The 144,179-nt window shown below is 36.7% G+C and overlaps 5 protein-coding genes across 9 annotated transcripts; 2 read left to right on the top strand and 3 right to left on the bottom strand.

Annotated features, from left to right (window-relative positions):
- Positions 1-29,036: 29,036 nt before the first annotated feature.
- UBLCP1_1 (Ubiquitin-like domain-containing CTD phosphatase 1) lies at positions 29,037-35,865 on the top strand (the record flags this gene model as incomplete). Of its 2 annotated transcripts, XM_012936476.3 has the most annotated exons (7): positions 29,071-29,236; positions 29,277-29,368; positions 29,402-29,484; positions 29,517-29,632; positions 30,807-31,153; positions 33,053-33,166; positions 34,148-35,865. In XM_012936476.3, 7 exons carry the CDS (start codon positions 29,071-29,073, stop codon positions 34,691-34,693), a joined length of 1,464 nt encoding a protein of 487 aa, XP_012791930.1. In that variant the 3' UTR covers positions 34,694-35,865. The 2 variants fall into 2 exon arrangements, with proteins under 2 accessions (XP_051067094.1, XP_012791930.1); XM_051216503.1 differs by having other exon boundaries at positions 29,037-29,236; positions 29,402-29,632.
- Positions 35,866-38,149: 2,284 nt separating this feature from the next.
- Positions 38,150-56,631, bottom strand: MS3_00010989 (uncharacterized protein; the record flags this gene model as incomplete). Its single annotated transcript, XM_051219398.1, has 7 exons — positions 38,150-38,411; positions 41,191-41,488; positions 43,032-43,282; positions 45,550-46,203; positions 52,227-52,388; positions 53,870-53,950; positions 56,544-56,631. 7 exons carry the CDS (start codon positions 56,629-56,631, stop codon positions 38,182-38,184), a joined length of 1,764 nt encoding a protein of 587 aa, XP_051067095.1. The 3' UTR covers positions 38,150-38,181.
- An 18,630-nt stretch (positions 56,632-75,261) lies between these two features.
- KAT5_1 (3-ketoacyl-CoA thiolase 5, peroxisomal) lies at positions 75,262-89,659 on the bottom strand. 2 transcript variants are annotated; one of them, XM_051216505.1, is made up of 8 exons: positions 89,386-89,659; positions 89,283-89,351; positions 89,077-89,246; positions 88,670-89,041; positions 88,547-88,636; positions 88,279-88,513; positions 83,568-83,730; positions 75,262-76,914 (listed from the first exon to the last, which is right to left on the bottom strand). In XM_051216505.1, the coding sequence occupies exons 1-8, from the start codon at positions 89,459-89,461 to the stop codon at positions 76,698-76,700; spliced, it is 1,392 nt and encodes a 463-aa protein (XP_051067096.1). In that variant the 5' UTR covers positions 89,462-89,659; the 3' UTR covers positions 75,262-76,697. The 2 variants fall into 2 exon arrangements, with proteins under 2 accessions (XP_051067096.1, XP_051067097.1); XM_051216506.1 differs by having other exon boundaries at positions 76,312-76,914; positions 88,547-89,041.
- A 12,694-nt stretch (positions 89,660-102,353) lies between these two features.
- On the top strand, positions 102,354-125,584 carry METTL15_1 (putative methyltransferase-like protein 15). Of its 2 annotated transcripts, XM_012936479.3 has the most exons (7): positions 102,354-102,559; positions 111,525-111,697; positions 115,516-115,664; positions 116,681-116,881; positions 121,145-121,354; positions 122,953-123,268; positions 124,088-125,584. In XM_012936479.3, the coding sequence occupies exons 2-7, from the start codon at positions 111,536-111,538 to the stop codon at positions 124,175-124,177; spliced, it is 1,128 nt and encodes a 375-aa protein (XP_012791933.1). In that variant the 5' UTR covers positions 102,354-102,559; positions 111,525-111,535; the 3' UTR covers positions 124,178-125,584. The 2 variants fall into 2 exon arrangements, with proteins under 2 accessions (XP_012791933.1, XP_051067098.1); XM_051216507.1 differs by having other exon boundaries at positions 106,616-115,664.
- Positions 125,498-134,018, bottom strand: MRPL46_1 (39S ribosomal protein L46, mitochondrial; the record flags this gene model as incomplete). 2 transcript variants are annotated; one of them, XM_051216508.1, is made up of 5 exons in its annotated part: positions 125,498-125,785; positions 127,140-127,259; positions 129,665-129,807; positions 131,508-131,839; positions 132,561-132,656. In XM_051216508.1, the coding sequence occupies 4 exons, from the start codon at positions 131,827-131,829 to the stop codon at positions 125,615-125,617; spliced, it is 756 nt and encodes a 251-aa protein (XP_051067099.1). The 2 variants fall into 2 exon arrangements, with proteins under 2 accessions (XP_051067099.1, XP_035585845.1); XM_035732765.1 differs by lacking the exon at positions 132,561-132,656 and adding an exon at positions 133,960-134,018 and having other exon boundaries at positions 125,615-125,785.
- Positions 134,019-144,179: the final 10,161 nt, after the last annotated feature.

Below are 144,179 nucleotides of genomic sequence, written 5' to 3' on the forward strand. Positions count from 1 at the left end.
GATATCGACAAATGTAAGCAGTATGTATCATCAATCAAAAGTGAATTACCTGGTGGCAGAAGATTAAGAAGATCGAAGAAAAGAGAATCAGAACGATGAATGAGCGGTGTCGGAACGAAGGAATAATAAAGTCTGAGATGATTGATTGACACTTTGTGAATGCAGTATTTATTGTATGGTTCTTAGATTTTACTACGACGTTCGATTGTCCCCATTTGTGTTATTGTTCACTACAATATTTTATTCCAACTTTTCAATAGTTGAGAGTGTGAACCAATCAATCAGTCAGTAGATTATTTCTTCATACATTTTTTGAAAGTCCTAGATGTTATTCTTCTTGTTTGATTATGAATACAATGTTGATGAATTTCAAACTACTGTTGACTTATTTTAGAGAGTTTTCAATAGTCCCATCATTAATGCACAACACTGAGAACACTTAATGATGTTGTATACTTACTGAGGATATTTTATAAGTTGAAAATTGTTCACCTTAATGACAAAGCCGGTAAGATTATAATTTATAAACGATCTTTGAGCGACATTAAAGTGACCATGAATGTGTCCACGTAATAACTAGAATCAAATGAAAGCTATAAATCACTATGAGGAGTTGGGATTATGAATTACAGTTGATGGTTAAAGTTAGAAATTAGATTTATAGTTTTCATCACGAAATGATATCAGCTATAATGTCAAGACTCTATTTAGTCAAATGGGTGCATGAATTTCGTGCCAAAATCTAAGACCTCTTATATCTGATTGGTTCGTTCATAGATTATAGTCTCACCGTTATTATTTTCGTCCATATCAATGGTATATATGTATATTCTACTTAACAACAAGATACAATTATATTTGTCTCTATTGTAATTTACTTACATGAGTGTTTACTCGTCATTACTATTCAATTAGTAACTATATTCAAAAGTTGTTTCATTATGGCGCCATTTTTATTGTTTTAAACGATAAACCTTAAGTGAAGAAAATGCATTTATTAACTATTAATTAACTTCATTATTAGCCAGTTCTAGTTTGAATGGATTATCTTTTATTAGAATTTATAACTGTGTATTTACCTATTGTATGTATTAACACATTATTGGAACAAATTGAACATTGTCTTTTATTTGAATAATGTACCAAAAGAAAGTAAAGCTATAAAATAACATGAATTCTGTCCAATAATGATAGTATTCATTGACTTAGAAGAATTAAAGAAGTATTTTAGAAATGACTTGGTGTTAGTAGTGGAATTCAGTTTGACGCGTGTTTCGATCTATTTGGGATTCATCAACTGGTTGTACCTGCATTTCACAGTTGATATTCACTCCAGGACTCGGACCTAATATCGTTCGCTCCAAATGCCATCTTGTCATCCACTCAGCTACTGAGTCCTCATAGCCACTGGATTGTGCATTGTGGACAAGTTCAAATCCTTTTTGTGTTGTTTATTTAAATGTTCTGACTGATGTTTAGGACTGTAATTGATCAGTCTGTTATTAGCATATGTGCATCCTTAGAGGTCTGTCTCAGTATTACTTTAATTCACAAGCTTTATAAGCAAAGATGGATATTGGTTAGTAGTGGAATTCAGTTTGACGCGTGTCTCGACCTATTTGGGACTCGTCACCTAGATGTACCTGCATTCTAGTGTCGGTGTTCACTTCTAGACTCTAACTGTGTTAAAATACGATTTTTTCAAAATAATTTACGTCAAATTCAAATTTAGAACCTAAGGTGATAATGATAATAATGGCTTTGTTGAATGAAAACATTTTTGAAATTATTTTGAAATGGTGTAGAAGATTTGTAGCCCTTTTTTATTTATTTCATTTAGTAGGTGCTTATTGTGCTGTCTAACTCTATAGTATTTGCCGGTCTCGAACCCGAGTAAAGTAGGAGGGTTGGGCAAATCCATCTCTTAGAAAAAAATCTTGCCAAAAAACTCCAACCAGATTAAACAAATTAGATCATTTAAACTCTGCCCTTGGAGTTGTGGGAACTAAATAAGATTTTGCTATCTAATACTACAATGAAGGCTCTATAGATAAACTAGCTAGGCGTACGAACTCAATAATATGAAAATAGAATCATTTCCTCTCTTATTTTCCTTACTACTTCTAAAAAGTAAAGAACTTGTTAAGTAATTACGTACCACTTTTACGAGATATTATGAAATGTTTTTCAATAGTGAGCATATGGTTATGACCAGTGGGGCTAATCCACGTCAGGTAGAGACAGGTATCTACCTCAATACAATGGAAGATGGTCGCTCAGTTTCGTGGATTGACTGAGGTTAGACATTAACACCGTTAGATACAGACTCAGTGGTCCAGAGGTTAAACGTTCACGCGCAAGACCAAAGACACTTGCTACATGTAGGCAAATAAATGATTGATTTTTCAAGTTTTATTTAGATATCTATCTGCATCGTTGATATGTTGGGTATAAGTTCAGAAAGTCCTAAAAGACCAAGGCCATGAGAAACTATAAATAGACTCGATTTTCTAAATATAACTAACATTCCATTTCCAAAGCAAAGTGGTTGGGATTTGTAAGAAGCGGCTAGGAAACTAGGGTTAATTATTCCATAAATAGACTTAGCATATACCACTTAGAAGAAAGAGAACTTAATCATGTTTAATATCTCTCAACTGAATCCCTTAGTTGTCTAATACTTTTGTGGTTAAGACTCATACTACTAAATTATATATTCAGTAGCCTAGTTTATATTTGATCATTTATGTAACCATCGTATTACGTTTAGACCTATATGAGTATTTTAATCCCTATTACGTTGTCAACGGTATTGCATTCTTCTCAATCACCTAGTGTCTATTTTCCATCCTCCTTCTTGGAATTTTATTTCAATCAGAAACAACAACAGATACAATAAATTGGTGGTCGATTTCTTATAATTAACAGTATACGTTCTGATTTCATTTATATTCGACTATCGAAAGGATCAGTTATCTTTTTGATTGTATTAATGACCTAATTGTCAGTTGAATAAACAGCCTTAAAGTTAACAGTCATACATTCTGAGTGATTAGTTGAGATAATTACAATAATCGATTGTTGATTAGCAACTGTAGTGAACTTATACTAGCGGCTAAATTGCAACCTGATTGACAGAATTCAACCAGCTATAAGGACCAAAAGAACATAACACTCGTTACTATTTAGCCGTCGCTCAATGTCACTCGAACTCATAGTTACTTGGTCTGAATAATAATAATATTAATAGTCCTATTTGGTGGTTTATTGTGTTGTTGGACCAATGAAGGTAAATCAGTCAGTCATTTTTATATTCTAATTTTAGATTGATTAAACATTTGAATTTGGATAAGCGAAAAACCGACTCATCTCATTTACAAGCCGATTGTTGTATTATGTTACGTATCCGATTCAAAGTGGTGTAATATACTGACTAGAAATAATCCTATTCTCCGTTGAAATCTATATTAGCATCCAGCAGTTCAGTTGTTGAAGTTTTGTCGAGATTGATTTAATCTGTAGGTTGTATCAGTTTCCAATTGATCTAAGCTGAGGTATCATTAAAAACCAGAAAGTGATGGAGGGCTGTTTATTCATAGCATGGAACTTCTCAGTAATGTTAATCCATAGCTTCATTAGAAATCGAAGTCAAAACCTGTAGGAAGTGAAACTGCTGAGTATTAGATGATGGTCTGTCCATGTTATGAACCGATTAAATATGGGGTTGTAAAATTAGACCTCAACCCAATGGCTATAATTGTTAAGTGTTCTCTGCAAGACATTAAGGCTATGGTTTTGTTCTCGGTTAAACAAAGATACTCAAAATTCAACATTAATTGTCTCCGTTGCTTTTTGTGGTCTGAGGTAACTCAGTGAAAAACGATCTTCAACTTCTGATTACTGATATACTGATTTGCCAATGGTTGGAGACTATGGGTTACATGAACCAGAATAGAACACAATGGCATAAGTGTATACACTCTTTGTATTTCCTTAAACTGTGAAATTAAATTTTCTATATATCTTTCTTTCTACGAACTAATTCTTCATCCTGTATTATACCCTTATATACAATCTTTCATTTACACATTACTACTATTGAAGTAACTAGTTCTATGAATGCGGTGCTAACGAAGTGTGGCAACTTGGACCGGTGTATATATATGCCTGATCCTACGTTGTAGCTGACTGAATGACTAGAAACAATAGATCTTAAAGTAATTACTGTTTAGAGTGAATCTATTAGTTTTCAACCAGTAGCTTAATACTATGACCTTGTTGTTCGTAAAATATGTGTTTGGGAGATTCATGGAGTAATGGCCTTGTGATTAAGTAAGTAAGTAGTACGTCTGAACTCCGTGTTTTTGATAAGGTCTTGTTAAATGGAAAACGATTGTAATTGTTTAAAAGGATAAATAGAAAGCCTGTCGATCGACGAAATATAATGTGGCCGAATGGGTACTGCTAACGAGATCAAATTATTGATGTAAGACCCCAATAAGCTGTTATTAGTAAATAAGATACCTTCCCAGTTGAATAGGTTTATCCACTCGATAAAAAAACATGTTTGTGCACAAATTATTAAACAAAAGATTAAACATGATAAAATATTATAAACAGTTGAAAAATATCGATTTTGAAGGTCGCTCACTGTCCATCATATCGGTGGACACGAACAGTCCACCTAGGGCAATTGGAAAACACTCATTCCAAACTAATGATGCAAATAGGCTCCAGGATCCTAAAGGAAAAAATGGCGTGTGAACCTCCTGTTGGTCGTTGGCTACCATGGAACTGCATCTCCTGATGTTGCTCCACTGCTTTGTGGATCAGATATTTTGGTCGAGCGCTCTAGATGTGGCCTCCTAAAAAATTACACATGCTCCAGTTTGGGCACCTGGGTAGTATCCTGGCCCTCACATAAATCGAATGATTTATGTGGCCCATATCTACTTGATGACTCCTTTTAGTAATTTTCATGTGTTTGAATAATAATAATAATACATCATATCACTACGCTTCACTTACATTGGTACAGATAACTAGTCAGTACTACTGTGTTTCGCACACAAGCAATGTGGACCAGAGATGAAAACATAAACCTCTACTTGGAAAATGGGTAGTCAAACATATTTACCTTCCTTTACATGAATGTAGTTGGAATATTTGAAATCAGCAAAAGGAATATAGCCCTATTTGTAAACGTTTGGTTTGTCCCATTGTTGATTTACAGCATTGAATTTTGGTCAGTCTTTAGTAATTTGTGTTCATCAAGTGCGGATAGTTTAGATATAGTCACATTGTCACAAGCTTTATAGAATAGATTCATTATAACTAATAGTAAAGTTCAGGACAAGTATTCTATCTTTAACTAAATGTAGCTTAATCTAAGTATTGATGTTTACTTTGGAACTCGAACTCTGTACCTTTAGATCAAAATCCTAATGAGTTCAATCGAAGATCAATTCGTTGAACGAGTATCATGTTTACGTTAGTTTTAGTAAAGGTTTGAATTATCCCACATGTAAACATTCAGGAATTATCTTTCCCCAGTATTTGTTACCATACATGAATCCTGTGTAGATCATAAATCTTCTATTTTTTTCTGCGAATAGATCTATTTATAATGGGAGATAAAATATTTCTATATTTATTCTGGGTAAATAACAAGTTCTTTTATCTCAGAAAATATTATTCTCTCATTTGATAATCAAAAAAGAGAGCTTATCATGAATATGACTTGAATAGATTTACAAATACAAATGACATGATCAGTATGGGGTTATAGAGATTGTGAATTGATTGGTGTTCGACCACCCTAGAAAACCTGAAAGCACTGGACGGCCGTCTTGTTCTAGTATGAGACTCTTCAGAAGGACACATCCATAATCCCGCATGTGACATTTCAAGAGTCAAGGACTTTCGATCTCGCGCACGAATGTTTCTTCTCTAAAACACTAAGCTGACCTCTGACGGAGTTAATATCTAACTTCCATCGATCCATGAATGGATGCGCAACCATTCATTCATAACAATGTTACTCACTCCCTATAACAAAACACAGTTATAGAATAAACAGAATATTTTAAAAAAGCTCTCATTGAAAACATTCAATAATTTATCTTATCCAATGCTCTGTTTACTGTTATTGAATATACTCAATCATGTTTGTTTTGTAGTCGTGCACAGACCGAATTGTGACATTATGAATCACTGTTGAACAATCAATTGAGTGGAACTCGTCACTATACATCAGCTTCCCTGACTATGAGAAAGCATTTGACAATGTGAATAGGAGAACACTATGGACACTTCCTCCACACTATGGAGTGAGTAGCTGAGAAGATCGTCAACATCATCTAGAATTTATATGACGGACTACACTGCAAAGTGGTGCATGGAGGACAGCTGATATATATATATACAGACCAAATCGGAACTCTACGGATCATTGTGGAACAATCAATTGAATGGAATTCATCACTCTACATCAACTTCATTGACTACGAAAAGGCATTTGATAGCGTGGACAGAACAACACTCTGGAAACTTCGACACTACGGTGTGCCTCAGAAGATAGTCAATATCATACAGAACTCATATGATGGATTACACTGCAAAATCGTGCATGGAGGACAATTGACGAAGTCGTTCGAAATAAAGACCAGTGTCAGCCAAGGTTGCATACTCTCACTCTTTCTCTTTCTCCTGGTGATCGACTGGATCATGAAGACGTCAACATCTGAAGGGAAGCACGGGATACAATGGACATCTAGGATGCAGTTGGACGATCTGGACTTCGCAGATGATCTGACCCTTCTATCCCAAACGCAACAACAAATGCAGGAGAAGACGACCAGTGTAGCAGCAGCATTAGCAGCAGTAGGTCTCAACCTACACAAAGGGAAAAATAAAATTCTCAGGTACAACACAACATGCAACAACCGAGTCACACTTGACGGAGAAGATTTTGAAGATGTAAAATCCTTTACATATATGGGCAGCATCATTGATGAACAAGGTGGATCTGATGCAGATGTGAAGGCGCGGATCGGAAAAGCAAGAGCAGCATATTTACAACTGAAGAACATCTGGAACTCGAAGCAACTGTCAACCAACACTAAGGTCAGGATTTTCAATGCAAATGTCAAGACAGTTCTACTGTATGGAGCAGAAACCTGGAGAACTACTACAACCATCATCCAGAAAATACAGGTGTTTATTAACAGCTGTCTACGCAAAATACTTCAGATCCGTTGGCCGGACACTATTAGCAACAATGTACTGTGGGAGAGAACAAACCAGATCTCAGCGGAGGAAGAAATTAGGAAGAAGCGCTGAAAGTGGATAGGACACACATTGAGGAAAACACCGAACTGCGTCACAAGACAAGCTCTCACATGGAATCCTCAAGGCCAAAGGAGAAGAAGAAGACACAAGAACACATTAGGCCGAGAAATGGAAATAGACATGAGAGAAATGAACAAGAATTGGATGGAACTAGAAAAGAAGGCCGAGGACAGAGTGGGTTGGAGAATGCTGGTCGGCGGCCTATGCTCCATTAGGAGTAACGGGCGTAAGTAAAGTAAGTATGTATATATATATATACATATATATATATATATATATATATATATATATATATATATATATATTCCAAGTGAGGACCGGAATCAGGCAAAACTGTCTGTCTACTCTCACCCTTTCCATTTCTCCCGGTGGTCGACTGAATTATGAATACCTCGACATGTGAGAAGAAACACGGAATATAACGGATAGCTCGGAATCAATCAGAACATTTGAACCTTGCAGATGACCTAGCCCTTCTATCTCATACACACCAACAAATGCAGGTCATACAATGGAAGGTGTTTTCTGAACTCAACAGACAAAGCTGGACGGTAGAACCAATCAGGACTCAGAATTCATTCTACAATGCTTGTACTGATTAACGCATCATTGATTTGGCACAGTGCCAAGGTCAAATAATTGGTAGAATTAATCACGTGATATAATTCAAAGGACAAAAGTCAAAACAAATTTCCTTTCCATTTTCATAAAATTCATATCTCATACACACCAACAAATGCGGGTCAAGACAACTAGTGTAGCAGCAGCCTCTACAAAAGTAGGCATCAGCATACTCAAGAGAAAAAGCAAAATCCTTTAATACAACACAGAGAACATCAACATCATCACACCTCATGATGAAGAAACTATGGAACAGGTGGAAAGTTTTACGTACATGGGAAGCATCATCGATGAACAAGGACTATCTGATGTAGACGTAAGAGTGAGGATTTTCGAAGCAAAGGAAGCATTTTTACAGTTGAAGAATATATAGAACTTAAAACAACTGTCAATCAATATCAAACTATGAATATTCAATACAAACTTCAACACATTTCTATCGTGCGGAGCTGAAACTTGGAGAACTACTACCATAATAATAATCATCATCACCATCAAAACTGAACACGTATTTATAAACAATTGTCTACAAAAGATACTGAATGTGCGTTGACCGGATACCATCAGCAACAGCCTACCATGGAAGAGGATAAATCAGCTTCGAGCTGAAGAGGAAATTAGGGAGAGACGTTGTAAGTGGATAGGCTATACATTCCGGAAATCATCAAACTGCATCAGAATGCAAGCACTAACTTAAAATCCTGAAGAGAAATAGAAAAGAAGAAGACGAGAGAACACAATATGTTTGGAATTGGAAACAGGCATTGAAAGGATAAATAGTAACTGGAAACAACTGTAAAGAATTATTCAAGACATAGTTTGATGGCTAATCCTTGTGGGAGGCCTATACTCCTTCACGAGGGGTAACAGGTTTATGCAAGTAAGTAACTTCATACAAACTAAATTTTTTTAGGAAATTTATACCACCTATAAAGAAGGAGAATTACCTACGTTACAACTCTAGCACATATACGTAATCACAATAACCTTGGGAATAGAGGTGTGAAATACCAAAACACTGAATTATAAACGAACCAATACAATGTTGGTGAAGAACGGAATTAAGTAAGTCATATACGAGAATAAGGTTTGAATATGTATAATTTCATATAATCGTTGATTTAAAAGCGAAGCAAAACAATGAAGGAGACAAGTCATTCAACTTTGTTTAGCTATAAGCGTGAATCGACATTTATAGTCGAACATGCTGAATCAGGTAAGTAATTAACACATATACGATGATATAACAAAACAGTCAGGATTAATCAGCGACTAACTGACATGATAATCTTGAAGGAACTGGTGCTTTCTGGCGGACTCGATCTCATGTCACTTAGCTTCACAGTCAGAGACGATCAGCACTACTAAGGACTAGACACGTATGACATTGATCGCCACCCAGTGATCAATCAATTGTGATTACATCTCATTCCTACAGGAGGTTAGTCACGGCTCAGATAGCTCAGTGGTAACGTCTCTGACTGTGAAGCTGGGTGACACGAGGTCGAATCCGCCAGGGAGCACCAGTTCCCTCAAGATTACAGGTACACCTTGCTGACGAGTGCCAAGTAGCACGAAACCCGGGTCCATGGTTTCCTGTTGACTACCTCCAACTACCATGTAACCTCACAATAGTGCACGCAATGTCGAGTCACCTAGGCTGGTGGCCACATTGCAACATGGTCGATAGCATTCGATCAGCACTAATAAGGACTAGACACGCATGACATTGATCCCCACCCAATGATCAATCAACTGTAATGACATGATAAAAATGTAGTGATCGCCAGTTAGATGGTAGCAGTTCAGTAAATGAACATCTGAATAATGTGCATTCTTTTCGCTGTATATCGTCAGCAACCAAATAGTCTCTTATTGAGTTTTTTGTAACTTTGACAACGAAAGGTTGTACACTTTTCAGAAATGCACCAGGATAGGTTATGCGATTAATAAACATAATGATATATTAAAACAAACAAAAATAGATAACTTGTTGAAATATCTAGATGACAGGAACAGGTAGCCCAGATGCTCAAGCAGGCCGCCCTTTACATTATGATAATGATGATAATAATAATAATAATAATAATAATAATGATTATGATAATTTGTTTAGTAAATCAATATCTTGAATAGATTCACTAGAATATTGCAAATGTCTATTGATAGGAAATAACAACAATAAAACTATACCATGAATCTAAATGAAAATAAAGTTAGACTATCATTTATGGACAACCTTTGAGTGACGTTAACTTAACCTTGATAGTATCCACCTACTTACTAAAATTAAATGAAAGTTAATAAAGTAATGTGAAACATAAGGATTATGATCTACAATTGATGGTTAAGGTTAGAAATTAGATTTAGGGGCGAAACTATATTTTCTGAATGAATCAATCAAATTTAGGATGATAGATCTTGGATTTCAGCGCGAAGTTTATTTATTTATCCATCTGGCTATATAACATCTTGATATTTTAACTGATGTTAGTTCATGATGAAAATCTTAAATCTATTCACTATCCCTAACTATCAATCATATATCACAATCATTATCCTTTACACTAATTTAAAACACTCATTTAACCCTAGTCATTAGGTGAACATTCTCAAGGTCACTTTGGCGTTGCCCAAAGATCGTCTCACTGATTTAGGGCTTTTTCCTATTACACATTAACATCCATTAAAAATGTCGAAATTCTATTTCATCAAATAGATGAATAAATTTCGCGCTAAATTCTAAAGGCCTATTTATCTTTTATTTGATTGGTTCAATTCATCATCAATGCATACATGGATAAATTGATTGGTTATTTATTGACCATTTATATAATCACTAACTGTTTTTCCTTCATTATGATTGGTTGATATGGTAACTATTGCTATCATTCGGCCCAAGAACCAAAAAAAAAAATCAGTATCCAGTTTTATAGGCATATAGTAACTATTCTGTATCTATATATATATACGGATGTATTTGTTTACTTTCCTATTTATTGCCAATAATGATAATCAAGATTATATTATTAAAGGATAGAAATTGGTAACTCTATGGAAATTTTGTATTTGACTTAGTCCAAGAATCTCCTCATAAAGAAGGTTGTTCGATGTGTATCTAATGTTGTTATTCATTAAAATATAATAATCATCATAATAATCAAAATATATTTTAAAAGAAAAAAATAGACATCACAACCTACTTGATTGAGGGGCGCTTCGACTTTATACATCAATGAAAAGATAAGTTTATTCATTTGATATTATTCCCCCCTTTTCTTTTTTCTTAATTACCATAGTGATTAAATAGTAAGTATTTTGGTGTGACTATAATTTATGGACAACATTTGAACGATGCTTGAGTGACTATGAGAGTGTTCACCTAATAATTTGGACCGAATGAGGGTTATAAACCTGTTTGAGGAATTATAAATATGATTTACAGTTTGATGTTTAAGGTTAGAAATTAGATTTAGGGTATTCATTATGAACTGACATCAGTCATAATGTTGAAACTCTATTTAACCAAATGGATGAGTGGATTTCGCGCTGAAATCCAAGACCTGTTATTTTATACCTGATTGGTTCATCCATAGATTATAATCTCGCCTTTTTCGCTATACCATTACATCCACAGAAATCATAATGAAGGTTTTTGTTTTGTGATTTGAAAGAGTTGCTGCTTTTTTTTTCTTTTCATTACTTCTTTCATGTTCCAGGAGGAAATCTAAAAAAAGTATCAGTCAATGTGATCTGGTTCGTATTCACACATAGTTGACGGATCAAAAGTCTTATATTGGTCTGTAGATGATAATGTACCAATCTGTTTGGATTTATATAAATGTGCTTAATAGTGTTTCGTCTTGGATAATTTAAAATAATTTCCATATTGAGATGGTGGAGATTTGAAGCTCAGCTGGATGATTTTTATGGAGTTTCGTTCTCTGAGCTGGATAGTTTGGTCGTGGAACTTTCATCGTTCTTCATCAAAATAACTTCCACATTATTCATTTTAGCTATCGAATATCTTGAACGTCAATTATATACTCAAAGAGTTATACAATCTATATTTTATTTTAAAAAGAAAAGATACCGATGAGACTATAATTTATGGACGACTTTCGATAAAATGGTCTTGAGAATATCCACCTACTGACTAGGGCTAAATGACACTTTTAAACCAGTATGAAGGATAAGGATTGTGATTTACAGTTGGTGTTGATGACTGAAACTTACATTTACGGTTTTCATCAAGAATTGATATCAGCTAAAATATCAAGACGCTATTTTAGCCAAATGGATAAAAACATTTTGCACAGAAATCCAAGACCTATTGTGGTGCGTGCTACTTATATTGACATAAGTAGTGTATAACACGAGTCAGGAATGTAATATCTGGCAGCAGAAGATTGAGAAGATCAAGAAAGAAAGGACGGGAATAGAAAGCAATGAAGTCCGAGGCAATCACTGAATATTTTGCAAATTAGATATTATAGTATGGTTTTTCTATTTTACCAAGTAACTCTGTAATGTTGTGCTAAATATAATTCGGTTGTCCTCACCTGTGTTCTCCTTCACTACACTATCATCCTAAATCTGATTGGTTCGTCCATGAATAAAAGTTTCGACAAGATACCTTCTATTCTTTATTTTCAAATCATATTCATCCTATTCAATTTTCATTTAGTACTTTAATTAATATTGTTACTATGATTTTATCATTTTTTACAGTGTTTATTTCAGGTCAGTATTCAAAGTCAAACTGATATATCCCGACGAGAATTATGAATGGTAACTTTTGCGAACTATTTATGGACAAATATTCTACGTATATTCTTATTGTATAATTATTCAATAATTACATTATGTGTATTTATATTTCCCTTATTATAAGCTTCATTTTGATCCATAGACTATTATTATGCAATTTATCTTTCTTGAGTTATTCCCAGTCCATTAATTACAGTCTCTCACATTCACAGTCACTTTTGGCTTGATCTTGTACAAATGTTATTTACCAGTTTATGGTACGGTATGGTCTGTTTGATTTGTATATAAATCAAGTATGTTTAAAATACATGATTCATATCTCAGAGGGTGAGATGGGTGTTCTGGACTCAAAAAGCAGGTAGGGCTAGTCAAGAAGAAGGACCGACAAGGACTCTAGACTGCTCGTACGGGTTTTTGTGCGTCATTGGTCCGGTATCATTATGTTATTATATAAAATAGAGCATAAGGCCAGAAGTTATAACACAGACAACTTTTATAGCCAACTGACTGAATAACGGTTTACAGTGAAAACACTGTTGAAGTTATTTAGCACTGATAAGTTCTTATTTGATTAGATCAAGAATATTTTCAGTAACTATGTCAACAAATAAGAAAATTTACACCATACATTGGTGTTTCTTTTAGTGTTATCTATGAATTTATTAACAATACGTACAAATGTCCATTTTATAGTTTATGGAGGATCCACTTAGGGGAGTTGGAAAACCACAAATGAAAACAAATCCTGTATATGGGCTCCGAAGCAACAAATGGCATATGAACCAATCTTTGGTTACTAGCTACCACGAGACTGAATCTCCTTACATTGCTTCACTGCCTTGTTGATCAGACCCTTAAGTCGAAGGCTCCAGACGTGGCCCCCTAAGAAGACCACCTGCTTCGGTCTGGGTAGCCTGGTAGTGTCACAGCTCACACACAAATCTAGTGACTTGTGTGGCGTATATGTATTCGGTGCCTCTTTGTACCATTATTTATGTGTTCAAACAAACAAAATAAATAAATGAGTTGATTAAAGCTAGAATAGCATGGAAAGCCACGATACACTTGACGACCGTTTCATTCTAGTACAGGACTTTTCAGCAGTGCGCATCCACGATCCCACTCGCTGGATTCAAACTATTAAATTATTACAGTCTTCTTAAAACCCTCCTATCTGAAAATATTATTTACTTGACAGTTTATTGAAACTTTATTTTAAATATATTCACATCACCTACTGAAAAAATAATCTTTCTTATGAGTTTTTAGTTGAAACTATTATCAACCACTGAATTGTATGTTCACAATACCGCCTTGGCAGTTGGATTGGATCAATGGGTCTAATATGAAACAAAGTGTAACTGTTAGGAAAGCTTTCGGGAAGCACGACGGACCCTCCAGAGGCCCTCAAAGGGTCTAATAGTTTTCATCCAATCAGTGCTCGATGGATATTTCTAGAATATCAAAGTGACATGCTACTATTAAACAGTAGCATAACTTGCCCGTTTACGGATTGGCAGAATTACAATGATTTTATAGCTAACGTTAATTTCTATGAATACCCATGTTTTTCTATACAGTTTTGTTTCCTACCAAATAATCACTTCTTCGGCTTCCGTCTTCTAATATGCGACTGTGAGATCCTACACGTTCGAGGTGCCGTCCTTTGTATATCATATTCTGTAATAGAAGTTGACGACAAACGATAGGAGCTTATATTTGATTAGTGAATTTCATTGGTTAGAATGTCTCAGAATCAGAGTTCCTGACAATGTATAACTTGAAAAAATCTCTTATTTAAGTCTTAGTAGTAATTATTAATTAATACCATGCATATGTATATTCTTCAATTAAAGACCACAGTACTTATTTAATATAATACATTGAGGATTCAAGATATTTTATTCATATCTACCATTAGACAAATATCACCAATGATGATTGTAAAGTATCGGGAATCGTTTAGAATTAAACATATGGACTAATAAATTCTCTTCTATCAATTAAAACTTACTGTGCTTACTATGAGAACTGAAGGTATTGGGTTTGAACTCGGGTGAGATGATTAGAATGTACTTATTGGTTAGTGTTTTTTTAGCGAGTTAGTTTTCTACGGGATAGGGTCGCTAATCCCATGCCCAACCCTCCTCCTTTATCCGGGCTTGAGACCGGCAGTAGCCTAAGAGGGACTCCAAGCGGAGTTGATTAGAACGTAATTCTTAAACCATCATGTACTCAGCAAAAATCTCTGTACGTTAATCTTTAATGTTTGCCTAATGAAAAATCAGTCTGTATTGTAAAGTATTGTAGTGTCAGTTACTATGTTAAGCCCATCTACCTTATTCTAGCTTTTAGACAGGCCAATCTATTCATTCTTCTTGAATCACACTTTGACTTTATTAATTATTCACATATCAACTCTGACTGTTTTTATATGACCGCAAATGTGTGTGTACACTTCTTATCCTACTCATCATATGTCTGTAGCTCATTTTTTGTCTAACTATAAATATTGCTTGATTAAATCGAGTTGGTTCACACGCCTTCTCCACTGGGTGTTATTTCCTTTCACTTTGCTCTCTCATCTTCACTTCATTCGCTGCGATTCTCTGATTGTCTGATCCAATCAACGAGTGTACGAGTGTATTCAAACATCTATCCCGTTATTTACCAATCCCAGTTAAGTCGATGATTATATACGAGGATTAACGATATGTATATTATCAATAATAATGATTCATATGATATAACTAGAGTCAAAACCTTTATTTACATAAATATTGATTGACCAGTTAGACATCAAGAGATCGTGTTGTTTATGTAAACAATTTTATGTAACATTTTGGACCAAAGTCTTCCATATAAACAATGAATGTAAGATTAGCGCCTATATTAATCAACAGTCAATAAACACATAGGAAATCAATCCAAGTTTATTAACCAATCAGGAAAATTATAGATGATTTCAAGGTCAAGTATCAGAATGACAATCGAAGTAAGTAAACATTCAATGAAAGGACTATCATTAACAACAATAATCTATGAGTTATATATGTATAAAGAAATTTTCTATGGTTTACTTCTATCTGAAGTATGAATCCATGATATTGTCCTTGAAGTCAATGAAAGTGATAAATCTTTTAATTGAATGCTTCTAATAAGCCGCAGACTAAATCTACAATGGGGACTCGATCATATAGGAGTAAAGACTCGAATATTGATGAGTAGGATTTATTCAACTTCCGAAATAAGTCGAAACGATTAAAGAATACATCACATTTTATATAATTTATTTACAGTTAGATAAACTGTCAGATCTAAGTTGCATTTAATAATAGGAATTCATTAAGTTACTGTGTGTTTACTTATTTATTTGAACACATAGATATTGGCACAAAAAGGCACGGAATATATAAGTCACTTGATTTGTGTGTGGGCTGTGATACTGCCCGGATGCCCGAACAGAAGCAGGTAATTTCCTTAAGGGGCTAAATCTGGAGCTTTCGACCTAAAGGTCTTATCCACAAGGCAGTGGAGCAATGTCAAGAGATGCAGGGCATTTGGGGACGAGTTACTATGTGAACACATATTCACAATATTATACAATTAAGCATTTATAATCCTTCTTAAACTGTGATGAATGCATGTCATACACATTTGGAAAACAGCTGAAGTTCATATATCAGTTACAATATAACTGATTAAGCTATGAGTTACCACATTGGAAGACTTGATGATGGTACTGTTAACTTCACAGAATGCGATTCTGTCACAAACATACATACTAATTTCCTTAAATCAATAAAATGTTTCACATAGATGTGGGTTTTTTGGAAGCTTAACCATAGAGTCATTTAATTTACTAATGAAGAATGATTGTGATTTTGTGATATCCTAACAAAGATGAAATTATGGGTAACTTCTGGGTGGGGATGGGATATTTATGGACTTTTATTGTATACATGCTCTTATTATATAACCATTAAGTAACTAGATTATATGTATTTATATTCCTTTTTATTATAAGCTACCGTTGACCTATCGACTACTATTATACGATTTACTATCCCTAAGTTATTCCCAATTGTCTCTCAAAATCACAGCCACTTTTTGACTTGATCTTGTATAATGATTTTTTATTTATTTTATGGTGTGATTTGCTTGTAAATCAACGATGTATGCCTGAAATACAGGATTCATACAATGGAAGCTGTGTTCTGAACTCAATAGACAATGCTGGACAGTAGGACCAATCAGGACTCAGAATTCATTCTAGACTGTTTGTACTGATTAACGCGTCATTGATTTGGCACAGGGCCAAGGTCAAATAATTGGTAGAATTAATCACGTGATATAATTGAAAGGGCAAAAGTCGTAACAAATTTCCTTTCCATTTTCATAAAATTTATATCTCATACACATCAACAAATCCAGGTCAAGACAACTAGTGTAGCAGCAGCAGCCTCTACAACAGTAGGCATCAGCATACACAAGAGAAAATGCAAAATCCTCTAATCAACACCATCACACATGATGAAGAAACTATGGAACAGGTGGAATGTTGTACGTACATGGGAAGCATCATCGATGAACAAGGACTACCTGATGTATACGTAAGTGCGAGAATCTCCGAAGCAAAGGCAACATTTTTGCAGTTGAAGAATATGTAAAGAACTTAAAACAACTATCAACCAATATCAAATTAATAATATTCAATACGAACGTCAACACAGTTCTATCGTGCGGAGCTGAAACTTGGAGAACTACTACAATCATCATCATCATCAAAACTGAACAAGTATATATAAACATTTGAGTACAAAAGATACTGAATGTCCGTTGACCGGATACCATCAGCAACAGCCTACCATGGAAGAGAACAAACCAGCTTCGAGCTGAAGAGGAAATTAGGAAAGGACGTTGTAAGTGGATAGGCTATACATTACGAAAATCATCAAACTGCATCAGAATGCAAGCACTAACTTAAAATCCTGAAGAGAAATAGAAAAGAAGAAGACCAAAGAATACACTGCGTTGGGAATCGGAAACAGACATATAAAGGATGAATAGCAACTGGAAAGAGCTGGGAATAACTGTTGAGGACAGAGTTGGATGGAGAGTGGTGATGGATGACCTCTGCTTCTCCACCATGGGTAACAGGCGTAACTAAGTACATTGGTTATGTGTGTTTAACTATTTAAAACAATAAATGAAGTCAAAATATGAAATGATTTAAACAATTTTATTCAATAATCAAATATATTCAAATCATTATGAAAGATAGACAATGAAAAAAAAATTACTTTTTACTGGTTGACTTAATGGATCATAACACAAAAGTAAGTTGGGATCATGTGATGTTTACTTGTTAAGAAAAACAAAATTGAATGTTAAACATTTCGAATAACAAAATTTCTTTACATCAAATAAAAAAATATGAAAACTTCAGATTTGTGTGCGAAGATCGATAGTGGCTAGCAATAGAATCCGATTTGACGAGCGTTTCGTCCTATTTGGGGCTCACCAGCTGGATGTACTTGCATTCCAGAGTTTATGTTCATTCTGGAACTCGAATCCAATACCATTAGCTTCAAACACTATCGCGTTATCTACTTAGCTGCAGAGTCGGGATAGCCGCTTGCATTACTCATAGTATGCATATATGCCAATAAGAGACTGATCAATTGCAGTCCTAAATATCAATGGGAAGTTTTAAATAAACAATATCGAACTTCACCCCATTGCACAAGCAAATTGCTATCAGGACTCAGTAGCTAAGTGGATAACGTGATGACGTTTGAAGCTAACGGTATTGGGTTCGAGTCCCAGAATGAAAATCAATTCTGAGATGCAATTACATTCAGCTGATGAGTTCCAAGTTGGACGAAACGCGTGTTCTGGATTCCGCTGCTAGTTACTATCCATCTTTGCTTATAATGTTTGTGAATTAAGGCAATATCGAGGTAATACGCATGTGATGCACATATGCCAATAAGAGACTGGTCAATCGCAGTCCTAGACACCAATCGGAAAATTCAAGTAAACAATATCAAGTGAGTTTAAACTTTAGATTTAGTTTTTCACAAAGTAATGAATATAAGCATGTATTTAAAAGTTCTAAATTTTCAACGATTTTCAACCATATGTAGTCGATAGAAGATCTCACACCTAGGTTTGATAAGAGCTGAAGCTTGTTACCAATGCATACTAGCAATCTTTAGGGTTCCGATATTCTTCGAAGGATTTAAACAAGTATCAATCAGCTTCACAACCTTAGACATCACCACTCAGCTATTCGGACAACGAATGACCACATTTAATGTTGCAGCTTGGTTGATGGAATTTGATAGGTAACAAAAGAGTCTATAGATGCATAACATTGATTAAATTCATCAATTAATTTAAAATTCCAGTGTTCATTGCCGTAAATTTGAATAAATTTTGTTATCATAAGCACAGATGGATGGTGGCTAGCAGCTGGATGTACGCGCATCATAGAGTTGTTGTCCACTACGGGACTCGAACCCAGTACCGTTCGCTTTAGACGCTATCGCGTCATCCACTTACCAACCATTATAAATGAACTTCGTTATTGTTCACCAAAGTAGTTTATTGACAATTTTTAGTTATTATACTAGTCACTGGATATGATAATCGTGGATTCAAGTTACATCTAGGGTCTTCTTTGAATACCACTGAAGACTTTCAAGAAATTATCTTCCAATACATCTTCAACTGATCTTAACCAATTCCAAAACAGCATAATGCTAACAAATATCGTTAATTATAGTTTTATCTTACTTATCTTTTTTCCTTCATTTTCAAGACAAATTATTCTTGAATTAATTAACAATACGTAGATATACGTATACTAAGTACGAAGTCAAGTTGTAGCGGACGAGAACACAAGTGAGGGACAATCGAATGTATTACAGAATCTCTTAGTAAAATCTGAGAACCATACAGTAAATGCTTGATTTGCAAAATATCAATAAATTGTCTGACACTTGATTGTTCCTTTGTTTCCATATCAATCATTCTTTGTTCTCATTTTCTTTTCTTCTATCTTCTTAATCTTCTACCGCCAGACATTTCAGTTATGATTGATAATACATACTACTTATATTTGTCAATATCAGTAGCACACACTACAAAAGCAGTAAAAAAAAAGCAATTGGATAGAATTAACATTAAAAGGTTCCTTTTCTTTCGCTTATTAGTTTTTTTCCTTCAAAATTCAAGATTTTCGTGTTTTCCTTATGTATTTTTTTCGTTTTACTTTCCTTTTCCAAAGTTCAGTTACAATATGAATGAGTCAGTATGACCTTATTCACTCATTTCCAAGTGAGTTTACTCACTGACTAATATTTAACCTCTATCCCTTTTCTTTGTTTTCTATACAAATTTCAATCATATTCATGTATGAATAAAGTGAGTTTGGAATAAATGAAAAAAAGGAAAGAATCAATAACTTAGATTCATTTTTATAACCATAGGCTAAGTAAACGTTATATGGGTAAATCTGGTATTTATGAAAGATAAATCAAAGAAACGATCATATTTTTAATTAGTTATTATATATTACTATCAGAAGGGATTTTAAGGATATTATAGTCTCAGTGGTCCAGTAGGTTAAGCGTTCGCGCGCGAGACTAAAGGCCCTGGGTTCGAATATCGCAAGGCGAGACCGTGAATGCGCACTGACGAGGAGTCCAAAAATAGGACGAAACAGCCGTCCAGTGCTTCCAGGTTTTCAATGGTGGTCTAAAATCGATTGGTTCATGATCTCAGTCAAAGAGATATTATAGTAATTTCAATGTTTGAGATCGTTAGTCAATTGAATCTAGACCACCATGGAAAACCTGGAAGTACTGAACGACTGTTTCATCCAATTGTGGGACTAAACCCTACTGATAGTAATCAACATATACTTACTAGTGACTGGCTTCAAGAGGTATTTCCCGAAGTTCTAGTGAGAATCAATAACCATTGGAGTTCAACCCGGTCTGTTGTGAGACATTGGTGGATGTGTTGCTCAATTTCGTGGATTGGTTGAAGTTAGACATTAACACTGTTGGATGCCGGCTCAGTGGTCTGATGGTTAAGCGCTCGCGCGCGAGACTGATAAGTCCTGTGTTCGAATCTTACGAGGCGAGGTCGTGGACGCTCACTTCTGAAGAGTCCCACAGTAGGACGAAACGACCGTTCAGTGCTTTCAGGTTTTCCATGATTGTCTAACTTCAATAGACTCATGATCTCAACCACTGAAATTACTAAACTATTGGTACGGCCGACAGTGGGATGAGTTAGCTCTCCCTCTTGAAATGTTCTCACATGGCCACATACATCCAGTCACTTCCACGGACGTCCTACTCACTGCGTTCTTGAGGCTGAGGTGTTGTTTACGAACTTGACAGGACGAAAAGAGGACGTGGATTCGTCGAATCCACCTTGAGGAGTTGGAAATTCCTTATTCCAAACCGATGGTTCACATTGGCTCCAGGATCCTGAGGAAACAAAATGGCGTATAAACATATTGTTGGTCACTGACTACCATGGAATTGCATCTTCTTATGTTGCTCTACTGCCCTATGGATTAGATCTTTAGGTGAAAGGCTCCGGGTACAAACAGTTGAGTATACATTACATCACACAAAAATATTTTAATTGAAGCTAAATAATGATACAAAGGTTGATTGATATAACAACAATAAATTTGAAAGAATTATGAAACTCTGTATGGCTGATCAATCCTTTATTGTATACAATAATCCAATGAGTTGTCTTCTGTTTAGTTAGAGTAAGAAATATAAAATCCCTAACATCCATATTTTCCAAACTGTCTAAAATAGTAAATCCATATTGTTAGGAAAGTTCAAGTAAGAATAGATAAATTGTTTAATATACCTTAGTCCTAAATTATTGATATCAGTTATTTAATAGATCAATATAGACAATGTAGGAATGTCTGTTGAAAGAACGTCCGATGTGTACTACTGAAGTCAATAAATATAAGCAGTATGTAATATCAATCGAAAGTGAAGTACCTTGTAGTGTCGGTTATTATGTTAAGCCCATATACTTTATTCTAGCTTTCGGACAGCCCATTCTATTCATTCTACTTGAGTCACATTCTGACCTAGTTATTTATTCGTTTATCAATCATGACTCTTTTTATATGAGCGCGTAGGTGTGTGTGCATTTCTCATCCCATTACTCATCACATGTCTGTAACTTACTTTTGTGTAACTATACTATAGACATCGATTAAAGCTTGGTTAAATGGGAGTTGGCTTAACAGCCATCTCCACTCTGCGTCGTTTCTCTTCTCTCTGTTCCATTCGCTTTATATACAAAATATATGTATTCACACGTCCATTCTCGTTATTCGGCTTATTTAATTCCCTTATTGACTAACGTGATTTAAGTCAATGATTATATAGGAGGATAGGCGATAACAAACATTCATATGATCTAATTGGAGTCAGATCCACAGTCCACTAAAGTGAAGAGCCCGTCAACAAACATCGTCCGATCTAAATGACGACAAAATTAAGGGCCCTACAACCTAGAGGCAGAAGGTTAAGAATATCTAGGAAAAGAGAATGACAACAAAGAATAATTGCTGTGGAAACGAAAGAACAATGAAGTCTAAGACAATTGATTGATATTTTTCAAATATCAAATGTCAAAAGATTCCTATACCGGAACAAAACATCTGTCTGGTGCTTACAGCCTTCCAATGATTTCGTAAATTAGATTGGCCTATAATCTCAATAAAAATAAACATTAAATAGAATCACGCACATAACGCATCATACAGTTTAAACGTGACGAAATAACTGTGGTAAAAACATATAATAAACATATTTACACTTACTGATCATAGAATAATATGATCCACATCTAGGTCTAAGTTATGATCGAATTCCATTTATCAAGTTACAATGTAGCTACTAGTCTATATGACTTGACATCTCGTGCACTGTGTTTTAAATGTAAGTTGAAGGTTGGAAGCATTTGGAAGGATGGACTGAACTTACGTTTTTTGCTACTTGATCGATCAGTACTAACAATCGGAGAAAAGTGTGATGAACTATTACACAATGATCAATGTCATTTGTGTATTGAGTATCGATTCTGTTGATATTTTGATGGTGTTACTCTAGATAAATAAAATTTTGTAGTGCTCAGTTTGAACAGAGTTAAAGAATTCTAGTAAAGTTTAAACGCAATGGCTGTAAGAATTCTTTCTAGTAAAATAATCACTAACCATAGAGAATGGGTTGTTTGCAGTATTATAGACCAATAGTCATTAGGAAATAATCAACATGGCTTTTGAAAGTCATACATTGTTTAGTTCTGTGACGTGGAAATATATTACTTTTGATGGAGTCTTGTTCTATGAGCTAGATGGTTTGGTTGTGGACCTTTCATCGTTCTTCTGAACGAAGTCATCGTCATCGTGTGAAAAAACCAAATACAGCTTCATCCATGCATCGACTAAAATATTGACGCACATCCAATGTACATCTGTTTTTCGTAGGCCAATAAAATCTAAGAACCGAGAGACATATTATTACAATTGCGAGTTGATCAATAGGTCTAATGGGCTAAACCTTTCAACGTCGATTCGCAATAATTTTAGAAGCAGTAAGATTAGATCGTTCTTTTCCGTGTTTTCAAAGGGCGAAAAATCAACCAAAAGCTGATCAATTATCTTATAAAGGAGCATACCAACAAAGATAAATCTTCCACTTGTCAGGAAAGGTAGGTTGAAATAAAAGGAATATACTGAAAATCTCCCCAGTATTCTAATGAACAATATTTTTATTTCGTTATTCTTTCGTCCTATCTTGCATTTATACTTTTATTCAGGACTGTTGTAACCATGTTCTATATTCCATAATCCTTTATAAACCTTGATTTTTTTATCTTAGTAGAAATTTAGCCTTATTATTAAATTTTGTTTTTATGTGATGCCGGACCGTTGATAGTAAGGTCATGTTTGACTGAAGTCACAGTTAAAGAGTGAAGCGGTTTTACTGTTGATCGTTCACTGACTACTGAAAAAGATTACGCAGATCCAAGCAGATAGATATTTGACCACATCTTGGTAGGAATGCTTTTATTGATTTTTAGTACATTGTTGTGTCCAAGAGGAACTTTCGATTTTATAGTGCAATCTGTATTGTTTAAAAACCAATTAGATTAGGCACAAATTTTGTGTTCTTATATAATTTATTATGAGTAAATCGAAAAAATGTATTTTTATACCAAACCTGGTTTATTCTAACAAGCGAATCTTACTAGATATTAGGTCTTGGCAGCTTGGTTGGAGTCTAATCAATGATCACACTCATTCGTTGCAGACTTTGAGCGACATAGCTCGGAATCGTCCATAAAAAGCACATATATTTGCTCTTTTCTTCCCTTTGCATCACGAATTTCAGTTTGACATCATGTGTCTTTTCGACAGTCTACATGAATCATATTCTCACTGTTCATTCTTTTATTTTGTCGTTGCTTCAACAATCATTCTAATCATGTTCGTTGTTTATCATACTGTTTTCATTTCATCGTGATAACATAATATGGCAAATCTAATTAACGTACCTTTGACCAGGGTCAATAATGATGATGACCAATCAACACAATACATTCTCAACTTTACGGCTTTGAAAATGAATTCGCCTAAAAGACAATTCTTTGCTGAACAAATGTATCTTAGTTTTGCTTTGTACATGTCTATGAAGTGCACTCTTCTGAAAAGAACAGTTCATAAATATGGGAGGATGTGGTGTTTGAACGAACTAATGATACCTTTGTACTTGTTTAATACTCGATTTCGAATTCCAAACACAATACATTCGTTAGTGCTTGTGTCTTACTTCTTAATTCAATTGCGTTATTTTTAGGACTCTTAGTTCGTATTATAATTCAAATATTTTCAAACATTTTAGAGGATGATCGCTATTACAGTCACTAGTTTCCTTCTTTATAGCTTTTTTCTGAGCCTGACCCTTGTGATATACAGGATTTCTCTAAATCTATACAAAAGAGGAGGTTGATTCATAATGTCAAACTACAAGTCGCAATTGAATGGAAACTTTTGCTCTGAATTCAAAGGGTAATCTACCACTAAAAGCTTGGACAAAGTAAATAGACCCCAGTTCTATTTTAAGATAGAAACCATGGCTAAATAATTCGGCACTGTTTTCAATCCTGACACTAAACACTAAGCTCTCCAGATGTATAAAAATAAATGTAACCGGATGTAATGCTTTCTAAAATACTGAATTAGTTTATAGTATCCGGGCCTCTGAATATTCACTATGTCACTCAGCCAAAATGAATTATTTGTGGATCGAACGTATATAGCTGTCAGCTTAGCTCACAAAATAGGACCAAGACAGTATACATCTCGCTACTGACTTATCAGGTTCATAATCACGTTAACTGAAGTACTGGAAAGAATAATCGAAAGGGCCATTATTATCTTCGCGGAAACCAAAGGCTCGTAAGTAGTAAACCCTACGAAAAAAAAGAGCTCTACGGAGTCTTTCAGTGGTGGAAAATAAATGAATTCTTTCAAATGTATGGGAGCCTACTCTATCGCAAAGATGTAATTCGTACTAGACTCACTTACGAAGGCCTTCTACTCCTCGTGAAGCATACGCTACCACTCAGTACCCCCCAACCAACCCCACCCTGTGCTCTCCTTCACAATTTTTTCCGAGTCTTATTCAATCCTTAGATGTCTCTTCCCGATTAACGTCCTCATGTATTCTTTAGTCTCATGCTCTTTCCCATTTGGCTCGAAGACTCCGAATTGAGGTTTTCTTAGTGATGCAGTTTGATAGTTTCTGCAATTAATGTCCTATTCATCTCCAGCATCTTTTTAATTTTTTCTTCAGCTTGAAGTTCATTTGCTTTTTGCCATAACAGGATCTTGCTGATGGTATCCATTCAAGAAATCTGAAGTAACATGAGTAGATAAACTCTTATAAACACCTGCACTTTTGATGATAAATGTAGTTGTTCTTCACAATATAACTGTCCTGATGTTTGTATCGAAAATTGTGATCTTACTGTTGGTTAACGTTTCTTATAGACTCCTTATGTTCTGAAATTTAAGAAATACTGCCTTCGATTATCAATCCTTGTATTCATATCTGCATCATGTCACTGTTTTTCGATGATGTTGCCCAAGTACTTGGATTTCGATGATTGCCTTGCCTTCATTGTACGTGACCGGTATCTTTGTTTTACTGTATTTCCTTGTTAGTTTTTTTGTTGAGTCGTATAGCTGTCTCATATTTTCCTTATATTGGAGCTTATTCCGCTATCGTTGACATCTGTTCGACGTATTTCTGCTTGGCTGCCCTACTGCTTGTTTGCTTCTGTGTATTCGGCTTGCGCCTTGACTTCCTCTAGTCTTGATTGACCGTTGTTAATTACCGTCTTCTTGTTCTTCCTTTCCTGAATCTTATCCAGGACTTCAATAAATATCCACTCCATATGATGATGTCTCTTGCGGTCCCGAACCTCCTGACACTTTGAAGTTATTGCTTTTTTAATCCTTTTCCAATTGTCTTCCGAATAGTTTCTTCCTACAGTAGATCCTGTAAGGTTTGGAACCTGTTGTTTGGAGCTATACCGAATTCATTTAGTTTGTCATTATCTTGAGAAATGTACGTACACTTGCAAATCTCCCACCGCCTTCATTTCATTCTCCCAGTCCATGTTGTCCCACGACATTTTCATACCCGGTTGGCATTTAGACCTGCCATCAGGATAGTAAGATCCTTTCACGAACACTTTGCTATAATCGATTGCAGACTCTCGTAGAACTGATCTTTATCGTTGACATCGCTATCATCGGTGTGCGCACAACAAAGGATAACACTTACTGTGATTCCCTCCTTTATTTTGAAGGATGCGTTGATGATTGTAGGTTCATGAGATTCCCAACCTGAAAGTGCTTCAAGTGCTTCTTTGGACAGCATCAGAGCGATTCCCTTAGTGTGTGGAACATTTCCCCGCCCCCGTAACTGGAGTACTGCAGCATCCCTCACGAATCTAAACTTTTCTGCCTAGCTTGAGTAACTTGGGTTTCACTCATTCCGTGCACTACCAGGTTATAGTGCTTCAATTCCACAGATGTTTAATTAGTCCTTTTTGTCTCCCAAGTTGTCCGGAAATTCCATGTCCATATGTAAATTGTCAGTCCGATCATTAGGATGGGCATCGATCTATTGACTTCCCAAGGATCTTGGCTTTCACCGTGAAGCATCATAAATCTTCCAGATGAAGATCCTTCAATTCCTGTGACAGAGCTTAAGTGGTTTAAATGATTTCTCTGGTTGACGCTTTTTTAGCGAGGTTGTTTTCGGAGGGCTGGATTTGCTAAGTCCATTCGCATCTCTCCTCTACCTGGTCTTCGGACCGGCAGTAACATATGAAGGGCTATATGTAGAGTTCTCGGTTCTTTCTTACTTAAGGAAATGAGTAAGTGATCAAGCATCCAGCACGAGTGTTGATTGGGTGCGATCAAAGTGAGAAGCAACAATGTCTGAGGTCGGGCAAGGAGTCAACCTGTTGTTCTGAATATTAATCAGCGATCTATCACAAAACCTTACTTGACCAGAACCTGACTGCGTAGACGATATCAATTGGTGAACACTTGGCAGATACGAAAGCGAGTCATAGCGTTAAAGAGACCTCGTACTGATGGAATAATGGACATAAAAGAACTATTTGACATACAGACTCCAGAAATGTTCACTTATGTTACTTGTGTCAGAACGGAGCATCAGGTCGATTATTTCGGTGGTCTCCGCCTTTCTAAAAGCCCGAAGGATTGTGACTTGGGATCCGATGTTGATAGAAGCATGCACACCAACAACAACTAATCAACGGGAGTAATCGACACCAAAACATACCTCCATTTTGTCTGAAAAGACATAACATGCCTCACAGTAAGTGCGTGGACGGGCAAAATGCAGACAATATGACAAAAAGACACATCATATGAAAACAGATTTTGAAACTTATGACAGTCAGGGAGTTAGGGAGAGATAAGAAGTAATCTTGTAGTGATATAAGGCAAGAGAAAGAGGCCAACGAAGACAATACTCGAACCTCTATAGTGAACTTCAAAAGCCAACATATGACGAAGCGAATTTCAAGGAGCTGACGCTAAGGTAAAATCACAATAAGTCTAACATGGAACACTTTACGAATCGATGGGACTACAGCTCAGTAGTGGCGTGTTTCAAGGGGAGAACTGTTGCAATTGACATCCTGGTAGACAATGATCATAAATAAAATACTATCTTTGAACTGCTTTCGACCGAAAAAACGAAGAATCACAAAAAATGAAATTTAACTGTTGATGATTTCATTCCACCAGCAATTACACATCAGTACATATCCACACGAAAAGTTGTTTGATTCGTGACTATAATGAACGTCATCTTTACTTCTAATGATAGACCCACCAAAGCGAATGAATAAGTGCCACAAAATCGAAAGTCAGTGTCAGTGAACAAGAGTTGATGGTTCAAACGCTTCAACTCTGTTAACAAGACTAGTTAACCATATGTTCATCATATCATATCTGTCCATTTATCTACTCATTCAGTTTATTCTGTCTAGGTGACCGAATATTTTATTGGCCTTGGTTCTTATCCTTCCTCTGTCTTTTTTTACATTCTAACTCAAAAATCCTCCACAATACAAGAAATCACTCAGCTCTCCGTTGTTACCCAAGGTCCAAACAATCCCCCCTCTCCAGAACAAAATAAGTGACCTTCAAGTCTTTGAGCAGATGATAATTTTATTGGTTTCACCAGGTGTACCCTCAGTTAAAAGCCTTTGGTTAAGCACCTTCATCAAATCGCGCTTCAGTACGCTCTGGTGCTCCCCTCTGACACAAGCTAGTCAGCTTACATTCCATACACCACAATACATCAAACCAAAATTCAAATGTATCTATGTATGACACTAGCTTTGATTTCTGATTTGAACGGCTCTGGAATCATTACATACCAGAAGATTGTGGAAAGTAGCAATACTGAGCATTATGTATCTATGGCTTCTGTACACGCACAACATACTAACATCCAAATTACTTCCTAATTAACTAAAATTAGCGCAAACAAATGGCTGGAATCTCTACACTGGAGGATGCTAAAGACATAGAGCCGCACCCTAACATCCAGAAATAAGCCCAGAGAAATTAACGGGTTCACAGCAATTTCTCACAGAGATATTCGATATTGTATTCTGCACTTCAATGACCTTGAAATCGGGTTGACTGTACAAATGAGTGATACGACCGTTAATTTACAATTGAAGTATAATGGTCAGCCGATTATCATTGACTGTTTATCTCGTGAGCACAATGTTTCTGACCTTAAGGAAGAATTGTTCAAGTTAACTAGGGTTTTACCGAAGAATCAGAAAATTCTAGGTCTCCGGACAACAAACAGTTTGTTCGTACCAGCTTTTAACATTCCTCAACTTCATAGACGATCCTGTTGTCGACTCAACAACATTATCATGTCTTGTTTTGAAACCCGGGACCAAGTTAATGCTTATAGGATCTACCCAGGAGGAAATCGTAAATTTGACCTAGGTTTATGATTTCCGTTAGCTTAAGGTTAATAGTACGGAAGATAGTCCTGATGTTGTTGATGATTTCGATTTCAAAGAAGAAGACATACAACTGTGTAACGTGTAACTTCGGTGAATTTAAAATAAATTTGTAGTACAGAAAACATAGAGAAAGTTGCAAGACGCTGTAAAGCCTACCGTCCACGAAAATTGTCTGAATTCAGAGATGGTAAGAAGTTGCTTGTTCTGGATATAGATTACACAATCTTTGGTAAGTTCTCATCTTTACAGACCAAAAGTTTCATGTACTTCTGGTTAGTATGAGTTATTCAGCTTTCACGTAGTAGCTTGTTGATCTTGAGGGGTTGCTCTGTTATTTTAATATGAATCCAATATTATGCGCTTTTAAAGTGGAAAAGAAATCTTAGGGTTTTTTATTTTGACTCCACGCTAATCTCATAATTTTAAAGTTATATGCAAATAGTATTATCAAGATTTCTGCGAATACAGTTTAATGTTTCTGATGGAACTCTTAAATCAGTGCTCACAATCAATTTAAACCTACGCATTTTATTAATACTATCAAACATTGTCAACTGTTCGTTAATAAAAAGTTCTTACTGGCTTGTAACAAGGATCAAACATAGAAGGTTCTCCTTTGAAGTGGCAAAATGATTTGTGTTTAAAGTTCAATTTAGAATATCTTAAGTCATCAATACCTAGAGGCATAACTTTAATGTCAAAACCATCAAACAAACCATAATCATCCGCCTTATCGTCTTTAAAAGTAATATTTTCATGAGAAAAAATTGGCTAACTAAACGTAGATTTGGATTTCTCTGTATGTTTACCTAGTCCTGCAGGCGATTATGTAAATATCGCAACGAAACAATCATAACTTTAGTTAGTTGGTGATTAATTTTACTGCACTATACTGAGTCCATGATGTGATTTGCTGATATATTCAGTCCATTGTGTAAACAAAGAAATGAAGTTATTGCAGCCTAGTAACATTCGTTGCCAATCCAATAAGCACTTGAATTTAGATTGAAACAAATTGGTGAAACAGAATTATTCTATACAACATCAAGTAAAATTGGTATAATTTGATTCAATGTAGACAGTTCTTATTGTGGCTTACCTAGATAAGTAGGCTAAGTTTACTTCCATGACGGCAAAACGTGTTCAATCTGTTTCGATTCTAACTGCATGTCGTTGTAAGCAGCTGGTTTTTCATGAGATAATCCATGAGTTCTAATTTTCGTGCTTGACAGCTTACGAATAATAAATAGTTATTTACCATTGTTCCAATTCCCAATTGTTACAGTTTTAACTCAATATCTTCCTACTTATCAAAGTAAGTTGATGTATCTGACCAGTTTATTTTTAGCAATAACGTCATTTCTCACTAAATTATAGATTACATTTTGTGTTTGTATAAATAGATCATCTTACACCAGCTGAATCAGTGCATCAATTGGCTCGTCCTCATTTAATAGAATTCTTAACACGTGCATATGTTCATTATGATATCGCAATATGGTCTGCTACGAGTATGACATGGATCCTGGCAAAATTAGGTCAGTTAGGTATTATACCATTGCATGTAGCCAAAACATTTCAACATCGAAATAATATGACTGGCAGCACAAGTTCTACAAATGACGATTCAGTGCCCTCGGAAGATTTAAATCCAAGTGATGATCAGTACAATAAATCGTTCCGAATAGCTTTAATTCTCGATTCCTCGGATATGATTAGTGTTAAATTTACTGAACATGGTATCAAAGAAGTGAGTGTTGTTTTGACTTTTTAGTAATTTCAGTTAACTACTAAAGTAGTTGACCATTTATCTCACTCTTCGTTTACTAACTACTGACTTTTAGCGTGCTTCTGTTAGATGTAGTTTGATAATATGGCGGACATTTTAGCAAATGTGGCTTCTAGCTTTGTGCATAGATCTTCATCTGAACTTTGTATCCTTTATTTTGAAATATCTATCTTGTACGGATCGATTTTCGCGTTACAGTTCAAACCCATTTTCCATTATTTTAAACTAGTGAGTAGTTTCAGTCAGTCAGCTACAACGTAGGACCAGGTGCATACACTCATCGGTCCAAGTTACCACACCTCATTAGCACAAGATGAGTGATTTAGTTAAATATTACAATGTTCGAGCTTTATAGACACATTAAACGAATACTTGTTCATTTACTGGATGATATGTGACTTCCTGCCACTCATTCAGTAATCTCTGTCAATCTACGTGCATTCTGAAGAGAGGTAGTCAATTGTTAACTAAAACACTCAAAATAACCCAAAATTTACTTTTAAAAGTGTATCATTTAAAATATAAGGAATTAGTGAAAACCGTTTATGAATTAATTCTTGGTGTGTACTAGTTGAGTTTCATTTTTTTAAAACGCTGTAACTGGACATTTTTGCCAAATAAAGTTTCTTACAGAGAATAATCGTATATTTACTCATTACAGTCAAATTATTTTATATTTTGTTAGACAAATACTATTAGATCAAATACATTCCATGAAGCTCATTGCCATGAAATGAATAAAATAAGAGATCTGGGTCAAATAAATTATTTTTATTTGTCTTTTCCAACTCTATCAATTATCTTATGCATAATAAGCTTGATGTTTGTGTTAAAAAATTATTTCTTTAGGTTTCTTAAGCTGTTTGTTCAATACTTATGTTAAATACCATATTGAGTACTATTGTCAATCCTATAACATTCAATACAGATAATTTGTATATGCACTGGAACGGGGAGAGTCCTATCTCTTGAAATGCTCCCACATGGTCACTCTTATACAGCTTTTGCCAGGGAAATCTTACTCACTGCCTTCTCGCAACGGGGGTGTTGTTTTTCAAATTGAGAGGACGAAAAACGAGTGTCTAGCGCTTTGACTGGGTTGGTAGGTATGGAGGATTCACTTAGGACAGTTGGAAAACCTTAATTCCAAACCAGTGGTGCACATAGGTTCCAGAAGCCTTCAGGAAAAATCACGTGTGAACCTATTGTTGGTCACGGGCTACCATGGGATTTCACCTCCTAACATTGCTCCACTGCCTTTTGGATTAGACCTCTAGGTGAAAGACTCGTGGGTGTGGCTCCCTAAGAAGACCATCAGCCTGGGTCTGGTCGTTCGAACAGTATTCCAGTCTTCACACAAATCGAATGATAAGGTGTGGTCCATATGCATTGGTGCCTCTTTGTACTGATGTTTATGTGTTTAAATAAACACATAAATTTGATACATAAAGTCATGTATTTATCCGTCGCGTCTTAAACCCTGAACTGTACTATATGAAATTATATATATGATGTATAATCCACTTATTGTGTGTGATGATTAGTAAAACTAATCAGTTACAGCTGTCAAAGTGCAAACCTACCACTCTTCGTTTAAAATCGGTTTTTTTAATCACTAAATCACTGTTTATTTTTTAATAAAGCATTAAAATTCTTTTAAAAAAACGGACTAGTGGTTATTTTTGATTGAAATGATAACTGTACTATTACTCCTTGAACAATTAAAAACTGTGTTGATTAGCAAATGTTAATGTTTCAATAGGATTTTTCAAAGAACTTTTGTAATAACTAGACAGATTACTTAAACCACACATAGATACATAGACATATAAATATATTGTAATTATTGCTTTATTTTAGGTTAAACCCTTAGCTGTTATATGGAATAATCACCCTCAATGGGGACCGCATAACACAATTATGTTTGATGATGTCCGTAGGAATTTTATCATGAATCCACAGAGTGGATTAAGGGTAAGGTGATCTCGTTTTTCTGTTTTTTTTTCTGGCTCAATATGTCTTAATAATGATTGGTGTAAAAATGTATGTATAAAAAAGGCGCTTATATCAGATTACTGATATGACGGGAGGATAGAAATATTTTTCGTGTGATGCGTCATACTACTATAATACGACTAGTGACCGAGATTATGTTATCACTAGACTGGATACTCTGTTGATAGGCTGTGCGCAGATTGGATCATGTTATACTAGATACACAACTCATGACTAAATATCGAAATTCAGAGAATAGAATAGAATCTACTCAGCGCGATTACAAGCATTTAACACAGTGAGTCCAGAGTAGAAATGGATAATGGGAGAAAAATGTCACAAGTAATAGTAGACCAAGTGTTTTTCAGTCCACGCTCATCGGTCGATCACATTTACTTTCACTGACCATACATCAATTAACTGTTAAATATTAGCATAAAAGTTACATAATAAAAAGACAAACAGACGTCAGCATATCGCCTGACACAAGTGTGCATTAGCGAAAGTTGCCATACCTGATTCCCACAACGAGTTGTAAATAACAAAAGAGGTCGAAATAATTGTAGTAGCAACAATAAAATGTAAGACTAAGTCTTAGGAATATAGTTCGCAAAAAAACAGGGTGGAAAGAGATTCATGAAGGGATACTGAAATTCACGTCATATAACTCAGTCTTCAACAACTCAGTTGGAAGTTTGATCACTTCTACTAGACTTGCAGATAAGGAAGTCCCAACATCAATGTAAGTGGTAGTTCATTGATTAAGGCGTTCAACTTTCAGCTACTAGGTCGCAGTGTTGAATCTTGTTGCACTTAGAACTGAGCAATCGGGTAGTACAGTAATTCTTACTCTTAGGGTATTACTTGAATCTGTACATGGTAAATAAGTTGATACTGTAGGGACAGTTGTTGTATACAAATGCGATTTATATCACTTCATTTTTAATATTCTTCTCATAGATTCGTTCATATCGTGATGCTCATGTGAATTGTTCGCGCGATCATGAATTATTACGTTTGATCAAGTATTTAGAATTAATTGCTTTAAATGAACAAGATTTCACTCAATTAAATCATAATCATTGGGATCGTTATGTACATAAACATCGAAAACAATGGGAAGCATTAAAAATTAAACGAAAAAAACAATCGAAACTTTGTCGAGACAATGAAACAAGAAATAATCAACCATTTGTTGTACAGTCATCTACTTCATCCTCATCTCAATCGTCCATTTATGCATCTACAATTAATAGTAATAACGTTGTTTCTGTTCCAGTCATTTCTTCGTCATGTACAGTACATGAACCAATGGAAGTTTCATCAAGTTCTTTGTCTTCTAGTCCTAACAATACTACTACTAATAACACTACTACTAGTTCATTTACTAGTGGTCAAAAACGTGTACATGACAAAAATCCTGATGATAACAATCACTGTGTTGATACAAATCAAACATATAATATGATTAAAGATAATCTAAATAAAGGAGATGAGGATCAATAGTTCTCAAAGAGAATACTAATATAATATGAACAGAAAATTCAGTCTGTTTATTCTTATATTCTCTATAATGGAGGGTAACTTTTCCCATATTATGGTGATGATGATCACATGTTTTCAGTTACCTGCTTACTTCAAGTAAACAAAACAAAGAAAACATATAAATTTGGATTTTTTTCCCGTTAACTGTAATTATCACTTACGCATGTATCATACATTTATATTTATTAGTTAATCTTATGGGATGTTCAATTGTTCATTGTTGGTTTGGGTAAACTAGGTCTACATATAACCCCGCCTGGGGCCCCCCTGGGGCTACTGCCAGTTTCAAGCCCGGACAAAGGAGGATGGTTGGGCATGGGATTAACGACCATATCCCATAGAAAACTAACTCGCTAAAGAAGTGCTAACCAGAAAAAATAATTCAAAACACTTAAACTCTATCCTGGGAGTTAGGAGGTCTTCACTTAGAAGTGCTATGACGCCTCATGGTGAAAGCCGGGTTCCTTCGGAAGTCACGAGTTCTGACAACCAGAGCAATCATTAATTCAGGCACGTAGAATACTCTTACGATGTGGGGGACCGGGAGAGTCTTCCAAATTGCTGCTGCAGGTCTACATATCTTTTCACATTTTACTTATGTGTCACTGGTCGGTTTAAAATAAGAGTTTTAAGCAAAAAAGGGAAGCTTTTTGTAGAGGAATGATCTCTTTGCTGTGTTATTTTTGTTAGATAATTAGTGTATGTATTATAATGAAAGGAATTTTATGCAAGAATTGTATTGATTATGAGATATACGATCAAACACTTGACTTGATTGTGGTCAAACGATGGCAATTGTCCAATAATTCTGAGTTATTGATACAAAACTCCGTAGTTCAATGAAAGAATTTCAAAAGACCATAACTAGTCATCAAAGTATGAGCCATTCTATACAATAAAGTACTACGACACCAAATATTTTATATGAAATAAGGTTGGTGAGATTTATTTGACTTTTAAGTGACTATTGGACTGTCAGGTACTGTAGATCATTCACCAACTTATGAAATTAAGACACGACAGGTTTACTTGTCACCTATTACACTGTGATGATGCGTCCAACTATGAGATGGCACTCATCTGTTAACTTATTATGAGCACATTCGATGATATATGTCAGTTGTGACCCGCTTAGCTTAATTGTAATGTTTTGCAATGTGACAGAGGATCATTGGTCATTTATTCTCTGAAGAAGTGACTTACACTAAGTCACGAAACGTCAGAAAATCCAATTTTCTACTCATTGGGATATTACAAATATATTATTTTTATTTATGACAGGATCAGTTCCCACAAGATACTAGATATTAATAGACGTTTTCTCCTACTATATTCAGTATACTGTAGTTTTGGGATAACAGCAGTTAACGGTCGGTTACCGGCAGGAACTGATTTACCATTAAGAGCTCAACATTTTGTGATTTTGACCGATGAAATAAGATTTTCCCTACTTCACATGCTGATTGATGGAGTATGCGAACATGGATATACCACATTCCTTTTCTCATATATCATCTTAAGGTCAAGTGGTAAATGAGCGATACACTGTAAGTGATACACTATTGGAAGTTGGTCAAGTACTTTACCAAGATCCCTGCCTACACATTCTTGTTTGGGTCACCAGGACAATCTTATACATGTGGTGTATGCAACTCATGAAGTATGTAGCACCAATGAGAAGTGGAATGCCTGTTAGCATAAGATTGAAATAAAGAGAATAAGAAGGGAAACAGAGAGAAGTTGTAATAACAGTGAAATTGGAAGAGTTATGAAACATATAAAGGACAAGTGAAGGAAGATGTGCAAATAATGTGTGGTTTTCATATTTTATGAATGCACTCTGTAATTTTGCATTGAATAATGAATTGGTTTTCCCCAGTTCATCAGTATAAGTGGTAGTTCAGTGATTAAGGCGTTCAACTACTAGGTCGTAATGTCGAGTCTTGCTTCACTTACTTAGAATAGGTGTTACTATATCGTTTGAATTGTCATTCCACTGGATAATTTGTTCTATTTTTGACTATTTTCTTACTGTGACTTTAAGTTGGTCAAAAATCTAAATTGAAGCATTCTATTTTTACTAAATAATGATGGTTGTTTGAATTCTCAAACTAGGTTCCGATGCTTCTGAGACATAATGTGCCTCTAAAGGATGAAGGATAATCGTATTTATTGCCTGTTGTTGTTATAGGAATTTTACTCTGTTATATATCGAACACTTTATATTGATTACTCATAATCAAGTTTATGTGCAAAAATGACAAATCAGTTGGTGAGATTATGAGTCCCCATCTATTGAGTTTGGGCATATGTTAGGTAACCCCAACCACTGCCAGTCTTGACGTGTTTGGTTTCTTTTCCTTTCATCATGGGCATCAATGTAACTTCGACTCATTTTCTATTCATTTTGCTGTGCTAATTTGACTAGTTCACATTTATATCTATCAGAATGATAATCGGCGCTTAATTTATTTAATATTTTTAATAGTTGAATTCATGAGTCGATTAAAACTAAATCACCATGGAAAACGTGGAAGCACTGGACGGTCGTTTCATCCTAGTATGGAACTCACTAGTGACCGATTTTATGAGGTATTTCCTGGAGTTCTAGTGAGAAGCTGTGGCCAGTAGAGTCCAACCGTGTCTTTTGTAGAGGCAGTTACTCATTGTAGACAATCGTGGATGGCCGCGCAATTTCGTGGATTGATTAAAGTTAGACATTAACACCGTTGGGATTCAGGCTCAGTGGTCTAGAGGATAGTTCTGAGGTCCTGTGTTCGAACCCCGTATGTGGTACTTTTTATTTATTTAAACATTGGTACAAGGAGGCACAGAACTAGTATGCACCACACTTTGCCACTCGATTTGCGTGATGTCTGGGATACTTCACGGGTGCCCAAACCGAAGCAGGTGGTTTCCATAGAGGGTTACACCCGGAGCCTTTGACCCAAGGGTCTGATCCACAAGGCAGTGGAGCAACATTAAGAGATGCGGCTCTATGGTAACCGATGACCAACAATATGTTCATACGCCATTATTCCCTTAGGATCCTGAAGCTAATGTGCACCATTGGTTTTGAATCATGTTTTTTCAACTCCCTTCTGTGGATCTTCCATATCCACCAACCCGGTTAAAGCGTCAAACATTCACATTTACTTCTCTCAATTTCGTGAATAACACCCTCACCACGAGAAGGCAGTGAGTGGGACTTCTCTGGTAGTAGTTGTATGCACGTGGCATCATGCGGGATCGTGGATGCACACGACTGAAGAGTCCTATTCTTTATCGAAACGTCAGCTCATTACTTCCAAGTTCTTAATGATGACCTAACTTTGATCGACTCATACACCCAACGATTAGAAACCTACTACAATCTCCACACCGCCCCCTCCCCATATTTAATAATTGTATGTAATTCTGTTTATTCTTTCTTTAAAAAAAAGGGAATTTTATTTTGCATAAGCAACTGCATTAAATAAATTTTGTAATATATAATCTAAAATGAATTCATTTTGATTGTTATGTAATATGATAGATTTGAAAAATACTTGGATACTTAATTGTTTTAACCAATTTTTATTAAAATGAATTAATTTCTCATAGAATTGATTCATTAAATCATAACGTAAATGAGTAGAGAAGATTGTGGTTGATTGATTGATTGTAGTTTGAATATGACCTAGACAATAAAGGAATGTATTCGTTATTAGAATTTGAAGAATATAACATTTAAAAAAACAACTGCAAAACAGCATTTATTCTTTAATCTCGAATGTCCGGTGCTTTTTATTCGGGTTGGTGAACATATAGGGACCACTTAGGGGAGTTGGAAAACGATGATTCGAAATCAATGGTGTACATGGGTTCCAATATCCTGAAAGAACAAATGGAGTATGAACAAATCGTTGATCACCGACAACCATTGGACTGCATCTCCTGACGTTGCTCTACTGTCTTGTGGATCAGATCTTTAGGTCGAAGGCTTCGTGTGTGGTTCCATAAGAGAACCAACTGCTTCGGTTTGGCCATCCAGTCAGTATCACGGCCCTCTCACAAATCGAATGATTTATGTGGCGGATATATATTTGGTACCTCCTTGTGCCAATGTTTATATGTTTAAATGAATAAATAATAAATCATTTTCTATATTTGGTCGTAAATCGTGTATTCGGTATAATATGATTCAGTCTTTGTATAGCTTATCGATTGAGTATCTAATCTGATGATTCTAAACTATCGATTACCGGTTGTAATATTACATGTCAGTAGTATAAAATAGCAAATGAAAAGTATTTATATTCGACTGTTTTATCGCTATAGTTGTTAAGTTTGCTTACGCACACTGTCATTACTCTCTACCCATTAACTCCTTTTGTTTATTGATTTATACTACTTATTATTATTCAGTAAATATTTGTATTTTCAGAAATTTATACACATATGTTATAGCTCAAGTTTATCGTGTAGTATTCTAAATTTATTTTAACACATAGATATTGGTACAAGGAGGCACCGAATACATATGCGCCACACAAATCTCATTTGATATGTGTTAGGGATGTGATACTGCTCGGGTTCCCAAACCGAAGCAGGTGGTTTTCTTAGGAGGCCACACCCGGAGCCTTCGACGTGAAGGTCTGATCCATAAGGCCGTGGAGCAACATTAGGAGATGCAGTTCTGTGGTAACCGGTGACCAACAATATGTTCATACGCCATTTTCCCTCAGAAACCTGGAGCTACTGTGCACCATTGGTTTTGAATCATGTTTTTTCAACTCCCTTCTGTGGATCTTCCATATCCACCAACCCGGTTAAAGCGTCAAACATTCACATTTACTTCTCTCAATTTCGTGAACAACACCCTCGTCACGAGAAGACAGTGAGTAGGACTTCCCTGGCAGAGGCTATATACGCGTGGCCATGTGAGAGCATTATGAGAGGGAGAGAGGACTCTTCCCACTTTCGGCCGTACCTGAGCATTTGGGGGCTATATTCTAAAATATTTACATATACTTATAACATTTATTTCATTTATCATCATAATTACTGTCTCTCGATCTTTGTAGCAGCTATTTTCAGTTTATCGATATCGAGGTAATATGCACATGTGTCATTAAGAGACTGATCAATTGCACTCCTAAACATCCATGGGAAGATTCAAGTAAACAATACCAAATGAATTTAAAATCCACCCCATTTACAGAAGCAAGTGCTTATTAGGACGCAGCAAATAAGTGGATAACACGATGGCGTTTGAAGCGAATGGTGCCCCGAATTGGACATCAATTCAGGTTCAGGTACATCCAGCTGACGAGCGTTAAATCAGATAAAACGCGCGTCAAACTGAATTCCATTGCTAGCTATCATTCATCTTTGTTTATAATGCTCGTGAATGAAGGCAATATCGAAAAAATCATTAAAGGATGCATATATGCTTATGAGAGACTGATCAATTTCAGTCTTAAACATTAGTTGCAAGATTCAAACGAAGAATACTAGATTAATTCGTTTAATCTTTGTTTCTATATTTGTTTGATCTTGGTTGCGTTTTTTGCTTGTTGACAAACTGATATCAAGATTAGACACAGCTATCAGCTGTCGTTTACACTATCGTGCATCATAATTATTTATTATGTTATTATTGCAGGAAGCCCTTTTTTCTTTTAAGCTTACAAACGCGCTATGTGCCACAGACCCCCCACAATTTATGGTTTATAACTAAGTCATGTATATAACTCAATAAAGAACCATTTTTCAAACAAACTGCTGTTTCGTGATCTTCGATTCCGCGTGTATCTCAATTGTTTTATTGGACACTTTGATAGATTCAACAATAGTAGTGAACGAAGTTTGCAGGGTTTATGGAAATGACCTTTGATTCTAAATTTATAATAGTCCCCTTTTTGTATTCTGTAATAATTTGTTGACTGATGAATAACCTATAAAGTTTTATATCAATTTTGATTTATAAGCTCGATGCATTTTAAGAGAAGCATTATGTCAATTAATCAATCATTATGGTAACTGGTTACTTGATTACAGTTTATACTAGTTCATTGAATCAGTTTACAAACTTGATCATGTTTAGAAAAATCTTGAAAATTTCTCTTTTCACAGATTGAAATCATGAGTCAATTGAAACTAGACCACCATGAAAAACCTGGAAGCACTGGACGGCCGTTTCGTCCTAGTGTAGGACTCCTCAGCAGTGAGCATCCACGACCCCGCACCCCGCGAGATTCGAACCCAGGATTTATCAATCTCGCGCCAAGCGCTTAATCAACTAGACCACTGAGCGGGGTGCGGGATCGTAGATGCGCACTGCTGAGGAGTCCCACACTAGGATGAAACTGTCGTCCAGTGCTTCCATGTTTCCCATGGTGGTCCAGCTTCAATTCAATTATTAAATTACTATAATATCTACAAAACCCCCTTTCTGTGAATAAAACTTTACTCACCTAAATTATTTTCGGTGAATATTTTAAACTTTACACATTCACTTTCTTCTTTATTTAACTTAAAGTCAATTAAATATTGAATCAACGAAATACCCACTTCCAATGAATCATGAATATTGAGCATATTACTCAGAATAGGATTTATGCATACATCGTTACATTCATTCAAACGATTTGACTTCGGGTTCCCATTATGACTAAGACACTCAATTGTATGTTTATCATCGAAGTTATGGTTGATATATTCCATTACATGAATATAGAATAAGAATATCCAATTCGTATTAGTTAAGTCAATCTAGAACGAGGAAACAACACAATAAATTAGTGAATTGTTTTTTGAGTAAGTAAAAGAAAGAGGCAGTGTCATAAATTAAAAAAAGTAGAATTTAATTCTGAAATTATTTTGGTACGATCTAACGGTATATGACCACTTCATACTTTTCACTTTCATCTCAAGTTGCCTATAAACGTTTTTAATTCCAGAATTATTAGGTTTTCTTTACCGGTAACAGCAATGCCGTAGCTTTGAGTAGATTTTATCATGATGTAACATTTCATGACATGGCATCTGAAATATGCTTGGAATCCTAAAGACCATATGGATATCTTGAGAAGAAGGATTTCGAAATTTTTCGTGTTAACTCCAAGCTTAATATACTCTAAGGGAAAATATATTTGTAACATGTCAGTGATTGAATTTCAAGTAAATCCAACGTTTCGCAAGACAATCTAGTCCAAACTAAGATTTTACAAATATATTTCTCCTCCTTGATATCTTACATTAGCACGGCACCAAATTACTATGAAACTGTTAATGTCCTCCATTTGATCTGTTCTCGACGTTAAGTGCAAGTTCTGATATCTCATTATTTTGGTATAAATTTATCAGTTCATCTAGTCCTATGGAGTTAGGTATATTGGTCATTCGAAATACGTTTAATCCAAGAGATTTCAAGAGTATTAATCTAAACGGTTGAAGAAGCAACACAAATTAGCACAGTCAAAATATGCACCAACAATCTAACACAGAAATTTCATATCTAGAGACCGATTGGTTACATGAATACTTCACAGCTTAAATCTAATAGCTAATTTCTCGATAGTGCTTAATTATTATCCTCTGTAATCAATGATATCTACATTCCTACACAGCTGAACTATACCTTTCTAAAGTTCTCATCGTGAATACATCTTAGTAAAAGTATCAAATGAATACAAATCTTGAGATGGTGGAGAAGATTTGTAGCTCACGTGGATGATTCTGATGAAGTTTTGTTCTCCGACCTCGATGGTTTGGTCATGGAGCTTTCATCGTCCGTCTGAACGACATCATCAGCACAAACTTCAGATAGAAGTGAAGTGTTTGAATTTCTCCACATATGGTTCACAACTTATCCTGTTGACCTCGATTTTCATTGGTTCTTGTTGACGTTAAACCTATCATTGTTTACTTATTTGTTTTGGTTGTTTCTCCTATTCGTTTGATTTTTGTTCCTATGTTTGTGCATAATTATACACCAATCAAAGATACAACCAAAAACAAAGAAGTAAACAGTGACAGGTTTAACTTCAACAAAAACCAATCAACACTGAGGTGTACAAGACAAGCTGTAAACCATATGTGGAGAAATTTGAACACTTCACTTCTACTTGAAGTTTGTGCCGATGATGATGTCGTTCAAAAGAATAATGAAAGCTTCACGACCCAACCATTCAACTCAGAGAACAAAACTCTACCAGAATACACACCTTATCCATGATAAAATCTATCTTCCAAGTGAACTAATTCAATAGTTCATTCCATCTAGTTCTCTCAATACTTATTCATTTAAGCTTACCTTATTTCTATTATCTTCTATATTTATATTATCAATTAGGAAATGATTCAATATCCATTTATTCATATTCATCATAATCTGTATACCAATTTCTGTTTTATTCCATTCATTTAATTTTATAAAATCTATCCAATTCATTTGAGTAGTATGTTTCATTGTTTTATTCTCTAAATATAAATTTGTATTTAAATTTAAATGATTATTGTCTTGATTAACAGATATTAAGGGATTGTTTACTTTCGATAAAAGAGCTGTGTAGAAAGAGAAAACAAAAAGAGAAAGAGAGATGATCAACTACTAATTGTAAATGTAATTGTATTTCTACACTTTCATTATTATTATTATTATTGTAACTGGAGAATTATGAATAACTGTTTTTTTTATAATCGAATGGATCATGAAGACGTCAACATCTGAAGGGAAGCACAGGGCACAGTGAACAGATAGGATGCAGCTGAATGATTTAGACTTCGCAAATGATCTGGTTCTTCTATTGCACACACAACAACAAATGCATGAGAAGACGATCAGTGTAGCAGCAGTCTCAGCAGCAGTAGGTCTCAATATACACAAAGGGAAAAGCAAGATTCTCCCATACAACACAGCATGCACCAATTCAATCAAAATTGACGAAGAAGATTTGGAAGATTTAAAAACCTTTACATATTTGGGCAGCACCATTGATGAACAGGGTGGATCTGATGCAGATATGAAGGCGCGGATCGCCAAAGCAAGAGTGGCATACTTACAACTGAAGAATATACGGAACTCAAAGCAACTGTCAACCAACACTAAGGTCAGGATTTTCAATACAAATGTCAAGACAGTTCTACTCTATGGGGTGGAAACCTGGAGAACTACGAAAGCCGTCATCCAGAAAATACAGGTGTTTACTAACAGTTGTCTACGCGAAATACTTCGGATCCGTTGGCCGGACACTATTAGCAACAACGTACTGTGGGAGAGAACAAACCAGATCTCAGCAGAGGAAGAAATCAGGAAGAAGCGCTGAAAGTGGATAGGACACACATTGAGGAAAGCACCCAACTGCGTCACAAGACAAGCCCTCACATGGAATCCTCAAGGCCAAAGGAGGAGAGGAAGGCCAAAGAACACATTACGCCGGGAAATGGAAATAGACATGAGAAAAATGAACAAGAATTGGATGGAACTAGAAAAGGAGGCCCAGGACAGAGTGAGTGGGTTGGAGAATGCTGGTCGGTGGCCTATGCTCCACTGGGAGTAACAAGCGTAAGTAAGTAAGTCCTTTGATAATATGAGGTAATTAATGCAATAATATCTTTATTCTCACACTAATTAGTCTCTGAGTGAATGACCATTGTCATGGTTGTTTAGTTCTTTTAACATTGATTGGTATTGATCGATCAGATTGTAATGTGACTTCTAGTCTAATTGACTCAACACTCCATGCATTGTTTTAATGTCTTGTGATTGAACGTGAAGCATAGAAAACCATAGATCAAGCTTTTCTATTAGTTGAGTGATCTAGGTTCGAATCCCTCGAAGAGAGTCAGTTGCCTCAAGTTTACAAATTTAATTGTTGATGAATGTTAATTGTCATGAAAACTGGATCCAAGATTTTTCTTAGACTGCGTACAATCACGAATTATATCCTGATATTATCAACATTTACAAGTTGATAATACCTTGGATAGTGGTTAACAATCAAATCCAGTACTTATATTCGTGTAATTTAAAATTTTAACAATTGAATTCATGAATCAATCTAAGTTAGACCACTATTGTTAAACTTGAAAGCACTGAACGTCTGTTTCGTTCTAGTATGGTACTCCTCAATAGTACACAATCACACGATCCCTTACATGACATCCAAACCCAAACTTTCAATGTCACATTCGAGCATTTAACTACTAAATCATTGAGTAAATATTCAACAGTTTAACATTCATATACGAGATTGAATATCTTGAATTCGAGTCCCACATACATAATCATAAATAAACCCTATTGATGAATCCCCTAACTATAGTCAGTCAGTCAGCTACAACGTAGGACCAGGCACATATACTCATCGATCAAAGTTGCCATACCTCATTAACACAAGAAGATGAACACAGGATTCATAAAAGTAGTTAATTCAGAGGTGGTAATATATAAAAGAAAGATTGCATCTACGGATATAGTACAGGAAGAAAGAATTAGTTCGTAGAAAGAAGGATATGAAGCGATTTTAATCTTACGGTTTAAGAGAAGACTGAGAGTGTATACACCGACACCACTGTGATCGATTCTGAGCCATGTCACTAAGAGTCTCCAACCATTGGTTACAATAGTCACGCAGATCCTAACCAAGTAGTCTGCATCTCCCAACATGGCTCAGACTAGAAGTTAGTGACTTCAAGTACTGATGCCAAGTTTTGGTTTGGCCGCCCCTAACTATAACGAAACCAATCATCTAATACCTTCAGGTTTTCTAAGATGGTTCACATAACACCTCCCACCACCACTATTTCTAATTATTCTATTAAAAACATACCTTCTTTTAAATGTTTGTATAAATTTAAATAATAATCTGTTGTCAATTGATTTTCACCATTCTTGATTATATCAGAAGATTGAAAGATTGTCAATAACCAATTATTTAATAATAAATAATCAATATTATTTTTATATTGATATTGTTGATCAATATTCATTGTATATTGATTCATTTTTAATTGATTATTTAAATAATATTGATTAATTTTATCATTATTATTATGATTATTGATTAAATCATTCAATGTTTGTTTATTTATATCAAAATGATTTAATAATTTAATCAATAATTTTAAATTATATTTTTCATATAAAACATTTGGCTCTATATTTACTGAATTCCATTTCAATGATTTATTGATTAGGTATTGATTTTTTATTCGATCATTGAAATCAATATTATCATTATTATTATTATTATTATTATTATTATTATTATTATTATTATTATTATTATTATTAGTGATTAAATGATTATGATTCATAGAAAGATTTAATGGATAATCATCATTTGATTTATTTATAGATTCTATTGTAGATTTTATTGTTGATAGAAATTTTTTACTGTTGCTATGTTTATTGTTGTTGCTATGGTTGTTACTGTGGTTGTTGGTGTTGTTGGGTTTCCTTGGTCCACGTTCATGTTGAACACCTAGAAATATATATAAGATAACAATAATATTATGTTTATTTTTCTTAAGATTAAATATTTTTAGAAAGTTCTTCTTTAATTTGAAAGTAGTTTACATCATAGATATCTTAGCTATGTGTCCAAGAAGTTTTGTGGGCGAGACTCTAATTTAGGGACGACCTATGAACGAATCTTAAATGACCTTGACAATTATTAACCAATCAGAAGACATTTAGTATAAAGTGAAAATATATTATATGTAAGTCATGAATTACAGTGGATATTCTTCTTTTACATGATTTAAAAACTTGTTAAGGTTTGATAAAGGTTCAGAGGTTCTGAATTCATAATGCATATGGTATAGAAACTCGTCCATAGGGTTAGGATTTAGGTTTAGGCATAAGGTTAGAGTTAGGGTGCTAACATGAGATCGGTTTACAACGTATTTTAGAGGTTAGGGTTAGGGTTGTAGCCTAGTGTTAGGGTTAGGGTTGTAACCCTAACCCTAAACTTAACCCTAAACCCTAACCCACTGCACGAGTTTCAATACCGTATGCATTATGAATTCAAAACTTCTGAGCCTTTATCAAATCTTAACAAGTTTTTTAATCATGTAAAAGAAGAATATCCACTGTCATTCATTACTTTCTTGTAATACATTTTTACTTTATACTGTCTTCTGATAGGCTAATAATTGAAATTGCTCAAACGCTTCTCACTGGCTCGTCCCTAAATTAGAGTCTCGCCGTCTCATATGTTGTAACCTCTCATTAATCACCTCCACTCTAAAATCCGCTGTGAACCGATCGTATGTTAGCATCGCGTGTTGAACTTGGCTCCGTGACCTTGAAATTGCTCAAACGCTTCTGATTGGCTCGTCCCTAAATTAGAGTCTCGCCGTTTTGTGTTTAATTTTTGATAGGATTAATGGGTTCCAAGTATTCAATACATTGTAATTGAATAAAATAACTCTTCTGTGTTTTTTTTAATCTTTAGTGATTGCCTAAGGAGATTATTGAATTTCATTAAAATCATTAGCTACTCACAGTTAGAAAACTATTGAAAACCTGACATTAACACCGTTGGATTCCGGCTTAGTGGTTTAGAGGTTAAACGTTCGCTCACGAGACTGATAGGCCCTGTGTTATAGCCCAAAGCCGCCAATCAGAAGCAGCGAATTATCGATCGGACCAAGGACGCGTAAAACACGTGCGAGCAGCCTAGAGTCTTGATTTGTCCTGCTTCCCGCCTCGCCCAGCCAGTTAAGTCCAGAACACCAGTCTCAGCCTCTGCAATATGAATCCTTATATTTCAAACATACTGAGTTTATATACTAATCAAACGGACCACAAGGTACTAATAAAATATGAAACAACATTTGTACAAGAATTAGTCAGATGTGGCTGTGAATGAGGGAGCTAGCGATTAACAGACGGAATAATTCATGAATGGTAAAACGTATAATAATGGTTCATAAGTCAAAATAAAGTTTATAATAAGAGGAATATGAATATGAATAGTTTAGTTATTTAACAATTATACGATAAAAATACACGTTAAGTAGTTGTCCATAAAAGGATCTCAAAGTTACCATTCATTATGTTTCTCGGGACCTAACACCCTGGTTCCGAATCTCAGGGAGCGGGATCGTGGGTATGCACTGTTGAGGAGTCCTATACTAGAATGAAAAGGCCATCCAGTGCTTCTAGGTTTTCCATCATGATCTAGCTTCAATTGATTCATGAATTCAATTATCAGAAAATTACTACATTCTCTACAAAGCCCATCTCTGATTATAATACATATATGTTAAATAAACGTAATTGCATACTCATTTTAAAATATATTATCCAACTCACAATATAACTATCAAATGCATTCATTTAACACTATTGGTTAACCCCTCACATGTAAACCATCCCAATATTCATTTGTCTGGTTACCTGTCTATCCATTCATTTGTTAATTCTATTCTATTACTGTATTGATGTATAAATACCTGAAGTACAGTGGTTAATTGATGCTCTCAACAGTTTGTATTCATCTCAATACAATATAGATTAAATCAGTCTAATGGAGTCCTGTATTTGTTTCACTACAATACAATTGCTCGTTATTCGATTGTCAGTGTTATTTTTATTCTAACACAATTACTGGTGTTTTTAAGTGCCAAGCATCAATATAAATCCAATTCAATCACAAAGGGGTCTAAATCTGTTGTTAATCCAATACTTCTATTATTTCAGTCCAGTTGTGTTCATTCATTTCAATCAAAACTTAATTATAATCAAAGATGGATGGTGTCTAGTAGTAGAATCCAGGCCGCGCGTTTCGCCTTATTTGGGACTCGTCAACTGGATGCACCTGCATCTGACTTAATGTTCACTCCGGAACTCGAACCCAGCACCGTTCGCTTCAAACGCCATCGCGTTATCCAATTAGAGTATGAATTAAGACAATATCGAAACAATCCGTACAATATGCACATATATCAATATGAGACTGATCACTCGCAGTTTTAAACATCAATGGGAAGATTCAAATAAACAATAGCAAATGAATTCAAAGCTTATACTGTTTATTACTACTAAATAATACTAGTGAATATATACTATAGAAAATTTGTATTCAATTTCTTACGTAACTCATTTGTCCTTGGTAATAGAATATAAATTTAACAAATATAAAAGTTTTGATTCCTGTTTACAATTTCATGAATGTGCACTGTTGATGAGTGTCACTTAAGGATGAAACAATCATTTGTAAAACTACTAGTGCATCATCATCATTCATGCACTCTATGTGTGTATAAATGAAGTAAACCGTAAATGTCTTGAATCTCAAGCGAGACAGCTTTGTTTTAATTACAGTTCTATTACAGAAATCAAACTAGAGCAATATGAATGAATTTAGAAAGATTTTGATAACTGAGCTGTCTTATTAATAGTCAACGTTAACAAAAGAAGAAAAATCGAATATCATCTATAAAATAAATTGTTGCAATTGTAAAAAATACTACATTGGACAAACTTGACGTCGTTATTCCTCTTCAGCTGTACAAACATAAACTATTAGTTAAACGCTATGACATATTCTCTCTTACATCAATCCATGTGGACAACTGTGGATGCACATTCGACTGAGAAAACGTTGAGATCTTGGATAGAGGGAATTCTAAAATAGTAGAGAATTTTCAGAAGATTTTCACTCAGATCCATCAACAAACACATTGAAATTGAACCAATTAGAAAAATCGTGAACAAATATAGGACCAAGAATCAGATCAATAGAAGATATAATCAAAATAAAGAAGTGAAGAATGACAGGTTAAAGGTTAAAAAGAATCAATCAAGATCGAGGTTAACAGGATGAGCTGTGAGTCATATGTAGAGAAATTCAAACACTTTACTTCTATTTGGAGTATATGCTAATGATGTTTTTCAAAAGAACAATGGGAGTTCCATGTACAAACCATTCAGCTCAGAGAACAAAACTCCATCTAAATTATCTACCTGAGCTACAAATCTTCCCCACCATCACAAGAATAATGTACTGTCTGGTTGATAGTTTACTCTAACAAGACTCAATTACATCTATATTAGGTCCTTAAGATCAGTGAATAAGAATAAAGTTGTAACAAGACTTTTAAATAAGAAAAAATGATAAAGATATGTCAAGCGAGAGTATCACCCAAGGCTTTTAGAATTGACAAATTGTACGCAATAAACCAAATTCCAAAAAATCATACACAAGATACTCAATATCCGTTGGTCAAAAAATACACTACATGGAGAAATAGAAGCAGATATGAAAAGGATGAATACCGACTGGAAACAAATGGAAAGGATTGCCTAAGACATGGTTGGATAGAGAGTGCTGGTGGGCTGCCTATGCTCCCCTACGACGGGTAACAGGTGTAAGTAAGTAAATAATATATGCGAAGAATAAGAAACTATGAAAAGATTAAGGGTATCATTATAAATAGAATAAAGAAATAAATGTACAAATGGATGAGATGATTAGTTTATTGTGATAAATAAACGTCATCCATTACAGCACATTTGTCATATGAATTGCTAAATATTAATCAAACTACTGATAAGTATTAAGTAGCATAGCGCATGGCGTAAAAAAACAGGCTTGGGGTGAAACGAAGTTTGAGATTGACAAGTTCTAGATTAATCTGTTAATTCAGTTACTGGCTAATGAATAAATTCAATCGCTTATGAAAATGGGGGAATATATCTATACTGTAGATCAAATATATTCGTGTTATAGTTAATTTGGGAATAACAAAAACACAGTAACACTTCTTTTCTGGACGGACTACAATTTGTATTTATTATACCGGAAAAGCATTAGTGAGTCATATACTGTTGTAAAGTTACGCAATGAGTGAAAGGTAAGGATTTTAGCGGACTACTGTAAGTAAATGACTTATCTAACTAAAATCTTTACTTATTTACTCCTGTCTGAAATGATCCGGTATGTTGAAGAATCCCAAAAATAGAATAAAATCTAACTTCATGAAGTTTTGTTAAAAAACACGTCATCAAGACCATCACAAAAAATCGATAGGATTTGTATATATATTTGAGATGGTGGAAAAGATTTTCAGCTCAAGTGTATGGTTTCGATTGAAAGTGTTTTCTCCAAGTCAGATAGCTTAATCACGAATCTTTTATTATCCTTCTAGGCTACATGGTGTGTGCTACTTATATTGACATGAGTAGTATATAACGATATTCAGGAATAGAATGGTAGCAGAAGTTAAAGTACATCGAGGAGGAAAGAACCTGAACAGAAGGTAATTGGTATGGAAATGCAGGAGCAATGAAGTGTAAGGCGATTGATGATTGATATTTGCAAAAGGAACAGTCAAGTTTGACTTTTTTGCAGATCAAATATTTACTGATTGGTTCTCAGATTTTATTAAGAGATTCTATAATTTTGATGTTCAAATACATTTGATTGTCCCCCGTCTGTATTCTCGTTCACTACACTACGAATAAACTAATAGTACTTGCTCATGACTTAGTAACTACGATCCTAACAGTTAGTGATTTCTCACTGACAATCACTATCCATCGATCATATTTACAATATAGCCATCAAATTAAACAACTCAAAATCTCTTGTTCAAGTCTTTACAAAAGGATTATTACTGTGAAGAATTTGGATGAGATGTACTAATAAATGTAAGCGATTATGAAATTTAAGATCATTCAATTACCTTTAATCATCTAACTAACTACATTTGATATGAAATCTTTTGCAAACTTATCATGAAGAGAAGTTTTTATAAAATGAATTGTGATTATACTCTCGGTTGCTTCATGATTTAATGATGATTAAACATTTAAAGCATTCAACTTTAAATCAAAGAGTAAAGGTTTCTAACTGTATCTTTACTTATTTCAGTTTGAATAATTGTTGAGTCGGCTTTCCGAGAACTGCAATAGAGCGTCCAAAGACCCTAAAGGAGCCGAAGAGTTCTAGCTAATCAAAGCATGATGGAGCTTTCTAGAATGTCAACGTGGCGTGCTACTATTGGTCAGTAGCATAATATGTCTTTAAGTGGATTGTCCAAAATATGATGTTGATTTAACAAATGTTAACATCTATAAATACCCATGTTTTTCTGTACAAAAATGAACCTTGGAGTAAAGTACTTCTCGCATACTTTTCATCTTCTCTCTCGTGTTCAGGTCGCTGTATAGTTCTAGCTTGGGGGTTACAGAATAGCTTAGGAAATGAATATCGCGTTCAATCCGCAAGACTTATCAATAATCAGGTTTTATTACCAAGTTTTACATAAAATCATATAGCTCAAAGTAGATTCGATCAGCTGGAACTTGGTCATATAGTTGTCTAGTAACCATCTTATTAGATTTTATGAATGGTTTTTTTCTTATTACGTACGGATCGATATCCATAACACTGGGTAACTATTCATTTAAGTGTTACAATAACTTTCAGTATCAGAAGTAAAACTCTATATATACACACACATACAAACAAACAAAAAGGAAATGTGCACTTACTTTCTTCATTCATTTGTGCTAGAAAACATTTATTTAATCGACATGCACGACAATGATTACGATGATGACGATCAATGGTACATTTACCTTTTAAATTACCACTTGCTTTACATGTATATGAACGATTCTTGTGAATACTTCTTTTAAAAAATCCAGAACATCCTGAATTGTAAAAAAAGTAATCAGAAATGATAAACTTAATGGGGTAGTAATATAATTTGCTTATGAGATAAGAAGCATCATGGAGATTTAGATTTGTTATTCCTTGAAGGTATCATTACAAAAGTGTTTGGTCGAATGAATCAAGATCTATTTGGATGATGTTAATAATTTCATATAAGTTTTGGTACATAGGGGCACTGAATACATATGCACCACACAAATCACTTGGTTTGTGTGTAGGTTGTGATAATACCCGGGTGCTCAAACCGAAGAAGGTGGTTTTCTTAGGAGGCCACGTCTGGAGCCTTCAACCTAAAAGTCTAATCCACAAGGCAGTGGAGCAACATTTGGAGATCCAGTCCCATGGTGGTGGCTGTATACGCGTGACCATGTGAGAATGGACTCTCTACACCCTCGACCGTACCAGGGGATTTGGGGGGAAATTTACAGTTTAATTGAATGTTTTGAACAGTTTAAATGAGCTAAATGTAAACTTTGAAAAGTTTTAACTTAAAAATTTTTGTTAGTATTATGTTCTGTGTGATTTGTTGTTCAAATAGTGAACAATTCATTGTTATTTTAAACAACATTATTGGTAACCCACTTGTTTATGTTAGAGATTTTCTGGGAGACGATCAATTAATCACAAGGTCAATGATTAATAAGTGGCTAAAAAATGCATTAGAAAGTGAACCTTTAAGACAGTTGTTGGAGGTAGTCAACAGCAAACTCTGAACCAACGTCAAGGAGTACCAGTTCCCACAAAATTACAGGTACATCTTATTGACGAGTATGAAATAGCACGAAACCTGGGTTCAGAGTCTTCAGTTGACTACCTTCAGTCACCATCTTATCTCAACATAGTGCACGTAATTTCAAGTCATCTAAACTGGCAGCCACATTGCAACTTGGTCGATAGAATTCGATCTAAACTAAGAAGGACCCGACACACATGACATTGATCACCACCCAGTGATCAATCAATTGTAAAATTGGACCCTTTTTATCAATAAACACGACACTGACAGAAAGATTCACGTGAACTGTGAAATCTTCATTGTGTTAAATAGTAGATAAATTGTCAATCATTAATGCAATATATTACCTCATTCTGTAGTGAACGAGAACACAAATGGGACGATCGAATATATTTCAACACAAAATTACAGAATCTCTTAGTAAATTCGAAGAACCATACAGTAGATACTTCATTTTCAAAATATTAATCGTCTCATGATTCATGGTTTCTTGGTTTCCACATCAATCAGTCTCTGTTCTCGCTCTCCTTTCTTCGATCTTCTTAACTTTCTGTCATCAGCCATTTCACTTTCGATCGATGATACATACTACTTATATCTATCGATATCAATAGCACACATTACAATTCAAGATTTGTTTTAATGAATAACAAACAAAATGGTTGAAAAATTCGTAAAAAAAACGAGTAGAAACAATCATACATGATTATTTTTTTAACTCACCATCACAACTATATACTCCATAATGCTTTCCAGTAGAACGATCACCACAAACACCACATGGTATATTAAGTAAACGGTAATCTAAAAATTTAAAAAATATATTAATGAAAAAAAAACCATTTGGAACAGATAGTTTGTAGATGATTTTGAAATCAATAACTGGATATCTGTTTTGTTGTAGCATAAGATTCCTTAGCGATGCATATCTATGACCAAGGATCTAATCAAGAGATCAAATATCTCGTACGAAACGCTTTCACCTTAGATCACTGAACCAGTAATTCATGGTTTGTGAGTTTTTTAATGGTTATATAACTAACGTTGATTTTTAGTTCCTACATGTCCCTGAAAGCCTCCTCCATGCTGAGGATTTGTGGATGGTTGCATTACTTATGTACTGACGCCTGTTACTCCCAGTGGAGCATAGGCCACAGTTTTTTTGTACTCCAGATGTTCTTCAATTGTAGATATGCTGCTCTTGCTTAACTGATTCACACCTTCACATCTACATCAGACCCCCCGTGTTCATCAATGACGCTAACCAGAAAAAATAATTCAGGGATGGTTGCATACCTGTGGCAATTTTTTTCATTGGAAGTGACATTAACTGTGAAATTAAAGAATGGTAAGAGATTGTGGACAGTTAAACCGTTCTAACTGTCAGAATTTTCACCAACCTGTAATCACTTATTCTGGATTATGTGGTTAAATAATCGGATATACGATGTTTACTAGTTAAATTTTCAAATTTTCTGGGTCTACGAAATTATCAGAGAATGATTCTACATAGATTTAAACAATTTTTTAGATATCAGTATAGGGTTGTGGAGATTATTATGTTTTTTATTGAGATCATGAACTGATTGATGTTAGACCACCAGTGAAGATCTGGAAGCACTGGGCGGCCGTTTCGTCCTGTTGTGGGACTCCCCGACGGTGTTCATACACGATTCGAACCCACAGCCTTCAGTCCAGTGCTTCCAGTTTTTCAATGGTGGTGAATACTATAAGAAATGGTGGATAATTTCTCGAAAAGATCTTTCAAAGTCAGGAAGAACTCTGGGAATATACTGACCATGTTGAGATCTTTGCAAATTTTCAGGATGAATTCGGGAGACTATCGTGTACGCTTTGCTTGTCTTGATTAGTATGTTGTCAACTTTATTATGTTCTTCTAAACCTTACAGAATCTGGAACTGATATATATTCTTATAAACATCATCATGTCTTGTATACAACATAATCTTCTAAGTAAATCTTCCTTTAAACTTCCATATGCTTTTTATTCAGCATTTCAATGTCGATGAAGACTTCTGATGATAAGGAAGTTAATGTCTATGAGTTCTAGTACAAGTCTTATATTAAGTACCTACTATAGTTCATATAATCTTATTTCTTTTTTCCCTTTACAATTGAACAGAAGTAACATCTCCGACTGTGAAGCTGGGTGACATGGGATTGAATCTATCTAGAAACATCAGTTCCCTCAAGAATAATACAAGTACACCTTGCTTACGAATGCCAATTAGCACGAAACCTGAGTCCAGGGTTTTCTGTTGACTACCTTCAATCACCATCTTATCTCAACATAGTACACACAATGTTGAGTCATCTAGACTAATGGCCACAATACAACTTGGTCGATAGAATTCGATCTACACTAAGAAGGATCTGAGACACATGACATTGATCACTACCCAGTGATTAATCAATTACAATTCAATATTATATTGTTAACTTAATGGACTTTTATTATAACCATCATTTATTCTATAAACTTTATGATCATCAATTGACATGATAAAAACAAAAACAAAAAAAAGAAAATGTATCCATGTATCATTGTCAAATACATTAAGATAATTTAAGGAGAATCTCATACGAAATTGTTTTCATTTCTAACTAAACACATGTATCAATGTCCAATTGTTTTAAATGTATCCTTTCTATATTTTATCTTCATTTAATTCAATAATGAAGTCATTTTTATTGACATAAAGAAAAAGAAGAGGAAGAAGAAGAAGAAGAAGAAGAAAAAGAAGAAAAACATTCGAAAGTGAATTGACCAACAACAACCACAACAACAAAAAGAGACTGTTTTCTTTTCTTGTTTTTCTCATGAAAAGTTTTAAATGGGGTTTGATAAGTTTCATGTGTTGTAGACTTTTTCTTTTAAAAGTGAAAAAAAAACTGTCTAGTCAAATAGATTAAGATAAATCTATACATACACACACACAGTTAGAGGGAAACTAAGGGGAATAGACAATGCTCTACTTGGAATGATATAATATAAGGTAACAGTAGTAGTAATAGTAGTAGTAGTAGTAGTAGTAGTAACAGTAGTAGTAATGGTAGTATTAAATCGTTGTAATGTACACTTGAAAGCAAATGTTTTTGTATTCTATATACATTTATATGATAAAAGATAGATAGATTTCTTTTAATTGTTATTATCATTTTATCACCCCTCCCCCTAAAAAAAAAAACAACACACCCACTTCGTTTTTTCCCCAATTTTTAGCAACTATTTTATCTTAGTCATTTTAATCCCCCCCTACTAGTTATTCGACTGTTATTCTAATATTGAATCTGTTCTCAACTCACAATCAGTATTACTTATAAGCGACACAGAAATAAGTAAGACATTTTTTTCTTTTTTTCTTTTTCTTCTTACTTTTTTCTTCTTTTTTATTTCGTTTTTCTTCTTCTTCTTTTACTTCTTCTTCTTCTTTATAGAACATCATGATAATATGAATAGACATGAAATTACTTAAAAGAATTAAAGTGAATAAGTGAATTTCAATTTATGTATAGTTAACTTTAATGTAATAATAAAATAAAAATCTAATTCATGTGAATATAAACCATATGGAATGAAATGAACAATTGAAATAGCAGAATTATTCACAATTAAGACATGTTGTTTTAAATGAATATTCATGTTAAATTATTGAGACAAAAAAAAGAAAAAGAAGAAGAAGAAGAAACAAAACATTAGTGTGTGTGTGTCTTTTGTAGTATGTACTACTGATGTCGATAGATATAAGTAGTATATATCATCTGATCGAAAGTGAAATGTCTAGTGGTAGAAGATGAAGAAGATTGAAGAGAAGAGAATGAGAACAAAGAATGATTGGTGTGGTAATGAGGGAACAATGAAGTCAGAGATGATTAATTGATATTTTTTCCACATGGATTTACAGATTATGTGAGGCAAAATCTGACTCACACTTTCCCATCGTGCCTCCTGGTTAGTGAGACTCAGTCCTTTGAATTAACGTGAACGGTAACCCAGAGGGTAGAGATCGGGCTAATCACCCACTCGACCGATAAGCACAAACTGATTACGGAAACCACAAAGTATCACAGCACAATAGTTGCTGGATCGAAAGACGATAAAAAATTTGCAAAAGTGGTGTATGGAATGTACGTGGTTGCACCCTATTCGGAAAACTCCAACCGATTGCAAAAACAGCTATTCTAGCTCCGGTAGTTGTGCCGTGCTTTGATGTGGCCTGTTTCTCTCTAGAAGGGCATACTAGGTTTTATAACCCTCATTTAGTCCTAGTTATTAGGTCGACATTCTCAAGGTCACTTTGGCGTCACTCAAAGATTGTCCATAAATGAAAATCAAACCAACTAATCTTCATAGGATTCATTTAACCAATGCATTACGAGTTTGCTCACATGAAGTCAGTAAATTTTATTGTACTTAAAAAGATTTTACATTTAGTGTACTACAACTCTCAACATTTTTTATAATGAATAAAAATTTGTACACCGATGAATAAGTCAATTACAAATATTATCAGAAAGGGGTTTTGTGGAGATTGTGGCAGTTTTAATAGTTGAGTTCATGTGTCAATTAAAGCTAGACCGTAATGGAAAACCTGGAAGCACTGGATGGCCATTTCGTTCTAGTATAGGACTCCTCAACAGTGTGCGTCCACGATCCAACTCTCGTGGATTGATTGAAGTTAAACATTAACACGGTTTTATACCGGCTCAGTGGTCTTGAGGCTAAGCTTTCGCACGCGATTTTGAAGGTCCTGGGTTTGAATCCTACGAGCGTGATCGTGGATGCGCACTGCCGAGGAGTCACATACTAGAACGAAACGGCCGTCCAGTGCTTCCAGATTTTCCATGGTGATCTAGCTTCAGGAAAAGACGTATGAAGCTATTGTTTCCCACCGATTAGCATGGGACTGCATCTCCCTACATTGCTCCATTGCTTTGTGGATCAGACCTTTAGGTCGAAGGCTAAAGATAAGGCCCCTGAGAAGACTACCTGATTCGGTGTGGAAATCCGGGCAGTATCACAGCCCACACACAAATCAATTGATTTGTGTCGCTCATTTGTATTTGTTAACCCTGGGTACAAATATTTATGTGTTCAAATAAACAAATAAATAAATACACAATTCGTAAAATATTCTACACTTGATTATCAAGGTTTTTCATTTTTCTGAGAGATCTTAATAAACTAAAGAAATTTATCAAGTGTTAAATAACACATTCCAATAACCTTTCATTATTTCTAATCTAAAGTGAATACTCCCCCCTTCTACGCCCCCCTGCCTCTTATCTACCTTTTTTATAAACTTTATCCTCTTTCTACACTGTTCAACATTATTCTATTTCCCTCAGTTATTAACATCATCATCATCATCCTCATCATCATCATCATCATTTTTTGCAGCTGGTGTTTTATTATCAAATTGTTATGTAAATGTAACCCTATTTTACATTAAACAAACAATCTCTAAGAAGTAGTTTCTTTTCATAATCTCAATGATACTTTTCATTGTTTTAAACACTTTAGAACAAATTATCTATAATAAATAAAATACCCTTACATGAATCAGTTAGTTAGTTAGTTATTTAAGTATATAAGTAGTTAGATAAGTTAAGTGTATAATGTGTATATAAAGAGGTTAGTATCTAATCAACAATCTCAATTCAATTACCACTTATTTACATTGTAATAATTATCCTATTTCATAGTTATAATTTCAAACTTATTGTCTATGATGTTCTAATCTTTAAAAGATTGTTTTCGATTAAAATTTCTTTAATACTACTCAATACTACTTATTTATCAATGAAACTTAAAGTAATCGGATTAAAAACAAAAAAGAATTTTTCATTATTAATAAATAAACAGTATAGAAGAAAGAAAGGCTACATTCCTTCATTATTCCAACGTGTCTTCTTCTTCTTTATTTTATCCCATTTAAATAAATTATGTATATGTGTATGAGAAGATTATCAGTAGTATATATAGATATAAATGAAAAACGCTCCGTACAAACAAACAAACAGATAAACAAACTTAATTCTATGTTAAATTGTCATTTATTAAAGAACAGAATGTAACAATAATTCGAATTATATTTGACATCAGTTTAAGGGTTGTGGAGATTGTTAAGTTGTTTCTTTTTTATTGAGATCATGAACAGATTGATGTTAGACCACCATTGAAACAGGTGTCTACCTCAATACAATGGAAGATGGTCGCGCAACTTCGTGGATTGGTTGAGATTAGACATCAATACCATTGGATGCCAGCTCAGTGGCCTAGTAGGTTAGGGGTTCGCGTGCTGAGACTGAGGGCCCTGGGTTCGAATCCTGTTAGCGGGGTCGTGGATGCGCGCTGCCGAGGAGTCCCACAATAGGATGAAACGGCCGTCCAGTGCTTCTAGGCTTTCAATGGTGGTCTATATTTGACATGTTCATCTGGTTTACTTTTTCAACTTGTTTTGGTATAAAAGTCTAATAACTATCAATAATTAAATTTGCTTGGTATTAGTTGCTTGAGTCTTCAAATTGATGTTTAGGACTAATTGATTATTCTCTTATTGGCATATATGCATTGTGTACGAATTGTTTTGATATTGAATTCATTCATAAGCATTCTAAGTAAAGATAGATGATGGTGGTTAGCAATGGAATCAAGGATATGTACTTCGTCCTATTTGGGATTTGTCAGTTGGATACACATATGTCAATAAGAAATTGAACAATTTCAGTTATAAACATCAATGGGAAGAATTAAGTAAACAATACCAAGTGAAGTTAGGACTTCACCCTAATGCACAAGCAAGTAACTATTAGGGGTCAGTAACTAAGTGGATAACACGATAGCGTTTGAAACGAACGGTACTGGGTTCGGATCCAGGAGTGAACACCAACTCTGAGGTGCAGATACCTCCAGCTGACGAGTCCCAAATAGGACGAAGCGCGCAACAAACTGGATTCGACTGTCAGCCACTACCAATCTTTAACCATTAATAATTCTTTACAATAATGAAATTAACTAGGATTATTAAAATTTTGAAGGCTTTCAAGGATTGAAATAATAGAAATGATTTTATAGTACAATAAAATGATTCTGATAGTATTGTATTCACTTATATAAGTGCTTTAGTCATTGAGTTTTCATTATCATTCTGTAATAATATCATCAACTCCTGCATGATGTGTTGTGACCTTTAAGCTCTACTAGTTATCACGTGACTTATTCGCCGATTGGAATACGACTTATACAATCTTAACACTATGACAAATCAATGACGTTTGACCAGTATAAGCAGCTTAGCGTCCCTGTTGGACCGTTTTACTTATGGACCTGAAGTTGAAACCAGAACACAAATCCCAGCCTATTTGATATTTATTTCATGTATTTCAAACATACTGGGTTTATATACAAACCAAACAGACCATACTGTACCATAAAATAAGAAAACAACATTTGTACAAGATCTAGCCAAAAGTGGCTGTGAACGTGAAAGACTGTAACTAATAGACTGGGTATAACTCAAGAATGGTAACTGGTGTAGTAATATTTTATGGGTCAAAATAAAGCTTATAATAAGAGGAATATAGATATATATAATCTAATTACTGAATAGATGTACATTAAGAATAGTTCTCAGAAGTTACCCGTAATTTGATCTTCACTAGGATATAACAACTTGACCTGATGATATTAATCAGTAAAACAATGAAAGTTCATTAATTAAGCCAATTCAAACCAGATATCTCTACATAAAAACTTGGAAATGGTTTAATAAGATCATTTCATTTGATAAAAACTAAAATATTTTTTGTTTATCAGGAGGGGTTTTGTGGAGATTTAAGTAATTTCAACAGTTGAAATCATGAGTTAATTGAAGTTAGACCACCATGGAAAACCTGGAAGCACTAGACTGCCGTTTCGCTCTAGTACAGGACTCCTCAGCAGTGCGCATCGACGACCTCGCCCCCCGTTGGATGCCGTCCAGCTCAGTGGTCTGATGGCTAAGCGCTCGCGCGCGAGACTGATAGGTCCTGGGTTCGAATCTCGCGGGGGGCGGGATCGAGGATGCCAACCGCTGAGGAGCCCCATACTAGGACGAAACGGCCGTCCAGTGCTTCCAGGTTTTCCATGGTGATCTAACTATCGATATTTTTGCTAAAATGAATTTTGATTGGTGAAAACAATACATTTCATCAAAATACGTAGGAAATAAAAACCAACCCTAGTATGAGACTCCTCAGTATTGCGCATCAACGATCACGCTCACAGGACTCGAACGCAGGACCTTTGGTCTCGCGTGCAAACGCTTAGCCTGCACTGGCATCCAACAATGTTAATGTCTAACTTCAACCAATCCACAAAATTGCGCCACCGTCCACCATTGTCTTTAGTGTGTTACTGCTTCACAACAGATACGGATTGGACTCCACTGTTCGTGGTTATCCATTGCTTCCAGGTTTTCTATGGTGGTTTAGCTTTAATTGACTCATGAATTCAACTATTAACAACCTCTTCAATCTCCACCAAACCTCATTCTGATCATAGTTAATCATGTTTATTTTATGTTAAATGCATTTGTATATAATTATGTCATTTTGTCATGTTAAATGATCCATATTTTGGTGAACACATTATTATTATGTCTTTTGATCTCTATTCATTGGAGTTTGTTTACAGTCGATGCATTCATTTGTTTCTTGACTAGTTATTATATGGCCACATTGATCATATCAATTCAAGTGAATGATCTTCATCAACACAACAGACACAACTATTCGCTCGTTATAATAATGTTACCTTTCATGAATGATATCGCTGATAGAATCATAAAATATCAGAAAGAATCATATCATAATTCAAAACATTATTACAGTAAGCTTTAATATCATTGAGAATCAAACCTAGGAACTCCTATTCTCCTAATAAGCATTATATCTTGATTTTATTTGGAATCCTAAAAGTAAACAGAAAAGAGGAAGGCCGAAGAACACATTACATAGGGAATCGGAAGCAGACATCAAAAGGATGAATAACAACTGGAAAAAAGTGCAAAGAATTACTCAAGATAGGGTTGAATGGAGAGCACTGATGGGTGGCCTATGCTCCTTTAGAAGGGGTAACAGGCGTAAGCAAGTAAGCAAAAGCTTGATTTAAGTAGGTTGAAACCTAATCAGTAATACATTTTATTTCAGTCAATTTATGACATAGTAGGATCTTCGTCTAATAACAGAGAATTATTGTCTTAATCTTAATTTCTTTAGTTGATTTCTGACTTATAACTTTATTAATTCATATTGAATATATTCATGTTGGCTGATCACTGAGTAGGAAACAGTTTGTTTCATCCTTAAGTCTGGCCGAATTCTATTGACCAAGTTACAATACTTGAGGTTATACTTTGTTTATGATAATGAGTTGATGAGTGTGACTAAATATCACGTGCACTATGCTTAAATGTTAGTTGATTGGAAGTAGTAGTCGTTAGTTGCCACTTGTCATTAAGTCATACCAGTAATAATGAGGAAATTGTTATGACACGAGTTATTTCTTAGAGGTAATTCACTGCAAATATCTTATCCCTACATGATGGTGGTTGTAATTTGGAAATTTTAGTGATAAAGTCCCAAACCGTAAAACTAGACGACGCTGGTTCACAACCCACGCACTTGCATATGATCGCCAACCAGTACGACACCAAGGTTCTGGGGTTAATGACAATTATCTACAGTTACTTATCTGTTTACATACCTTATACACCGTCAAACTAAGTGTTGAATCTATTCAGTTTGTATTATTAAACAATGCTAGATCGCACAACTTTAGAACCAATATATATATCTGTCCTATTCAACTGTATTCTAATTAATGCCTTATACTATCTTATGACTGAATCTTTGAGAGGGTTATACATTTCACAACATCATTATCCATGAATCATTTTAGGGTCTATACTACTTACTACTCATCATATTTTCTTATATTCTAGTTCTTATGACAGTAGGAGATATACTGATCTCGTTCGATCAAGTCAAATCTAATGAAATACAATCAGTGAGTTAACTTATAACCAATGATTGATTACGAATTTCATTTGATCTTCGAATGTACTTTTCCTTTTCCACGTCTTGATATCTTTCAATTCAGCATCATACTATAGTTTCTGACAGGGAATCAAAGAATTTTATCAGTTCTCAAGCGAAAATCCCGACACTATATTTGATTACTGAGATCCTAAGTCAATCTGCGCTAGACAACCACTGAAAAATAGGATGAACTGGATACCTAAGTAGTGTGTATATATGAACGCTGATTGATCAAATTTAGACCTGTACATCAATGGTTCCTGACTCAGTGATCCAGAGGTTAAACATTCCAGTGCAAGACTGGAGGCCCTGGGTTCTATCCCCAGCGGTGGGATCGTGGATGAACACTTTTGAAGATTCCTATACTAGCCACTATCTTGTGAAATAAAGTGAAGTTCAAATTCATTTTGTATTGTTTGTTTGAATCTTCCCATTGATGTTTGGGAGTGCTAATGATCACTCTCTTTTAGCGTATTTCGATCTTGTGTGTATTGCCTCGATATTGCCTTAAATCAAAGGCATTATAAGAAGAGATGAATGGAGGCTAGCAATGGACTTCGGGATATGAGGTTCTTCCTATTTAGAACTCATCAACTGGAGCGAGCGGTACTGAGTTCGAGTCCCGGAGTGAACATCACTTCTAAGATGCAGGTACATCCAACTTTTGAGCCACTATCCATATCTACTAATGACTTTTTTGGTAAAAATCAAAATTTATATAAATTTATTTTACTGACATGTTTTTGTTTAATTACACATTAGTATTTACGAGAATGATAGTTGATTATAAATGAATCTCTTTAACAGACTATATACGACCATCCAATGCGAAAGTAGAAATGTTCGTCAAGTTATGAGTTATGAATCAGAATTCATCGTTATCATGCCTACGAAAAAGTATTCAGAATATGCGCTTGATTTAGAGTAGACTTCTGAATGCATACTATTGTAAAGAATTATGGTACCATTCAATCTCAGTGAATTTCTCTCATAAATTAATGTAAACAATGTACTGGAAAAGAAAAGTTGAATAACTGAAATCAAATCAAATGACAATTATACGATCCCTTCAGGATTATGGATAGGTCGCATAATCGTACCGCTCCCCCACAATTTTGGTTCAGATAGCTGGCTCGTTTCATTCTAGGAATTCCTGAGAATTTCTGGAAGCAATGCATTCAGATCACTCAGTAATCAATTAGACACATTGAATTAAACCCAATCTACCAGAGGAAATTTAATTAACAACCCGATAAAATAGTCCATTTGGTTACGAGGATAGCTCAATGTAATGAAGCTTACAAGGAAAACCAACCCTAGACCCAGGTTTTGTGCTATTCGGCACTCGTCATCAAGGTGAACCTGTAATCTTGAGGGAAATGTTGCTCCCTGACGGATTTGACCCCGTGTCACCCGACCTCATATTCAGAGACGTTACCATCGGGCTATCCGGGCTGTGAGTGACCTCTTGTAGGACTGATATGTTCTCACAATTGATTGATCACTAGGTAGTGGTCAATATCATGTATGTCAGGTCCTTCTTAGTGTAGATCGAATGCTATCAATCAAGTTGGAATGTAACCCTTAGTCTAGGTGACTCGACATTGTGTGGTCTATGTTGGGATAAGATAGTGGTTGGGTGATATTTAAAAGTATGAAATTATATTCCATTTAAGAAATGGAAAATGTCAGTAAAAACGTTTTTGCCAACTAGCAATACCATATACATAAACTCACATGAACTCACCATTAAGTAATAACTAATATCATGTCTGTCAGTTTTGCATTGTCAATTGAATTCCATAGCTCAATTTACAATATGGTCATAAAACTGACTAATTCGACAAAATCTACACTATGTTTCGACATTAGAGGATTGAAGATAATCAGCAATAAGCCACAAAAGTAAATATAATCATACCTGGCAATGTATATCTGTAATCTTAATAGTGACCTGTAGTATTTAACCCAGGAATAAGCATCTGAAATGTTCCTTTAAGCTAGAAGTCAATTGTAATCATAATTTAGATCTAAGGTCCCTTGTCGACCTCTTTACTCCGTCCAACAATAAATATATGTTAAAGAATGAAGGACAGAATGAATGAATTCATAAGAGCTTCGTTTCAGATAATAAAAAGAGACTATGTCTTGAAGAAATTGAAAAATCGACAACAAAACCGTTGTAACATAAATAAAACCTTCAATTCGAACTGGACTTCCAAATGCTCCACTGAAAATCCGTGACTAGAAAGGCAAGATAAGTATCATCGACGACAATTGATTATGTTCGTGTAATAACAAGAATTGACAAAAGTATAAAATGTCAATCCTTAAATACCATTTTAGTTATCTAAAGATAACATGTTCACTATTAAAAAAACTGAAGGTTCCCCGGAAAGATTATAATCGTGCACTGCTAGTGAGTCTCATACCAGGACAGAACACTTATGCACTGTTCCATAACTTTTAATATTTATTTAGCTAAAGTTATTCTGTAACATAAACCTCCTTCAAATATCTTCTAAAATGTAATAGAATCTCTAAGAATAAACCTGTTTGGAGGTACTTTGTTTTCTGATATTAAAGGTTTAGTTTTGAAGTATATTTATGATGATGTTCTCTAGAAAGGGAACGAAATTTTCATAACTCAACCATTCATCTCAGAGAATATAACACCAAACCACAAATATTCTCAATTATCTTCAGTTTCAAACTTATATTTCATCGGCTTAAATAACTCTCTTAACTACAAAACTAAAACTTAATAGTTATCTTGTGATCATGTCTACTTGAATAACTTACACTTTCTCCAAACCATCTAAGTTCGCATAACTTTCTAAACAGATACTTCGCAATCACCTTCAACCATAGAGTGGCATTTAGTTCTATTTCTTTGTGGGAGTTCAGATACTCATGTAGGACTATTATCATTAATACAATAGTTGTTAAGTCATTTGAGGTGGGATGGTCTCTAAAGCTGATCCCAATGACGAAATAATCTTTTTGTCATAGATTGACGAAATCCGTAAGTAATTGACAAATGCTTCATCACAATTTGGTATTCCTCAACAAAATACACTTACAACTATTCGTAAAAAGTCACATATTGACGACTGAACAATAATCAGAGAGGGGTTTTATAAATATTATAGTAATTTAATAGTTGAATTCATGAGTCAATTGAAGCTAGACCACCATGGAAAACCCGGAAGCACCGGTCTAGAGGTTAAGCGTTTGCACGCGAGACCGATAGATCCTAGGTTCAAATCTCGCGAAGCGGGATTATGGATGCACATTGCTGAGGAGTCCCACATTATGACGAAATGGCCGTCCAGTGCTTTCAGGTTTTCCATAGTGGTCTATCTTCAACTGACTAATGAATTCAACTATTAAATTGGAAAATACATTGTAAATATACGCTGATTAATCACTGTATAATGAGGAATGTTATTTTCATCTGGTCTTATGTGCTAATCAAATCCAATTGTTATGTAGACACTAATTTCGATAACTCAAAAACGTATGCACTATGTTCTCATATTAGATGATTAAAGGCAACCAGTAAAAATCCTAGTCCAACGTACATCTAGTGCAAACTGAAAATATATATTAGGGAGTGTTTTCCGTAGTGAGGAAAATCATTCTTCTTGTCTGATCCAAACAAAAATCATCTAGTGTCAAACTCCAATAAATAACTATGATACAATTCCTAGTGGTCCTGGGTTTAAACCCCGCGGGTGGGATCATGGATGCACACTGCTGAGCAGTCCCCTAATAGGACGAAAAGGCTGTCTAGTGCCTCCAGGTTTTCAATAGTGATCTAGCCTAGATCAACTCATGAATTAAACTACTAAAATTACTAAAATCTTCACAAAACCCCCCCTTCTGATAATCATTTTCAGTTGGCTTGGAAACTCATTTGTACCATCATCAATCTCATGACTATAGATACACCTTTTACTGATAAGTTTCAAACAATCCGATACCTACAATGTCGAATGTTTATAACCATCAAATATACATTAACTTGTAAAATACATATACTTACTTGATCTTGAATCATTCGATACTTTACAAGATGATAGTTTATTAATAGAATATTTATGGTCTTTCATGACAACAAATAATTAACAATTTCAATTGTTGATATTTTAATAAACAATCAGTGTAATCACTTAATTTATACTTTCATTCAATTGTTATTATTAGGTTGGAAACAAAGTTTCTATCAGTTAATCATTCAGTCAATAGAGGCGAAGGGGGGGAGGGGGGTAGAAGGGTAAATATTGATATCATTTTTAACTTAGGAATAAAGGGGGGGGAGGAATCTAACTTCATGCATTTGTCTGTTGTTTTTGTTTGTTTGTTTTTTGTTGTTGTTGTTATTGTTGTTGTTTTTTTTTTGTTTTTTACATGATGCATGAGAGTCAGTTGAAAAATGTAACAGCATTAGTGATACTACTATACTAGGACTATGATGTATATCCAATCATGAAGTGATTCAATGTGTATTGTTTTAATCATAACTTTCAGAGAGGGGAATGTATTCCATTAAATAAAGTCAGAGAAAATTCCATAATTTTATAATTCCGATTGGTAGATTTTTACAAGAAGTAACAAACATTAAAAAAGGGAGAGAGAAAAAAGTTATGAAATGATTATTTGAATAGGTAATATTGTATACCTGAGACAGTTAATTGATAAATAGAACGAGTCAATTGAAGCTAGACCACTATGGACAACTTGGAAGCACTAGACGGTTGTTTCGTCCTATTGTGGGACTCCCTAGCAGTGTGTATTTATGGTCCCGCCTCATGAGATTTGAACCCAGGACCTATCAGAATCAACTTAGTAACATAATAAATATGTAATCATTTTTTGGGAACTTACAACTATATGGTACTTATAATTAGTTTTAGGTAATACTAGTTAAGATGATAAAAATCTGCAATATTGTATGTTTGATTATATCAAGGAATTATTAACAGAAAATATGAAACCTTTTAAAACTTACTTACTTACGCCTGTTGCACCTCATGGAGGTGCATAGGCAACCAACCAGCACTCGCCATCCAACTCTGTCTTCGACAATCCTTTCCAGTTGTTTCCAGTTGCTATTCATCCTTTTCATGTCTACTTCAAAGTTACGACGTAGTGTGTTTTTCGGCCTTCCTCTTTTACATTTCCCTCAGGGATTCCAGGTAAGTGCCTCGTGATGCAGTTTGGTGATTTCCTTAATGTATATCCTATCCACCTCCATCGTCTTCTCCTCATTTCCTCTTCAGATAGAAGCTGATTTATCCTCTCCCATAACAGACTGTTGCTGAGGGTGTCCGGTCAATTAACATTCAGTATCTTATGTAGACAACTAGTTGTAGTAGCTTTCCACGTTTCAGCTCCATACAGTAGGACTGTCTTGATGTTCGTACTGAATATTCTGAGTTTGATATTGGTTGGTAGTTGTTTTAAGTTCCGTATATTCTTCAGTTAGAAGAATGCGGCCTTTACCAATCCTTGCCTTTACGTCTGCATCAGGTCCTCCTTGTTCACTGATGATGCTACCCAGATATGTGAAATTTTTGAACGTTTAAATGAAGCATTTTTTTTAGTTTAAAAAGTCTTAATGATTGTTGACTTTTATAATTTTCATAGTTTAAAATGTCAACTATTCTTAGGCCAACATTAAGACTACCGAGCGTCACTCCAATGGTGGACACGTCTAACTTCATTTGCCCACTAGTAACTAGCTTCAAGACGTAACTCCTAAAGTTCTAGTGAAAAGCTGTGACTAGTAGATTCTTACCATATAGGATATGAGTCAGCTTTCCTCCACGGGCAATAGGCGAGGGTTGCACAATATCGTGAATTTATTAAAGTTAGACATGTACACCACTGGATGACGGCTCATTGGCCTAGGGATTAGGCATTCACACACAAGACCTAGGACCTTAAGTTTGATTCTTAAATGCGGGGTGGTGGCTTTAGATTTCCATGGAGTCCCATACAAGAACGAAACGGCCACCCAGTGCTTCCTAGTTTCTAATGGTGGTCTAGTTAAGATCAGTTCAATCTTTAAACTATGAAAATTACCAAATTCAACAACCGCCAAAACTTTTTAAACTAAAAACTGCTTCATTTAAACGTTCACAAGTTCAACGAATAATAAGTGTAGTTTCTTAAAACGTTTCATATTTTCTGTTAATAGGTCCTTGATATAATCAAACATACAATATTGCAGAATTTATAATCCGTTCGTGATTTAAACTCTGAAAACCTTAAAATCTCAACAAATCTCCCTATAGTGATACCTTTTTGATGGATTGAAGTTATAAATGTAATTGATTGGGATCATATACCGATTGATGTTAGATCACCATTGAAAGCCTGGAAGCACTGGACGGCCGTTTCGTCCTACTGTGAGATTCCTCAGTAGTGCGCATTCACGATCCTGCCTCGCGATATTCAAACCCAGGATCTATCGGTCTCGCGCGCGAACGCTTCCAATTGTTTCAGTTGACTCATGAATTCAACTATTGAAATTACTATAATATCCACAAAAACCCCTTCTGATACAAATATTTATTTGAAAAGTTAAGACGTAAAAGTGCTGTGTAATATTCATACAATATATAGGCCAGAAGTCTGAGATAACCATCAATTATTCGACTGAATAACTAATAAGTAATCGAAATACAAATCATTCATCCTTATCTAACATCGGTGAGACTATAATTTATGGACGAATCAATCAGATTTAGGATAACAGGTCTTGAATTTCGGCGCGAAATTCACTCATCCATTTGGTTAAATAGACTTTTGGCATTATAGATTATGTCAGTTCGTGGATATACTTTCTCTGTTCAAAACTTTTCTCATATGAAACTAATCTTCACAACTTATTCAGCAAAATCATAATCATTTAATCATTAGTGACGTAATCGAAAATAAGCTGTTAGAATTCGTGACTGGTGTATTACAACTGTCAAATGCATGATAAGTATCAACAGTAGTAGCGGATTACAACCATTCGATATTATGAATTGAATCTAATTAACAATGTAAAACGCTTCATACTCAACATAATTACGTGAAATGAATGCACTTAATTAATACATTTTAATTCCTGTTGGGAACATGAGTGAATGATAGCCCAAATGTGTCTAGACATGTCAAAGGATGATGCAAAAACCAGACAATTGCGTATAGTCGCAGGGTCAAGTGTTAAGTGAGAGATTGTGCGTGAAGTACGGTATGGGAGGAAGTAAAGTAGCTCAAATCAATGCTCTTAGTCTACCTGTCCTCGTCTAGAACAAAGAGACAAATATATACATACTTATGATTTATGTACATAATGATTCAATCTTAACCAATACACCACGTATATACCGCAAATATAACATACCTAGGCAAGAAACTGTGCCGACTATTGAAGAATCCGTCTCGTGATAAATACTTATTTTTAATGATGTACGTTATTCTGTTTCTTTTTACTACCTACCAATGGAACCTAGGACGAATGTCATATCTTATATAGGATTTATCATTCAAACGTACCTGGATTCCAGTGCTGATGTTCAAAATGAAACCGAAACTTTGCACTCATTATTAATGAGTCACGATAGGCGCAGAAATACTCAATATTACTCAGTAGTCTAATCGCCTAAGTTGTCAGTTTTCGAATCTTAGGTGTATATATTAACACTGGGATGCTTTGCGCATCAAAGTTCCAAATAGAACGAAAATCTTTTCCTATATTTCACTAATTAATACATTTCGAATATGTATGTCGCTTATGTTGGACAATTAGGTATTGAATTCCCTAAGAATATTGGAATGGAAACATCTTTGTTATACTATTAAATTATTCAATAAAAAGAATATATTCTTTTATTAATGATACGTCCGCTCCGTTTCATCCGGAATTGGGTGGTACCTTCACTGTACGACCCTTGTTATTACCTGTGCTCTGTAGAAAACTAGATAAAATCTAGAGATAAAGTCAATTCGTCTGATATATATAATCTGAAGAGATAAAATTAAGCATTTGATAATGTGATGCGTGCTACTGATGTCGACAGATATGAGTAGAATATATCATCAATCGAAAGTGTAATGCCTGGTGGCAGAAGATCGAAGAAAAGAGAACGAGAACAGGGAATGATTGGTGTGGAGACGAAAGAACAATTAATTTTGAGACGATTGATTGACATTTTGTAAAATGAATTATTTACTATATGGTTCTCGAATTTTACTAAGAGATTCTGTAATTTTGTGATCAATTACATTCGATCGTCCTCACTTGTGTTCTCGTTCATCGCAATACGTTTAACGCTCATTTTTTACTCTATGGTTATGAAAAACAATTTTCTGTTATAGTTTTGAGCAGTTCATTTCAGTTCAGTTAGCCACCCAACGAAGTGAAAAGGCCCCATGGCTCTTTCTCTAGAGAAGAGCATTGAAAACGCAGTGAGGCTGGACACTGAAGAATATGTCTATACAGGGTTTATGATATCAGTAGTATGGGCAGTTAACTTGGCCCACACTATGTAGTGAAGACATATTCTTATTGACCCACGCTACTCTTTTCCTATCACTTTTGTGAGCTTCTATGCAAACCAAACGCGCTGATGATCTACTATTGTGTCCGCCAGTTGAGACGTGGAAACTTTGTATACTCCATATGCATATATTCGAATGCAGTTATTAAAGATACAAACATCCTAGTGATATACATATTGACGTAGATGGGCGCGGTTGCTAATATGCTGTACTTGTGATTACAGGAAGCGTAGGCATATGTACACCTCCTACGAATACATATAGACATGGAATTTCCCCCTCGTAAGTATGCGATACATGCATATATAGAATAAACCAAGGCTCATACACTCCACAGTAAACACATAGGTATAGATGCGAACGCCCGGGCCCCCAAGTCCAGAAGAGTTTTCGCTGAATGAATATCGAGTATTGAAACCAGTATGTAAGTAAGTCGTCATAGACGATGTGCTCACTTCGCGCTCTTACCACAAGGCGATTTAATATCACCCACTGTACACTATCTACAGCACAGCTTACAATCCACGCTTTCACCTGTCCCTAAGAGACCTTATGGACCATTCCAGAATTGTTTTTTCAGACAACGAAAGGAAAATTTTCTCCAATGCCTCAGTCGTACTCCAAATTCAAGTCGACCTCTCTTCTCATGTAATCAAGGTTAAGATAGATTGGATGATTATCCCAATTTTCATTTGACTTCAAAGTGGTTAATTATTCCGGTCTCCGCTGTACCGCTTGCGTTAGTTCATGGGGAAAAGATCACCCACTATTTAGGTATCACAACGCGGAAGTGCAAATCAGACTTTGACCCCCCCCCCGTTTTGAGCAGTATACAAAGGTAATCTTACTGCTAGCACATTATATTTGAGTTTAGAACATAAACCTAAATACCACACTCTTGATTCCAACTAGCTTGTCCATGCAGTATGTTTTTACCAATTTTTCTACTCTAAATTTTCATTCATGCTACAATATGATCGAAATAACCTTACTGAGTGACCTATTCTGTTATTGAACCAATCAGTACAAAGCAATAAATCAATTCACATTGTAACTTTGTATGGCTGGAAAACGAATATAAAGACTGATTTTTTTTCTAAATAACGAATGCTTTGAAGTCACAGGGTAGATATTGTCTTCTGATAACGTCTCGAGGACAGTAATCATAGTTACTGTTGATTCGTATATCATCAATACAAATCAGTCTGGATTGGTCACATAATAACTAAACTACACACCTATACACTAGTATGTGTTCGCATGATTCCTGTATTATGTAAGATGAATTTATAACATTCATTTTACGGGTACAAACCACTCGACTAAATGATGAAGCTATGCTATATTGACAACCTGGAGCAACTCTAAAAGTGAAATTTTATCCGATTATTACATTACGAATAAACTTAATAATGTTCATGCTTGGTTCGTCGATATTACAATCTCATCCATTTGATTTAAAATCATTTTACTTTTAAAGATCTTATAAGCCTGAAGGTGATTCTCTAATCATAACCATATCGTCATATCACTACTAGAGGGAACACTGATTGTATGGTCAATGAAATGGCACCTACGAAAGACGATGCATTGGTTATAGCTGTACCTTGTAAGACGACTACCTATACACTCTTCAGTTAGTCATATAGATGATGAATTTCGATGTCACAAGATATGCATGAAAGAATAGATTTTCTTTATCGATTAGTTCACAAATGCCCTGGTACGGCCGAGAGTGGGGAGTCCGCTCTCCCTTTCCAAATGCTCTCACATGGCCACGCGTATACAGCCTCTGCCAGCGAAGTCCTACTCATTGCCTTCTATTGACGGTGTTGTTTACGAAAAGCGAATTTCCGACGCTTCAACCGAGTTGGTGGATATAGAGGATCTACCTAGGGGAGTTGGAAAACTCTGATTCCTAACCAAAGGTGCATATGGGCTCCATGATCCTGAAGGAAAAAAACTGAGTATGAACCAATCGTTGATCACTGACTACCATGAGACTGCACCTCCTTACGTTGCTCCACTGCCTTGTGGATTAGACCCTTAGGCCATAGGCTCCGAATGTGCCTCCCTAAGAAAACCACCTGCTTCGGTTTGAGCACCCGAGCAGTATGATAGCCCACACACAAATTGAGTGGTTCGTGTTGCGCATATGCATTCGGTGCCCCTTTTAGAATTCATCTGGATAATAAACTCTATTTTAAATATCATTGATAATCTTTTGTATTGCTATACAATCACATAGTCTCTCCCCATTACATCCACCGTAATTATTCAATTATCAAAATATTCGTTATACATTTCTATATTTTAATCTTGAATATTTTTGCAAGACAATATGTTATAAACTAGGATTTAGTGAACCGATGGCTGAATAGACAGGAAACTCATCTTTCAATCAACAGAGGTCTCAGTTTCAAAACTCACTAATTCATCTACACCGGCTTCGACGGCCTATAATATCAATAAACAGTGATGACTCAAAACAGATTGCACAACTTGATACTTAATGAACAAGTGGTATTTTCTATCAATTCAAAATTAGTTACCATCATAACAGAACTCGGAAATGTTAGTATTAACTTATTATTCATACGTTTCAAATAAACAATCAGTACAAGCCTTGTAACGGTGACACGTTATTTTTTAGAAATCAGATTTAATCAACACCATTTCCCTATAATACGTAATGTTAGACATCTTTTAAGAGGATTTGTACAATATTTATAAGAGAAGCGCATATAAAGAATAACGTTAAATGTAACAACAGCAATCACGATCACTATCCGTTCAATTCATATATCTACAGAAGATTAGATGAAAACATATCGTCAGTTAGTGAAACTCTTATATTGATTTCCTTTCGTTGCTTTATTGTGATAGCAACGACCAATTCATATTTGTGCTATGTTTGTCGATGTTCACAACTACCTGACAGTTCATTAACTATACAAAAATATATATGTGAAATAGTTCCTGGAACATTTCTTTATACATGATTGATATTACGAACCGACCAAATTTAAACAACTATTGAAATCCTGGAGAACCGTTTCGTCTTAGTACGGGACTTCTCAGCAGTGCGCGCCCACGACGTCTCTACTGGGGATCGGCCACAGGACCTTCAGTTTCACGCGCGAACACTTGGCTTCCAAGCTACTAAGTCGGCATCCAGTCGTTTGTAGGTCTAAATCCAATCAGTTTGAGATATTGTGTAACCATCTTGAATCCTAGAACGAACAACTGACTAGTTTTTCGTGATTCCCAATTGATATCATAGGTTAGCTTGTAATGTCTATAATGCTCGTGTCACATCTAGAGCTTTAGGTCCTTAATATATTATATATATATAACTTGAGCACTCGAACGCTAGAACCCTCCGAAGTCCCAAATGAGAAGACAAGTGAAAGGTATGCTATTGCAAAGTTTCAATTATGATACAAAACAGTCAGGTATTTATAGTTTTTAGTAAAAACGAAATCATCATTATAGTCCTCTAACAGGGAAGCTCGACGTAGCGATTCTGGGGTATTCTTCCAAAAGATGATTGGATCGAATATCTTCAGATCTTTCTGAGTTTCTTAGGGCTTCCTCGAGTTCACCCGTGGACTGTCCTCACAGTTCAATAATCTCGAAAACCCCTATATTGATACTTTTCATTATTCTATTCGAAAAGCTTTCATATATAGCTTTTACTTTCTGCACGATTAACTAATAGTTAAACGGCCAGTAACCGATCATGACTATCTTTGAAAAAAATATCCTGTTGATAAATGAACACTAACTCAGTTGAACAAACAGTAGTTCTAACCAATAGGATAAATCAGTTAAAAGAATGATTTCAAAGAAATAATTAGCCCACTGATCAAGTTAACATCAGAAACAGTATTTAAATAATGCACTTGACAATATACAATCACAACTCTTCCAGAGATATTAGTCAGTCAGTCAGTAACAACGTAGAACTTCTTACGTACGTACATCAGTTCGAGATGCCACACCACATTAGCATAGAGATGCAGTGGTCGATTCAAATCCCGTAGTGGTAGAGGTAATAAGAGTATAAGCAGTAATCGGGAAAATTAGTGTTTGGAGATGTTATTTAAAGAGTATAATACAGTGAAATAAACTTGGGAAGAGAAAAAAAGAGAAGGAGGAATAAGGAGACCAAAATTTGTGAGAACACAAAGAATGGATGCACCTGCGCCATTGCAAACGATTTTGAGCCATGTCATTCAGGGTCTCTAACCATCGGTTGCTATTAGACGTAGAACTCATATTTGAATTAATCTTGACTAGCATTGAAATCCAGTTTGACGCGCGTTTCATCCTATTTGGGACTCGTCACCTCATTGCATAAGCAAGTGACTATCAAGACTCAACAGGTAAGTGGATAACGTGATGACGTTTAAAGCGAACGATATTGGGTTCGAGTCCCAGAATGAACATTAACTCTGAGATGCATGTAAATCCAGCTGACGAGTTCAAGAATAGAAGCATTTACTGATTATTATTATTATTATTACATTTCTTTATTAAATTAAATAACACAAAACCTGTTTCACATCTACATAAACATAAATACAACTAGAAGTAATTTATTGAACAATTCACATTTCAAAACATGATCTGAACTAGTTTAAATAGTGTATCACACTACATTTAACCAACAATTAGTAATACATAGTAATTATTGTATTCTTCATCTAATTTATATTACATTGATGAAAGCTAACTATTCATTGATGGTTATTGATGACAAACTGATACGAAGGGAAAACGTCATAAATACACACAGGAATATATATTTATATATATGACACATTTTTCCTGTGAATGTAGTGCTCCGCCAACCTTCACTTCCTCCAGTGGGAAAAAAACCACCTCACCATCGACCACGTTTACTCCAATCTCTTGATTTCCAATTAAGTAATTTTGCATCAACACGTAAATTACGACGTTGCATAGCTTTTTGATGTGCTTGTATAAGATCACGTGATAAATAGATAACATGTTGTCCTTTCACATAGTATAATACATTTAAATGAGATAAGGTAGCAATTACATCATCTCGTTTAATACATGTTCTATCAACAATATCACTAAAATCAGTATAGAATTTGAAGAGAGAGAGAAAAAAAGGAACACTATCAGACATGTTGTTTTGACACTTTCTTATTACTATGCATGAATACTAATGATAAACATGTTATACAGTTAAAGTTTTTTATATACTTTTAATATAGTAATGATTTATAACGATAATAATATTTACTTTATCAAACATTATATACTTCTCAGTACAAAATATTCAATATCACAACGAAATCCCCATTTTCTAAGTAATGAACTTGTGAATACTGAAAAACACATGTATGAAAAATGTTTGAACGATGCATATCTGTTACTTGCAATTATAGATATCTGACCGTTGCTGCAACCTTAACGTGGTGGCCGGGCTTGCCTATTGTGATGAACCAATAGAGCTATACTGGCTAGAACAATCCTCAACGTCCTACCATGTCAGACAGGTCGGTTTAAAAGCGGTAAGACTAAAAACAACAAAACCCAAGGTCCGGGAACGAAGTCGTACTGCCGACTGTACAGGTGCGACAGCAGTAAGGTGGTTTCTTCAGACAAACAGCATGACAGCGATACTACCTTCTCACAAGGAGGGGTGGGGTTAGAAAATGTCGACTCTAAAATGCACACCTCACCTTATCCCATGAATATCCGTCTCCGGCGGTAAGCTCTCAGCAAGTACGGAGCTAACACAAAAATTACCCATAAAAAGGTCGTGTGAGACTGACCTGAAGCAGTTGTCCCTTAGGCACTACGGTCATGCTCTCAGGTCACTAAGACCACCTCTAACCCAATTTCCTTTTCAGGTACTTCTAGAAGAACCCTTCCACGATGTGGGTAACCAGGAAATGATAACCGCACTCACACCTCTAATAGCACTCTGACTGATTTGCAATTATATGAAAATATTGCTTTCATGACATTTCTTCTCATCATTGAATATATTTGATATATGAATTCTATGGTAATCACCTTTAAGGTTCGCCAAAGAAAACAGTTAAGGGAGAGAAAGAAAATATGCAAAGTACAGCCCGACACATATGTACATCGGTCTAAGTTGCCATAGCCAATTAGCATAGTGAGATAAGATCATTTCAAGTCAAATCCCAGAGTAGTAGAAGTAATAACAAGATTAGTAGTAGTAGGAAAGATTAGGTTTAGAAGAAGAGAAATCAAGGTATATGGCGATTTCTGGATCCAAATTCCAGAAAAAAACAAAGAGTAAATGCAACTGAGCCATATCACACAAATTCTGTAACCATTTGTCACAATAATCACAGGGGCCTCAATCAGGTGGTAGGTCATCTATACCTGCTAACATGATTTAATTTAGTTGTCAATAATTTCACGTCTTAATTTGACCTCTCTCCTAACTTTCTTTCAACTTACTCTTACACTTTTAGAATTGTGATACTTACTTGAATTCCCCAATAAGATTTGTAGTATATACGTGAGCAAGTTCACATAATTATTGAATATAACTAGTCAACTAAAACAAGAAAATTTTACACCAATTACTGAACATTTAAGAAAATTACGACGCGAACGTTCAGGTAAACCATCGCTTATTTAATGTTTGAAACAATACAAGATCTTTTCACTTTAGTAGAAGTATTGAACTCCCATTTTAATAAATGTAATTGTCAATATTAGTATCTGATAGTAATTCATTTCGATTCAACTGAAATAGAAGATTTTTAATCTTCGTTAAACTATGAATTATAGTCAACTTTATGAATATTCCATTGTAATTGTATTGTGGTGTATGCTACTTATGTCGACGGACATAAGTAGTATATAACACCAAGCAAAAGTGGAAGGCCTGGTAGCAGAAGGTTGAGAAGATAGAATCGAAGAGAACGAGAACAGAGAGTAATAGTTATGGCAATAAGAAAACGGTGAAGTTTGAGACAATTGATGGGAATTTCTCAAATGAAGTATTGGATGTATGGTTTTCACATTTGACAAAAGAACTCTGTAATTTTGTACTAAAATACATTGATTGTCTCCGTCTATGTTCTCGTTAATTACAGCATTACCTGACCTAAAGGTTACATACAGTTCCGTAGCTAAGAGACGAAGGGTAAGGAAAGTCTGCTCTCCCTCTTTAAGTGCTTACATATGGCTAGGTGTATAGTCATCATCAAGGAAGTCTTATTCACTACCTTGTTTACGAAATTGGGAGGACCAAAAAGAGAATGTTTGGCGCTTTAACCGTGTCCGTGGGTACGGAGTATCCACCTACAGGATTTGAAAAACTAATTTCGGACCAACAGGGCACATGGGATCCAGGATCCTTAGGGAACAAATGGTTTGTGAAACTATTTTTGGTAACTGGCTACCATAAGACCGCATCTTCTTTCGTTACTCCACTGTCTTGTAGATCAGACCTCTAATTTAAAGGCTCGTGGAGTGGCCCCCTGAAAAAACCATCTGCTTCGGTTTGGGCAACCGGGAGGTACCCCAGTCCTCACAAAATGTTTGTGAGGCGCATATATATTTTGCTAACCCATTGTACCAATGTTTATGTTTAAATAAATAGACAAAACTGGGAGAAGTAACAAAAATGTAAATCACCCTATTGAAAGTTTATTATTTGAATAATAATGACCGTGGTTAGGAATCATGGTTAAAATTTATTTGAATTAGTTACTTTAAGTGGAAGTTATCAGAGTTAAGCACTTTCAATAAATTTATAGTGAATATACTTCTCGAGTTAACACTCATTTTCTTTCTTGTTTGACGATACTTTAACTTACTTGAAGTATCCAGGTACTATAATCCTGTTTGATTAAGAAGTTAGAATAGTGCACTCTCCTGAATACGAGTAAAAATCAAAAAAACTTTTTGGATGTGCTTCCCATCTACCAAATGAGAAACACTTGGTTAAATCAACAACTTCTCGATGTAAATCTACGACTGAGGTTGGGAACAAAAAGATTATCTAGATTCTTCCAATTTATGTTGTTTGTGAAACAGGCAAAAGGTCAGATTGCTTTGGAGTAAGTCAAAACGTTAGCCATTAATCTAATAAGATTTAATTTCAGTTTTGAAAAAATATACTCTTCGAAGACAGATGACATGGGTAGTTGACAATTATTCGATCAAGCATGTATGCGAAGCATTTCTTTTAAAAGACGAAACCATCAAGTGGGTAATGTTGTCGGAAGTAACTTAAAGATGGTAAATTGTGCTAGAATATGAGTAGGTCACAAATGTAGTCAAACCAAAAAAACACTACTAGTTCGTAAAGCCATAGATGTTTTGCTTGAGCTAGATAGGTTTCCAAGTTGAGGTTTGAGTAAATAACCGCAAAAAAAGTTCGAGATTAATTGAACTGATCTAAAATCGATTCAGTGGTATAGGTGTATAGTCTTTTCATCTTCGAGGTCGTGGAAACAGTATTACAACACAATTCTTATTTCTCAATCTCAATCTCTTATTTTTGACACACCTTGTTTCTACGATACTTCAGAAGTGTGACAACATTTGCCTCAGACCCTGCTTCATATATATTCGTCCTTTTGGTCACACTAGTCAATAAGTAGTTTCCAGTAGGGTTAATGTCAATATTCCATCATCTCAGGAGTTAGTGCCGTTAATTTAAATGGCAACTAACAAAGTTACTTCAGCCTATAACAACGTTTACTCAACATTGCTTCAAGTCGTTTTTCTACACTTGACCTTACAGTAAAGCCACGTTGAATGAATCTTGAAACATCAATTAGTCTAAATGAGGTTACAGATATTTAGACCGTTAGCAATGACCTTCAGTTGCGAGTTGTAAATTGTCTTCTCTGGTCTTCATATACCAGGCTGCATGATACATCACAGAAAATTGGGACAAAGGTTATTACTACATTTCATCAACTCTTTAAATAATCTTTCATCGAACAAAAGCTTCATATCCTTATCAAAGAAATTAAGCATGAGTTGGTATGTGTCTAATTTCAGCATCCATTTATGCTTAACTACATAAACGAACATGAACTGGTGTGATTAAACTCCAAGAACTTTGACTAGAAAGAGGATATCTCCCAGTAATTTTCACTAATAACGAATAGTGACCGTAAGATCTATTTTTGTCTATAGTTGTGTTAATGTCAACAGATATAAATTACTTAATTTCTCCTAATGTTTGAAGTTAATGGTTAGTCAATGGTAATTAGCATAAAGCCCGACACAAATGTACTTTAGCTTAATTTGCCAAAGCACATCAGCGCGACAAAAGAAATTTAACATAATGGATACCAAAGGAATTGAATATAATTGTAGCAGGAATGATAGTGAGAATGATTGACATTGGAAACATGGTTCGAAAAAAACGATATAGAGGGGTATGTTTGAGAAAATGCTGGGTCTCAAGATCTAGCTAAACAGGATACATGGGACTATGAATTTAGGTTCCAATTAAAGTACTGACCGTCAACTATCTAAATCTGCAAGAGACGACATCCATGAGGTTGGATAAATAAACACACGTTGCAATGTAGCTCGATAGGGCCTTGTCAGGATACCAGTTCTGGATGGATAAACTATGTACAGCAACAATAAGTGTGAAGGCTTCTTGTTTGTCTAAACCGCCACCTGTAGCTCTTCTAGAGTTACTGCCGGTCTCAAGCCCAGGTAAAGGAAGACGTTTGGGTATGGGGTCGGCAACCACATCCCATAGAAAAAAATCTTGCTACGAAAACGTCAACCAGAATAAACAATTTAAACCGTTTAAACTCTGTCCTCCGATTTGAAGGAAAAATTATGGTGCTTCATGATGAAAGCCAGGATTTTTCGGAAGTCATTAGGCCGAAGCCTCTTCTAACAACCAGAACAACTATTTTTATAGGTATAGAGAATGTTCGAACAATGTGGGAGACCGGGAAGACCAGTCAAATAGCAACAGAAATGAGGAGATACAACCTGACGGTTCTCGGAATCAGCGAAACCCATTGGACCCAAGCTGAACAGCAAAGGTTAGATACGGGAGAGATGCTGTTATACTCCGGTCACGAAGAGGGAAATGCTCCACACATTCAGGGAGTTGCTCTGATGCTGTCCAAAGAAGCACGTAACGCACTTACAGGATGGAGATCTCGCGGATCCAGAATCATCAAATCATCCTTCAAAACAAAGAAGGAGGAAATTACAGTGAATGTTATCCAATGTTGTGCACCCACAAATGATAGCAATGATGACGATAAAGATCTGTTCTACGAGAGGCTGCAATCAATCATAGCGAAGCGACCAGGAAAGGACCTGGATGGGAGAACATTATGGAAATTTCTTCAATACTATGGTGTACCTGAGATCGTCAGCCTTATCCGGCAATCATACAACGGACTACAATGCAAAGTTGTGCATGGAGGACAACTGACAGATGCATTCCAGGTAAGGACCGGAGTCAGACAAGACTCTCCCCCTTCCTCTTTCTTCTGGTGGTCGAGTAGATTATGAAGACCTCGACATCTAAGGTAAAGCATGGAATACAATGGACAGCTCGGAATCAGTTAGAAAATTTGGACTTCGCAAATGACCTGGCCCTTCTATAGCATACACATGAACAAATGCAAGTGAAGACAGCCAGTGTGGCAGCAGCCTCTGCAGCAGTAGGCCTTAATATACACAAAGGTAAAACCAAGATCCTCAAACACAACACAGTTAACATCAACCCAATCACACTTGATGGAGAAGCTCTGGAAGATGTGGAATCTTTCGTGTACCTGGGAAGCATCATCGATGAACAAGGAGGACCTGATGCAAACATAAAGTCAAGGATTGGCAAGGTAATGGTAACATTCCTACAATTGAAGAACATATGGAACTCAAAACAACTGTCAACCAATAGTAAAGTCAATCTTCAATTCTAACGTCGAGACAGTTCTACTGTATGGAGCTGAAACTCGGAGAACTACTACAACCATCATCAAGAAGCTACAAGTACTTATAAACAGTTGTCTACACAAGATACTCAATGTCCGTTGATCGGATACCATCAGCAACAGCCTACTGTGGGAGAGAACAAACCAACTCCTGTTGAAGAGAAAATTGAGAAAAGACGTTGGAAGTGGATAGGATATACATTACGGAAATCACCAAACTGCATCACGAGGAAAGCGCTAACTTGGAATCCTGCGGAGATGGAAAGAGCACTGCCAAATAACACACCACGTCGTCAATTGGAAGCAGACATGAAAAGGATGAATAGCAACGGGAGAGGATTTCCCAAGACAGGGCTGGATGGAGAGTGCTAGTAGGTGGCCTATGTTTCTCCACGAAGGGTAACAGGCGTAAGTAGGTAAATAAAAAAGGCCTTGAGTATTTTGATGTTAGAGATAAGAGTAGTCTTATTTTATCGGTGTCCTGTTATTCGAAATCAGATCCACAAGCATTTACACAAAAGAAATGGCTGAATTAAGAGAAATCAACACATCTCAGTCAACCCATGGCCTCCCATGAAATCCCATGAGAGAATTATTGATAAAGACGAATTGTCGAATACATTGGAAGTTGCTAGTTAGCAGTGGAAAAGTAAAGCAGAGATGAGAGATTTCCTGAAACGAACTATGGACAACTAGTGTAAAGCATCAAGTTATACTATACTTAAGTCATAGAATTAATTCTCTATAGAAGGATTCAACTTGCGAAAAGATACATAGATACAATTAATGAGTTTAATTACTTTATACTTAATGCTGGATCCTGACCAGTTTCTGTTGCTTTAGAGTTTAGTAACAATTCAAGAATTGTTTGAGCCCAATAAGAACGATAAGATAATAGACCCAAATCACTTAGCGGTTTTTCAGGTGATCCAGATTTACCTTCAATTTTGCTCAATTCATAGCCTGAATAAGAAAAATATTAACACAAAATTTTCCGTTAATTAGTTGTTGAAGAAAAGAAACGAATCCTGTAACAATGTCAGCAACTACAACTACAACAAATGGTCTACCCATGAAAGTGAATCGTCTAATTACGATCACTTCAACACCAATGTACCAACATCAGCATAAATTACCATGATGACTAATTTAAAACCTAGGGATCATAATTAATTTTTTGCCTCATTTACTGAACACTGAGAAAAATCTGTTCAAAAGTAGTGTTCAAACCAACGAGGTAATAACTGTTGAAAAAGAAACACAAGATATATAAAATGCATCACTTTACTTCAGTAAGATAATGCCAGCTCGACCAGCACTGAAATGTTGTGAAGATAAAAGTGGTTTGATCAGTGTTGAATAACAAAACTTCAAACGTGATAAACAGACTCCTCCCATAACAAAACCACCTGTTTGACTAGATGGTATATAAACGTATACAAGCAGGGACAAAAATAACAACTTATTAGGGACTGAAACATGATCTCTCTTACTGCATCTTAGTCAAACCAACTTTAGAAAGTTCTAATGGATAATGTATACAACAATCTTTAACACACTTAGAAATCCAAATACCACATCAAACGAGATGACGACTAGGTGTATACTGACGATTGAAATATACACGTGACTCATTCACCAGGTACTTGAATATGAGCCATACTGTAAATGTGAAGGCTTATACAATATACTGGCCTTTCTATATATATATATATATATATATATATATATATATATATATATATATATATATATATATATATATATATATATATATATATAGAAAGGCCAGTATATTGTATAAGCCTTTTCCTGCTAATATTTGGTTGCCGTATGTAATCTTTGAGGTGGGGCATGAAAAAGACACACGTAAGACTAATTTCTGAACAAAACAGTGAGATTTAAGATAGCGGTTCTTGGATTTTGACGCGAAATCTATTCATCCATATGGTAAAGTAGCACTTTGGCATTAGAAATGATGTCAATTCACGGTGAAAACACTAACTCTAATTACTAACCCTAACGTTTAACTTTAAATTCTAGTACTAGTTACACGCACTAATTTACAACCCTTTACTAACTAGTAAGAAGCTGAATATTCTCAAAGTTACATTAGCATCGCATCAAGGTCATCCATAAATTATGATCTCATCTGTATTACTGAGAGGTAAATGAACGAGCCAGTTAAGCCATTGGATAACATGGTTTGAAGATAGATTACACATACTGTTATAAACTACTTCAATATTTTAAACTTAAGCACTGGTGTGTTCGGATTATACGGACTAGTGACTGTGCATCGAACCAAGTAGTAAAAACCTCTCGGTTTTACCTAATTCTGACAATAATCCTCACCTTCATAAGACATACAAAGCTAAACTGTATGAAGGATTGTGCAAATCTAGACGAAGATATACGTATGTCAAACTCCTCAGCAATGAAACAACTATCTAATAATCGATGTTGTACAGTACCTAGTGTCGGAGCCCCCAGATACCCTGGTACGGCCGAGAGTGGGGAGAGTCCGCTCTAACTCTCCAAATGCCCTCACATGGCCACGCGTATATAGCCTCTGCCAGGGAAGTTCTACTCACTGCCTTCTCGTGTCGGGGGTGTTGTTTACGAAAATGGGAGGACGAAAAGCGAATGTCCGGCGCTTTAACCGGATTCCAAACCAGTGGTGCATATGGGCTCCAGTATCCTTCGGGAATAAATGGCGTACGAACCAATCGTTGGTCACTGGCTACCATGGGACTGCACCTCCTTACGATGCTCCATTGCCTTGTAGATCGGACCTTCAGGCCGACGGCTCGGAGAGTGGCCCACTAAGAGAACCACCTGCTTTGGTTTGGGCAATATGACAGCCCTTACACATATCGAATGAGATTTGTGTTAAAATAAAAAAGTGCCGGAGACAATGACGTTCTTTTCACACTATACCGGTATGGTGAAAATTTGATAGATATGGAAGTGTGAAGATGGTTTTACATATGGATTTCATCATGTCAGATACACTCACGCATTTTCCACCCTCAAACCTTGTTGACAAAGATGAATTCTTGTATCCAGCCCCCAAATGTTCTGGTACGGCCGAGGATGAGGAGAGTCAGCTTTTCCTATCCAAATACTCTCACATGACCATGCGTATACAGCCACTGCCGAGGAAGTCCTACTCACTATCTCTCTGTCTATCGTGATGAACCAATAGAGCTATACTGGCTAGAACAATCAGTCCTCAACGTCCTACCATGTCAGACAGGTTGGTTGAAGAGCGGTAAGAATAAAAGCAACAAACCCAAGGTCCAAGAACGAAGTCGTACTGCTGACTGTACAGAGGTGTAACGACAGTAAGGTGTTTTCTTCAGAAAACCAGAATAACAGCGATACTACCTTCCACAAGGAGGGGTGGGGTTAGAAAAGGTCGACTCTAAAATGCACACCTCGCCTTGTCCCATGGATATCCGTCTCCGGCGGTAAGGTCTCAGTAAGTACGGAGCTAACACGAAAACTACTCATGAAAAGGTCGTGTGTGACCGACCTCAAGCAGTTGTCCCTTGATCACTGCGGTCACGCTCTTAGATCATTAAGACGACGCACAATGCTGACTAGTGTAGGGGATGATTGGAAGAAAGTTAAGGGCGGCCAAACTAAAACGTAGCATCAGTCAGTGAAATCACTAACCTCTAGTTTGAGTCATGTTGGTAGATGCAGACTACTTGGTTAGGGTCCGCGTGACTACTGTGACCAATGGTTGGAGACTCTGGGTGATAATGACTCGGAATCGATCACAATGGCGTCGGTGCATACACTCTCTGACTTCCTTTAAACTATGAGATTAAGATCGCTTCATATTTTTCTACGAACTAATTCTTTCTTCCTGTACTATATCCTTATATGCAATCTTTCTCTTATATATTACCACCATTGAATTAACTACTTCATGAATCCTGTGTTCCTCTTGTTGTGCTAATGAGGTATGGCAACTTGGACCGATGCCCACACGTGCCTGGTCCTACATTGTAGTTGACTGACTGAGGTGTTGTTAATGGAATTAAAGACAAGAAGATAATGTCCGGCGCTTTAACCGGGTTGGTGGATATGGAGGATCCACCCAGAGGAGTTGGAAAATCCTGATTCCGAACCAATGGTGCACATAGGCTCCAGGATCCTGAGAGAACAAATGGCGTATGAACCTATTATTGGTCACAGACTACCATGGAGACTGCATTTCCTTACGTTGCTCCCCTGCCCTGTGGATTAGACCTTTAGGTCAAATGCTCCGAGTGTGACCCCCTAAGAAAACCACCTGCTCCGGATTGGGCACCCAGGTAGTATCATAGCCCACACACGAATCGAGTGGTTCATGTGGCGCATATTTATTCGGTGCCCTTCTGTACCAATATTTGTGTTCAAATAAATAATAAATAAAAGCCCTCTGGAGATTGATAAATTACCTAGGAATCCAAACAACCGAACCAAATTAAGGAAACATAATCTTATAGACCGAGGATACTGATAAGACAGTCTTTTAGACAATTAGGGAAGAAAGGTAAGTGAAGTGATCCATTAGGATGCTCATTTTAAAGTGAGAAGTGAACTAATTAAATCGAGCACTACGCTGACTTTTGAAGCCAAACATATTGAGCATCAGTAAATACAAACAATGGTGAGTACGTGTTTAATTACTAAATACGGAGTCTGGTGTATTTATCATAAGACATTCTTCCGAGTTGTATAAAGCTAAGGTATCAGTCACATTGATTGAATCAACAAAGAGCAAAATAAATCCTAATAAATAAACTTTGTATGTGTAACACCTAAAATTTATCAGTGCTACCGATAAATCTGACAACTGAACGCTTGACCACATTTTCTAGCCGCTCCTAATAACAGACTAAATCTACATGGCAATTCGAACACAAGAAAAAAGGAGAGGAGTGCAAAACTAGAGTGGTGATAAGGACTTACCAAAGTGGTTTATTCACAGTAAGATTAACAGTCAGATCCGTAAAAACTGAACTGAGTCGTAATTAACAATAGTAATTCAATAGCTTACTGTATGAACACATATTTACAATGCTTTACAATTAACTATTTAAAAGATGTGATGAATACATTTCACAAACGATTAGAAAAAGAAATCAATTTTATGTGCCATTCGCATTTCAATTGGTTAAGCTGTTACGCGCCACATCTGAAGACCGATTTTTGATAGACCTGTGGTATGATGATACCATATAACTATGGTATCTACTAGTTCCCTAAAATCTGAGCTACTTAGCGATACACTGGGCATAATTTTTTGTGACTAGTGAGGCGAAATGATAAGCGACCCAGATTTACCTCCAATTAAAAATATAAACTACTGCTGACCACAGAAAATGCTAATTTCTAAATATCTGGTCAATAATTTGAACAATGATCACTGTTTATCAACATTAGTTCTTCACTTTCCAGGCTTTTTAAGAGAAAAGTATAAGTTACAAAATGCTGAATTTTCACGCAACCTACTAAATTCAATCAAATATTTTCCATAACCTTTTCGTTGAAAAGGTGGAAGCACTAAGATGCATGCCACATTGTAGTCTTCAGAAGATTCTTTTTCTTTTGAGAAATATCCAACTAGATGGTAACCACGAGAGTCTATTTCACAAAGAACGTAGAATAAGAATGGATCTGTATCATAATACAAGGTTTTGTGATCCAAGAACAGTTTCGCAAGTAGACAAAGGTGTTGCGCGTAAGTCTGAAAATAATCATTTCAGTTGAGTGGACCCACTTTATTTTTACGTCCATCGATTTCGAAAAAACTGTGGGGCAGTTTGCGGTAAACCTCGTTTCCGGGAGGATTTCTTAGTGTACATTTAGCCTAAAAGTAAGGAAAACTGATAATAATTCAAACCAAGTGCCTGCGCAGACATGTGAAACTCTTCAAATACTTCAGACAGAATTCGCATATATATACACACGGAACACTTGCTAATTCCTGTGGATATGGAGAAAAGTACCATGGTTTAATTCGATATCTTCCTAGTTCAATCCATTCCAGATTTCTCATTCTCGTAACAGTATCTTGTTCATGGTGGCTAGAAACCATACTGCCTGTCTGCCTGGGTTTCCCAGCTGACGTTGGAGAGTCATCGAACACAAGATCATTCACGTCATTCTGTAGCGTTAAATGTATGGGTCCTTCATAGATATCGTCAGGTGGTCGTTTTCTTTTCAGTTGAGTCAAACTAGAGGAGCTGGAGCTACGATATTTCAGAGGAGGGTTCTAAAAACAGATCAATCTTTGATGGAAGCACAAACCAAATCCGAATCCAACGTTCGGAGCTCCGCTGAACTAATAACTTCATCCTCAGCGGAGGATAAGCTGAAAACAGGTGTGACGGGTTCTTTTGTCGATTTTTTTAGTGGTCGTTCTATTTTAGAAAAGTCGAGGCGATCTGCACTAACCCATTCATCCAGCCGTTTGTTATCTTGTAAGAGAAAATGAAGAAAGTATAAAGGCTTACAGTCATCATAGTGAACGTAATAGTATGTACAATCACCTACATCACGGGTACCCAAAATCTCGGCATTATCTAGTAATGTTATTTACACGCAAAAGTTTGTTACGGAAAAAGTCTGAGTCCGGTAGTTTTACCGGTAGTTTACAACCCTCAATATTCTTTTTTGAGTTTGAAACGACCATAGTTAGAAAGGATGGTCAAGCAAACAAAGCGACATCAGCTCGAGACATGTACCGCAATTTATATAATTCCCGCCCCCGTTAACCCTCAGCATTTAGTGCAATAGGTTGGTTAAATTGTGTAATCTATTTGTGAATACGGGCTTGTCACGTCTCGTCCAAAGGATATCGACTGATGCGGCTGTAGTCACTTTGGCTGGGAGAGCAGTCAGAATGTGAGCAACTCTTAATGAGAAAGAATGAGAGCGTATCTGGGTGTTTGCTCTTTGGTGTGCAGTCTCCGACGTTTAACTCAAGGAGTGTAGTGATAATGTTATGGTAATATACTCGTGTTGAGGTGGCTTAATATACCTAATACTTTGTATTCCAATATCAGATCACCGCTTATTGTACTGTAGCTCAACGAGAATAATCCCAGGTGTTGGAGTTTGTCCTTGTAAGATTTATGTTTAAGACCTGTCACTCATTTGATTCTCCAGTTTCGTGTTTGGTCCAAGAGATTTATATTTCTTTTGAAGAGATAAGGTGAAGCGACATTGTGGACTTCAAGGTAAGGACTTGTGTACGTTTTGAACAGTGCTAGGAACGTTGGGATGGTTGCGCCAAGTTGTATAAGCATAGAGTAGAGGGTTGAGTTTGCCCTAGCCGCATCCCCTTTTCATTTTCACCTAGTGCACACATTCTGTGGCTAATAGTCCAAGATTGTGCTCCGAAGAGACAATGAATAGTTGATTTTCATGAAGGACGTAACTTCCTCATTTCAAATGGGGCCGGATGTTCATGAAATGATATCCTAAAGGATTAAGTTTTAACCTACGGTTGACTTTCCATTCTTCCAAAGTCGTGAGCTCCCTTTGAAGCCCAAATGAATCCTCTTAGCTTTATACAGACCTCCATACTTTAACGTCATCCACGTAGATTACTGCCGCTCAGTCAATTTCGTCTAGCAGGTAGTTAATAAAGATCAAGACCGGTAGTGGACTTAATATTGTCGCCAGTGTAACTTCTGATGTTGAAACCATTCGCCTTCTGTGCACTCGATCTACCTTGGTTCAAAACAATTTGTTCCCTAGGTAGTTTCGAGACCAAGATAAAAGTGGGTCAATGTGAACCATCTCTGTAACTTTATAAGAATTACATGCGGTTCTATGCCAATGGCTTTTGTGATGTCAAAGTACATTATATGAACCTATATCACCTGATCGCAGCATGTTGTTCAACTGTCCCATTCTATGGGAAGACTGGACTCACAGGACTTGTCTCTAATAAAACCGAACAGTCGTCCCATTACCTTCGACATTATTAATAGTAACGCTCCTTGTCTGTAACAGGCCGAACCTTTTCTATATCACTCTTCGAAGATTTGAGAGTGTAGCCTATCCCAGCCTCTCAGAAGTCACTGTGAGTCTGGTTAGTGCTTGAACGAGTCACACAACGGTGTGTTGGTGGCTTCCGCGCATTGTTTCAGGATTATGGATCGGATTTTGTCGCATTCTAGTGACCTGAAGCTAATCAGATATTACCAAGGCCATCAACTGATACAAGAGTCAAGGAGTGTTCGATTCTTCCGGATTCCTTATTTAAATGGCCTGTAGGCTTTTCGTATAGTTTCCACATATATGAACAGTTTTTACAAGAAGTGAGTTTCTGAGTAAACATTGAATTCAGACGTCCAATCTTTTGGTTTATTAGATCATTCAGCTCTCGAACCTCAGTGGAGTTTTTCTCCCCGTACATTCTTCTTTTTTCCCTTCGTGATTGCTTTAGTTGCAGGGATGTAATCCAATCAAAAATCGCAAAAATAGTTTCAGTCTAACGACAAAAGTCATAACAAATTTCAAGATAACAAGCGACAACATAAATAGGGTTTTCCAATGAGTCATTAGAGATAAACCCCAGTTTGTTACATAACATACGTTTCTCAGATTTAAGATATTTTCGTCTGAGTAATTCCCGTATTTAAATTTCTTTATCCGATGTAGGAGCGTACTCTTTCCAAGCTAGCCACATACTTTATGTAGGATGTAAGTATCACAATGATTAGAACTAAACAACAGAGCACGTCCACAAGTCACACATAACTTCAATTCAGTAGTGAAAACTAGTTTTAAATCCTCGTCCAGAGCAGTGGGAAAATCGATTACATTTCGGCGATATAGTGAGGAAAGATAGCTATAATCGCATTAAGCAATTAACCACAAATGACCGTAAGTGAACTATTGATAGGAGTAACAGTAAATCCGATAAATTTTTAATTCTGGTAGTTACCCATCATTATATATCTGGAAAAGCATAACTAGTGGTTGTAGTGTGTCTTTATTTAGATAGTAGAAGGGAGAAATTGGGGCGCTAGGTCCGAATTTAAACACAAAAAACTTTCAACATCCAATATAGGATATACAGTATAAGGAACTGAATACAAAACTTAGGCTATAATGTTTTAAAATTACGTAAAGATTCTCCGCTAACTCTTAACCACCCTACTCAGGCTGTTACATCAGCCTCCTCTGAAAATCAACCCATGGGAAAAGACGTTTGATGAATTCATTGAACCAAAACATGTCGGTTCGATTTTTGTAGCCTAATGGAGAATCGCTCCATCGCTCAGTGTGTGACCTTCCCATGCACTGTTCGGTTATCAAGTGTTTTTTCGACTGACCATTAAACTATTCTCCAGCCAGAAATAAAGAATTCGACTATCAACCACCTAACATAAGTTATTACAAATTCATACGCGAAAGCAGATAGTACAGAAAATGTGTGTTCCGGGGTCGAGGAAACGAAAGTTACATGAACGTGGTTGTGTTTGCTGGAGCTTTGAACGGCATTCTAAGGTTAAACAGTCGACTGTCAGTTGAAAACTTGAAACGCCGATTTACGTTTACAAATGTGGCTACATCTCAACCAGTTAAAAGTTCTAGAATCGAAATTTGATTAAAGTTCACACTTTTCAATGCAAATCGCCAGCCGCCGCTCTTTCTGGATGCACTTTTTTGCACCGTGTAAAGCGATCGTTAATTCTTCATATACGCTCCCAAATAGGTTATGCGAATAATGAACATAACTGGTGTGTTAAAACAAACAGAAATGACAACTTATTGAAATCACTACAATCTCCACAAAACTCCTCTCTGATACTTAGCGAAAACCTAAATTGTAGAAGGAACAGACAAATCAGATATTCATGCAGGCTGCCTACTTGTATGAATATTTCCATTTTTTATTGGGTTCATGAATAAGGCACCTGGCTGATCATAAACGTATGGATGATGATATTTCTCACATATGAATGCAAATAATATTAGTAAGGTCCGTATTGTCAATATGATAGTTGGCGCGCTTCAAGAAGGTTGTGTTGTAACGTGCATCTGAGTAAATCTCGTAAATTTGACAGCTTCTATAAACCGTGACCTTGTAGTGTCATTGTGCCCCAATCACACAATCCTCAAAGTTAAACACGAGACAACTGGGAAAATAGACATTTAAATTTCAACGCGGAGATAAACCCAACTATGTTGAAGGCGGGAACACTGAAATGAATCGAATCCACCGGATGGCATGGCTCGGCCTTGCGGGCGTGGTCATTATTGAGTGTTAACATATACCTTTTATTCATACTAAATATATTAATCTGTCTCTAGCATAAGTGAGTTCTTCATCATATATTGATGATTGTTACAACGCGATGAGTTGGTGTAGATGATAATGTGACTTCCACGTAAGATCTTATACATTAGGCACTTACATCATGACAAATTCACAATTTTAGGATTAAGTCTATCATTAGGGCGGTACTGATGTCGTAGTAGACCGTAATTCTACAACCTTATATCCCTATGGAACACCTGAGACATTAATGATGGCGCAGTACGAAGTCACTTTTCAGTGGCATATCTTGAGAGGTCTGAAAAAGAGGATAGGAAAAAGAAAGGACGAGAAGCAAATCTGACAACGTTCATGAATATTGAAACTGAGTCAGTTGTGGTGAAATAGTGAAGGATGACTTCTTAGTCTAATTTTAAGGTACTTTGTTAACAAGATCATTATAGTAGATCAAAGAAAACAAACGTAAACATGGTAAATATGGATAAAGAACTGTATAAATGAAGGTGGTTCAAAAAGAAGCTGAAAGTATACTATCATGTGAAGTTTTAAAATATAGTACTCAAGACAGTATTCTGATACACAAATGGCTATCACCCATTTTTTATCGAGGCTATTTCATCTCATTTTTTGTTTTCATTGATTTTATAAGATCATGAGCAGGCTTCGTTTTTAGCAAATCGTCTAGTTTTGCCTGTAATAGGATTACTCAATTGGAAGTGAAACCATTTCAACGTCACAAACACGACTTAAAGAAGTATGTTTTATAATAAATTGGCATTATTACTATTGATTTGCTACATCATCACGTGACCATAAGGAACCGTAATTTAACAAAATGTTCTGCCCTACAGACGTGGGTGGATCGAAGTTATCTCTTCACCATCATGTTTGCTGGTTAGCAACAACAACCTCACTCCTTTAAGGATGTTAGGCTCTCTTGTGGTGGACCAGACAAATATGAACGCAAAAAGTATAAACAAAGTTACTTAAGATAAATAGTAATATATATATATATATACAGTTAATTGTTACAAATACAATAAAAATTAGGGACGTTACTTAAATTGACCCAACGTTGCATGTTCTGATTAGGTCCGGTAAGGTAAATCCACAATTATGAATGCTTGATGATTCTGAGCAAGTTGGTGAACTCTATAGTGATATAATCCCACGTAGGATGTGATATATTCCAATTACAGTCTATAAATAATGATAATATTTGATTTAGACTTCAGTTAACTCAATCGCAAATGAAAATAGAACGAGGGATGCGTGAATAGTAATGTATTTGTTAGTCGGCAAGAATATGTCACGCTATGTAGTAGCTCGACGGAAAGTGTGTTCAAGGTCAATGACTAAAACAACACGTACAGTCATTTAATGATGAATGTACATACAGTGAAAAATTGACAAACAAATACAAATAATATTAAAAACTATTTACAAAATAAGGTTGTCAGGTCTATCTCCACATAGCTCCCCCCAGAGTGTCCGGAGGTAACACTGGTTGTAATTAAAAAAAATGTAAGGATAAGATATATATACATGTATACAAAAATAATATTTGCAATTATAGCTAACAAAAATGTGGAGATGAGTATGACATGTACGTTAATAATATACAGTGTGTTATTGCGTGAAAATAGCGGTGATGTGGCATAGCATGACAAACAAAAGTAATGAGAATACCGTCATTTAAAATCTTGGTTTGCTAACAATGATAATAATGTACAGAACTGTTACTGAACCCAAAAAAAATGAACTGCTTATTTTTTTTTGTGTGTGTGTACAACAAATGAATAATTAAATAGAGTTTACTCGTTTATTATTGTAACAATTTTTTTTATAAAAAAATGTGACAAAACGAATAATTGTGGGGAAAAAAATTTGGTTAATTATGTACACTGTAAAAAAAGAAAAAAAATCATAGATTTTGTTGGGAAAAATCGGGTGAGTATAATGGAATAGTACATCAGTAATTGTTTGTTTAGATTTTTTTTATTCGGAGAAATGTACATAGCGTTTGGGTTTTTTTACAGCTCTGCCTGAGCGCGTTAAGCAAGTAGGTTTGATACTCAGTTTTTCTTCCATGTCTGCTGTAGTGGTGGTTGCTGGACGGGGTTGGTTCAGTGAAGTAGTATGTTCTTTGTCGTGCTGTGCTTCGTAGAAAGCAGGCTTTATTCTATCGATAGCAATAGTCTCTTTCTTTCCACACTTGTTGATTATGAAGTGTTTGGTCGTTCTTTTAATTACTTGATATGGTCCTTCATAAGGTTGTTTCAATGGCTTTTTAACAGCATCAACTCGAACAAAGACAAATTTGCATGTTTCTAGATTTCTGTTGAGTTGTATTCGATTGTTATGTTCACGAGGCGGTATGGCTTTGATTCGTTGCATGGTTTGCAGCAGTTGGCTAGCAAAACGACTTGGGTCCGTTGGTGTTAAAGTGTTTGGGTCCACTAGTTGACCTGGTAATGTAAGGGTTGTACCGTAAACTAGCTCAGCGGCTGTACGACCTATATCTTCCTTTATAGTTGAACGGGTACCCGGGAGTACAAGTGGTAATGCGTCACTCCATTTTGTCGTATCGTCTTGTGCCATCAGCGAGCTTTTCAATTGGCGGTGAAATCTTTCGACCAAGCCGTTAGCTGCTGGGTGGTAGGCTGTTGTTTTGATGTGGTTCACGCCCAGAAGTCTTGTGAATTCCTGAAATAAGATAGACTGAAACTGGGGACCACGGTCGGTAGTGACGATAGAAGGTACTCCGTAATTCGCTATCCAACGGTCAAGAAATACGCCGGCTACTGTTTCTGCAGAAGTATCAGCAATAGGGCATGCTATGGCCCATCTTGTGAACCTGTCCACCGCAGTGAGAATGTGCGTGAATGAATTAGATGGTGGCAATGGACCAACTATGTCTAAGTGGATATGTTGAAAACGTTTTTCCGGCAGGGGATACTTGCCAACTGGACTGATCGTGTGCTTCTGAATCTTGCTGCGTTGACACTGTAGGCAGCTTCGCGTCCATCGTTTTATATCTGAATTGATTTTTGGCCACACAAAACGCTCAGTAACCAATTTGATTGTGGCTCTGATTCCTGGGTGAGAAAGGTCATGCAGTTGACGAAATACCTATCGACGACATGCTAGTGGTACGAAAGGGCGATTGTTACCTGTTGAAACATCGCAAATGATAGATGTATTTGAGAAAGGGATGGGTACTGGTTTAAGGTTCAAGTTAGACTTCTCCTGGCAGACCTTCAAATCTGCATCGTCTACTTGTAGTTTTGCGATGGTTTCTAGATCGATGTCTTGTTTACGTAACAGGGTATTTACGTCCTTACGTGACAATGCGTCAGCTACGACGTTGGTATTTCCTTTGACAAATTGGATATCTGTCGTAAACTGGTAGATGTAATCCAGTTGTCGTGCTTCGCGAGGTGAATGTCGGTCGTACGATGTGTGGAATGAGTAACATAAAGGTTTGTGATCGGTCATGATGGTGAAAGTTCGTCCTTGTAGTAAGAAGTTAAAGTGTTTAACGGCTAAGTAGATAGCAAGTAACTCCCGTCCAAAAGTACTATGGCGTTCCTGGGCTGGTGACAGTCTTTTGGGGAAAAACGCTATGGGAGTAGTCATATTGTTTACCTGTTGTTGTAATACTGCCCCGACGGCTTTCTGAGATGCATCCGTGCACAGAATTAAGTGGGTTGTGGGGTCAGTATTTAGATGTTGTAGCATGGTGGCATTAGCTATCATCGACTTTGCTTTTTCAAACGCTGTTTTGGCATCAAGAGATAGGTTGAATGTTTGATTCTTCTCTCACTTCGTACCTTTTTGTCGGCTTTCAACAGATCGGTTAATGGCTGTAATACTTCAGCACAACGTGGTAAGAAGCGGCGATAAAAATTACACATGTCGAGGAAGCGTCGTAATGACTTAACCGAGGTTGGTTCGGGGTAGTTAGTAATATCTTCAACTTTCGCCTGAAGTGGTTTGATCCCTTGTGAGTCGATGTAATGTCCCAAAAACTCTAAGGCTGGGACTGCGAATATGCATTTCGAAGGATTGATGACGACGCCATGTTTTTTAAAACGATCAAAAAGGATCTGGACATGTTGGATATGCTCTTCTAAAGATGAGCTTGCAATCAGAACATCGTCGATGTAGGCAAACACGAAATCAAGGCCTCTTGTTACGTTATCCATGAAGCGTTGGAATGTCTGCGCAGCGTTTTTTAATCCGAATGGCATCCTTAGAAACTCAAACAAACCAAAAGGTGTTATTATGGCTGTTTTCTCGATGTCTTCTGGTGCCATCGGAATTTGATGATATGCTCGCACGAGGTCGAGTTTGGAGAAAATACATTTACCGTGTAGGTTTAATGAAAAATCGTGTATATGCGGAATCGGGTACTTGTCAGGAATGGTTTGATTGTTTAATCGTCGATAGTCACCACACGGACGCCAATCTTGGTCCTTCTTTGGTACCATGTGTAACGGTAAGGCCCAAGGGCTGTTGGATGGTCTGATAATACCAAGTTGCATAATATGTTCGAATTCTCTTTTAGCTACTTGCAACTTGCTTGGTGGTAGTCTCCTCGCCCTGGCGCTAATAGGTGGTCCAGTGGTAGTGATGTGATGTTGCACATGATGTGGATCGCATTCTTTTTGGTAGTCTATTTTCGTGATGCATTCGTATTCTGTCAGTATTTTGTTGAAAACGTTGTTCGTAGGCTTCATTATCCGTACACCATGGATTTCACAGTCGTTGGAAGGTGTACCTTCTACCTGTAAACGTGTATTTGCGTCGATTAATCTCTTCTTGGTCATATCTACTAACAAAATGTAGGCACTGAGGAAATCAGCTCCGAGAATGGGTCGTTTGACTTGAGCAACTATGAATACCCATGTGAATCTTCTGCGGAGCCCGAGGTCTAATATAAGAGATTGCTCTCCGTAAGTTTTGATAACTGATTCGTTAGCCGCTACTAAGGACAATTTAGTGCTTGTCGTATGTTGTCTGCGTGAGAGATGGAGTGGGATGATGCTGATTTCTGCTCCAGTATCGACTAAGAAGTCTGAGCCAGAAAAACGATCCCTGATGTGGAAGAGGCGGCTAACATGTTGGCCAGTAACAGCTGCCGCCATTACTGTCTGGCCACTTCGTTTCCCTGATGGTCTGGCTTGTTTGTCGTGAAGTTGCACGGTTTTGTGCAACGACGTGCTTTCTCACCATAATTAGAATGATACCAACAAATTCCGGCTGCCCGCTTAGGTGACCTAAGGCGATGTCTGGATACTGATCTCTTTCTGGACGTAGATCTGGGAGGTCGAGAACGGATGGTGGAAATAGTCGCCTGCAGTGATGCTAGCTGCTGTGTTAACTGTGTTATTTGTTGTTGGATGTTGAGTGCGTCGCTCATGTTTTCTCTACTTGAGGATGGTCTCGCGTTAACGCCGCAACTATCGGGATATATTTCTATCATCTTATCGGCCATGTCTGCTAAATCATCAAGACTGACAGAGGCTCCTGATATGCTGAGGATTTGTCTGACGCTATGTGGTAACCTTTGTGACCACATCTGCTTAAGTAATGCTTCGTCTAACTTGTATGAGCCTGCTAGTTGTCTCATATGTCTAAGCAACTGTGAAGGTCTTTTGTCCCCTAACTCGCATGCGGTGAGTAGTTGCTGTAAGCGTTTTTCGTCAGACTGCGAAGTACGGTGGATTACTGGGGCTTTTATTTTGTCATAGGGGTCCGTTTCTGGTACGTTATCTATCAGGTCACCAACTTCAGCGGCAATCTCAATAGGAAGTGCGCCGACTACGTATGCATACTTTGATGCCTGAGATCTTATGCCTCTAGCCATGAATAAAGCTCCAATTTGAGCAAACCAGACTCTGGGATTATTAATACCGTACGTTGGTAATCTTAACTCTGAGATAGCGTTGATCGAGTTTAAAACATTATCATCTGGCTGTGATGAATGGAAGGGGTTGGTTGATGGGCTATCAATATCAATAAGTTTATTAGGAGAGTTCATAATGTCAAAGACCAAAATGGTGTCGTGCCAATTAATAATAATAATAATAATAATAAAATATGTAGATATATATAGTAAATGCCTATGAAAAAAAATCAGGGCTCACCAAATAATTGTGGTGGACTAGACAAATATGAACGCAAAAAGTATAAACAAAGTTACTAAAGATAAATAGTAATATATATATATATATACAGTTAATTGTTACAAATACAATAAAAATTAGGGACGTTACTTAAATTGACCCAACGTTGCATGTTCTGATTAGGTCCGGTAAGGTAAATCCACAATTATGAATGCTTGATGATTCTGAGCAAGTTGGTGAACTCTATAGTGATATAATCCCACGTAGGATGTGATATATTCCAATTACAGTCTATAAATAATGATAATATTTGATTTAGACTTCAGTTAACTCAATCGCAAATGAAAATAGAACGAGGGATGCGTGAATAGTAATGTATTTGTTAGTCGGCAAGATTATGTCACGCTATGTAGTAGCTCGACGGAAAGTGTGTTCAAGGTCAATGACTAAAACAACACGTACAGTCATTTAATGATGAATGTACATACAGTGAAAAATTGACAAACAAATACAAATAATATTAAAAACTATTTACAAAATAAGGTTGTCAGGTCTATCTCCACATAGCTCCCCCCAGAGTGTCCGGAGGTAACACTGGTTGTAATTAAAAAAAATGTAAGGATAAGATATATATACATGTATACAAAAATAATATTTGCAATTATAGCTAACAAAAATGTGGAGATGAGTATGACATGTACGTTAATAATATACAGTGTGTTATTGCGTGAAAATAGCGGTGATGTGGCATAGCATGACAAACAAAAGTAATGAGAATACCGTCATTTAAAATCTTGGTTTGCTAACAATGATAATAATGTACAGAACTGTTACTGAACCCAAAAAAAATGAACTGCTTACAAAATAAGGTTGTCAGGTCTATCTCCACACTTATTTTTGTGGTGTGTATCAATGTTGATGCAATCCAAGGTCTTTGCTAGAATATACCGTCTCAACTAGTTCCAAATTACAAGCAAATCAGATGGTTACAGCTTCTGTATTGTGGGTTAGATATCCATTTAGTATATCACAGTGCTATGAAGATGAATTGTGCTCAACTAGGTATGAATTTACGATGAGAGTTGACTGAAGCTAGAGGGCTTGATATCGGGTACTGCGCAATGGTGTCCACCTCTTCAATGATTGGTGTAATCCTTTCTGGGCTTATTTTATGTCCGAGAAATTCTAGATTTTGAGTACCGAAAACTCACTTTGATGTACATTTAGTCCATTTTCATTCAGTCATCATAACATTGCTCCCACGTGTCATCCATGTATTTTCAATCCGGACTGGCAGTTAACGGATCGTCAGTATACCCCTGCACAAATGGCATACTCTGAAGTAAGTTGTCCATAAATATTTGGAATGTTTTCGCGGCGTATCTCAGGCCGAACGGCATGCATACAAACCCGAACAGTTCAAGAGGTGTTGTCATAGCTGTCTTAGGGATATCTCCCCCGGCCACTGGCACGTTGTGATGTGCCCTGATCAATCAATTTTAGTGAGTATGTTCGAGCACTGTAAGCTGTTTTTAAAATCTCGGATACGAAGTATTGAATACATGGTTGGAACTGTTTGACGGTTGAAGGATCTGTAATCCCCACACTGTCGCAACTGCCTACATTTTTCCTTGGGATCATATGCAGAGCGAACCCCCATTGGCTATCAGAGGGACGAAGAATACCCGGCTGTAGCGTGTGGGCGATTCAGCTCTAGCGATTTTAATCTTATTGGGTGCTCATCTCCTTAATCTAGCAAACACAGGTTCCTCTTCAGTTTTGGTCGTATGACTTAACTTTAGTTTACCTTTGAAAGACTGAGGGTTCGGTATGGCAAAATTGGGTAAATCTGCGAGTATCTCTTGGAATTTCGCAGTTGTTACTGGCGAAGTTTGTGTCAAATTCGGAGAAGTTATATGGCGCAGTAGTAGTGGATAGATCTTTATTTAGATCGCGTGGTTAGCCTTTCAAACACACAACGTTTTTCAGCACTCGATATAAAATAATATGAAGTGTATCGCCTTTACAAAATAAAGAGGCGAGTAAGTAGTTGAGCTATGATGTTTTGATATTATTAAGATATTTGTGGCCAACTATCAACCAACCGACCTAAGTTTTCATAGTAGTTTTCAATTGAACCTACAACGGATCTGTTCAACTTGAAGTAGTCGTTAGTCTTGCATTAGCATAAACTAAGTAAGCAACCGCAAGTTAGTAATAACATCGAAAGATGAGACAGAGTTTTTCATATGGTCACTGTGAATGCAATCGATACAGAACTTGAAAGAGCCATGAAACAATCAGCCTTAATACTAAGCTCACTCGGAATGAATATAACTAGCAGGTAAATATAAATAGAGGATAACTAGCCCACCAGCTTATGGAAGTAAACAACTTGTGGAAACACTAACAGGTTATCATACTTGTGATCCTGAATATATTGAGGAGAACCTGAACAACGGAACATGACAGAAGGTATATCACTCTAATTAGCTCCTTTAATGTATCCGAGAAAACATGACCAAAAACTTAGTTTGTTGAAGATCGTGCTTTGCTAAAAGTTATAGTAAAGACGTTACGGATATACTTTTATGATCGAGGACCAGAAATCGATTCAAACCATAGGTCAATAATGAAGGAGTTTAAAGACATATTTAAAGATAGTCGATATGTCAATAAGTTTGAAATGTATTCTGATTATTTGTCTGAGGGGACGCGTAGCGCGGCGTGCCCTATAATGATCTGACGGAGATGCTTAGCTGAGCGCTTTATCTGGAATGTGTCCGGTAAAACTAGTGAGGTAAACGTCAGTGTCGAAGACTCAACTATTTTTTTGGGCGTCGGGTCTACTTACTGTTACAACAGCACCTGCTTCTTAAGCACTGGATAGTTACAGAATGAAGAAGCCACCAAGTAAAAAGTTCTAATTTGATTAAGTTGAAGGAAATCAAACTAAAAATAATGCCAAAGCGATAGGCCACTGTGTTATCATATTAACATCGACTCTGAGTCAACCTTAACCAAGAAGGAACACTGGTCATGTGTAATTGAATACTATATATGGCAAAAAATACACCAGTTCAGGAAATTTATATTGTCACTTACATTCCGACCTCGAATTGTCATTTTCTTTTAACTCTCAGTCTCCCGTAAGGTAAGGACTTTAAAAGAGATGAATTGGGGACAAAAGAACACTTTTACGTGTAGCTTAGCTTCGAAATGATAACTAGAATGTTGTTTCACACATTCATCATATTGTGGGTTTGAGAATGAAACATTGAGTACATTTTCACCTGAAAGCATTTGTTTAACCGGGCGTTGTCTACAGCAGTAGCGGCAGTTGTTGTTTGTCCTCGTGATGAAGGTGAGTTCCTTGTGTTTCCGTATTGTTGCCAATGAGAAGGTATTTGGCCCTGAAACCTCAGTTCCATCTTTGCATCTATCCAGCTGTCATTCGTGATGATGTTTCTCATAGAATCGAACTGCTGTTTCTTGTGTCCAATATCATTTAAGGTTCAGCGAGTGCTTGAGCAATTATCGTCTGGTCGTCACTGTCTGTTAGTACTTTGGAATTCGAAGATTCTGTATGGATTGCACATATTTGGACTATAATAAAGCTAGGGATTCACCACTGTAAAAACTTAGTCAAGTAATATAAACTAACTGCAGGAGCATGTAAGGTTAAGAGAAGTTATGTATAGCACAAGAAAAATGTTGTTCATTAGTAAATTAGTCAAAAGTCATCGGGTGCAAATTTCAAAGATCTTATGGGTTAGTATTCGGCGTTTAGTGGGCCTATCACTTCCTTTGTGGTATCATCTTCCTAGGATCTTTGGAATAAACTACATCTTAGAGATCTTTGACTTGAACTTCTGTAAGCCACATCACATCGGAAATGATGCCAGGACTGGCCTTGTATACTTTATTTGCTCCAGTTAACGACACAATTAGCTGAGTAAACATGCGTCGTTATTGATGTTCCGCTAGATGCCGAGTCCTAGGACTGACCGAGGTCAGATATTTACCGCAACAATAAGAGCATCCTGAATATTAAACTTATTAGTAACGTTTTAATGACTTGTCGGTGCTCCGTCGAACTGAACTGTCATTTGTATACTCATCAGTGAGCGAGTATTTGAATGAGTAGTCAATCCACATACAAAAACCCGAGAGGCGCTACTTATAGTCTCATATTTCAGACAGGTGGTGAGACTATGATTTATGGACAACCTTTGAGCAATGCTGAAAGACCCTGAGGATGTCCACCTACATACGGCATTTGACTCGCTAACTTGACCACGCGTAGGTCTAAAATGTCTTCGGTTACATAGTTAGGTACCCGATAATTGCATACAAAAGTATATACCCGTCTGTTTTCCCAGTACATGCTAAGGTCGGCTAGCTTGTGACCAAGGTTCTTACACAAAGAGTTCTGTTTGTGGTGGTACAGATAATCAGTAAAGTTTTTACAGTACACTAACAAGTATTTGTCAAAACTTCAAGGCAAAGCCTTTCTCAAGGGTCCTTGTTAAACGGAATATCCAGTCGAAACTGTAAAATATCTCAGTCTTAAGCTTGCGGTAAAGATTTCAACATATTGTTAATTAACATGTGAAGTATTCACTAAACCGTTTTTAATGGATAAACCGCAAAAATGTTTGATGTCACCGTTTTCACTCGCTAGTTAATGTTGAGTCCCGTTATCTCACCAGGACTAGTGGGCCAGTCGTTGGGGATGTTTCTAGTCATGTAGTTAACTCAATCATCAAAGTAGGACCTAGGATAGATGTCCGTTGGCCTAAGTTGCCATATCACAGTACCAAGAAATGAACTTTACAGGATATATTTGTGGATAGAATTATGTAGTAGCTACCGCAAAGACTAAGAATGTAGAACAGAATTCTGAAGGACGTCGCGGTGTGTCTAAAGTGTTATTAAGGTTCGAGGTAGGGAAATAAAGAGTATGTCTAGGCCATAGTAAATGATATTGACTCGTTGCCTAGTGTCTCCGGCTGCGAATTAAGGCTATAATGCAGATCCCGACTAGGCAGTTTGTATTTGTTAATATGGTACAGTAGTCTCATAAACTAATATCATGTCTTGATTTAGCTGCTGTCTTCTGCTAACTTACAACGGCGAAAAACATTGCCCCTAAAGTTTGGTAGTAATTACGCATACGTGACCGGTGTCCTGGTCACCATATAACGCTCACTTAATTTCCAGCAAGTGTACTTCAGTGTACGGGCTGCTCCCAAATGCTCGCATGGTCACGTGCATATAGCCACTGTCAGGGACGTCCTACTCCCTTGTCGCGGCGGACGTTTTGTTTACGGGATTGAGAAGACAAGCGAATGTCCGGCGCTTTAACAGGGTTGGTAAATACGGAGAATCCCTATAGAGGATTTGGAAAACACTGATTCCGAACCAGCGGTGTACATGGGCTCTAGGATCCTTAGGAAACAAAAGACGTATAAAGCTATTGTTGATAACTGACTACCATGGGACTGCATTTATTTTCATTGTTTCACTGCCTTGTCGGTCAGATCTTTAGGTCGGAGGCCCCAGATGTGACCTCCGAAGAAAACCACCTGCATTGTTCTGGGCACCCAGGCAGTATCACAGCTCACACAAAACTCAAGTTACCTGCCTGGCTCATATGTATTCGGCGCCCCTTTGTATCAATGTTTGTGTTCGAATAAGTAGAATACACGGGCTGCATGGGTGTCTGTCCATTGGTTGCAGTAATCTGCTTTTTATTACATAAAATCCCTGGGACGAAGTTTTATAAATTAGGGGACATGCGTAGTTTGTTATCCTTTAGTCTTCGGAGTTTCACACATGTTAGTGCTATTGTTGTCATGATTGAGGTTCTAGGTAAAGATGGCCATCGATTGTAGTGGCTAGGCACACTCAATGCGTTCTAACCATCGTTCCCTTGACATGTTGTGAATCTTCATCGACTGAGATCATTGGGCCACGTGCTGCGTATGTCTAAACACCGATTACCACGACGAACAATGCTGACTAGTGTAGGGGATGATTGGAAGAAAGTTAAGGGCGGCCAAACTAAAACGTAGCATCAGTCAGTGAAATCACTAACCTCTAGTTTGAGTCATGTTGGTAGATGCAGACTACTTGGTTAGGGTCCGCGTGACTACTGTGACCAATGGTTGGAGACTCTGGGTGGTGTGACACGAAATCGATCACAACGGCGTCGGTGTTTTCTTATTATTTATTTTAACACACAGATATTGGTACAAGGAGGCACCGAATACATATGCACCACACAGACCTCATTTGATGTGTGAGGGCTGTGATACTGCCCGGGCGCCCAAACCGAAGCAGGTGGTTTTCTTAGGTGGTCACACCCGAAGCCTTTGACCTGGAGTTCTGATCCACAAGGTATTGGAGCATCGCAAGGAGATGCAGTCCCATGGTAGCCGGTGACCAACGATTAGTTCATACACCAATTGTTTCTTCAGGATACTGGAGCCCTTGTGCACCATTGATTTGGAATCAGGGTTTACCAACCCCCCTAGGTAGATCCTCTATATCCACCAACTCGATTAAAGCGTCGGAAATTCGTTTTTCGTCCTCTCAATTTCGCAAACAACACCCCCGCCACGAGAAGGCAATGAGTAAGACTTCCCTGACAGGCTATATACGCGTGACCATGTGAGAGCATTTGGAGAGTTAGAGCGGACTCTTCCCACTCTCGGCCGTACCAGGACATTTTGTGGCTCTTCCTGTACTATATCTTTATGTGCAATCTTTCTTTTATATATTACCACCATTGAATTAACTACTTCATGAATCCTGTGTTCATCTTGTGTTAATGAGATATGGCAACTTGGACCGACGCACACATGTGCCTGGTTCTACGTTGTAGCTGACTGACTAACTGAGTAATACCAATATTCTAGCATATAAGATTAATATAAGATCAAAATCAGGGTATTTAAGCACTACTGTAAGTTACTAAATGCTAATCTAGGTCGAGTGGGTAGGTCTAAGTTCTCTTTAGGTACCAGTAATAATTACAACCTCTGGTAGATCCTTAGGTAACATGACTTAAATCTATTCGCAGTGACACAGACATGGATCCATTATTCTCCTTTCGATTTCAACCATTGTTTTACATTTTGATATTCATTTTTTGAGTCGTCTATATCTTAATTGTCAATATTATAACACTATTTAAATTTCCACGTCCCCCAATATGGACTGACACAAAGCTGTGTACATTCGTACACGGCCTGTATCAATTTTCGATCGGTTAAAGCATTCTTTTTCACGGTATTGTCATACTAAACAGTAGAGTATATTACTTGCATAAGACAATCCTATTCGGCTCTAAATTACTTGGTATCTTTATTCACATATCTCATTAATTCCATGTAAACCTTTTGTCCTTTTTCAGCTTAACATAGCGTTTCCGTCCAATGGGACTCAAAAGTGTATTGAGGTCGATGAAGAACTTAAACTCCGCCCATTTTATGATAAACGTATGTCCCATGAGCTTCCAGTTGACTTTCTGGGGGACGAATGGAAAGGATACTTAATGCGCATAACTGGTGGAAATGATAAACAGGGTTTCCCCATGAAACAAGGAGTTTTAACTAATGGCCGTGTCAAATTGCTGTTGAGCAAAGGAAGTTCATGCTATCGTCCTAGACGTAAAGGAGAACGACGACGCAAGAGCGTACGTGGTTGCATAGTTGATAGTAACTTAAGTGTCCTTAATCTGGTTGTTGTACGCAAAGGAGAAAACGATATCCCTGGCTTGACTGACGTCAGTATCCCTCGACGCCTTGGGCCTAAGAGAGCTTCAAAAATTAGGAAATTGTTTAATCTGTCGAAGAAGGATAATGTTTGTCAGTTCGTTGTGCGGAAGCCTGTCCCAGCTAAAGAAGGAAAGAAAGAGCGTTCCAAAGCTCCGAAGATTCAGCGTTTAACAACACCTTTGAGATTACAGCGTAGACGCCGTAGGCATGCACTGAGGCGTCAGCGCATAGAAACCCGCAGAAAGACACAAGAAGAATACGCCAAATTGCTTGCTCAGCGCCGAAAACAAGCTCGCGATGAGCGTGCAGAACGCAAGCGGTCGCGAAGTCACTCCTTACGTGAATCTAAAGGACAAACAGATAAAAGTGCATCATAAAATTGTGTAACTACGAATAAATATGTGGATAAATTTGCGTGTTCTCAATGTTTCTGATGTGTTGCTTGAAGAGTTAGCTATTTAGAAAAGTTCACTTGGGTGAATTTGATGTTTTATTTACAGGATTACATTTAAGTGTTTCATACCCATACAAAACACGTTACAGATTAGGCGTAGTGTCTTGAACTCCGATTGTAATATAAAATCTACAAACTGATGGCTTCTTGATTCATTACGGTCCGATTCTTAAGTCTAAGCCAAACACTTGTAATAAGTTTAAACAGAACAGGGACAACAGGATTTGCAGAATAAAATGAATTTGTCCGTCTATTTTACGTTTTCTCATCAGTCAGCTACAACATAGGAACCAGGTACATATATGTATCGGTCCAAGTTCCCATACCTCAGCACAACAGGATGAACACCAAATTCATTGAAGCAGTTACTTCAATCGTAGTAAAAAAAGATTTCACATAAGGATATGATACAGGGAGAAAGAATTACTTCGTTGAAAGAAAGATATAAAGTTATTACAGTTTCTCGTCAGTTGCATACAACCTAAGATTACAATCATTGTTATAATTACTAACAAACGTTTAGCATTCTGTAGTTTGTGAAATTTAGATAAATGTTCTAAACGTAGCCAAAACTATAATAATTGAAAGAATAGGGATACAAAGTGTATGAATAGACATAGTTGTGATCGATGTGTATTTATTTGTTGGGAAGTTAAAAATTCAAAGGTAATGAAATTAATAACTTAGTATGTGATCGGCCATGATAAAATAAAGAAATATGTGGACATTTAGATTATGTAAGAGTTGGATATCAAAAGAATAAAAACAAGCATTTGGGGACAGTTAGAAAAGAATCGGAAATGAATAGAGGTTATTGGGTAAATATCCAGTCACTATGTCAGCGGAAGGCTAACTACACCTTGTTGTACGCATAGGTTAGGTCGGGGACGTTTTATGGTGACTGAGTAGGTTATCTCATATTCAACTGTAATCATTACGTCGGGACGAGTTGTTGAAGTGACTAAGTAACGGTGAGGTGTGGTCCTTATCACCAGCATATCTGGAGAAGTAAGTGTCTTGGTTTTCGTTCTTTAGGTTAGCCATGAAGATATCGGCGAAGATGGGTCCTAGTGGTGATCCTACGGCCACTCCGTCGGTTTGTATAGTTGGTTGTTGGATTGGAAACGAATCCCGTTCCGCGCAAAGGAGTAACTGGCTTTGAGGTTAAAGATTGCTTGCGAGCTATACTATTAGCTCCTAATGTCATACTCATAAATAATGAACACAACAAAATATACCATGAATCTGTCCCCAACCAGGTAGTCTACACCTACCTGGTTGGGGACCGCGAGATGATAGCAACCGATGGTTAGAGAGCCTGAATGACATGGCTCAAAATCGTTTGCAATGGCGCAGGTGCATCCATTCTTTGTGTTCTCCCAAATTTTGATCTCCTTAGTCCTTGTCTCTTTTTTTTCTCTTCTCAAATTTCACTGTATTATACTCCATAAATAACATCTCCAAACCCTAATCTTTCCAATTACTGCTTATACTCTTACTACCTCTACCACTATGGGATTTGAATCGACAACTGCATCTCTATGCTAATGTGGTGTGGCAACTCGAACTGATCTACGTACATACGAAGTCCTACGTTGTTACTGACTGACTGACTGTCGGATGTGTTCAAATGATCCATTTCTTTGGAACTAAACTACTGGTTCTCAGTATTCTACAGATTGGTTTTAGTAATTTAGCCAACTTATGATTTGGTGAATTAATCATAGACATTATAGGTCTTAACGGGATGTTGGATTTGTGCACTTTATTAAGACCATGTACGAAAAGCAGTCGTGATCCTTTTGCCTTCAGATTCTTGTTAAATGAATCATCAATCAGTTCATTAAGACTTTTATTGACTTTTCCATTGTTGCGATGGTACCTTAGATTTGTTAATTTGATATCTTATTGTATCATTGTTAATTTGGGACATTTTATGCATATATTCTTTTCAATTCAGTATTACATCGGGATATTTTATACATATAGTGTTTTTGAGGATTTGGCAGTAATTATATTAGTAGTTATAACTTAAGTTGTATGCAGCTTATGAAAAACCGTGAAATAGACTGATGATGAGTTCATTTTGTTCTGCAAACCTTTTTTTGGTCTGTTTAGATTTACCAATGGATTTAGTTGTATGAAACTCGTAATAAGATCTGAATATGACGTTTAATAGTAATTTCTGAGTTAATCCACTTACGGTGGATATCCATAATTTCGTTCTTTGTGGTTCGTTTTTGAACCGATTTTCAGAATATACCAGTTGAAGTACAAATGGGACAATTCTGAAATTATCGTATTGTGTTCTATCTGAGTTTGGTCTGTTAAATGCGATAACAATAAGGGAAGGCTTTTTGATTTTGGTCGATTGTACAGTAGTCATTGATGTTCCCAAATTTCCTCTCATGTCTTCCACTTTTTGCTGTTGCGACGTAGTCTGATTTTTCCAAGGTTCCGTTTTTCTTTTGGGACGTTAGCGTTCTTAATTGATTGATTTCCTTCCAAGAACATCATCTGCATCGGATTTCTATGAAGTTCATAAACCATATTAGGATGTACATTTCACTTTTGTTACTGATCATAAGAACATTCCTTTTAAAAAATAAAGTCCTATAGGCACAAAATAAAGCATTACTCATCATGACTTGTTGCTCATTTAGATTCAATTATTCAGCCAGTACATATTATTACACTAGGTTAATTTTATTTTTAAAAATCTAAAAGAGTTGAATTGATTGGTAAACGATATTTAATAAAACTTCAAACAAAGGCCATATGTGATCAGCTTTATATATAATCATCTGCGTTATTTAACAAAACTGGCTATTCATATTCGTGTTTGCTTTGTTAGTATACCAACGAAAAAAAGACTTACTACTATAATTATAGAGTTTCATAAAGTCTGTAATCAATCTTACATTTTTCATGTTGCAGTTTATTTAATTGATCGTGGAGATTTGATCGTTACTTGAGATGATTTTCGTCATTTAGACTAAGAGACACTGGAAACTTGCTTTGTTTTTAGTTTAGAACGTTTTACCAGTGTACAGCCAATATCCTGAAAGGGACCGTTTATTAACTAATAACTAGTCTCGAGATGAATTCCCGAAGTTGTGAGAATTTGTGACTGTTGCAGTTCAGCAATGTGGAAAGCAAGATAGGCACCACCGACTACAATGTACAGTCGTTACTCATCACAATTCGACTGAAGTTGGGAATTTGAATTATTAAATTACAATTCAGTTGCCTAACTTTTTTTCGCGAGAATTGGAGAACACTGTATGATAAGAGTACTCATTAGTGGGCAGTTATTGATTATGACTAAAATAAGTCTACAATACTTCCTGGTTATCAATACTTTCCCATTTAAGGTCAATCTGTGATGAAATCAATTAGGGCAGTTTTTAGCTTAGTCAAAATCCTACTTCCAATATTTATGCAGGTGAGATTTATGGACAAACAGAGTGAGAAAGATGATACCATAATCGACCACAATGAACATGTCCTAAATGCTATCAATAGGTTAGACAACATGATAAATTTGGTAGCGATCATGAAATAAGAATAAAGTATTTATAAGGAAGTAGAAACTGATGAACTTATCTTGGATACCAACCCAGTGGTCTTAAATCTAAGCACTCGACCTGAGACCTGGATGACCTGAGTTCGATCGCTTGATAAGTCATGGAAGGTCCCTGTTGAGGAGTTCCGCACTAAGACAAAACAACAGACCAGTCCTTCCTGGTGTTCAATTATTGTATAACTAATGTCAGTTCGAGATATCAACGATACCTCAAAACTCAACTAGCAATAACCAATACATTCACTAAACTCGAGAAGCAATTCCCAGAGTTCTGCTGAGATGTAGCCGGTAAAGTTGAAAGTATATTGTGGATTTTCACTAATTATTGTGATCTTAGCGGTAAAGTATGTGCTGGCATACCATATGTAGAATTAGTTTTACTAGGAATGTTTGGTGGAATTATTCGCATGAAACAAGATGTAAATATTTGTCAAATTTGTTCAAATTTTCTATTTTAGAAAGAACACCTCATTACATTATAGCACTTTTTTCGTTTATTTAATAGATCCAGTACAAATGAACCAGTATATTCAGATTATTTTCAAAAAATGTGAACAATTAATCCGTTTCCGAATGTTATCATCGTCATCGATTGTATATTCATCATCGTCAGTTCCTCCACATATTCCAATTATGAAATCAGAAATTGTAAAATATACCCAACCGAAACCAGGTCAAGTTAGTGATCTACTTGTCTTGTTTTATCGCTTTTTTTAATAAACAAATAAACAATCAGGAACTACAGTCTTAAGTATACCGACCAACTCCGATCCGATCACATGGTGGATAAATAGTGCAAGTTTAATTGTACATGGCTCTTGTAAGTGAATTATGCACTTAGGATACCTACCCATAATAGATAGCTCTATCGAGGTCAGTTCGACCATATATGTGTATACGCTAGAATCACAAGCATTATTATTTGTATTTTGGGAGTAAAGACGCCCACGAAGTCTTTGTTCTTCTTCTCTCACATAATTAAGCTGGTCGTTTTTCAGAAGCGTACTTTAGTGATGGAATCAAACAGTAAAATGCGACGACTTCGTCACTTTGACTTCCATAGTCTAATATACTACGTCAGTGCTAAGAAGATGTAACTCAGTTGTCAGTTATCTGAAAGGAAGAGGAGACTATGACACACATAGTTACTGAATAAATTCGCGTCGATCACAATTACTTTTTCAAATCATTGAAAGAACTGGTAGATCAGTCAGTCGATCTTAGTTAATGTACAACCTGACACAGATGTTCAGTAGTCCAAGATTTTCTGCTTTCTATCAGCAGAGCAAGCGGGAATTCTAAGACGTGAAAAACTATAAGATTCAAATGTGATCATGATATTAATAATATCAAACAGCAGACAAAATGTGGTTCAATAAAAAGGAGTGGTTATCTCCACGTCAATGCAACCTACTTTGAACTATTTCGTTGCTATGATGATAGACACTTCTGGTTGTGTTTGATTTATTCATTGCTTTCTACAATAATGTTTAGGTAATTAGGTTAAAGGTGTATAACTTACGCAGTAGTTCTCTCTATGTTATTTTGTAAGTGAAAGTATAGTCACTTATAATCAAACCATCAAATAAGCAGCGCTATTGTTAGGCTTTCATATGTATTCTTATAAAAAACGAATATGATTCAAATTTGGATGCTACTATCGTATATCACAAACTTCAATTTATTAATTTATTTGAACACATAAATGTTGGTACAAAGGGACATCGAATACATATGCGCCACACAAGTCACTTGGTTTGTGTGCGGGCTATGATACTGTCCGGGAGCTCAGACAAAAGCAGGTGGTTCTCTTAGGGGGTCGCACCTGGAGCCTTCGACCTAAAGGTCTGATCCACAAGGCAGTAGAGCGATGTAAGGAGATGCAGTCCCCATAGTAGTCGGTGACCAATGATTGGTTCACACACTATTTGTTCTTTCAAGATCCTGGAGCCCTGTTGCACCATTAGTTTGGAATCAGTGTTTTCCAACTTCTCTATGTTGATTTTCCGTGTCCACCAACCCGGTTAAATCACTGGGCACTCTTTTCGTCCTCTCAATTTCATACACAACACTTCCGCGGAGAGAAGGCAGTGAGTAGGAATTCCCTGGCAGTGTTCGTATGCACATGACCATGTGAGAGCATTTGGAGAGGGAGAGCTGACTTCCCCCACCCTTGGCCGTACCAGGGCATTTCATTAATCATTTTTCAGTCAGTTGTATTAAAGTTTAGTTGTTTATCCTCATTGTACATTGATTAACTGCCATTTAGTAACCACTGTCATGTTTCCCTTGTTATTTTTAATGGTGATGGACCAATTTTTATGTGGTCATTAGTTTAAGTGACTCGATGTCAAGTGCACTGTTTAGATCTTAAATGATTACCAGGATTCAGGAGAAAACTTCCCCTAACCTAGCTTTCGCATCAGCTATTGTTTGTCAGCTGGTGCGTACCTGTAGTATTAAGAGAACCGTAATCTATGTGGGAATTGAGTCAGCATCACTCTGTTTCACATTCTACGACGTTACTACTCAGCTGTTCAGACCACGGCTAACTTTCTGTATGGCTGAGCTGTTTACATTGATTGGTCAGTGAATAGTACGAAATGTTATGTTCGTCTATAGTCTCTTACTTCTGACTGAACTCTGTTGATCAAGATACAATGTGGCCACATGATTGCATGTACGCCTTGATGACGAGTGCCAGCTATTACGAAACCTAGTTCAAGGATCTTTTTCTGTCGACTGCCTTATATCACTTAGCATGTTCCTATTATAGTTTGGTTTAATATTATCCGAAAAGTTATCGTTTTCACATAATTTCTCGTGGATTTTGTCGTAAAGCTTTAATATTAGTACAACTAATTAACTAAATATTGCTTTCTTGTATTTGGGTTTATACCTGATACTACATCTAACGATTTTGACCCTAGCAATCAGATCTTAATTGATTAGAGAATTTGATGTACGAATGAAATTCGTTCAATGGCCAATAAAATTCTATCATGCTTATTTTATGTTTATATTCTGTATATAAATATGTTATCTTTTAACATAAAAATCCCATTTGTCCAACTACTAGTCTTGTCTGCTTTCTAATCATGAAGAGAGTCTTAAGTCAATAGTATGATCTCATGAGTATTCTTCACTCGGTTACTTCATGTCATTGTGTTCACCTATTGACTGACACTCTATGCAATGACTTCGACAGACAAGGATTCAGTTCATTAAATCATTAAGAACTTCCTCTATAACTGTACCATATTCATCATATAACCATTAATGAATGTCACTATCGGACAAAAGTTGACAATTCGTAAATAAAATTGTTTGATAATAAAAGCATCTCTTTTTTCCTAAATAATGAGTAGGATTTTGCTTTGATTGATGTTAGGGTGATCCAGAAAATTCGTCGAAAGCCAAAAAAGGCTTTGAAAACGCTGAGAAACATCTTATCTAATCAGCATTCAATAGAAGTTTTACCAGAAACATCTAGAAAGTGAAAAGTCACGTACCGAGTTACTGATTTGGTGATTACTTATACTACTACTATGTTTAGTAGCATTCCAGAATTTTCCGCAAACCCAGAGACATCTAAAATACCATAAAAACCCCAAATTTCCTGAACATAAAGGAACCATATTTCGTGCCTTTTCTCTCGTGTTCAAGTCGCTGTGTGGATCCAGCCTGGGGGTTACTAGAAGAGGTTGGGAACCGAATCTAGCGTTTAATTGAAAGGCTTATCAATTGACATTTTTTAAATGTTTCACACGACCAATATACATTGCGTATTTTGGAATCATATTGAGAGTTTGTAGCTGATGTAGATAGAGAAACAAAGAGCCTATGACAAACAACAGAAGTTATTTTTGGGAACATTATTCCACTTGATTCAAAGTTAGTAAGATACTAACATTTAGTTTTGTCTATGGTTTATTCTATAAACCATAAGCTTTCGTTTGATACATGATTCGCTGCCATACTTTTTTCTATTCAAAAATTGTTATGATTTATCTGTAACCTTTTCCACTACATTTTCCCTATCCTAATTCTATATGGGTTATGGTCGTGTTAGTCATCTATTCATTCATGTGTCTTTTTTCATTGATGTGAATCAATAATAAATCGGGTAGTGCTCCAGCCAATTCGTCCCTTCTCTCTCTCTTATCAACCAATCGGGTCCTAGAGTAGTTTTCATCTCTCTGTCACCAAGCTTTCATACATTATTAGCCTCGAAACTGAAGTAGATAGCCTATCATGCCAAGACCTTAAACTAGATCGAGATAAATTCTCTCCTGTATATTAGTGGACAAATGAATCAAGGAAGTAACAGTAGCTTAATGTTTTAAACACTGAACTTTCAATTATATAACTATAAATTTTAAACACTAGCTCATCTAATTCAGCTTTGACAAGGTGAATATACAATAAATAGATAGAAATTCTACACTGATTACTTCAAGAATTCATTTTCCTTTCTGTTCATTCATTTAATCTAGGTTTATTTAGATATGACTTTTGGCACAGGAGGTCATGCAAATGAAATATTGAAATATGCTGCCGATAATTTAACTTGTTACTTTCTAGACCGTGATCCAACAAGTTTCTCATTTATGGAATCACTTCGTACAAATTATAGCTCATCCAAGTAAGTTTCTTTCATATTCTATGTATGATATATTGAATTATTTTCTGGGAAGAAAAGAAGTTGATTAGAGTAGTTCAGTATTGTATTATTCTGTAGTGAACACGAACACGAGTGGGGACAATCGAATGTGTTTGATACGAAATTACAGAGCATCTCAATAAAATCTGAGAACCATATTGTAAATAGTTAATTTGCAAAATATCAACCCATCGTCTCAAACTTCACTGTTCCTTTTGCAAATATCAGTCCATTGTCTCAGATTTCGTTGTTCTATGCATTTTCATACCAACTACGTTTCGTTCCCGTTCTTTCCTTATCGATCTTCTACTGAAATACATTCTATGCCTGATCATCGTTATATACTACTTATGTGGATATAAGTAGCTCACACAACAATTCTAATTAATAATAAAACTAAATGATGAAAGTATTTTCTAAGCTAAATTCTATTGTGTAATTTTTCAAAACTTACAAAGTTAATATGCAAAATAAAAATTACATCATAATGTAATTAGTAACAGTAACTTGTCTCATCAGACAACGTAGCTAATTATTAATGATGTATTAAGTATATTAACAGTCAGTCAGCGATGTAGAACCGGGAAAATAAGTACTGGTTGAATTTTCCACTGCATATCAATACAGCGAGATTAAGTTATCAAGATAGATCCCAGAATAGTAAAAGTATTAACAATGTTAGTAGCAGTAGAAAAGATTAGACATAGGCAACATGATTCGAGAAAAGTGAATGAACTTGCGGACTAGAAAGAACGTCAGTTCCTTCAAGGTTGCAGATACGCCTTGTTTCTAGTGCGTACTAACCTGCATGGAACATCTCGTCTTGATTACTTCCAGCCACCTAACATTTAAACACTATGCGGTCTCTGCCGAGTCACCTATACTAGTGGTCAAATTATAAATCGATCGATGGATTTCGATTAGCAATAAAAGACTTTAAGTGATATGATATTAATCAAGCTTTATGCGTCTTTTCCTCTACTTTCGTTTTATATTAGTCATAAAATATATCCACTTATTGGACGATTTAGTGATCTTCCTCAATTATTAAGTGGCTATGATCTGAAATATCAATCAGTCGATTTAATTCTTATGGATTTGGGTGTAAGTTCACCACAGTTAGACAATGAATCTCGTGGATTTGGTTTTAAACATAATGCTCCGTTAGATATGCGTATGAATCAAAGTCGAAATGTACAGTAAGTTTAAAGATGTTAATTTGATCATCGGCTTTTTCTAGTTTACATGTAAGTAGTTTGTTCAGTGAATAAACAGACTGAGGCTATAAGAACTTCATATCCAAGACATCAGAGTAAGCCAATTTTACCTCCTAGCAATACATACATCCCGTTTCTGTTTTCATTGTTCAAAATATCTCTAGAAGTTCTCAAAAGTCTAGCACTTCAGACGCCTCATTGTTTATCATCTTTTCCTAAACCACAAATATTCTCGTAGTAGTGCACACAAATGATTATTTCAAATTTAGTTCTCCAGCGTTGAGTTGACGATTGGACAGCACAGGACATTGTATATATTCAATGTATCTGTTATGTTCTACTGTCGTTCAAGTCTTCTAGTGATATATATGCTTCCTATATGACTGCCCGAACCAACTATACTTGAATGAAAAAACCAATAGTGAATAAGAGGCTTCCATTGGTTAACTGGATCAAAATGTATTCACATAAACCCATTTGTTGATATTAACATGTGTGTTTAAAAATAATGAGGCCCGATTTTCATTCAACAGTGTATATCTGTTCCCTCGGAAAATCAAACCAAATCTTGACCAATAACATGTACCTGTCATCATCTCTACTGATCATTTGACCTTAAACCTATAGATCTGATTGCCCTAACTTCTATTCACACAAAGAGTTCACACATAGTAATGGTTTTTTATTATCTTTTCAAACTACTCAAATCAGTAGTAATGTAGTGAATGAAGACTTGGTGAAGAAAACCAATTTGTTGTTTAATACAAAATTACAGAATGTCTTCGTGTAAAATATGAAAACCGTACATTAAGTACTTCATTCACACATCTTCCATCAGTTGTCCTTTACATACTTTATGATTCTTTCAATTCTGTTGTTATTACAATTACTTTGTGTTTCTCATTCTGTTCTCTTTAATTGAATCTTCTCAATCTTCTACTGTCATACAACAACAAGTACGGAGCTAACACAAAAATTACCTATAAAAAGGTCGTGTATGACCGACCTCAAGCAGTTGTCCCTTTGGCACTGCGGTCACGCCCTCAGGTCACTAAGACCACCTCTAATCCAATTTCCTTTTCAGGCACCTCCAGAAGAACCCTTCCACGGTGTGGGCAACCGAGGAGTGATAACCACCCTCATACCTCTAACAGCACTCAAGATACATTCCACTTTCTATTGATGTTACGTACTACTTATATCCGTCAACTTAAGTAGCATACACTACAGTAGTAGAACAGAATAAGCACAAACAACATAATACGAGAGGAAAGAATGAATTCAGAGAATAAAACGTATAAGATAATCTTAAAACTCAAGATCTAAGAAAAGGTCTGAAAAACTACTATTATTTCGTTTTATGTGGAACTAAACAATCAACATATGTTATTATCAATTGTTTCGAAATTCAGATTTCCTCAAAATAGTAGCATAAATGAAATGATAGTAGGCATTATGTAGGGTGTATTTCAGTGAGAATGCTGAAATGTTTATTCTCCTTTCTTCTTATTCTCTCCCAATTTTGTTTAATTGATCAGTTAGTCATATGTAACATCGAGTCTGGCGTATGTGTAGATCAGTTCAGGTTACTATTCTCCATTAAGACAGCGATGTGAAGTTTTCAAAGCAAATTCCAGGGTAGTAGAGATAGTAACGGTATTGAGATATAGGGTGGTGGTTGGAGATAGTCAGTAGGAAACTTTGAACTAGTTTCTTCAAGTTTATAGGTACACCTTGCTGATGAGTTCCAAGTAGGATGAAACCTTGGTCCTGTCGACCACCTCCAACCAACACCTTGCATCTCAATATTTTGCACACGTCGAGCTACTTAGGCTATTGACCACGTTACGAATTGATTCGGCCTACATGATCAATCTGTTGCATTAGTAACAGTATTAGTGGTAATAAAAAATTAGGTATTAAAGGCACGATTTGAGGAAATATGAGTTAGTGAAATAAAAAAGATTATAGGGAACTTGAAAACTTATGATCTAAGAGGAGGTAAATAATGAATAAATCTGCACCATTACGAACGATTTTGAGCCATGCCACTTACAGATCTTAACCACTAGTTACGGTAATTGTGTAGACTCCAGTCAGGTAGTCTACACCTATCTACGTGGTTCAGTCCGATAGTAATGGTCTTCATGAACTAATACCCCGTCTTTGTTTGGCTTCCCTTATCTTTCTTCCGAACAAATCCTGCCACCAGTCATCGTTGCGCGGTGAGGTAGTCGGTGGATGGGGAACAATATACATCCTAAAGGTCCCAGTCGATAAAGATTTACTACTTCGTCAATCCATTTGCCATATTTACCAAGTACTATGGATTAATCCGATGATTCTAAAATATACAGGCAGTGTCTCGAGGACTGTTAATCAGTTGGATAATTAGCAAACTTGTCACTAAAGTGTGCATATGAGATTTATACGCTCGTCTTAAAATCAGTCAACATGTTTATTTGAAGGTTTAACACTTCCAGTAGCTCCTGAAATCATTAACATCTTTTATAATGATTATTATCATCGGTTATATTTCATGTTCAAAGTGGTAGGTGTGTGAATACCTTAATATCTCAATGCTTATTATGCTTTGTTCAATGAAACTAGTAATGTTGTGGGCCATAGTTATCATCGTGGTGCTATGTATACACGTGACTTTGAATTCACTGTTTTATCCTAATAGTTAAACCTAATTATTATTACTTAGCCCTGTTACTCCTCGTGCATCATAGGCCGCCGATCAGATTCTGCGACAAACAATGTTCTGGGCTCTCAGTTCCAGCTTTTGCCATGTTCTATTCATTCTTGTGATGTCCACTTCCAATCCCCCGCTCATTGTATTCCTTTGTCTCCCTCCTTTCGTTTGGCACTGAGGATTTTGGACTGGAACTTGTTTTGTAATGCAGTTTGACGATTTCCGTAAAGTGTAACCCATCCACCTCCAGCGTCTTTTCTTGACTTCCTTCTCAGTCAGAAGCTGGTTTGTTCTCTATCACATTGGTTTGTTGCTGATTTGTCCGGCCAACATATTTCAAATACCTTACGTAGAAAATTGTTTGTAAATATGTATAATATTTTGATAATATTTGTGGTGGTTCTCCAAGTCTCAGCTCCGTGCACAACAGGAAACTATTTAGAGCTTTCTTGAAGTTTGTTTTGAAACTTGTGACTTTGGTGTTTGTTGATGGTTGTTTTGAGTTCCATATGTTCTTCAACTGTATGAATGTTCTTGCTTTTCCGATCCGTGCCTTCACATTTGTATCGAATTCTCCTTGTTTATCAACAATGTTGTCCAAGTGTGTAAAAGTTTCCACATTTAAAGCATTTTCATCAGGTGTGATTTTTTTTACTGCTCACTTAGTTGTATTTGAGTCTTGCTTTTTCCCTTGTGTATGTTATGGTCTACTGCTGCAGAGGCTGCTACTACACTGGATATCTTCACCAGGATTTTTTGATATGTATGGAACCCTTCTAGAGTTACTGCCTGTCCCAAGTCTGGACAAAGAAAGAAGGTTTGACATGGGGTCAGGAATCTGATCATGTATGGAAAGAACCTTGCTTAAAAATTCTAGGTCGAAAAGTCATTTTTAATTATTATTACCTACCTAAATTTATTTTCATTTCACCAAAATGTTATTCATCATTGTGCAATCATTCGTCTAATGACATTTATAATTTTATTGAGATCACGAATCGATGTCACTGCGACAACCACTGAAAACCTGAATGCACTGGATGACAGTTTCGTTTTAGTATGGGACTCCTTTGCAGTGTGTATCGATGATCCAGCAACTGGGGATCAGACCCAGGATCTACGCTCTCACGCTTCTAAACCACTGAAACGAAAACAAATGGTGTGACTTACACCAACCCCGGAGCATTACGTAACCATTATTCATTGTCTTCGGTGAGCAATTTCTTCATACCTGACAGGGTTGAACTTCACTGCTCATGCTTCCAAGTTTTCAGTGGTTGTCTAACTTAGATCTGTTTGTTGTTTCAATAAAGTTCAGCAGACTTCGTAATCCAATGCTAATAATCATAACTTTGTAGTATTAACCTTCTTGTTAAAGTGTAGTCTAACTTCTTCTTCAAGACCGATCAAACAATACTAATTGTAATTAATATATAACAGTACTTTCAAAATTTCTACAATTTTCCTACCTACTACTCTGTATAATGTCAACTTTAAAACTTGTGAATAACTCACTCTCTATATTGGCCTTAATCTGTATGTTACAGAAAAGATACACCAACTGCAGCTGATGTTATTAATACATTGAATGCTGACGAACTGTCGAATATATTCAGCATTTATGGTGAAGAACGTTTTTCTAGGCGCATCGCAAACGCTATTGTTGATTATAGAAATGATGCTGGTTCAATTCAAACAACAAAACAGTTAGCCGATTTAGTTCATTCTGTTGTACCAGTGAATAGAGAAGATAGAGGGTAAGTAAAACTACACCAATACAAGTGTTTGGTTTCATGTATATTTCCGAGTTGTCGTTATAAATTGAATAAATAGTACTTTTGTTGTGTTTTCAATTATTCAGCTATGTATACCTATGATATACTCATCATAAGATTTGAAAATTCTGGGTTCTATACTTGTTGAAGAGTATTTCCAATTTAAGATGAAACTCTGGAAGAAATCCACTCTGTTGTTGGATAAACATAGGTCAATGAGGAGAATTTCTTTCTCGACTGTCATTTACTAAACTTTCTAAATCGTATTTATGGTTATATGGAAGCGGTATGTTCAATCTCCTTTTTAAGATTGGTCTTGGGCCAATTGGACAACATTGATTTATCGGCCAGACCAATGACATAGAAATCAGCACAAACAGTCCAGAGTCTTTATCGGTTCTTCTTCTTACCTAGCCCTGCCTGTTAAGTCCAGAAAGCAAATCTCAGCTTCTGCGTTATGTATTTCGAACATGCTGGGTTTATATACCAACCAAACAGACCACATTGTACCATAAAATGGAAAATAACATTTGTACAAGATCTAACTAAAAGTGGCTGTGAATGTGGGAGACTGTAATTAATGGACCGAGTATAACTCAAGAACGGTGAATCGTATAATGATAGTGATAGAGAAGATTTGTAGCTCGGGTGGATGATTTTGATGAAGTTTTGTTCTCTGAGCTGGATGGTTTGGTCGTGGAGCTTTCATCGTTCTTCTGAACGACATCATCAGCACAAACTTCAGATAGAAGTGAAGTGTTCGAATAGTCTATGGGTCAAAATAAAGTTTATAATAAGAGGAACGTGAATATGAATAGTTTGGTCACTTAACAACTATATAGTAAAATATTTATGTATCGTATTGATCCATAAATAGTTCTCAAAAGTTACCATTCATAATTCTCATCGGGATATAACAGTACCTACACGTTATACGAACGTTACACAACAGTAAGACAATACGACATCTTATCACTCATAATAATGTACACAGACAACTACAGACACTTATATAATTAAGAAATCGAGGAAATCCGAAAAATGACAGGAAATTTCTAGAAACATGAAATTAAAGTCAATCTGCAATCAATAGGCGACATGTCGACATAAACCTTATTAGCCATTCTATGCGGAAAATGTCAACCAATTTCTTGAACAGAAGTTAGTCGAACAAGATAGTCAACAGGAATATCAAGACAACTTAAGCTGATGCAACCGCCGAAGGCAACCATTCGGAGGTAATGTCATCAAAACTGGGGTATTTAGCACTTGTAAAGTAATTAAATAGCTCACACCCTAACCCTGAAGTTTGTAGGTATGCCTTGCTGTATATGAGTCTCAGGTTATACAAAATAAAATTTGTAAAGAGTTTCCTATCGACCACCTTCAACCGCCTAACTTCCTAACATTGTACTTAAGGTATCGATTCACTTAGACCAGTGATAATACTGTAACTTGGTTGATAGAATTCAATCAACACAGAAGTAGATACATATGATTATTCACTATCCTATGACCAATCAATATTATATACGATCACATGTTTTCATCTCTCTCTACGTATTTATCATTCTTTTCAGCTCAATTCATCCAGCTACACGTATATTCCAAGCATTACGTATTTTCATTAATGACGAACTAAACGAATTATGCATCGGTCTAGAATTAGCTGAATTTTTATTAAAACCCGGTGGTTATTTAGTTGTTCTATCATTTCATTCATTAGAAGATCGTTTAATCAAATGGGCATTCCATTATGATTGTAAACATCTATCTTTATCAAAATATTTATCACAACGAAGTCTGAATTTTCAATGTACTAATAAAAGAAAAGAATATGAAAATGATGAAATATCAGATGGATCTCTGGGACAGATGAAATCGAAATGGAATTGTGTAAGTTAAATAATCCTGTGATAATCTAGGTTCTTGAATTATAATGTTTTCTACTACTAATAATAATGTTACTACTTCTGATAGTCCGACATTCATCTTAAATATTTTCATCTGATTGTATTGATATATGGTGGAAACTTGAACCGATGAACATATTTTCCAAGTTCAATGTTGTCTATAATTGGCCCCTGAATGGTCTTGTATGGCCGAGGGTGAAGAGAGCTCGTTCTCCCTTTCGAAATAATATCATATGGCCACGCGTATAGAACCACTATCAGGGAAGTGTTGTTTACGAAATTGGGAATACTTAAGGCGAATATTCGGCGTATACACCGGGTTAGTAGATACAGAGGATTTCTCTAGGGGGGGGTTGAGAACCCTGGTTCCAAATCAATAGTGCACATGGGCCACTTCGACTATAGATAGCATACATCATCAGTATACAACTTACATAATAAATCTAGTTAGTTCCATTTAGTACACAGTTATTAATGTTTAATGTAGTAAATGAATAATAGTTCAAATAATACTTGATGGTAACTAATACTCCTGTGCTTAAAGCGAATTTTAAACCATTTAGAGCTCATCAACTGAATTCCTCCTCACTGTTAATGATTTATCATTGACTACTACAGTCCGCGTTATTTCAAAAATTATAAACTTTTGACTTATTCTTAAAAACAACCTAAAACTTATCAGATTCGTTTGTCATACAAACCGAAAAAAATGATGATTTTAACAATGTACTGGTTTCATACTTGATACATCTGGTTTTATATCAGTTGTTTTCAACATTAAGATGCTTTTTTTTTCTTAAAGGTTATTGGACCTATAACTCCTACCGATTCGGAGATAGATTCTAATCCAAGAAGTCGTTCAGCCAAATTACGTATAGCGAAAAGAGCATAATTAGAAAAAGTGATTAAGGAAGCAATGACAATAAACGATTAGGTTACTGATCAAGGTGTATGATGTATAGAGTATTAAATGTGTGGATAATACAATTCAGTTGAATTTTGTTAAACAGTCCCAATTCTGAAGCTATATTTTGTACATATTCAGTTTTTTTTTTAGAGAAATGTAATTGTACATATTTGTAATTATTGCACCAATTAAATTGATATAATCGATCTTACTTTCCATAAATATTGGTGGAGTGGGGCTTTTTTTCGTCACTTTGTATTTGTACAATTTCCTGTTATTAATATTCAGCACTACAATTTATATCAGTTTCCGTCCCAATATATATACAACTTGAATTGACTTGCTTGATTAAGCCTGTTACCCCTCGTCGAGGAGCGTAGGCCATTCACCAGCACTCTCCATCCAACTCTGTCATGGACAATCCTTTTTGGTTGCTATTCATCCTTTTGATGTCTGTTCCCAATTACCGACGTAGCGTGTTCTTCGGGATTCCAGGTAAACGCTTGCTTCGTGATACAGTTTGGTGATTTCCGTAATGTATGTCCCACCCACTTCCATCATCTTTTCCTAATTTCCTCTTCAGATGGAAGTCGGTTTGTTCTCTCCCACAGCTGTCTGTTGCTGGTGGTATTCGTTTAACGGACATTAATTGTAACTACTCGTATCTTTTTGATTATGGTTGTGATAGTTATCCCAGTTTCAGCTCCATACAGTAGAACTGTCTTGACATCCGTATTGCAGATTCCGATTTTGATATTTCTTGACAGTCCTCTCGAAATGCTCTCACATGACCACACGTATACAGCTACTACCAGGGAAGTCCTACTCACTGTCTTCTCGGGAAGGGGATGCTGTTTGCGGAATAGAGAGAACGGAAAACAAATGTTCGGCGCTTTAACAGGGTTGGTGGATATGGAGGATCCATCTAGGAGAGCTGGAAAACCCTGATTTCAAACAAATGGTGGACATGGGCTCCAGGATCCTAAGGAGACTAATGGCTTATGAACGTATCGTTGGTCACCAACTACCATGGGACTATATCTCCTAATGCTGCTCCACTGCCCTGTGGATCAGACTTTTAGGTCAAAAGCTCCGGGAGTCCCCTCCCTAGGAAAACTACCTACTTTTTGTATGGGCTCTCGGACAGTATCACAGCCCATACACAAATCAAGTGACTTGTGTGGCGCATATATATTTGGTGCCTTCTTGTACCCATGATGCTAATCTTCAACCAAACACTTAATCCAATTTGCAATTTCATTAACTTCAATGTCATTTAGACAATTTGTCTTATAATTCCACTTAACGTACAAACTTATATCAAGTCATTCATTAATATAACTTTATTTGAAGTAGAGAAGAAAAAAAAAGTTATTTACAATTTCATTTCTGTACAATGACGAGAGAGAATAAATAAAGAATTCAATAGTCAATAGCGAATGATTTTAAAGTTTTTAAAAGTGTTTTTGGTTGAATAAATTTTTTAAATTCAGTTCTTGGTATCCATGCAAAATTATTAATATTGGAATCATTATTTATAATTAAATCTTCACCATGCCAATGTCTATCAACATAGACGTTGAAAAAGTATACCTATAAAAATAAACAGAAAGAGAATATATGAATATCATTATGATTGGTAATATGTTGTTCTGTCAACAGAAATCTGTACTAGGCTAGGTGTGTTATTTTCTAACATTGACAATCTTTACCCGTTGTTGAGAGGCATCATCATTGCAGATGTCATTTATTATTATTATTTATTTATTTGAATACATGGATATTGGTACAAGGCGGCACCAAATATATATGCGACATACCTCTTCTAATCATCTCACATTGTTCTGAACGAAAACACAGGTGGGGACAATCGAATGTAATTTGAACACAAAATTGCAAAAAAAAACCATACAGTAAATACTTTATTTGCAAAATGTCAATCAGTCGTTTCAGATTTGATTATTCCTACGTTTCCACACTAATCATTCTCTGTTCTCGTACTCTTTCCTTCGATCTTCTGCCTTTAGGCATTTAAATTTCGATTGGTGATACATACTACTTATATCTATCGATATCAGTAGCACATACCACAATATATCATAATACATACGACACTGGATCGCTTACACTAGTCTATTTATTTAGACACATAAACATTGGTACAAGGAGGCACCGAATACATATGCGCCACAAAAATCTCATTCGATATATGTGAGGGCTGTGATACTGCCCTGGTGCCCAAACCGAAGCAGGTGGTTTTCTTAGGGGGCCACACACGGAGCCTTTGACCTGAAGTTCTGATCCACAAAGCAGTGGAGCATCGTAAGGAGATGCAGTCCTATGGTAGCCGGTGACCAACGATTAGTTCATACGCCATTTGTTCCTTCAGGATACTGGAGCCCATGTGCACCATTGATTTGGAATCAGGGTTCTCCAACTCCCCTAGGTGGACTCACCGTGTCCACGAACCTGCAGATGTCATATTTCTATACAGCTGGCAGTACAACTTTGCCCTCAGACTTTGAGTTGTCTTCAGCTCTACTTTTGGAACTGGTAGAACTTGAAGAAACCAATATCCTGTGCTGAGAATTCTATATTGTACCAAAAAGATAATATTGAATAAAGCCATTAATAATAATAGTAATAATATAGTTTGATTTAGCAATACGGATATACAAGCCTGATCACTACAAAGCAGAGGGTATGGTAGAGATAATGTCTAGAAAGAATGAAAGCTTCACGAGTTAACCATTCAGTTCAGAATATCCAAAGTTTCAAACCATGACGAAACAACTAGGTCTCAATGACCCCCCAAATGTCAGCCTATGATAAAAACAAACTTCCTCTAAAAATCAAACAGATCTCTAAGAACCACCCAACTAGATGATTTCTACTATTTTTGAAAAACAAACAAAAACCTATTAGCACTTAGTAATTACACACTTACCTGTGTACCAGTATCTTCTTTATTTCTATCTCTAGTCAACCAAACAGCAACTGGTGTATTGCCAAATATACACCATTTAGCTCCTGGTGGTAATAAACTTGTTGCTATAGAATCAGCGACCTGGAGAGGGACAAAAGTGAATGAAATTTAAAATAAGAATAGTAGTGATTTCTTTCAGATGATATTGGTAGACAAAATAATTAAGTTATAAATACTTGAATTGGTACAAATGACCTACGAAATTTACTTTTTCATTATAAACAATATTGTTTTTTGTATAATCTACAATAGTGCATGAATATGATGGTAAATTTTATTTTGTTGATATTGGTATTCAGCACAATTCAAATGGTCATATAGAAAGATTTATTCATCGGAAAGACACTTGGAGTAGGTTTTACTTGAACTTCAATAGTTTTTGTCCAATAAGCTACAAGGTTTTGGTTAAAACACTATATTGAGAACGGAAGACTGAAAAATTAACTATGGTTGAAAAATGTCTGCGAGATAATGATTATCCACAAAAGTTCATCAGTAATTATAGGGAAACAAGAAAAAAAAGAGTGAAATTTGCCACAGTCGAGAAAAAGTCAACCTTCTTACAACTCAGTTTGAAAGGTGACAAAAAAGCGAGCATGATTAATTCTAGACTAAGTGCTCCACTGAAGAGGACATGTCCAGCCGCAAAACTATTTTCTATGTATCAAACAAATAGCACATCGAGGAGGAAAAAAGTGGGCAAATCCCCTCTTCCGGTTACGTCCGATTGCACTTATCAGTTCGCCAGCTCATGCCAGAGCATTCACTTCGAAAGAACAGAAAGAAGAATTCATGATCGAATCTCCGAGTATATTCCACAAAAAATAAAGATCAAAAAGTCAACGTATTTTCAACAATGCCATGGCTTGATATTTTAAAACCTTTCAAACATAAATACTTAAACAGATTTGAATTTACGACGTTACCAAAGGGCCATCGCTGTAAAAAAGCCATACCTATAAATTCGAAAGGAAACCGTTGTAAATCTATCACTACTCTGGTAACTTCAAGTTTCTGCTATCCAATTGCGTAATATCTTAGTTCGTATTCGTAATAGCAGATTCCTTTCTCAATGTTGGGTTTTTTTCAGCTTTACTCATCCAATTATGTTATTCTATCAAAATTTTATATACATGCTCTAGGAACGTACCTCCATGTGTTTAAGAATTTATTCTGGAATTTTTAGTTGGTAAATATTCATTCACTTCACCCCTATAATGTTTCTCTTTATAACTGTTGTTGGTATTCTACTATGATCTATTTGATTATATAAAGTATGCACATTGCTATAAACCATAATAATTATTAGGCAAAGATGGATAGTGGTTAGCAGTGGAATCTAGGACGCGCGTCCCGTTCTATTTGGGACTCGTCAGCTGAATGTACCTGTATCCAAGAGTTGACGCTCACTCCGGGACTCGAACCCAGTACCGTTCGCTTTAAACGCCATCGCATTATCCATTTACCTACTGACTTCTGATAGCCACTTGTTTTCGCAATGGTGTGAAGTTTAAATTCACTTATTTTTGTTTGCTTGTATCTTCGCATTGTTGTTTGGGACTGCAATTGATCAGTCTTTTATTAGCATATGTACATCCAATGAGGATTGACTCGAGTGAGCATCAACTCTGGGATTCAGGTACATTCAGCTGATGAGTCCTAAATAGGACGATACGCGCGTTATGGATTTCACTGCTAGTCACCATCAATTCTGTACATCATGCTTGTGACTTGAGGCAATATCGAGGCAATCCGCACAGAATGCACATATGTCAATAAGAGACTGATCAATTGCAGTCCTAAACAACAATGGGAAAATACAAGCAAAAAAACACCAAGTGAATTTATAATAATTATTGTTTCTAAGTTGTAAGCAGCTGACAAAATAACTGATTTCACTTTATTCTGCTACACTTGTTCTTGCTTTAATCTAATTAATTTTTGTGTTAAATATTTTGCAGATAGTTGTGTTATTAAAGTAAGTATTATCTAATACTGTTAACTTCTGAATCATAATTGAGCCTCACGATATTACACACTACACTGTTGATTGCGCAAGCCTAATATCTCTTATTGCTACACAATAACAGTTAAACCGTATTCACACCACGATATACAACAAGAAGGAAAGGAATATCATCCTGTATAGGAAAGCATTTGTTGTTTCCAGAAAAACAAAAACAAATGGTGCAAATATTCTGTATACATAGCTTATACATAACTCTATAAAAACATGATTCTGCGTATTAAAAGTTTGAAGAACCAATTAACATGTATTTTCAAGTCACCATATACTTTTGATATGGAGTGTACGAACTTAAGGAAACATAAAAATTGATATTTTATGGCAATCTTAGAAGATTGTACAGTGGTGTTACCAGTACTAGGAAAAATGCTATGCATTTTGACGATACACTGGCTATATTATGAAGTATTAGAATATTATATATAAACGTTTTCATAACCAGATACATCAATATAGTTACCTGTCTTAAATTTTTTCCATCGGATACTGGTGCAGTTGGAAGATTCCATCCACTAGATACATTTTTCGGGGATTGAACTAACAAGTACAAAGGTTTATCTAACGCACGCCAGGCGGACTTTAAATTTTCAGATTTATCATTTTCTAAAAGAGATCAAGTGGAAAAAATTATTTGTGATAGAAATTACTAAAACGAAGCGTGAAATCATTCTTATTGAACGTCAGTGAGAATAGTTGTAACTCTCACAACTACATTGGGCTACAGATACTCGTTCATAAGATGGAACCATCTAAAATCACTTCCACGTATTAATATTAGATTCAGGAATAGTTAAAAACGATTATTTCGAATTTTAACGCTGTTTAACTCCAAAGGAACAACTTAGTTATTTTTAGCTTCATTAAATTTGGCTACTATTAAACCGTTTAGATGGAAAATGAAATAAAACTACAGTACTACCGTTACTAATCTTTGTTTTGAGACATGTGATAAGGTTCCAAGCCATTCGATTGCATAACATTTAAGACCCCATTGAAGAAGTTGTAATGCACTGGCAAACATGGCCTCAATATAACTACTCTTTTCTTTTTGAACGGAGAAGAGGCGCCGCCTATTTTTCATCCTTTAATAACTGAGCCGCTTCCAACAGTTTTAAGAACCAATTTACACCCATCAAGGATAAGATTTGTACAACTGGTTCTTCAAGTGTATTTTTATTGGAATCAATTTTAGTTTACCTTCATAAAAGTTAAAAGTTGTCACATACTCTACGAATACTTAGCTGAAGGTGATCAGTTTGATGATTTATTTAAACATGATAGTCTAAACGGTGATAATTGTACATACATCAATTGTAGATGAGGTGTAAGTTATAGTGTTTTACATAAACTGTTGCTTTCATTTGACTCTAAGTGTTAATAAATCCAAAAATATTTTTCTTAACATAGAAGTCTATAATCTGAAATCTGCTCAAAAACAGTTAAAACTGGTTATTTAAAACCTTTCGAGCCATGTCGGTAGATGCAGACTACTTGGTTGGGGTCTGGGTGACTATCGTAACCAATGGTTGGAGACTCTTGATGACATGGCTCAGAATCGATCACAGTGGCATAGATGTATACACTATCTGTCTTTCCTTAAACTATGAGATTAAAGTCGCTTCATATCTTTCTACGTACTAATTCTTTCTTCCTGTACTATATCCTTATATGCAATCCTTCTTTTATATATTACCATCATTGAATTAACTACTATGAATCCGGTGTTTATCTTGCTGAGCTAATGCAACTTGGACAACATGGACCGATGCATATATGTGCCTGGTCCTACGTTGTAGCTGACTGACTTTTGAACCCGAGCCCCAAATTCTCCCTACACCTCTCGTTTTTTTTCTGTAAATGATTTTTTACTAGTAAGGATGTCGTTACTAATCCTCTTATTCTGGGGTTTGGATCGACAACCTTATTTTAGTGTGTTCTTGTACTCCAACTTAACCTAATTGGAAGAATTATTCTTTTGACTTGTTCATAATTATTAGTGAATACTATTAACAACATTTTCAGAGGAACAAATGTACCTTCAACACGAGCTAACATCCTTTTTGGATGTTAATTGAGTGCATATACGTCGGAATGCCTCTAAATGCTAAAAGAAAATTCAGTTCTACGAATACAAGTTGTTTAAGAAATATTCACTATGAGTAAGCTTGCTCTAAGTGATTTATGATTCGCTATAAAAACAGAAATATTCTGATCTTTTTTTATTAACAAACCTTAAAAACAAGGGATCTTTTTCAGTAAAAACGACTGAGTCAGAAATAAAATATTCTGACAAAAAAACATACCTGTCAATCGTTCTGCTGGCTTATACTGCTCAGCCTCCAACTCCCACATTATTTCCGCTTCACGAGCAGTTATAAGTGATTCTTGTGCAATATTACTTATTCCTTTTGAAAGGGCATTAGCAATTCTTTTGGTTTCAATTTCATGTCTTAATTCATGTGCCGACAAGTGGCTTTTTTCAAAGTCGACCTTTTCAATTAAGTCGGCTACTTGTTTTTCAAGTGGTTTTAATTCTGGTGCAATAACCGCGGGCCGACGTATACACAACCCACTGAAGATATTCCAATTCTTGATATCTTTCAATATAACCAGAGAACGAGACATTACCAACTTACTGTGAGAATAGGAAAAGAAACATTATATACTGAATGGTGACAAAAACTGAGTTGATACGTATGCTTCCAATGAAGTCCTTAGTTTGCGATGATATATAAAATTATCCTATACATACACAGGACGAACAATACATGGAAGTTATATTACCAAGTTCCTGAAATCAACATTATATGTGTATGCTTGTAAAGACAGTGGTATTACATCATATGAGTCACTACTGCAGGTTGCCATCACATGGTTAGGGTCAGGTCTGTTACAACCGGAGACTGAAAAACTGACAAAATCTTGTAACACCCTTAAGTGTTTTATTGGTTTACACTTGTAATATAAAAGCCCTTATAATGAGGATGAAAAAATAACACGGCCTGACCTATATGTAGTGTATTTCGGTCAACATATAACAATTAAATTCATTGCGTCCATAGAAATGCAGTTATAAAAAAGAAATTCAGGTAGGTGCATTTGTGATAAAAAACCAAATAACTAAAAGGACATGGCCATCACAACAAAGAGCCACAAAAGACGATACCAAAAAGCTGGAACCCCGATATATAAATAATTCGTACTAGGTGAAAGTATTTTAATGTTTACAAGCTTGTTAACTTATTTATATGGACTCAGAGTTAGTGGCTGGGTAGGCAATAAAAATTCATGAACCTCAAGAGCACCTATGGTATTCCCATTTTTTATATTCTAACGCTTTATCTAAAAAATAATACCTTTTCTTGGCCAGAGAAGCAAGTAATCAGCTATATGACCTCGACCGTCGAAAACACACAGTGACCTACAGACATACTTTCGCGCTTTCAATATACAATAGCATCTGAAACTCCAATGTCTTCAATATCTTTCTCATGAGCTCGTATAAACAGATTGGTTTCTTTGAGGTGGTTTCTCGTTGTTTTAATACGGCCTTAGGTAATTGGTAATATCCAGTGAGTGGTAGTTCATCCGTTCGAATGCACTAATACTAGTCCGTTTGGTAATTACTTGTGGATTTGTATATCGTAGTTGAGTGAGTGCGTTTGTCTCAGGTTAGCAGTTATCACATTGCCAGATAGCAGGTTGGCTGACTGCAATGTGAAAGTAATAAAGTGATAATTAATGTGAAAGTAATAAAGTGATGATTAATGTGAAAGAGAAGGCGATTTTTTCAAGAATGTAAGTAAGTTAATCTATTGGTAATGTGTAAGAAGACAGAATTGAAAAAAACAAGAAGAGAAACGAAGATGATAATAGGAGACATGGGAAGCAATTTTTGAGTTTTGGTAGTGATAACCGTGATAATGTATGAGACATGCATCAGACACAATGGTTCAATAGGCAGATAGTGATCCATGGGTGGATACTTGTTTGTGGGTTTTTCATCCCTATCCCGTCTCATGGCGCTAACCACATATACAGTCGGTTCTGGACTTCCACTAATTGTGACTAGTCGCTTATGGAACTACCTCGTGTGGGGTGTATTGCTTGTTGAGTTTTTGGGGTGGGGTGTTGAAATCTGAAAGTAATGATGGATCAAATCCCAGCCATTTTATCTCATCTTATTAGGCGTCAGAAACTTTGGGGGGCCGATATACTTCTCCGATCTGCCACTTTATTCCACAGACATTTAAACAACATCATCATGTGTTTGCCGGCTTGGTTAATTTGGTAGTATGGTGCTGTGGCTTTGGAGTGATTGTTAACCTACATTGCCACTTAACCTCGTTTTTGTGTACTTTTGTGTATCTGAAAAGTGTTATGACTTGCAAGTTCGTTTTTCATCCATGATGTCAAGGGAGAGCAATGTTTCAAATAGGGCCATGATCTTCAGAACTTTTGGAAACTAAACGTCTCCGATTCCTTCCATTTTGCTCCTAATTCTCATTACGTTGTTATAGAGGCACTTGACGGTTTGTATAATCAACTGGTACCTCTCTACAGCAGCACTTGTCGTATGGTTTTTTGACAGGTTGTTGATTAAGAGGAGTTGTCAAATTCTGTGAGAACCGGCTGTAGTAGGTATTTTGCTTGTATGGCGTATCGTACTAGCGGGACAGTGATTTCTGTGTTATGTACCGTGGGTTGCTGATCAAGATCAATCAACACAAAGGGTTTTCTTCGATGTTACCTTACTGGCCTAATTCGGGGTTCACAACATCTGGTGTGACTGGAGAGGCCGATCTAGAGGCCATACAAAGCCTAAAGCGCCTTGGTTAAATCCTCTCGGTTTCTGAAGTTTACAATCATCAGATGCAGGAACTTAATAGTCGTGAGGTCTAACAGACGACATAATCTGGACGCACTAATCATCATAGTGGTGTAAAGGTCTACGACACATGATGGCCGACGTCACTGTTACATATCGTTCTCGTGAGCTTCATCTCGACTACCACCTACTGACTGAACCGGTCTGTAAACCACCATGCTGGTTGGTTCTTGAGTGTTAGATGATCATCGAGCTTCATCTGTTATTTCGTATGGCTTTTGTTCAACCAAGATTCGAGAGGACCGGTTAACTGATGGTTCTTAATGTGCCAGTAAAATCTCTTTTTTTAGCCTGTGTTTATCCTAAAGTTACCTTCAATAAGGGGTTTGGCTTTTGATTCGTTAGGACCCTAATACAGTCTACATAGGTTGGCTGAAGTTATACGCTCCCTCAGCATTCTACAGTCTTTGTACCACTGTTCTTTATTAAAGAATTCCATACTTCATAATCAGCCACCACTCATCAATCGGACGTTAAATAAGATAAATGAGGTTCGTCTAACGTCTTTATCTCGCATTTCCACCGTTTTGAAAACTATTCCTTTTCCGATTCCCTACTTAACTCTCACACGCTGCTACGGGCTGTTGACAGATACTGTGTGATTAGCAAGATTTGATAATTCCATTGGTGTATGGGCTCGGGGCGTGGCTTCCTTGGTCGTTTTTTTTGCTTGAGTCTGTGTTTGACGTCTTGAATATACTGGTGGGAATTTATACGGTCGTTTTCAATTGGATCTTATACTTCCCTTTAACTAGTTCCGTTTTCTACACTGTAGGCAAAAAAAAAACAGAGCCACGGACAGAGATGACTCCACATAAACCTGTAGTTCCGTTAAAGTACTTCAGTATCACAACGACAGTGAACCCAACCACTGCGGAAACGCTGAGCCCCTGGTTTCAACGAGAGGAAAGCATGCGATACAGTTATCATTTTTGTGTTGTTTCTGTCCAGTAGTCAGGAAGTACGCGAGACAGAAGTTTCAAAGGTGAATAACAGTACAGATAAGCGGATATATACTGAAGCGTTGCGTTTGGCAGTCTTAGTAAGCAACCTCACGTGGGTTCGTCAACTTGCCTACAAGCCTTATGTCCGGAAGTAAGTAGATATGTGTATGTTGCAGTTGAAACGACCAGTAAGAGAGCAGTTGATCGAGATAACTAGACCTACTGCACAGTGATCTAACCCTGATACGATTACTGTTGTCGGATTTGTTATTGTGACTGTCTACTAGCAAAGCGAAGACGCAGTTCGCGTCCTTAGAAGTGTTTAAATATTCCATTATGGCAATGGAAAAGTGGATATTCCGTGTTATTAGCGAGAGCTCAACGAGGCTATGTCAGATTGAAAAGTACTCTTGTTGAACTGTAGATAATAGACAGCCAGTCCGTTAATTTACTTGTTTCCAGATATAACCGCTTTGGTGAGAAATCTCAAATGTAGCATAATGACGAAATTTACGAATACTGAAACAATTTAAATCAGTTAGTCCCTTTTATATATAGTCTGCACACGACTGATCCTGACGGAATATGGCTTGTTGGTCTGGAAGTTAGGTGGCAACTGAATATTCCATTGTGTTCAATAGAATACTTTTGAAAGCTTTTCGTGGTACCAATAATAGCATGATGCATCTGCAGTAGTTATAATTGCTGAGGTCCACTTTCTTTCGTAAATTGGCGGGGTTACTGGGAGATATGAGAACCAGGAGAGAAAATTACATCAACTCATATCACCACCTGATGGTTGCAAATATGAAATAAAAGATAAGAAGCATTGGACAACTGGAAAAATAGCCTGAAAAAGATCAATAGAGCATTTCTTCCATATACTCGCAAACGAAATAAGTTCGACATAACTAAGAACCACACGATAAAAGTCCTGGTGAAGATAGTAAATAAAGGACAAACAACGAAGAAAAACCAGCATGGGCGAAAAATCATTAATCAAAAAGAAGTGTAGAGACATCGAAAGAACATAAACAACCAAGAAAAATCCGCAAAATAACGAGAAAAAGTGTACGAAAAATAACTCCTAACAAAAGTATATGTCCAAAAATCAATCAGGTACACAATACTTAGGCATCCTAAACGTAACCAGTCCGCACCAACTTGTCACACTGCTTTCACATGGACACTGTGTTCGTTGTTCACTTCAGATTTGTCTCGATCCACACTGACAATCAGACTGATGTGTGCATATCGACCTCTAGGATGTGTGCAGCATCGTCGCACACGTGCATTGCTGCTCATCAGTCTCTATCGAATCCGTCTCTACGACATATCTTTCACAAGGTTCCATCACACCAACAGTGTTTGTAATTGTACTGGTATTGTTGTTGCATTGACTGTCTTCACGAGGAATGTCAATGAATGTGAGAACAGTGTCAGTATTCACTAAGAAGTGGTCAATCCGATCACTACAATAACACACCTGTCAACATGGATGACTCACATGGACTGTGTGATCAGACGACAATTGTAAATTTTTGTGTCTGATCAGAGATTGAATGAGGCGAGGATAGACAGTGTGTCAGGCGAGCATTCGTGTGGTGTGTGTGTGTGTATGTGAACGGCAGAGAGGTGTAGAGTGATTGAGGGAGTATGTGAGATTGGTGTTGATGGCGCTCGAGGCAATGAATGAGGCAGTCTGATCGGGTGGGATGATAGAGGTGACATGGGTGTGGTGTCGGGAAGCCAAGGAGCTGAGAACGAGAGTGTGGGAGAATGCGTCTGTCAGAATGCATGCAACGGACAGGTGCATTGTTGGAATGCAGGCCACGAGAACACAGTGAACAGAAGAGGTGTGGAGAGAGATGAGCATGAGCGATGTGGAGTGTTGGGCAACGAAGGTGAGTAGTGGTTAGTAGAAGAGAGTGGGAACAAGTGGAGGTACGAGTCAGTGTACGAAGTGATTGTGGAAGGAGACATGGAGGTGTATGAATGGGCGGATCAGTCGTAGACGACATCAGGAGGACGTGGCTGTTGAGACTAGGATGGACAGGGGAGTGGATGTCATCGGAGTGATTGGTTTAGAATGTGTGAGGAACGATGTGGTGTATCGACACGTGTATTGTTTGTGTGTGAGAGAAGGGGCGAGAATGACTGACTGACTGACTGACTGGCTGAGAGATTTGTTGGTTGATTGATTGATTGATTGTTTGGTTGGTTGGTTGGTTGGTTGGTCGGTCGGTCGATTGACTGATTGATAGATGGTATAAGGGGATGAGTGAATGATTGTCGTGTGAGAGCGATCTCGCGAGCTCGCGAGTGATTGAATGAGTGATTGAATGAGTTATTGTTAGTGATTGTTGGTATTGGTTTGTGGTGATATGTGTGTGTCAGGCGAAATTGAGCAGAGTGGCGCAGTGGAAGCGTGCTGGGCCCATAACCCAGAGGTCCGTGGATCGAAACCACGCTCTGCTAATCGATTTTAACAGCCATACCCTCACACTGTCCACTCTGCCGACAGAAATACAAACCACTGCTCACGATCCCACAATCAATCGTCTCTCACCACACTCAGCATCTGCCTCAAACACTGCAACTTGACGACTGTGTTATCTGTCGACCGGTCGGTCAGGTACACACTGTTTACGCATCATACACGTCACCAGTCCGCACCAACTTGTCACACTGCTTTCACATGGACACTGTGTTCGTTGTTCACTTCAGATTTGTCTCGATCCACACTGACAATCAGACTGATGTGTGCATATCGACCTCTAGGATGTGTGCAGCATCGTCGCACACGTGCATTGCTGCTCATCAGTCTCTATCGAATCCGTCTCTACGACATATCTTTCACAAGGTTCCATCACACCAACAGTGTTTGTAATTGTACTGGTATTGTTGTTGCATTGACTGTCTTCACGAGGAATGTCAATGAATGTGAGAACAGTGTCAGTATTCACTAAGAAGTGGTCAATCCGATCACTACAATAACACACCTGTCAACATGGATGACTCACATGGACTGTGTGATCAGACGACAATTGTAAATTTTTGTGTCTGATCAGAGATTGAATGAGGCGAGGATAGACAGTGTGTCAGGCGAGCATTCGTGTGGTGTGTGTGTGTGTGTATGTGAACGGCAGAGAGGTGTAGAGTGATTGAGGGAGTGTGTGAGATTGGTGTTGATGGCGCTCGAGGCAATGAATGAGGCAGTCTGATCGGGTGGGATGATAGAGGTGACATGGGTGTGGTGTCGGGAAGCCAAGGAGCTGAGAACGAGAGTGTGGGAGAATGCGTCTGTCAGAATGCATGCAACGGACAGGTGCATTGTTGGAATGCAGGCCACGAGAACACAGTGAACAGAAGAGGTGTGGAGAGAGATGAGCATGAGCGATGTGGAGTGTTGGGCAACGAAGGTGAGTAGTGGTTAGTAGAAGAGAGTGGGAACAAGTGGAGGTACGAGTCAGTGTACGAAGTGATTGTGGAAGGAGACATGGAGGTGTATGAATGGGCGGATCAGTCGTAGACGACATCAGGAGGACGTGGCTGTTGAGACTAGGATGGACAGGGGAGTGGATGTCATCGGAGTGATTGGTTTAGAATGTGTGAGGAACGATGTGGTGTATCGACACGTGTATTGTTTGTGTGTGAGAGAAGGGGCGAGAATGACTGACTGACTAACTGACTGACTGGCTAAGAGATTTGTTGGTTGATTGATTGATTGATTGTTTGGTTGGTTGGTCGGTCGGTCGGTCGATTGACTGATTGATAGATGGTATAAGGGGATGAGTGAATGATTGTCGTGTGAGAGCGAGCTCGCGAGCTCGCGAGTGATTGAATGAGTGATTGAATGAGTTATTGTTAGTGATTGTTGGTATTGGTTTGTGGTGATATGTGTGTGTCAGGCGAAATTGAGCAGAGTGGCGCAGTGGAAGCGTGCTGGGCCCATAACCCAGAGGTCCGTGGATCGAAACCACGCTCTGCTAATCGATTTTAACAGCCATACCCTCACACTGTCCACTCTGCCGACAGAAATACAAACCACTGCTCACGATCCCACAATCAATCGTCTCTCACCACACTCAGCATCTGCCTCAAACACTGCAACTTGACGACTGTGTTATCTGTCGACCGGTCGGTCAGGTACACACTGTTTACGCATCATACACGTCACCAGTCCGCACCAACTTGTCACACTGCTTTCACATGGACACTGTGTTCGTTGTTCACTTCAGATTTGTCTCGATCCACACTGACAATCAGACTGATGTGTGCATATCGACCTCTAGGATGTGTGCAGCATCGTCGCACACGTGCATTGCTGCTCATCAGTCTCTATCGAATCCGTCTCTACGACATATCTTTCACAAGGTTCCATCACACCAACAGTGTTTGTAATTGTACTGGTATTGTTGTTGCATTGACTGTCTTCACGAGGAATGTCAATGAATGTGAGAACAGTGTCAGTATTCACTAAGAAGTGGTCAATCCGATCACTACAATAACACACCTGTCAACATGGATGACTCACATGGACTGTGTGATCAGACGACAATTGTAAATTTTTGTGTCTGATCAGAGATTGAATGAGGCGAGGATAGACAGTGTGTCAGGCGAGCATTCGTGTGGTGTGTGTGTGTGTGTATGTGAACGGCAGAGAGGTGTAGAGTGATTGAGGGAGTGTGTGAGATTGGTGTTGATGGCGCTCGAGGCAATGAATGAGGCAGTCTGATCGGGTGGGATGATAGAGGTGACATGGGTGTGGTGTCGGGAAGCCAAGGAGCTGAGAACGAGAGTGTGGGAGAATGCGTCTGTCAGAATGCATGCAACGGACAGGTGCATTGTTGGAATGCAGGCCACGAGAACACAGTGAACAGAAGAGGTGTGGAGAGAGATGAGCATGAGCGATGTGGAGTGTTGGGCAACGAAGGTGAGTAGTGGTTAGTAGAAGAGAGTGGGAACAAGTGGAGGTACGAGTCAGTGTACGAAGTGATTGTGGAAGGAGACATGGAGGTGTATGAATGGGCGGATCAGTCGTAGACGACATCAGGAGGACGTGGCTGTTGAGACTAGGATGGACAGGGAGTGGATGTCATCAGGTGATTGGTTTAGAATGTGTGAGGAACGATGTGGTGTATCGACACGTGTATTGTTTGTGTGTGAGAGAAGGGGCGAGAATGACTGACTGACTAACTGACTGACTGGCTAAGAGATTTGTTGGTTGATTGATTGATTGATTGTTTGGTTGGTTGGTCGGTCGGTCGGTCGATTGACTGATTGATAGATGGTATAAGGGGATGAGTGAATGATTGTCGTGTGAGAGCGAGCTCGCGAGCTCGCGAGTGATTGAATGAGTGATTGAATGAGTTATTGTTAGTGATTGTTGGTATTGGTTTGTGGTGATATGTGTGTGTCAGGCGAAATTGAGCAGAGTGGCGCAGTGGAAGCGTGCTGGGCCCATAACCCAGAGGTCCGTGGATCGAAACCACGCTCTGCTAATCGATTTTAACAGCCATACCCTCACACTGTCCACTCTGCCGACAGAAATACAAACCACTGCTCACGATCCCACAATCAATCGTCTCTCACCACACTCAGCATCTGCCTCAAACACTGCAACTTGACGACTGTGTTATCTGTCGACCGGTCGGTCAGGTACACACTGTTTACGCATCATACACGTCACCAGTCCGCACCAACTTGTCACACTGCTTTCACATGGACACTGTGTTCGTTGTTCACTTCAGATTTGTCTCGATCCACACTGACAATCAGACTGATGTGTGCATATCGACCTCTAGGATGTGTGCAGCATCGTCGCACACGTGCATTGCTGCTCATCAGTCTCTATCGAATCCGTCTCTACGACATATCTTTCACAAGGTTCCATCACACCAACAGTGTTTGTAATTGTACTGGTATTGTTGTTGCATTGACTGTCTTCACGAGGAATGTCAATGAATGTGAGAACAGTGTCAGTATTCACTAAGAAGTGGTCAATCCGATCACTACAATAACACACCTGTCAACATGGATGACTCACATGGACTGTGTGATCAGACGACAATTGTAAATTTTTGTGTCTGATCAGAGATTGAATGAGGCGAGGATAGACAGTGTGTCAGGCGAGCATTCGTGTGGTGTGTGTGTGTGTGTATGTGAACGGCAGAGAGGTGTAGAGTGATTGAGGGAGTGTGTGAGATTGGTGTTGATGGCGCTCGAGGCAATGAATGAGGCAGTCTGATCGGGTGGGATGATAGAGGTGACATGGGTGTGGTGTCGGGAAGCCAAGGAGCTGAGAACGAGAGTGTGGGAGAATGCGTCTGTCAGAATGCATGCAACGGACAGGTGCATTGTTGGAATGCAGGCCACGAGAACACAGTGAACAGAAGAGGTGTGGAGAGAGATGAGCATGAGCGATGTGGAGTGTTGGGCAACGAAGGTGAGTAGTGGTTAGTAGAAGAGAGTGGGAACAAGTGGAGGTACGAGTCAGTGTACGAAGTGATTGTGGAAGGAGACATGGAGGTGTATGAATGGGCGGATCAGTCGTAGACGACATCAGGAGGACGTGGCTGTTGAGACTAGGATGGACAGGGAGTGGATGTCATCGGAGTGATTGGTTTAGAATGTGTGAGGAACGATGTGGTGTATCGACACGTGTATTGTTTGTGTGTGAGAGAAGGGGCGAGAATGACTGACTGACTGACTGACTGACTGACTGTCTGACTGACTGACTGAGAGATTTGTTTGTTGGTTGATTGATTAATTGATTGATTGATTGATTGATTGTTTTGTTGGTTGGTCGGTCGGTCGGTCGATTGACTGATTGATAGATGGTATAAGGGGATGAGTGAATGATTGTCGTGTGAGAGCGATCTCGCGAGCTCGCGAGTGATTGAATGAGTGATTGAATGAGTTATTGTTAGTGATTGTTGGTATTGGTTTGTGGTGATATGTGTGTGTCAGGCGAAATTGAGCAGAGTGGCGCAGTGGAAGCGTGCTGGGCCCATAACCCAGAGGTCCGTGGATCGAAACCACGCTCTGCTAATCGATTTTAACAGCCATACCCTCACACTGTCCACTCTGCCGACAGAAATACAAACCACTGCTCACGATCCCACAATCAATCGTCTCTCACCACACTCAGCATCTGCCTCAAACACTGCAACTTGACGACTGTGTTATCTGTCGACCGGTCGGTCAGGTACACACTGTTTACGCATCATACACGTCACCAGTCCGCACCAACTTGTCACACTGCTTTCACATGGACACTGTGTTCGTTGTTCACTTCAGATTTGTCTCGATCCACACTGACAATCAGACTGATGTGTGCATATCGACCTCTAGGATGTGTGCAGCATCGTCGCACACGTGCATTGCTGCTCATCAGTCTCTATCGAATCCGTCTCTACGACATATCTTTCACAAGGTTCCATCACACCAACAGTGTTTGTAATTGTACTGGTATTGTTGTTGCATTGACTGTCTTCACGAGGAATGTCAATGAATGTGAGAACAGTGTCAGTATTCACTAAGAAGTGGTCAATCCGATCACTACAATAACACACCTGTCAACATGGATGACTCACATGGACTGTGTGATCAGACGACAATTGTAAATTTTTGTGTCTGATCAGAGATTGAATGAGGCGAGGATAGACAGTGTGTCAGGCGAGCATTCGTGTGGTGTGTGTGTGTGTGTATGTGAACGGCAGAGAGGTGTAGAGTGATTGAGGGAGTGTGTGAGATTGGTGTTGATGGCGCTCGAGGCAATGAATGAGGCAGTCTGATCGGGTGGGATGATAGAGGTGACATGGGTGTGGTGTCGGGAAGCCAAGGAGCTGAGAACGAGAGTGTGGGAGAATGCGTCTGTCAGAATGCATGCAACGGACAGGTGCATTGTTGGAATGCAGGCCACGAGAACACAGTGAACAGAAGAGGTGTGGAGAGAGATGAGCATGAGCGATGTGGAGTGTTGGGCAACGAAGGTGAGTAGTGGTTAGTAGAAGAGAGTGGGAACAAGTGGAGGTACGAGTCAGTGTACGAAGTGATTGTGGAAGGAGACATGGAGGTGTATGAATGGGCGGATCAGTCGTAGACGACATCAGGAGGACGTGGCTGTTGAGACTAGGATGGACAGGGAGTGGATGTCATCGGAGTGATTGGTTTAGAATGTGTGAGGAACGATGTGGTGTATCGACACGTGTATTGTTTGTGTGTGAGAGAAGGGGCGAGAATGACTGACTGACTGACTGACTGACTGTCTGACTGACTGACTGAGAGATTTGTTTGTTGGTTGATTGATTAATTGATTGATTGATTGATTGATTGTTTTGTTGGTTGGTCGGTCGGTCGGTCGATTGACTGATTGATAGATGGTATAAGGGGATGAGTGAATGATTGTCGTGTGAGAGCGATCTCGCGAGCTCGCGAGTGATTGAATGAGTGATTGAATGAGTTATTGTTAGTGATTGTTGGTATTGGTTTGTGGTGATATGTGTGTGTCAGGCGAAATTGAGCAGAGTGGCGCAGTGGAAGCGTGCTGGGCCCATAACCCAGAGGTCCGTGGATCGAAACCACGCTCTGCTAATCGATTTTAACAGCCATACCCTCACACTGTCCACTCTGCCGACAGAAATACAAACCACTGCTCACGATCCCACAATCAATCGTCTCTCACCACACTCAGCATCTGCCTCAAACACTGCAACTTGACGACTGTGTTATCTGTCGACCGGTCGGTCAGGTACACACTGTTTACGCATCATACACGTCACCAGTCCGCACCAACTTGTCACACTGCTTTCACATGGACACTGTGTTCGTTGTTCACTTCAGATTTGTCTCGATCCACACTGACAATCAGACTGATGTGTGCATATCGACCTCTAGGATGTGTGCAGCATCGTCGCACACGTGCATTGCTGCTCATCAGTCTCTATCGAATCCGTCTCTACGACATATCTTTCACAAGGTTCCATCACACCAACTGTGTTTGTAATTGTACTGGTATTGTTGTTGCATTGACTGTCTTCACGAGGAATGTCAATGAATGTGAGAACAGTGTCAGTATTCACTAAGAAGTGGTCAATCCGATCACTACAATAACACACCTGTCAACATGGATGACTCAC

The sequence above is a fragment of the Schistosoma haematobium genome, chromosome 4 (assembly GCF_000699445.3).
Source record: "Schistosoma haematobium chromosome 4, whole genome shotgun sequence".
NCBI classification, from domain to species: domain Eukaryota; kingdom Metazoa; phylum Platyhelminthes; class Trematoda; order Strigeidida; family Schistosomatidae; genus Schistosoma; species Schistosoma haematobium.

Coding starts and splice junctions, on each gene's coding strand:
- KAT5_1 (XM_051216505.1), bottom strand. CDS start 89,461: ATGGTCGTTTCAAACTCAAAAAAGAATATTGAGGGTTGTAAACTACCG. Junction 88,514..88,546: donor TCGATGGACGTAAAAATAAA/GTGGGTCCACTC, acceptor GATTATTTTCAG/ACTTACGCGCAACACCTTTG. Junction 76,915..83,567: donor GATCCAGCATTAAGTATAAA/GTAATTAAACTC, acceptor TACTGATTTTAG/TGATATTGTTGATAGAACAT.
- METTL15_1 (XM_012936479.3), top strand. CDS start 111,536: ATGAACCAGTATATTCAGATTATTTTCAAAAAATGTGAACAATTAATC. Junction 115,665..116,680: donor ACAAATTATAGCTCATCCAA/GTAAGTTTCTTT, acceptor GTTTTATATTAG/TCATAAAATATATCCACTTA. Junction 123,269..124,087: donor TGAAATCGAAATGGAATTGT/GTAAGTTAAATA, acceptor TTTTTCTTAAAG/GTTATTGGACCTATAACTCC.